Source organism: Pongo abelii, chromosome 2, assembly GCF_028885655.2.
Source record: "Pongo abelii isolate AG06213 chromosome 2, NHGRI_mPonAbe1-v2.0_pri, whole genome shotgun sequence".
Lineage (NCBI taxonomy): Eukaryota > Metazoa > Chordata > Mammalia > Primates > Hominidae > Pongo > Pongo abelii.
In genome coordinates this window covers 66,135,892-66,257,787 of record NC_085928.1, presented here as the reverse complement: position 1 = coordinate 66,257,787, position 121,896 = coordinate 66,135,892, and the positions used below count along the sequence as shown (strand labels likewise).

The 121,896-nt window shown below is 41.1% G+C and overlaps 2 protein-coding genes, 1 non-coding gene and 2 pseudogenes across 11 annotated transcripts; 3 read left to right on the top strand and 2 right to left on the bottom strand.

Moving 5' to 3' along the window:
• Positions 1-1,366: 1,366 nt before the first annotated feature.
• TSEN2 (tRNA splicing endonuclease subunit 2) lies at positions 1,367-57,241 on the top strand. 8 transcript variants are annotated; one of them, XM_063721873.1, is made up of 13 exons: positions 1,425-2,585; positions 2,649-5,643; positions 6,808-7,013; positions 9,165-9,246; positions 13,529-13,565; positions 20,752-21,274; positions 22,634-22,711; positions 34,067-34,117; positions 36,504-36,642; positions 52,783-52,819; positions 53,673-53,784; positions 55,483-55,572; positions 56,588-57,241. In XM_063721873.1, the coding sequence occupies exons 3-13, from the start codon at positions 6,825-6,827 to the stop codon at positions 56,645-56,647; spliced, it is 1,398 nt and encodes a 465-aa protein (XP_063577943.1). In that variant the 5' UTR covers positions 1,425-2,585; positions 2,649-5,643; positions 6,808-6,824; the 3' UTR covers positions 56,648-57,241. The 8 variants fall into 8 exon arrangements, with proteins under 8 accessions (XP_024100621.2, XP_054407670.2, XP_024100620.2 ...); XM_024244853.3 differs by lacking the exon at positions 2,649-5,643 and having other exon boundaries at positions 1,367-1,463; XM_024244852.3 differs by lacking the exon at positions 2,649-5,643 and having other exon boundaries at positions 1,405-1,574.
• LOC129058523 (large ribosomal subunit protein uL29-like) lies at positions 15,946-20,144 on the top strand (annotated as a pseudogene).
• LOC112132955 (5S ribosomal RNA) lies at positions 28,566-28,684 on the bottom strand (annotated as a pseudogene).
• Positions 32,189-32,290, top strand: LOC112132857 (U6 spliceosomal RNA). The gene has a single exon (XR_002914568.3). It is a non-coding gene; the product is annotated as a U6 spliceosomal RNA (small nuclear RNA).
• A 6,772-nt stretch (positions 57,242-64,013) lies between the features above and the next one.
• Positions 64,014-69,757, bottom strand: MKRN2OS (MKRN2 opposite strand). 2 transcript variants are annotated; one of them, XM_002813422.5, is made up of 4 exons: positions 69,495-69,757; positions 67,422-67,471; positions 66,108-66,270; positions 64,014-64,691 (listed from the first exon to the last, which is right to left on the bottom strand). In XM_002813422.5, the coding sequence occupies exons 1-4, from the start codon at positions 69,710-69,712 to the stop codon at positions 64,451-64,453; spliced, it is 672 nt and encodes a 223-aa protein (XP_002813468.1). In that variant the 5' UTR covers positions 69,713-69,757; the 3' UTR covers positions 64,014-64,450. The 2 variants fall into 2 exon arrangements, with proteins under 2 accessions (XP_002813468.1, XP_054407672.1); XM_054551697.2 differs by lacking the exon at positions 67,422-67,471 and having other exon boundaries at positions 69,495-69,552.
• Positions 69,758-121,896: the final 52,139 nt, after the last annotated feature.

Genomic DNA, 121,896 nt, shown 5'->3' with positions numbered 1-121,896 from the left:
ACCAAGAGCAAGCCCACAGTGCAGTTCAAAAAGGGCCAGGCAGGATGCAGTGGCTCACGCCTGTAATCCCAGCACTTTGGGAGGCCAAGGCGGGAGGATCGCTTGAGGTCAGTAGTTTGAGACGAGCCTGGCCAACGTGGTGAAACCCCGTCTCTACTAAAAATATAACAATCAGCCGGGCGTGGTGGCAGGCGCCTGTAATCCCAGCTACTCGGGAGGCTGACGCAGGAGAATCACTTGAACCTGGCAGGCAGAGGTTGCAGTGAGGTAAGTGAGCTGAGATGGTGCCACTGCACTCCAGCCTGGGCGACACAGCCAGGCTCCGTCTCAAAAAATAAAAAGGGCCAGAAAAACAGGGACAACACATGCCATGCCAGACTACTGCAGAGCACAGAGGCAAGTCACCCAAGCAGGTCTGGGGAGGCAAGAAGTCTCCTGGAAGAGGTGATATTTGAGCTGAGACCTAAAGGCTGACCAGGAATTACTGCAGCTTAACAGAGGGGAGGGAACATAGAGGCAACGGCATGCATGAAGGAATGGAGGCAAGAACATTGGCAAAGGTCCAAAATTCAACATCCATCATCACATCTAGCACCATGAATCTCTCCAGCAGTATTTGCCACTCTTCTTTGCCAACCTCCTTTGCCTCCTGCCTAGTCTGTGCGGTGGAACTCCTGTGATTCATATTTGGGAAAGTATATATTGGACTCCCCACAGGCCTCCTTTAAAATAACCAGGTCAGGAGAAACTTACACTTCCTATTGCACTCTAGTTTTGCTCATCGTCCGTAATTCTGATGGCCCATTTTTCAGTAAACTCAAGCTCAGAAAGGCTGTCAGTCATTCAAGCTCACGCAGCCAGTGAGGAGGGAAAATGGGGATGCAGAGCAGGTGGACCTGCCCCCTATTGTCCCTTAACTGCACAGGCAGTCTGGGCACACAGAGGCTTCTGGCCAGGTGTCTGCCAGAGGAAACGTCCTTGCAAGTTCCCCGCATGCTGCAGCGTACACAGGTGCGCTGCCGTGATCCTCTTTCTACACTGAGAAAGATGAGATCAGTTTCCTCAGGGCCATTTAATAAAGTCCTGCCGGTCGCCTCAAACATCCCATCCTCCGAGGGCCGAAGACTCTAGGTCTCTCCCACCTCCCACGTGACTATGTGACATCTGACGGGTTACTGCATCACATCTGTAAAATGCGTCTTGCAGGATCGTTCTGGCTTCTGTACAATCCTGCAGAGAGCAGCAAAGAGCACACGCAGCCTCCGCCTCATACTCCGCAGTGGCAGAGCTGGCGCACGGAACACCCGCCAGCCGGCCGTGCGCAGGCGGACTCCGCCAAGTCCTGACGGGAGCTCTGCGGCTGCGCACTCGGCTGGCTTTGCGACCGCAGTGCTTGACGGCCGCGGTGTCCGCCCCACGGCCGGCGTTGCCGGGGTAACGGCGAGCGCTTGGGGCCAAGAAAGGTAAGGGCCCTGGGCGAGGAACGCGCGGCCTTTTCCGAGTTTGGTGATTTGCTGCGGAAGGAAATCTCGCTCCTCCGAAAGCCCTCCAGGGAGACAGAGGAAAGGGCCCAGGTACTGTGTTGGAGTCGCACAGCCGGCCGAGACAGTGCCGGGACGAGGAGCCAGGCTTCCTAGTGCGCCGAGTCACTGACTCCCCCGCGCCTTCTTCGTGCGCCTGCAGCCCTTGGTTCTTGGAAACGCCGACGCCTTGTTCAGGGCTGGTGGGGCTGGGGCGCAAGGTGCAGCTGACAGTGCCCGAGAGGAGCCACAGCCTCTGGTGGAGTTCGGTCGGGTGTAGGGGTAGTCAGGGAAAGAAGCAAAGGGGTAAGACACGGAGTTAGGAATTCGTGGGGCCCCTAACGCTATTTGGGTGCGCAGTTGTTTATTTGTATTTGTATTTGCAGCTGTCGTCTGGTGAGCGCTTTCCACGTGGTAGGCCCCGAACGAAACACCTTCTGCAAAATTATGCATTTAATCCTCACAACAACTTTCAAAGGCTTGTCATCTGTTTATATGGCTTATTCTCAGGTTCTAACTTGAAAGCTCCCCAGAGGCAGGATTGTTTACCTTGTCCCTTTCATCCTTGCCTCCCTAAGCCCAGGAGGTGCGCAGATGGAGCTTGAAGCGTGTTTTGGTTGGGAGAAGGTGAGATTTGCTGGGTAGGAGGTTTTTTAACCAGGTTTGTTTGGCACCTAGTCCAGGAAGGTTGGAAAATTAAATGGAGCCACCTCCCCCTTTTTTGTTTGTTTTTCTAATAGACATTTACCAGCACCTAAGAGGTGTTAGCTTGTGTGCTCGAGGGAAGAATAAGAAACAGACCCTGCTTTTAATAGAAAGTAAGAATATGCAGCTCTGGAGTTAGGTGTGCGCAGGTTGGGGAAAGAAGAAGTAAAGATTTCTCAGGGGTGCGCCGGGCCCCTCCGAGTCACTTTCCCCATCTGTACAATGGAAATAAAAATAGTCTTTACCTCCGGGGGCTATTGTGATTAAGTGAATTTGAATAGACCATGCTGTTACCAGTGGTTAGCTATATGTTAAAATCACCTGGGTCTACCGAGGAAATTTTGATGTAATTGATTGCAGGTGAGGCCTGTGCATGAGGCGTTAAGGGTAGCTAAGCTTGAGGGCCACTGTAATTGATTGCAGGTGAGGCCTGTGCATGAGGAGTTAAGGGTAGCTAAGCTTGAGGGCCACTGTGTGATGTGCCACTCCCAGGTTTAATTTTCTTAATCTGCATTTTTCAGTCATCATTCTCAACTTAAGAACCTGCAGTGACTCCAATTCCAAACCAGCCTTTGCATCCCAAACCTCTTGACAACTGACCCAGTCTTTCCTAGTATGTTTTTGTGCACCTCAGGCACCACTCTTCTTTCTTACCTGTGGAATGAGGATAGTACAGTCAGCGCTCCCTATCAGGTTCCGAATCTGTGGATTCAACCAATATTGCATCAAAAATATTTGGAAAAAGAAATTGAAACAATATATATAACAATGATTTAGCATTTACATTGTATTAGGTATAAGTAAGTAATCTAGAGATGACTTAAAGTAGATGGGAGGATGAGCATAAGTTACATGCAAATACTACATTTTATTTAAGGGACTTGAGCTGCGGATTTTGGTAGGGGGTGAGTCCTGGAACCAGTCCTTCTGTGGATACCAAGGGGTGACTATAGTACCCACATGTACAGCACATGGCAGTTGGTGCCTCTGGCATCTGATACCTACCTATGACAGTTTCCTCTTCTTATTTTACTCACATCCCACCTCTTACAGCATGCTGTTCTCCTGCCACGGCACTAAAGAACCTTCTTGAATGTCCATTGCAGATATGGGGAATGGTAAATGCAGTCTTTTCTCCTCTGCTTTGTCTTTCGAGTTCGGCACAAGAGGACTCTTCCATGAAACTAGAGATCATCTGATTTGTCCTCTTGAATTTTTCTCCCTTGGGAAGTGAGCTCTGCCTTCCCAGAGAGTTTCTTTCGATCTTTTCTAGAAGCTTCACGCTGGTATCCGTGAAGCCATTCTTGCAGGACGTGGCCTGGGGGATGTCTTTACTTCTGAATTTTTAAAAATAGCTTTTTTGAGATACCATATAATTCTGTAAAATTGACTTTTCTGAAATGTACAAGTCAGTGGTCTTAGTATTCGCGGAGTTATGTAACCATTACCATCACTACAATCTAATTTTAAAATTTTCATCACCCTCCAAAATAAACCTCCTGTCTATTAGCAGTCACCCCCCCATTTCCCACTTTTCCCTGTATCTGGCAACTGGTAATCTGTCTCTATGGATTTGTCTATTCCGGACACTTTATATTAATTGTCTCGTGGTCTTTTGTGTCTGGCTTCTTTTAGCATAATGCTTTCAAGTGTTGAAGAATGTATCAGAACTTCATTCCTTTTCTATGGCTAAATATTTGATTATATGGATAGACCACATTTTGTTGATCCGGTCAACTATTGATGGACATTTGGATGGTTTCCACTTTGATGCTATTATGAATAATACTGTTGTGAACATTCACATACAAATTTTTCCGTGAACATATGTTTTCAGTTCTCTTAGGTCTATACCTAGGGTTGGAGTTGCTGGATCATGTCGTAACTATGTGTTTGACGTTTTGAGGAACCGTCAGACTCCTCCAGTCCTGTTCAATTTGAAGATGAAACTGGGCTTAGAGAAAGTGGGTTGTGCAAGGTCACACAATAATAATGGCGGCTTTGCATGTCTGGAAGGCCGACTGCGAGCCAAATTCCTGAGGGGTGTGCAGCCACATGGGCAAGAGTAACACAAGAACCTGGATTATGAGGGGTGTTTTGTCGCAGGGACCCTTCCATCCCACACACTTGAGTTGGAGTACAGAGTTCTTTCGATCAAGTGTCACAGCTAAATCTTGCCTTTTTTAGATGTGACAGCAGTCTGAGAGGGAAAAACGCTGAACAAATGAGGCAAACTAAAATACAACTCTTTATTTATTGAGAGAATTTATTAGAACTTCTTGAAGGTGGCCATTAAATCTTTTTTCATTTTTTAAAATTCCAAATGTAATATATATAAGTCAGCTGCTGAGCAGAGGTTATTGTAAAATTGAAAAATCCCATTCCTGGAAGTCTTTCAAAAAGTGCCTTACTAGAGACCAACATCCTGCCCCCAAAAAGCAGTGTTTATTTTCAGTTTTAGAATAAATTATTGTCTCTCCAGTTGAGTACTAAATGTGATAATTGGCTTGGGCTGAGAGATAAGTCAGCAAGCAAGGTAAAGCCTAGTCAAAATATGCTCTTAAGAAAATCTCTTAGGTTTCCTGTGAACTTGCAGTAGACATGGTGTTGTTATAAACACTATACAGCAAGATGCATGCATACATATAAAATGTACAAAGTAATGCTCAGTATGTAATTCCTTCAAGGAACCTTATTTAGAGATTAATCTAGCATGTTGCTGCTTAGAACGATGGCAATTCTAGGAAGGTTCCAACTTCCCGATTCTTCTTGTTTTTCATGATTATCTTTGTAATTGATGTGTCATTTCTTCTAACTCTTCTTTAGTCTGTGTTTTTGAATGTCTTCATATAATTCCTCAGCTTCTTCCTTGAGAAGTTGGATAAAGATATCATCACACATTGGATAAGCCTTTTCATTTCTTAATGGTCATGACACTCTTAAAGCCACTCACCTTCCCCTCTCTCAGCTTTGGCCACCTTCTTGACTATTTCAGGCTTGATGGCATCCCTTGCCAATGGGATGCAAGTACTGAGTGCAGGAGCCACCTAAATAATTAGTCTTATTTTTTCCCTTGTGAGGATTTGGAGTCATGTAGGTTAAATGTGTGTATGATTTGGCTGCACTGTATCTTCAAGCACCACGTAAGCTCTCGGTTGAAATCAAGTCTAAACCTAGTATGGAGGGAGCAGCAAATTCAAGTTTCCCGTCTCATTCCAGGACAGCTGCTCCTTGAGTGGAATGTCTTGCACCATTTACATTGTTTTCCCATGTATATGGTTACGTTTTCCTAGGTTAAGTGCATCTGCTGTATCTCTGTGTCTGCATCACACAATATGCTCACATTTACTTCCCTCCTTTAGACATTAGTGGATCACAGCCAGTTCCATTAGCTCCAACCTGTTTTCTACGCTTCCAGGTATGTTATATACTTGTTTTGTCTCCTTGGATCCAATGTATGGCCCCAGAGGGACACGTACTGGCTTTGGCTTTCTGTTCTCCCTCACGGTGCTGGGTGCACAGTGGGTAATTCTGTTATTGCTCAATAACCCTTCACCGTCTGATTTTGAGAAATAGTCTTCAGACAAAAGTAGATAGACCCTGCCTGTGCTTTCAGCAAAATCCAGAGTGACAGCAAGGGCTTGGGAGTTCAACAGACCTGGGTCATCTGATGCCACCACACTCGGGATCCTCTACAAATCTCTCTAACCTGAATCTGTTTGCTATTTGTAAAATAGTGTTGCTACTGCTCACCCTGTAATACTAATTATAGGTGATACATGCATGGTACCACTGTGTGCCAGGTACTGTTCTAAGCACTTTATGGATCTTAACTATAAGATAGAGTCTGTTCTTATCTTGATTTTGCAGGTGAGGAAACTAAATCACAGAGAGAGTCAGTGACTTTTGCCCAAAATCACACTGCTAGGAAGTGGTAAAGTTGATTCCGATGCTGGTAGTCTGACTTTAGAGTCCCTGCTTGAAGCCAGTAGCATTTGGTAGTATATAATCGACCCTTAAATAACTGCTGCTGTCATTATTATTTATTAATGTACTTTAAAAATTGAGAGCTGATTGACCCAGTGTTTAGTGTGTATTTTAAGATCCTCTTGGAAAATGAAGTGCTTGCAAGATTTAATTTGTTGAGGATAGGGTCTAAGTTTTGTCTTCGTCTCCCCAGCACCTATGATTATTAGGAATTCCTGGTAGTAAATGTCTGTCGGGTGAGTGAAATGGAAGCACTCCTGGTAGATACAAATCCTGTTGTGCTTGCTCTTAGGAGACCTACATTGCAGCTTTGGGCATGTCACTAGGTCTCAGCGTTGTCAGCTGGAGTAGAAAGATTACCACTCATTTCCTGGGGATTATTGTGGGGATTAATTGCAGTATTCTAGGTCAATGTGATTTACGTTGCTCACACAAACTGTTCTTATTACTTTTAGTTTATTGCTTTATAGATGCTCGATTTCTTCCCACAGACCACTAAGTTTTTTGAGCCTACTAGGTACAGATGTACTCACATTTTGGATCAAGGTAGTTATTGATTGTCTGTTTCTTTCTCTTTGTTGTCTACTCTTTAAAGAATACCTCCTCTGAAAAATGGCAGAAGCAGTTTTCCATGCCCCAAAGAGGAAAAGAAGAGTGTATGAGACTTACGAGTCTCCATTGCCAATCCCTTTTGGTCAGGACCATGGTCCTCAGAAAGAATTCAAGATATTCCGTGCTGAAATGATTAACAACAATGTGATTGTGAGGAATGCAGAGGACATTGAGCAGCTCTATGGGAAAGTAAGTGCGGGCAGCCTCAGTAGGATTACTTTCAGACAACCCTGAGCAAGCAGTCCTTTCCTTCTCCCCATCCCAGCCATCCCCTCACACCAGCCGTGAACAATGTGTATTTCCTTGTGGTTTGGTCCAGTTGTAGGAAAAGTACAATTTGAATTAGTGCCCAAAAGCCATACATTAAGGTAACAGAATGACAGATGGAGCACCCCTGCCCACAAACCTTTATTTCAGTGATGAAGTAGATTCAATGGATTGACTTTTTTTTTTTTGTCTTTAGTTGTAAAAGCAATGCATGTTTGTTAAAGGAACAAAAAAAGTAATTTATGGAAATATAATCGGTAAAAAAGTGAAAATTCCCCACTCACTTCCATTCCATTCCCAGAGGTAGCCACAGCGTGGCATAGTGTCCCTGCTCAGGCACGGATCAGGTGGGGCTTTGGCATGGAGCTCCTTATCTGCTGCCTCCTGGTTGGGGACCTCTTCTCAGATGAGGACAAGTTCTAGTTTTTACTGTTTTCCAGCATTGATCAAGTTGAATGAAGACTGGTAGTTCTTTAAAAAAAATTTTCCATAGTCTGTTCATTGCTGGGCATTTTTAAAAAACAGCTTTATTGAGTTATAATTTACAACTATAAAGTTCTCCCATTGTAAGTGTACAATTCAGTGATTGTCATAAATTTATAGAGTTGCACAACTCTCACCACAATCCGGTTTTAGAACATTCCCATCACCACAGAGTTCCCTTGTGCCCGTCACACTTAAATCCCTGCTCCCACTCCCGGCCCAAGGCAGCCATGGATCAGCGTCTTGTCTCCATAAATGTGCCTTCTCTAGACATTTTGTAGAAGACTGGGTGGTACTGGCCATGGTGAGGCGGGAGTCTCAGTAGGCCAAGGGCAGGTCACCAGAGAGGCTTTCATTTACAGTATGTAACATTAAGCAAGAGGCTTTATAAAGTGCTGTATGCATTATTTCTTGGTTTTTGTTGTTGCTGGGTGGTTTTTTTTTGTTTTGTTTTTTTGTGACGGAGTCTTACCCTGTCACCCAGGCTAGGGTGCAGTGGTGTGATCTTGGCTCACTGCAACCTCTGCCTCCCAGGTTCAAGTGATTCTTCCACCTCAGCCTCCCGAGTAGCTGGGGCTACAGGCGCATGCCACCATGCCTGGCTGATTTTTGTATTTTTTGGTAGAGACAGAGTTTCACCGTGTTGGCCAGGCTGGTCTTAAACCCCTGACCTCAAGTGATCTGCCCACCTCGGCCTCCCAAAGTGCCAGGATTACAGGTGTGAGCCACCATGCCTGGCCTCCTTATTCTGATTGTTAATCTAGATGGAGAAAGGGGTGTTTGTTTTATTCTTTCAATTTTCTGTGTGATTAAATATTTTATAATAAAAAGGGGAAAAATACATGTTGTTTTTGGAATCAGCAGGAGTGAGAGGAATACTTCAATTCTGGAGTACAAAAGAATCCAAGAGGATTTTTTGGACCTAGTGGGCAGCATGGCTCCTGCCTTCAAGGCACACTGTGTTCCCAAACCATATGTAGAGAAGAAACTCTGCCTCTGCCTGCCCTTGGCTTATCAGACCTAGACTGAAAACATTAGTTATGGGATAAATGAGGTGTGCTAAAAACTTACTGGTACTCTTGAAGCGATTAGAAAGGTATTATGCTAAGAACATCCTTAGTCATCATTAGATAATCAGAGGGAAAGTGTAAAGACATGAAAAGTGGGGCGAACCTCTTGTTAACTCAGATGGGTACAATCGGCCCTCCATATCATGGGTTCCACTTCTGTGGATTCACCCAACCTTGGATTGAAAATATTTGGGGAGAAAAATTGCATCTGTACTAAACGGGGACTTTATTTTCTTATATTAAACAATATAGTATAACAACTATTTACGTAGCATTTGCATTGCATTAAGTATTATAAGTAGCCTAGAAATGACTTAAAGTATATGGGAGGACCTACATAGACTATATATAAATACTGCACCACTTTATATCAGGGACTTGACCATCTGCAGATTTTGGTATCTACCAGAGGTCCTGGAACCAGCCCCCTGTGGATACTGAGGGATTACTGTATATTCTACCTCAGCTAAAAAACTGGTAACTAAGCATGAACTAACTTCATTTTCTCTCTTCCTGGAAGGGTTATTTTGGAAAAGGTATTCTTTCAAGAAGCCGTCCAAGCTTCACAATTTCAGATCCTAAACTGGTTGCTAAATGGAAAGGTAAAGTTGTTGTATCATTCAGTTCTTTTGACAAATTAGCATTTTCCTTTATTTTTGATCTTGTACCTCAGGTTATATAGTAAATTCTAGAGAAGTAACATGTACACTGGCAGTTTTACGGCCAAAGTTAGCTAGAATAATTCTAATCAAAGCAAAAGGGTTATGATTGGGTGACAGTGTGTTTAATTTCTAGAATTATCAAGTGTTAATTGGGCTTTTCTGTTGTTAAGTGTTTGCTTAGCAGAGTACTATGCCTGTGGCAGGTACTGGTAGTTAAGTACCTGCTCACCTGTGGCACTGTGCAAAATTTTTAAAATTTTGTTTCCAGAATTAGAATTTGTAATAGCCATGACATGTATGTGTGTAGTTCTCCCTTGCTGATTCTCTTTAATTTATAAATGTTTTAGAATATTTATCTAAGGAATTCTCATGGTAATTACTTAAGAACCAATACCAGCATGTTAAAACATAATTAGAAAGGCTCTTTTAAATGTTTTATTGTAAGAAAATATACAGATTAAAACTGCACTGAGATACCATTTCAACAATCAGGCAGAAATCCAAAAGTGTGACAATATACTGCATTGGTGAGGACTTCAGAAACAGACCTTCTCTTGCGTTGCTGGTGGGGTGCTTGTCGTACAGCCCTCGTGGAGGTGAATTTGGCAATGTCTAGCAAAATTATATATGCATTTGTTTTGTTTTCTTTTCCCCCATTCTTCTCTCTCCTCAGTCCCTGGTAACCTTTATATGTTTTCTGTCTATGAATTTACCTATTATAGATATTTCATATATAAATAACAATCATACAATATTTGCCCTTTTGTGTCTGTTGCTTTCACTTAGCATATTTTCGAGGTTCATCCCTGCCATAGCATCTATCAGAACTTCATTCCGTTTTATAGTGGAATAATATTCCATTGTTTGGACATAGTGCCTTTAGCTCATCTGCTGATGGACACTTAGATTGTTTCTGTATTTTGGCTTTTCTGAATAATACTGTTGTGAACATTTGCATACACGTATCTGAGTCTATTTTTAGTTGTTTTGGATATATACCCAGGAGTGGAATTAATGGGTCATATGGTAATTGTCTGTTTAACATTTTAAGAACTAGCCAAACTATTTTCCACATTGACTGCATCATTGTACATTCCCACCAGCAGTGCACCAAAGGTTCCAATTTCTCCACATCCTTGCCAACACTTGTTTAAAAAAATAATAGTCGGCTAGGCGGAGTAGCTCACGCTTGTAATCCCAGCACTTTGGGAGGCCGAGGCGGGCGGATCACAAGGTCAGGAGTTCAAGACTATCCTGACCAACATGGTGAAACCCCATCTCCACTAAAAATACAAAAATTAGCCGGGTGTGATGGTGTGTGCCTGTAATCCCAGCTACTCAGGAGGCTGAGGCAGGAGAATCACTTGAACCCGAGAGGCGGAGATTGCAGTGAGCGGAGATTGCACCACTGCACTCCAGCCTGGGCAACACAGCAAGACTCCGTCTCTAAATAAATAAATATACAGAGCAAGACTCTGTCTCTAAATAAATAAATAAATAAAATAAAATAGTCATCCTAATGAGTATTAAATGGTAAAAGTTTTTCATTTTAATGAAGTCCAATTTATCTATTTTTTCTACTATTGCCTGTGCTTTTGGTATCTATTTAAGAAACCATTGCCAAGTCCAAATCATGCAGATTTCCCCCGTGTTTTCTTTTAAGAGGTTTATAGTTTGAACTCTTAAGTTTAGGTCTTTGTTCCATTTTGTGTTAATTTTCGTATACTGTGTAAAGTAAGGGTCCAGCTTCATTGTTTTGCCTGTGGATATCCAGTTGTCCCAGTATATGCATTTACTTTTGATCCAGCAATCTCACTTCTAGGAATTTATCTTAACAATACACTGACAAAAATATGAAAAGAAATAGCACAAGGCTATTCATGCAACATTGTAATATCCAAAGACTGGGAACAACTTACATGTTCATCAGGAGAGGACCAGTGGAATAAACCATATTTATATAATTAATCCATATAATGAAGGACTGTGGAGCTGAGACAGGAATGGGAGATCGCTAGGATATGCTGGTAAGCGAAGACAGCACAGTGTAAAGTAAAGTACGTGCTGTGCTGTGGTTTATCTAAAAAGATGGAAATATAAAATAGATATTTTATTATATTTTTTGAGACACAGTCTCACTCACTTTGTCATCCAGGCTGGAGTACAGTTGTGCAATCTCCGATCTCAGCTCACTGCATCCTCCACTTCCTGGGTTCAAGCGATTGTCCTGCCTCAGCCTCCTGAGTGAGTAGCTGGGATTACAGGTGTATGCCACCATGCCCAGCTAATTTTTGTATTTTTAGTAGAGACAGGGTTTCGCCATGTTGACCAGGCTGGTCTCAAACTCCTGACCTCAAGTGATCTGCCTGCCTTGGCCTCCCAAAGTGCTGGGATTACAGGCACGAGCCACTATGCCTGACCAATTTTTTTTTAATGGAAGGATAAACCATAGTTTTTTAAAAATTCCAGTAGGAAGGGATGAAACAGGATGAAGAGAGAGGTGAGACTTTATAGATTTGACTTTGAAACCAAGTAAATGTATTACATAATTATAAAACAAGTTTGGCTGGGCATGGTGGCTCACATCTGTAATCCCAGCACTTTGGGAGGCTGAGGCGGGCGGATCACCCGGGGTCAGTAGTTCAAGACCAGCCTGGCCAACATGGCAAAATCCTGTCTCTACTAAAAATACAAAAATGAGCTGGGCATGGTGGCAGGCACTTGTAATCCCAGCTACTTGGGAGGCTGAGGCAGGAGAATCGCTTGAACCCTGAAGGTGGAGGTTGCAGTGAGCCAAGATCGCGCCAGTGCACTCCAGCCTGGGTGACATAATGCAACTCTGTCTCCAAAAAAAAAAAAACAAGTTAAATTTTTACGAGGGATTTTTTTAAACATAGAAATGAAGTAACTGAAAGCTTATATTAAGTTGGTTGTATAACCACACAGGGAGAAATTATTTTGAATAACTTTTGGGTTTTTTGGAGATAGGGCCTGGAGTGCAGTGGTGCAATCTGGGCTCACTGCAACCTCCACCTCCTCGGCTTATGCCGTCCTCCTACCTCAGCCTCCCGTGTAGCTGGGACTACAGGCACATGCCATCACAGCTAGCTAATTTTTGTAGAGACAGGGTTTCACCATGTTACCCAGGCTGGTCTTGAACTCCTGAGCTCAGACAATCCACCTGTCTCAGCCTCTCAAAAGTGCTGGGATTACAGGAATGAGCCACTGAGCCTGGCCATTTGAGTAACTTTATAGTGATTTGATTGTTCAACCTAATGGGATAGACTGTGTCAGTTACTTCTTGTCACAATAATGCTGCTTAGTAAACCACCCCAAAATGTATTGGTTTTAAGCAACAACCGTAGTAGTCACTAGGTGTGCAGTCTTGGTTGGGTGTGCTCACTTTCCTGTGGTGTTAAAGCTGAACATCATCTCTTCCAATCCTTTAATGCATGCAGAAGAGGCTGAGTTTGGGAAAAGAGAAGTAATTAGCCCAAAGGCAGAGTTAGGAAAAGATCAGGACGAAAACCCAGACCACTGGGTGACCTGATAAACATTTTGGTTGGAAAGACTCCTCCCATCTGATGCCCTGCTTATGCCTGGGGTACAGGCAAGTTACTACAACCAAAACCTAGGGATTCAGAAACAGCAGGAGCCCGCCTGTCAGAACTGCGCCCTCATCAGGCTGGTTTTCAAAATAACTTGAGGTCAAGCCAGTTTGAGATTCTGCACAGGGAGCTAGAGCTGGAGCCCTGAACTCCCAAATCCACGCCCAAAACCAACACTGCAATCAAGTTCACTTTTCCAGCCCTTTTGATATACACTTGTAAGGAGCTTTCAGTGAAGAGGGAAGAATGGAGATGAAGCGCATACCTCTAGGGCCTCAGCATTCTCATTTGGAAGTTGGAATGAGCATTCAGCCGTGGCAGGGAGGTTTCCTCGCGTGCTGTTGCTGCTTAGCTGGAGCCCTGAGTTGAGAAGGATTCTGAGGTCCCCTCTAAGCCCAGCAAGACTGATGTGATTGATGGGCAGCACCTGCCAAGGGTATGGGTTCAGGGAAGGATGGCATAGAAAGCATGTTTTTGCCATTGCTGACGAGACAGTATTAACTTTCTAGGTGTGTGATTTTGTGAATCTTAAAATTCGCAGTCTTTCCTAGATTTTTAGTGTTGTTCCCCTTATGGGAAATTTGCCTGAAACTAATAGAACTTCTTTGTTCCAGATATGAAGACAAACATGCCTATCATCACATCAAAGAGGTAAGTCATAATGAACTTTGGCTTCTGTCAAAATGATGGTTTAAGTCAGATGTTTTTAGGTAGTCTTGTCACATGTAGCAGTCCAGTCTACACCTTTTTTTCCTTTCTCTTTTTGGTAGTAAATGTATCCTTGAAAATTATGTCTGAATTTAATGTGGATCAAATCATTTTTGAAATGCCTTACATGAGTTTATGGTTTGTTTAAATACTGTTTTGCCAGTTGAATTCTTTCCAAATTATGAATAACTATCCTGTAATAGCTATGTTATTAAGTACTCATATTCTTGGGCCTAGATTTTGAACCAGCCTTCTGCCCTGTGGGCACAGATGGTCCTTTCCCCCTTCCTCCAGCTACACTGGTGTAGGGTCAGAGAAAGAGGCTTTCACAGAGGCCCTTCCTCATTTAATCCTAGACATTTCCAGAACATTTCTCCCTGACTCCCCAAACACACACATATGGCCTGGCTGATTCCTGCATGTCCTCGATCCTGCTCATGCATGACCTCTGCTGGGTTTCTCTCCTTACCACCGTCCCCTCCTCTGTCCTGGGTGCTGCTCCTCTGGCCCCCACAGTCCTCTTTAGCATGCTGCACTCTCCTCATGTGTCATACATGGGTTCAGACTGTCAGTGCTTGGAGAGCAGAGATCAGGCCCTTCTCCTCTCTGCAGCTCCACACTTTGTGGTCCCTTGGTGAGATTGTTGACTGTCTCCATCCATCCCAGACCTCCTTGTCCCTGTGGTACAGTACAGCTCTTCCATGAAACCTTATAAAACTTCTCCCCAGTGATTGTGTTCATCTTGCTTCTGGCGTATACGCGCAAAATCCAGCAGCTCCTTTTTGGTTACATGCCTGGCAACCCCATAGCCAGCGGGGTGGCAAGGAGTGGTGGCACCAGAGAGATCTCAATGGCTGTTCTGCCTGTAATCTCAGGCTGGGGTCAGGAGTGGGATTCTGGTGTGTGGGAGGGACCTGCTAAGAACCTGGCAGAGCCCCCAGCCTTGGAGGAGCTATAGTGCAGACAGGTTGCCACAACAGAAACCTAGGGATCAGAAATAGCAGGAGCTCGCCCATCAGAACTGCATCCTGGCTAGGCTGGCCTCAGCATGACATAAGGTCAAGCCAGCTTGCCAGCGTAGAGGTTCTGCACAGGGAGAGGGCTACCTCCCTAAAGGGCATCTCTTTAGGAGCACTACAGTATCCCAGGAAGTTTCATTGACCCTTGTATTCATTTCCTAGGGCTGCCATAACAAAGTACCACAGACTCAATGGCTTAAAACAACAGAAATTTATTCTCATGGTTTTGGACACCAGAATTCCAAACTCAAGGTGTCAGCAGGGCCACAGTCCCTCGGAAGGCTCTGGGAGAGCATCCTTCCTTGCCTGCCTTCACTTCTGCTGGCTTCTGGCACCCCTTGGCATTCCTTAGCTTGCAGATGCATCACTCTAATCTCTGCCTCTGTGGTCACGTGGCATTCTCCCTTGTGTGTTTCTGTGTGTCTTTGTCCAAATTTTCCTTTTTTTTTTTTTAGCATTAAAAAAATTGATACATAATAGATGTATGTATTTTCAGGGTACGGGTACATGTGCTATTTTGCCTCTTTTAAGGACGCCAGTCACTATGTCCTTACATCAAACTGATTCCATCTGCAAAGACTCTGTTTCCAGATAAAGTCATATTCGCAGGTACTGGGGCGCGTAATCTGGGAGGTGTATGTTGTCCTAGTACTCCTCAGTCAAGGCCCCGCAGTTACGGAGTTGCACTGAGAAGTGAAAGTGATAAACTATTCACTAATAAGCAGGCCTGGTATGAACTCAATCTGCATTCAGATATATCTCTCTTCCCTCCTCAATTCTCTTGATATACCTTATTGTGTTATCACCTTAGTTGATTTTTCCTTCAATTCTCCTCTAGTCTAACTGACAGATTCTCATTTTTTAATCCCTTTGCCATACTTTGATCACTTTCATAGACTTCACGAATCCTGCATCTTTTTTGCAAGATTTAAATGTTCAATTTGCCGTGAATTTGCATTGAATTTACATTAACATAACAAAGGACAACATGACATAGACTCAACACATAGTGACAGTGCAGGAATGTTGCTTGAAGGGGGTATGCTTGTGGGGATTAATTTTTTATAAGAAATTTTCAGATTACAACTCATTTCCCTGTGTGAACCTAAGGATGTTTAAAGATGTTACCAGCACAGTTCTATCAGCAAGCTACATATGTCCCCCAACCAAAACCAATACTTGATTTATTATTTGTTCACAACACTTGGAATCACAATCTAAATTTAGCTAAATGTAAGAAAAATGGATTCATGTTCATATTTTTAGATTAATTTTTCAATTTAAATACTTGTCATAATAGTTGTTTGTATTTTTTGTAGAGACAGGGTCTCGCTCTGTTGCCCAGGCTGGTCTTGGGCTCCTGGGCTCAAGTGATCCTCCTACCTCAGCCTCCCAAAGCACCAGGATTACAGGTGTGAGCCACTGCACCTGGCCATAATTGTTTCTTTACTGGTGCCTCTGAAATTCTGATTTCTGTTTCAAGTGGATTCACTCACATTGGCCTTTTTCCAACAATAGTCGTCCTTGGGTGAAGAGCACCTTCTGCGTAACTCTTTCTGAAGGTAAGTGTCAGGACCCTTCTGTGATGCCTTTGGGGAACTGACACTGGTAGGGGTATGTCCCTGAAGGACCAGCCCTGATGGCCTTGCTGGTCGCCCACCCCATTGTGGTCCTTTATTCAGCCAGAATTCAGTATGTGTCAGGCATTGGGTAGGTGCTGGGGACTTGGGCGAGGAAAAGCCCCTGCCTACTTCCTCTTTCCCTCGGAGCGGGCGGCAGCGGCAGCGGCAGCATCGGTGGCCTGTGCAGCAATGGCCAAGATCAAGGCTCGAGAGCTTCGTGGGAAGAAGAAGGAGGAGCTGCTGAAACAGCTGGACGACCTGAAGGTGGAGCTGTCCCAGCTGCACGTCCCCAAAGTGGCAGGTGGTGCGGCCTCCAAGCTTTCTAAGATCCGAGTCGTCCGGAAATCCATTGCCCGTGTTCTCACAGTTATTAACCAGACTCAGAAAACCTCAGGAAATTCTACAAGGGCAAGAAGTACAAGCCCCTGGACCTGCGGCCTAAGAAGACACTCACCATGCGCCGTCGGCTCAACAAGCACGAGGAGAACCTGAAGACCAAGAAGCAGCAGCGGAAGGAGTGGCTGTACCCGCTGCGGAAGTACGCGGTCAAGGCCTGAGGGGCGCATTGTCAATAAAGCACAGCTGGCTGAGAGAAAAAAAAAAAAAAAAAAAAGCGAGGAAAAGACCTAGTCCCCGTTCTTGAGGAATTTACAGTCTAGTGAGAGGAAGAGAAGTGAACAGTTGTGTTGTCCTGTAGTCGGCGTTGTGGTAGAGATACCATCACCATTATAGCCAACAGGTGCTGACTGCTCAGTGCCAATCCCAGTCTCTGAGCTTGCCTGCGTTACCTCCTTTCATCTTCTCAAGAAACCTTCGAGGGTAGGTACTAGAGATGTTTCCGTTTCATAGATGGGGACTCAGGTGAGGCTTCAGTAGCTCGCCCAAGATTACGTGGGCTCAGTGCCAGAGCCTGGGAGGCATTGATATGGGTGTGTGCACCAGCACTCCCTGAGCACCTTCCAGTGCTAAGTATCGTGCCAGTGATGGGCCTGTGTGTCATCTCAGGTCCTCACATCACTCCCATGAGGTGGGTCCCATTCTTACCCGTCTTCCACAAGTGGAAGAACTGAACACAGGGAAGTGAAGCTCCTTGCTCAGGGTCAGTATGTGAACTTAGGCGCTGTGGCCCCAGAACCTGTGTGCACTAACCACTCTAAAGCACTCTGCTGTGCACTTCCAGTGATAAATGGGCATGCATCGGTACAACAATAGGGAACAGTGCCCTGTGCAAATAGGAGAGATGTGTGTTCAAGGGTGCAGAAACATGAGAAGCTGTGGCATGTTCTGATGGGCACGTCCTGTGTCCTTGCGGTCCTGGATGGTGCTGCTTTCCCCAGTCCTGTCACTGCTTCCAGTCGTGGCTGCTGCCTCATTCTTCTGCCACGCTCCCCCTTACGCTTTCTGCTTTTTACTTTTCATTTCTCTTCCTGCAACTGCTCCAGCATCTGGGATTGATGGCAACAGGACTTGGCTTTTTAAGGTGTTGCCAGCCAGCTAGAGGACGCCTTCAGCTCTGACCCATGTGTCGTTGTCTTAGTCATTTGTTTGTGTGGCTCCTTTCATCATGTCTGACTTGGAGGCTTTCTTCTACATGCTCTTCGAGCCTCAGTCTCCTTTGACCTTTCATAGCAATCCTCTGAGACCCTGAAAAGGGAACACAGGTATGGCCTGGTTCTGGTGTGTGGCAGAAGAGCACAGAGGTAGAGGTGCTAAGTGGCTGAGCTCAGAGCCACACAGAAGAGCCAACTCCAGGACCTAGACCTCCAGAGGCTGCGTTCATCCCCACACTGCTGCCTCTGTTCTCAACAGCAAATGAAGACATTTCCATTCATGAACATCTTTTTTAATATACCGTATGTTGAGTCTGCTTTATTTTTCAAGCCACTCCTAAAAACTCCACAATGATATAGTAGTATTGATTGAGCACTTCTTATGGGCTATGCACTTTACATGTCTTATTTAGTCCTTGCTGCAACCCCAGGAGGTAGGTGCTGTTATCCCTGGTTTGTAGATGGTCACTGAGCCTTAGAGAGGTGGGGTCATGTAGCTAGTATGAGAACGTGATGGAGCAAGGATTGGAACCCACATCTGCTTTGACTGCTCTGCTGCAAAGAGCAGAGCAGTGCCCTCTGTGTGCTCACTTCGTTCCAGATCTTCTGGTCAAAGGAGGAACTGTTGACCATTTAAATCAGTGGTTCTTTCACGTGTTTTGAGTCAAGGAATTTGGCAAAAGTTTTGGGTCCCTTCCCCAGAAAAATATATTTTCACAAAAATTTGTGTTCAAATAAAGGAAATTTATAGGCCCTGTAGAGCCAATTCTTTTGTTGATATGAAGAGCTAAGATTCTTTTTAGACCTCTCACATGAAAGTTCTTTTAAACGTATGCATAGGTGGCCATGTTCCAGGTGAGAAGACACCCTGCTGGTTGTGGCACAGCTATGTTCTTTTTGCTGGTTTTAAAAGTAATACATAACAAGATCCCTTTGAGGTGGTAGTGCTCATCTGCACATTTTATAGGTGGGAAAATTGAAGCACAGAGAAGTTAAGTAATTTGCATTGCCACATAGTTATAAGTAACAGGGCTGGACACAAAATGTGCCATACCAAAGTCACAGCGCCGTACTGTCTCTCAGGCATTAGGGTAGCCTTACCAGGTGTTAATCTTTAAGGTAACGATTCCCAGCATATAGGGAGGCATCCCTGATGTTCATCCTCACGTGGGGTGAACAGGGTATGGACAGCTTCGGGATTCTTAGGAATCAGGGTTAAGCAACCACTAGTCTCTTTTTAGGTATAGCAGAAGCCAATGTCCTTGTTGAACTGTGTGAGATATGGCAGTTTATAAACTATGACAAATTTAGTCTTTTTTTTTTCTTTTGGAACATTTCACAAATTTGCTTGTCCTTGTGCAGGGGCCATTCTAAGTATATGTGCTGCCAAATCGAGCACTATTCAGTCTTCTTAACCAGGTAAAAGAAGGTGAAAAGTAAAATTACATCTGTCTTCTCACAAGCCATGTGTTGTCTTGGATGCCTTTCAGACTGATCACTGAAGGTCGAGGCAAAAAGCACTTGAGTTTCACAATGTCTTCGACCTTCTGATCAGATTTCCAACATCTGGTAGTTCTCACATCACATGAACACATCCCAGCAGCCTAGGCATGGACGCTTTGCCCTATTGTTTTGCCTATAATTTTTTGTAACTTGGGAAGTGTTTTGTAACTTGGATGTTAGCTTCAAGTTTTAGAAACTTAACATGAATTTTATCATTAAAATCTACTGTGAAAAGTATTGTGAGGAAAAGGGCCATTTCTGTTAGAATATTTGGATTAATCTACATAAGCCAAATCATTTCTCTCCTTACCCTGTGAAGAGGTTAGTGGGCACTGTGATGAATATTTGTTGAAATTCTCATTTTGCTTTCCAATACTAAACAAGTTATTTGTATTATGAATGGCATATCTATCTGAAAACGTTATGAGATCCAAAATTGAAAATAATACAAAACAAGCTGAGGGCAGTGGCTTACACCTGTAATCCCAGCACTTTGGGAGGCCAAGGTGGGTGGATCACTTGAGGTCAGGAGTTTGAGACCAGCCTGGCCAACATGGTGAAACCCCGTCTCTACCAAAAATATAAAAAATTAGCTGGGGGTGGTGGCGCGAGCCTGTCATCCTAGCTACTCGGGAGGCTGAGGCAGAAGAATCGCTTGAACCCGGGAGGCAGAGGTTGCAGCCGAAATCGTGCCACTGCACTCCAGCCTGGGTGACAGAGCGAGACTCCATCTCAAAAAATAATAACAATAATACAAAAAAAAAATCTTGATAAAGGATGGCCATTTTTTTGTTTATTTACCTAAATCACTTAATCTACCAGTTTTAAATTAGATAAATTTGCATAGTTTGTTAAACTGGGGGTTTTTTGTTTTTTGTTTTTTTTTTTTCAAATAAAGCAAATAAAATGAAACTATATTGTAAAAACAAAGAAACAAGAAGTAACATATGCTTGTTACCCAACACTTAGAAAATGCAGAGGCCGGACGTGGTGGCTCACACCTGTAATCCCAGCACTTTGGGAGGCCAAGGTGGGCGGATCATGAGGTCAGGAGATCGAGACCATCCTGGCCAACATAGTGAAACCCCATCTCTACTAAAAATACAAAAATTAGCCAGGCATGGTAGTGGGTGCCTGTAGTCCCAGCTACTTGGGAGGCTGAGGCACGAGAATCGCTTGAACCCAGGAGGCAGAGGTTGCAGTGAACTGAGATCACACCACTGCACTCCAGCCTGGCAACAGAGCAAGACTCTGTCTCAAAAAAAAAAAAAAAATAGGAAAGTATAAAGAAGAAAAATATTTATCTGTAATTGACCATTCACTAATACTGCTGTAAACATTTTGGTGTGTCACCTTCCAGTCTGTTTTATGTGCTTTGTTGTTCTTTCAGTTTTGAAATTCAAGTGCTGTTTCTAACAGTATTTCTGTCTTGCAGGTATCAGCGTAGTGTTGAGCGGGCAGCAGAGCTGATGTGTAGACAGGGGCAGGATGAGAGTACAGTGCGCAGAATCCTCAAGGATTACACGAAACCGCTTGAGCATCCTCCCGTGAAAAGGAATGAAGAGGCTCAAGTGCATGACGAGCTTAACTCTGGAATGGTTTCCAACATGGAAGGCACAGCAGGGGGAGTGAGACCTTCTGTGGTAAACGGGGACTCTGGAAAGTCAGGTGGTATGGGTGATCCCAGTGAACCATTCGGCTGCCTGCAGGAGGGCTCTGGCTGCGACCCAACAACAGATGGCTTTGAGAAAAGTATGGGAGAGGACGCCTCACTTCTGCCCCAAGTCTGTTGCTGCAAACAAGATGCTCTCATCCTTCAGTGTGGCCCTCATCATGAAGACAGCAGCCAGCATGTCGGCCTCCTGCATGCTGGGAACAGAGGGCCTGACCATGAGTACGTGCTGGTCGAGGAAGCGCAGTGTGCCGTGAGTGAGAGGGAGCATGTCCCAAATGAGGAAGTAAGTAGAAGAAAATCGCTTCCTCCAAAGCCATCTGTTCCTGGAGATGTTGGCTAATAGGGATGTCTTTTGCCTGCAGCTGGTAGCTGGCCTGTTGTAAGGTCCAAGGGAAGCAGCAGGCTCTGGGCCACAGCAGCTGTGAGGGCCATTTCAACTAAAACCCCAAAGTTGGTGAATAACTTTTTAAAAATTTGTAAATTAAGACAAGGCCAATGGTATTCTCTCCTTTATTTGGGAGAAAACAAAATGCGGTGATAATTACACCTGATCTTGAGTATAGCTGAGAGAGAAGGGCTCATGTGTGGAAGTCAGCCGTCTCAAGAAAAGCCTAGAGAGGCTGGGTAAGAGCTACGTCATTAAGGGACTTGCTGTTAGAGTTACCCTAGAGCTGTCTGGAATCGCTAAAAATTAGAAACAGTCTAATGGCTAAGTGGGATATGAGATACCCATTCAAAGAAATATCATGTAGACTTAGAATGAGGTTTATGAAGTCATATTAAGAACATAGGAGCCAGGTGCAGTGGCTCACACCTGTAATCCCAGCACTTTGGGAGGACAAGGCAGGAGGATCACTTGAGGCCAGGAGCTCAAGACCAGCCAGGGCAATATAGCAAGACCTCATTTCTACTAAAAATAAAAATAGATTGCTGGGTGTGGTGGTACATGCCAGTAGTCCCAGCTACTCAAGAGGCTAAGGTGGGAGGATTGCTTGAGCCTGGGAGATCAAGGCTGGGCAACAGTGAGACCCGGTCTCAAAAAAACAAAAACATAGGCACGTGCTTATTAGGTACAATTGGGTGAAAAAAGCAACACGTAAAATAAAATTCACCAACAAAATGATTACAACTGCAGGAAAAATTCACAGAGGAAAAAGGAAATAAACGAGAATCTTCATAGTAAAATTAAAACTTCCTTTTTCACACAAGTAATGAAAAAGCACTTCTTGGCCAAGCGTGGTGCCTCACACTTGTAATCAACACTTTGGGAGGCTGAAGCGGGAGGGTTGCTTGAGGCCAGGAGTTCAAGACCAGTCTGGGCAACTCTGTCTCTACAAAAAATTAGCCAGGCATGGTGGCACACGCCTGTAGTCCCAGCTACTGGGAAGGCTGAGGCAGAAGAATTGCTTGAGTCTAAGAATATGAGGTCGCAGTGAGCTGTGATCACACCACTGCACTCCAGCCTGAGCAGTAGAGCAAGAGTCTGTCTCAAAAGAATTTTGTTTTAATCATTTTTTAATAATATTAACAATAGAATGTGAATCCTGAGAATTTGTAAGAAAAATGTTCATTTTAAAATACATTCTCTATGATATGTAGTGCTTGCATTTGTTCTGTGTATATTGTATTTCTTTCTCTTTAGTTGGTGCAAAGAAACAGATTAATATGCAGAAGAAATCCATATAGGATCTTTGAGTATTTGCAACTCAGCCTAGAAGAGGTATGTTTTCAACATATTGTCATTTCAGCCATCGGTCTCTGGGCCTGAACTACACTATATCTGAACCTACCTCACAGTGTAGTTCTGTATGTAATTCAATTGTTGAATATTGTAATTCAGTATTGAAATCACTATGGGTAGCTCCCAAGTAGGCCTGCCCAAATTTCACTCCTCAGCCTTTATTTCATCAGTTCTAAGATATGTGTTTGCAATCATTCCGCAGAATATTCGAGGGGTTTTTCTGAGTACTCCTTTTCTCGTTAAGATTTTAGATTGTTAGGCCGGGCGTGGGGGCTCACACCTGTAATCCCAGCACTCTGGGAGGCTGAGGCAGGCAGGTCACCTGAGGTGATCCGAGACCAGGAGTTCGAGACCAGCCTGGCCAACATGGTAAAACCCTGTCTCTACCAAAAATACAAAAATTCGCCAGACGTGGTGGCTCATGCCTGTAGTCCCAACTACTCAGGAGACTGAGGCAGGAGAATTGCTTGAACCCGGGAGGTGGAGGTTGCAGTGAGCCAAGATCGTGCCATTGCACTCCAGCCTGGGTGACAGAGTGAAACTCCGTCTCAAGAAAAAAAAAAAAAGGTTTTATATTGATGGCTTGGTGTGATGGCTCATGCCTGTAGTCCAGCCACTTGCGTGGCTGACGTGGGAGGATTGCTTGAGCCCAGGAGGTCGCGTCTGCAGTGAGCCATGATTGCACTACTGCGCTCCAGTTTGGGCGACAGAGTGAGACTCTGTGTCAAACAAAAAAAAAGAATAAAAAGATTTCAGATTGTTAACAGATGCTGACTGGTGATGCCGGGGGTAGGGGGGTGGAAAGAAGAAAAAAATGGATTTCGGATTGGCTGAATATTTTGTTACTAATTTTCACTAGCTTTTTCAAAAATACTATAATTCATATACCATACAATTTATCCACTTAAAGAGTACAAGTCACTATTGTTTGGTATATTCATGGAGTCTCTACTTTTCATATACTGTGCTACATGATTCAGATCATGTAGTGACTGCTAATTAAGTAAATGGATTTATTTCCTTCTGCAGGATCCCTCTACTTAATGCAGTAGCTACATTCTTGAAAGTTAGCTTGGGCCTGGTGCCATGGCTCACACCTGTAATCCCACTACTCTGGGAGGCCAAGGCAGGCAGATAGCTTGAGCCCAGGAGTTTAAGGTCAGCCTAAGCAATACGGCAAAACCCCATCCCTACAAAAAATACAAAAATTAGCCAGGTGTGGCGGTGCATGCCTGTAGTCTCAACTACTTGGGTGGCTGAGGTGGGAGGGTTGCTTGAGCCTGGGAGGTCGAGGCTTTAATGAACCGAGATCATGCCACTGCACAAGTGAGATCCTGCTTCAAAAAAAAAAAGTGGCTAAAAGTGGCCTTCCATAAACTGCATCATATTGTCCCAGTGACCTGGAGTTTCTCTAACCTGTGGTCACTTTATGCTCAGACCCTCTTTTCTTGCTTATGTTGATAGTGCACACAGAAATGTCTTTTCTGCCTTTGAAGATAGGACCCCTTCTTGGGCTCCTCTCTCCTCCAGGAGTTCTGTGATTGCTTTCTTTGATAGTTCCTGCAGCTTCCAGTGTGGTTCTTGGCATACAGGTAGGTCCCAGGAAGTGCTATGGAACACATCCATGTTGGTAATTTTATAGCTGAGACCACAGGAAAGTAATTTTGGGGACCGGGCGCCGTGGCTCACACCTGTAATCCCAGCACTTTGGGAGGCCGAGGCGGGCGGATCATGAGGTCAGGAGATTGAGATCCTGGCTAACACGGTAAAACCCCATCTCTACTAAGAATACAAAAATTAGCCGGGTGTGGTGGCACGCGTCTGTAATCCCAGCTACTCAGGAGGCTGAGGCAGGAGAATCGCTTGAACCCGGGAGGCGGGGGTTGCGGTGAGCCGAGATTGCACCACTGCACTGCAGCCTAGGTGACAGAGTAAGACTCCGTCTCTAAAATAAAATAAATAAACAGTTCAAAATTCCTTTTCTCGGTTGCACCAGCCACGTTTCAAACACTGAACAGCCATGTGTGGCCACTGGCTACTGTATTGGACAGCACATGCGTAGGCATTCCCAGCATTGTGGAGCGCTTTACTAGACAGCCCATGTGTACCCGTTCTTTAGATGTTTGACCTCTCAGAACCTCAGATTTCTTCTCTGTAAAGTGAGGGCTATGTAACATCTTGTTCATAGGATGTTCTGGAAATTAAATAGTACATGGAATTGGGTGAGGACAGTACCTGATAATATAGTAAATGCTCAATAAATGTTAGTGCCTGCTATTTTTGTCATTATTAAGTTACTTGTAAAAGCTAATTAGCAGCTAGTTGGAACCTTCTTTTTGACAATCACAAAAATGCCCATTGGGTACACACTATGTGCCAGGCATTGGGCTAAGTGCTACCAATACTGAAATAAGCAGAACGTGACTTCGGTCTTAAAGATAGCCCAGAAATCATTAAAGTTCAGTGTGATAAGCATAGTGTGGCATATGGATCTTGTCAATATCGCTCTTCGTGTTTCCTTGGGCCCAATGCCTGACATCTATTAGGTGCGTAATAATATTTGTTAAATGAATGAATGTACAAGATAGGGAATTTGCGCAGAAGCTGGTGGAGACCATCGAGCAGGGCTGAGGTGGAAAGCCTTTGTAGTCATGATAGCTGAGGTTAGTAAAGGATAAATGGGGCTTGCCACATGGACACAGGGTAGCAAAGGCTCTTCCAGATAGCTCAGCCAAAACAAACGCCAGATTGGGGAGGGTGTGTCCATGAGTCAGGGTCTGGCCTGATCCTGGGGCAGCAGGGCACTGCAGGGGATTCCGCAGGGGAGTGGCAGTGACCAGAGCTAGCATCAGTATGGAGGGTGGGCTGGAGGCCTGGCCTGGGAGGTGGCAATTGTAGGCAAAGGGTATTCGGTGTCAGATGCTGGAAGTTCAGCCGCACTGTTCGGTTGACCAGCTGCTGTCTTTTATTGACAAATTTTTTAAAGGCTGCTGCTGCCTGCTGCCTCCTTTTGAACACTCCCTGATGAAAGGCAAGAGTAACAGGAGACAGGAGATGAGGTTACTCTGCCTTCTTAGAAACTGCATGGCACCTGAGAACATTTCAGAGATGTGTTCCAGAAGTTTTCAGGGAGCATACCGTTAAACCTAGCTCTACTTGTCTGTTTTGGCAGATTTCTTTTGAATGAATCACCCATGTTTGGTGTACTGCATGTACCCGCTGAGTGTTTCTGTGAATGTCAGTCAGGAACGCAGGCAGAATGGGGCCTCACCCTTGCTGTGGTGATTCACGAGAGCTCTCTTAAGGGACTCAGAGTGGTAATACAGAGCTGACTTAGAAGTCTGCTCAGCACTGACATGGGAAGCTTTTGGTCTGCAACCTACCACAGATGTGGACATGCAGCCTTGTAGGAGTGTTTTCATGCCTTTGCCTTGACTCATTCAGAACAGAGATTTGGAAATTTTCATAGAGTAATTGAAGAGCTATAAACTATATTTACCTCAGTTATTTTTGAGTAGTTATTTCTGAAGAGTTCTGTCTCCATCCATCTTCTGCATCCTTCAGTGGACACGCACACACGCAAACACTCAAATGCTTTGCTCTTTAAATTTTTTATTTTTATATTTTTTAGAAACAGGGTTTCTCTCTGTTGCCCAGGCTGGATTGCAGTGGCACCATCGTAGCTCACTGAAGCCTCATACTCCTGAGCTCAAGGTATCCCACCACCTCAGCCTCCTGAGTACCTAGAACTACAGGTGCATGCCACACCATGTCTGGCTAATTTTTTAATCAAATACTTTTTAATTAGCAAGATACAGTGAAAAATAGATTGATTTGGGGGAGCGAATTTTTTTTTAAATCAAATGAAAGTTGATTTCACTGTAAATTAAAAGCAGTTGCATAATGCTGTCATAAAGTTAGGGCCGTCAACTTTTTTTTTTTGAGACAAGGGCTCGCTCTGTCACCTAGGCTGCAGTGCAGTGGCATGATCTCAGCACACTGCAACCTCTGCCTCCTGGGTTCAAGTGATCCTACCACCTCAGCCTCCTGGTAGCTGGAACTGCAGGCACGCACCATCACACCCAGCTAATTTTTGTATTTTTAGTAGAGATGGAGTTTCACCATGTTGGTCAGGCTACTCTCGAACTCCTGGCCTCAAGTGATCTGCCCGTCTTGGCCTACCAAAGTGCTGGGATTTACAGACATGAGCCACCACACCCTGCCAGGTAGTCAACTTTTGAAGGTTAAGGAGATTTAACGTTTATATTTCCCAAGTTCCAAAGTAGATGAGTTTAATTTTACCATCCCTGTGTGTGCCGTTGGGAAACTGATGGGAGGTGATTTAATAGGGGTGGTGCGGACCAGCTCACTCACTCCCAGCAAGATTCCCACCATGGCAGCACCCCAGTAGGGCCCTGCATTCCAGGTCTAATCCTTTGCTTGAGGGACTAAGAAGTTCGGATTTGTTAGAGCACAGAAAATGACTTGAGTTCTAGGAGCAGCATTCAGGCTGAGTGTGCTCACAAGAGCCTGGGGAATAAACTAGAATGTGAGTTTATTAACATCAGCAAAGGCCCCACCACCTGCCTTTCCATATTGACATGTTCTCTTCATGTAGAAAATTCAGATGCCGAAGGGTAATATAATTGGAAGGCTGCTTGGTGAGCACAGAGTCAGCCTGTGAGGAGTGAGCTGGATAATAAAAATGCTTAAGGATGTCAGGCTCATGTGTCCTTCTCCCCAAGGAGGTATAAGCGGTTTTTTACTTGATACTGAGATTCTAAGATTGTTGTATGTTTTTCCATTAATTATTTTACTTAATGTGGTAGCATTTATTCTTTTTCTTGAAAAGCCACCATTGAATTGAGGTATATCAAACAAAGAGCTGCTAACATCTAGACTGGAGGTAGTGTGGTACATGCATTGGTCTGCCACTGAACCCTTGGGTCGGAGTCCCATCCTGTGCGCAGTGTGAAGACCTTGCCACCGTCACCAGACTCCCCATTTGCTGAGTTTCCTCACTCACTCTGTGTCACATTCTTTAACTGTGTTGATATCATTCAGTTGTGGCTCCGAGTTTGTCAATGCATGTTGATTTCTTAGTCTAACTCCAGTTTTGGAGTCTACCTTACTGGTAACTTCTGTGTATTGTTTGTATATACTTATAAAGCTTTTAAAGTGCATGAGAAAATTTCTCTTTAATTAGAAAATAAAGAAAATAGTCCCCACACAGGAGGACTAGCTGGGAATGCTTGGAAACAAAGGGACAGACCAGGGTCGGGTGACAGCTGTCCTTGTGCCTGACAGCAGCAGTCTCAGTTGGATCTCGTTTACGCATCTTCTTGTGCCCGGCTCTTCCATTTTGTACCTCACCCGTTTTTTTCCACATTTCTTTTTCCCATTCTTAGTGTCCATAATATGGATTCCAAGTATCAGAATCTGGTGATTAGAATGTCTAAGATTCTTCCCTAGAATTTTGCGGTTATTTTTTTACTGCTACGTTGTTTGACTAGTCTCCCTCCCCTGCAATATGTCAGTGACTTTCCTTCTATCTAAACTTCTGAAAATTTTCCAGAGACTTCAACTGTGAGACAGTTTGGGTCCTTTCAGCAAGAATATATACTTACAGCAGAGCCTTTTGATTAAAGTTTGAAAAACTACTCTAATTTCTCTCTATAAATATATTTATATTTTGCTTATATACCCAGACACACAGGAAACTTCAGGTGAACTGCTTTGAGGATCGGGTTTTGTTTTAAAAGCCTTTGTGTGCTGGTGGGCAGGAGAGAAAAGAACTGCAGTTTTGCCGTTTGTTTCATTGATCCTTGTTTTAAGCCTACAGCACCCAGTATTCCCAGGCAGTCTCCCCTCCAAGTACTAACCAGGCCCAACACTGCTTAGCTTCTGAGATCAGACAAGATCAGGCACATTCAGAGTAGCATGGCTGTAGGGCGTTACTCATTTTTAAAGTTCACTTGGAATCATTAGAGTAGCCAGAAAAAGAAAAGGAGATCTTACTGCAGCTGTTAATAAAACATAAAGTAACAATTAAAACAATATAGTCTTGGTATAGGAAAGGAAAGATTGGGCCACAGTCTACAAACAGACCCATTTATAGATGGGATTTCAGGGTACAATAAAAATAGCACTTCATATTAGTAAAGAAAAGATTCATGGTGTTGAGACAGCTGATTAGCCATTTGGAAAAAGACAAAGCTAAAATCCCATCTCCTAACATATACCAAAATAAATTTCAGGTCAATTAAAGATATAAAGGGAAATTTGAAATAGAAAACAAGGATAATTATGCTTTTTTTTTTTTTTTTTTTTTTTTGAGGCAGGGGCTCTCTCTGTCACGTAAGCTGCAGTGCAGTTGTACAATATTGGCTCACTGCAGCCTCAGTCTCCTGAGCCCAAGCAGTCCTCCCATCTCAGCCTCCTGAGTAGTTGGAACCACAGGCACATGCCACCACGCCCAGCTAATTTTTGTATTTTTGGTAGAGATGGGGTTTCGCCATGTTGTCCAGGCTCGTTTCGAACTCCTGGGCTCAAGTGATCCACCTGCCTTGGCCTCCCAAAGTGCTGGGATTACAGGTGTGAGCCACCCTGCCTATGTTTTATATATTTTTGAGATATGGATAAGTTCTTCTAAGAGGCCATAATATATAGATTTCATTACCTAGAGATTTAAAACTCTATGTTAAAGACAAAGGCAAAATTACAGGCAAAAGATGAAATGGGAAGAAAATATTTGCAGCATGCAGTATAACGCACAATAGACAGTGTTCTTGGCATTCCTCAGTTTCCTCAGCTGTAATGTTCTCCTTCAGAGGAAGATAGTGAAGATTGAATGTAGTGTGATATGTGTGAAGTCTCTGTCCTGGAAGACACTTAGCAATGTATATTCCTCATTGTGTCCCCATCCCTCTTCAAGCTAGCCAACTTCCCTGGGTGGAGTGAAGACATAGCTTTAGTTCACAAAATGGCAGATATTTTTAAATGAATATATTTTCTGTAAATTTAAAATGGACTTCAATGCAATGTGTTTTATGGGCAGTTTGGAGAAAGACGTGTGTGTGCTGAGGGAGGGCTAGCACTCACAAGAAAAAACACTTCTTGGAAATTGTGCTTTATTTTTGCTTGAATTGATGTAACAGCTAATGACATTCAGTGATGTATACACAACGACCAGCACAGTTCCTGGCACATGTAATAGGTGCTCATTTGGTTCCCGCCTTTATACTCCATCTGGTAGCAGATACATACTCTGTCTCTAAATTGTTGATAATGATCACAAAATAGATCTTTTACTTAAATGGTGGAAGTATTACACAGTGACTAGGTCTTTCACACACACAGTGACTAGATCACATTAGTAGAATACACTTTTCTCCTGGTTAGGCACCTACAACTGTATTCACACGTGCCACATGGCATATTCCACATGCAACATCTTCCTTACCTCTGCTTTTAGCCAGTGACATTTTAACCCATACTTTTTGTGAACCGGTCATGGTGATGATTTAATGTTCAGTCTGTGTGAGTATTCATTTCAGGGATAATTAGATTGCCATGCCAGTTAGCTAATGTATTCCATTGTTTCATAGGGATCTGTTATTGAGATCTATTTTTCCATTACAACACTTGAGGGCCCTAACTACATTTAGCAGTATGATGTTAAAAACTATCATTAAACTTACCCTTCCATCTTATTAGTACTGTGAAAGTAAAACTTACTAAGGAGATTGCAGGGAATATGATTGTCAACCTCTACAGACCTCTCCAGTCTACTGATAATTTAATTTTAAATAAAACCAACTCAGTTGAATGAAGATCCCCTCCATCTGTAATAAGTGCCTAGTCGCATTTTGCATAGATGATCAAAGCCAATCACCATTTTAGGCCAATAAAAATGAGATATTGGTTTCATTCACTCTTGGGGAAATGTATGCTTGCTGATAATGAAAACACATCAGTTTTTGAAGAACTTACATTTTAGCAGATATCAAGAAAGAATCTCCTATTAGGCAAGGATGGGATTGAACTTTTTTTTCCAGGCTGTGCTATCCAGTTATTAGAAAGGGAAGAAAACTAAGGCCAGCTACGGTGGCTCATGCCTGTAATCTCAGTACTTTGGGAGGCCAAGGCAGGCAGATCACCTGAGGTCAGGAGTTCCAGAAAGGAGGAAAACTAAAATTAATTGAGCTTTTAGATGCTTTTCATAGCTTATTAAATCTTTGTATGATTTCATCTTATTAAATATTTAGCTAAGAAAGCATTATTATCCCCATTGTATAGATGAGGCATGGAGAATTTAAGTGATACTTCCAAGGCCCTAGCTAACAATGACAATTTGAGCTCAGGTCTGTCAGATCTCAAACTTCAGTCTTTGTGTTACACTGTTCTGAACCAAGAAGTGCAAACTGTGGTAAAATGCAAGGGACTCAGCCATTTGAGGAAACAACTTTATCTTTTCCATTGCACCTTTTGGCTGGTAGTCCATCTGAAAAACAGCAGTATTCTGTATTAATAAGTAGTGAGTGATGGAAAGAGAAAAGGTCAAAATAAGATTGTGGGCCACTTGGCAGGGCTGTCAACAGCAGTGAAAGAGATGGAACGCAATGTTCACACTGAGAAGAGATGAACTGAGTGAGGTGCAGAGACCTGCTGTAGGGTGGCTCTGGCTGTTGGGGCCTAAGCCAAGGGCAGGATTGGGGATCTGTCTTTTTTGTCTTTCAACACAAGCATTGAACACCCAACATGTGCTAGACCCCCTTCTAGGCCAAGGGAACAGCAGGCAGTTTCTGTTCTGCCAGAGTTTACATTCTAGTTGGAGGAACACATGTAAGAGAAAGATTTTCACACAAAAGTAAGTGCTCTGGAGATGATCAGGGTGGGGGTTACTTAGACTTGGTGGCCAGGGAAGACCTCTCCGAGAAGTGACCTTTGAGTCTGGAGCAGAACATGCCAGATAGTAGGAGTAGTGATTACAGAGGCAAAGGCCTGAATGAGCTTAGTGTCTTCAGGGGCAGAAGTGCAGCCAGGACAGCTGGAAAGAGCAGTGGTAAGATCATGTAGGGACCTGGAGCTGGTGGCAAGCAGTTTGGACTTTATTCTAAGGGCGGTGAAATATCTTTGGAGAGTTTTAATTAGGGGAACGACATGATCTTCATGTGCCAAGAAGATGAATCTGGATGCTATGGAGAGTGGACTGTAGAGGGCTCAGAACAGGGAGGGTGTCACAGAAGGCAGGAAGGAGCCACCCACAGGCTGGGACCAAGAAGGCCATAGGAAAAAGTGGAATAGAAGGTGACCACCTTCATCTCCATAAATGCTCTAGATTAGGATTTGGGTAAAACTAAAGTAGTGGTCCCTCGTATCTGTCAGTGTTTATCAAATTATAAATTAAAAACAAAAATGTTGAGTATCAGTTTAACACATTTAAAAATAATAATAGTGATGTCTTCAACAGCACATATACTAAAATTGGAACAATGCAGAGATCAGTATGACCCCTGCCCACGGATGACACAAGTTTGTGAAGCCTTCCATATTAAAAACAACAACAACAACCCATACCTTGACATAAATACTTTAATGTAAGATTTTTATGAAAAATAACTATATTTTCCAAAACAAAAAATTTAGAAGAGGCTTCGTTTTTCATTTTTGCAAGTCGCTTTAAGGTCTGATTTCCTGAAAGTCAGCTAGATTGTTGCATCTGCTTCTGGATTCAGTCTTGGGCCGTCACACGTCTTATAGTCACTGGAGAGAGCACAAATGAGGCAGATAACACCACATTATTATTATGAAGTGGTTTTGACCTTGAGACCTCCTGAAAGGGTCTTGGGGATCCCAGGATCCCCAGACCACCCTTTGAGAACTGCTGCCATGAAGAGAGATGTCATCAGATAGCCAGGCAGAGAATGACAGGGTATTCACTGCTTGGAAGTCCTTCCACCTATATTACTTGTGCTGTCTTTTGTTCTGTGTATGCCGGGTTAGTGGTGGGGTGGAAGGACAGTGAGGAAACAAGCTGAGTGAGCAGTTTCTCAGTGCCTTGTTGCTGCACACAAGCCTCAAAGCTTATGACAGGGAGGGGATTATGTTTCTGCTCCCACACTGCACAAGAGGGCCCCTCCTCGTCTGTGTCTGCTGGAAGCAGCAGTGAGAGCCGAAGCAGAATATTTGATGTTTGGTTATAAATCTAATTTTTCACCTTCATATTTAAAAAGAAATGTGACTCCATTTTACCACTGGCTACCATTTGGTCACTACCTGCTATGCACCAATCTCATGGGAATCCCTTCAGTGGTATCTGTAGACCCTAAGCGCCCTGGACAGGCAAAGCCAACAACACATGGCTCTTTGGGTGGTGTCAGTGTTTGGCAGTGTATTACTTTAACAGAAAGCCATTTTCATTTCCATTTACGTGTGACTATATTCAACTGGAGCCGATTTTCTTTGCCATTCCTACAGCCTCCCCCCACACAGTAAAATATATCATTATGTGAGGTCAGTGCAAACATAGGGTTCTAGAAAATCACTGCACCAAAGATGACTGGGAAACTAGTATTTTGTCAGGTAAGCAAAATCAGCACTGCCCCACACTTTTCACACATTTTTTTTCTTTGTATATTTTTCTCAATTTAAATATGGTTATTTAATTTTACAGGGAGAAACTCCAATGAGCAACAGGTTCTATTGCTACAGCTGTTAACGTCATTCTTCAGTTATATAGGTTTTTTAGGGAATAAATATGGAAACATTCATAAAAATTTTTTATTGTTATTGATTTAAGCCAGTTTGTAACATTTGTATTTTCTTAGATTTTTTTAAAAATCTAAGACATTTGAATGAACCATTTATATTAAAAATATGTGACCTTTGGCCGGGTGTGGTGGCTCACACCTGTAATCCCAGCACTTTGGGAGGCCGAGGCAGGCAGATCATGAGGTCAGGAGATCGAGACCATCCTGGCTAACACCATGAAACCCCATCTCTACTGAAAAAAATACAAAAAATTAGCCGGTTGTGGCGGCGGGCACCTGTAGTCCCAGCTACTCGGGAGGCTGAGGCAGTAGAATGGTGTGAACCCAGGAGGCGGAGCTTGCAGTGAGCGGAGATGCGCCACTGCACTCCAGCCTGGGCGACAGAGCGAGACTCCGTTTCAAAAACAAACAAACAAACAAAAAATATATATATATATGTGACCTTTTTGATGATGACTTAAGAGCATTTCTATTTGAGGTGAAAAGAGATCGGTCTGTAAAATAGTTTCACAAGAATGTGGAACTATTTGTAATGAGCATTTTCTGCTTGCTGTATTTTCAGGCCTTCTTCTTGGTCTATGCTCTGGGATGTTTAAGTATTTACTATGAGAAGGTAAGATGCTTTGTTTACATACAACCCACTTAAAATTTCCCTGTTGCCAAAAGCAGGTTGTACTAATTTCTATATTGCATTAATACAAATGCTTCTACTCTTACTGAATAAAATAGGAATTGAATTTTTCTCTAAAGTTTTGGATTTGGGTCCTGAGGTGGGACTGTTCAAGCAAAAGGCATCTTTGACCCTTTTAGATTGCATTTCATTCCTTGAAACTAGGAGAAGTACAGTATCTTATACTGTATAATGTTTAGGAAATCTGTGTCAGAACAGTATTAAAAATTAACAAAAATAAAAGTTACCACTATTTGGCATCTACTGTGGTAAAAGCTACATTTTAGGTACTTTACATGCAATATTTCCAGTCCTTACCTCCACCTGGTAAGAATTTGCAGATAAGGGGCCGGGCGCAGTGGCTCACGCCTGTAATCCCAGCACATTGGGGGGCCGAGGCAGGCAGATCACAAGGTCAGGAGATCGAGACCATCCTGGCTATCCTGGCTCACGTGGTGAAACCCTGTCTCTACTAAAAAAATACAAAAAATTAGCCGGGCGTGTTGGCATGCGCCTGTAGTTCCAGCTAATCGAGAGGCTGAGGCAGGAGAATGACATGAACCCGGGAGGCGGAGGTTGCAATGAGCCGAGATTGCGCCATTGCTCTCCAGCCTGGGCGACAGAGCGAGACTCCGTCTCAAAAAAAAAAGAATTTGCAGATAAGGTAACTGAGGCTCAGAGAAAATAAATAATGTACCCAAAGTCACACAGCTAGTCTGGTTAGATAAATATTTGAACCTATGTCCAAGTAACTCCAAAGCCCATGACTTTGTGCTGTAGCCTGCTGCCTTTAGAAGGGAGATAATTGTAAAATAATTCAAATAAAATTTAAAAGAGAAAAGTAAACAGAACAGTAAATGGAGCAGATAAGGTATATTCTGTTTGGCTCTTGGGAGCACATAATTTAATCAGTCATCAAATTCTAATTGCGTAAATATTGTTCATGGGTATCCAGCCGTTTGGAAGCAATGTCTGCCTGACAAATGGCTCATTTTCCCAAATGGTGGCAATTCTTAGCCCCACCCTGCTTCCTCTCGCAGGCCTTAGCTGAAATTTGTCAGAATGTTACAGCTGTGACATAAAAGCCTCAACATCTGAACAACACTGGGCTGTGTTGGCAATTCAACCTTCTCTATGAGACTGTTGCTTGTTACTCACAGTGGGGTCACAAGGTCACACAGGTATGGAATTTTTGCATTAGGAACAACTGCCAAAAAAAAAAAAGCAACTCTAGCCTATTGTATTATAATCTTAGGGTGGGACAAAGTGAGCCGGTCTCACTGAGTGACTAAGCCTTAAATCAGCTGAAGACTTGATTGTTTCAGTAACTACTGAAATGAAGCAAAAATTTTCCAAACTTACCTAGTTATTTTGTTGTCATTGTATTTTTGGTAATGATACATTCAGAATATTCTCTAGACCAAACCATTCTCATTCTCTTTGACTCCCACATTAAAAACAAAATTGTCTTTTAAGCAGTTAATTATTAGTCTGTGCCATCAGATAACAAATTCTCTAGTTTCAAACACTAAATGGAGGTTTGTTTGTTTGTTTTTAAGTTTTACTATAAAATTGTTTTTTGTTCTTCTGAACGTGACCTGACATAGAATAGCCGCTCATTAAGGATCTGTGAAATGTTGTCACGAACTGCGCTTCAGCCTTGGTGGGCTTGTTACAGTGAGCCCCCTGCATGCACTGGTTCCTCTGCCTGGAATGTCCTTCCCAGCCCACCACCACCCCCTCCAGCCCCTTTCCCTCACTACTTCTCGTGCTCAAATGCTGCCTTTTCTAAGTCCTCTGGAGCAGTGCTGTGCAATAGAAGGACAGTGAGAGCCTCAGATGGGAGCCATGTGTATAATTTCAGATTTTTGGTAACCACATTAAAAACATTTTTTAAAAAGCAGGTGGTATTTTAATACAGTATTACACAGTTTATTTAACCCAGCTTATTCAAAGATATTGAAATAGTTTCTCTCTTTTTTTTTTTTTCGTACTGAGTAGGAAGTCAGTGTATATTTTATACTTAGAGCCCCTCTCAGTTCAGACTAGTTATGTATGGCTGGCAGCTGCCCTACTGGACAGTGCAGGGCCAGACCTTCTTGCTAAATTGCTCTGCTGGGAGTGAACCGAGATCGCGCCACTGCACTCCAGCCTGGGTGACAGAGCGAGACTATGTCTCAAAAATAAAATAAATAAATTGCTCTGCTGGGGGAACTGCATTTTATTCTCTGCTTCAGCTCCACACTTAGTATAGATGTTGATGCCCTGGCTGAACGGAGAGCGAATGCATACATAGTAATGCTTTTTGTTTTTTTGTAAATAACTTTAGGAGCCTTTAACGATAGTGAAGCTCTGGAAAGCTTTCACTGTAGTTCAGCCCACGTTCAGAACCACCTACATGGCCTACCATTACTTTCGAAGCAAGGGCTGGGTGCCCAAAGTGGGACTCAAGTACGGGACAGATTTATGTAAGTAATTCTTGGCGTGGTGTGTGTGAGAATGGAGTTTATATCAGATTCACCCTAGAACATCAAATTGGTTGTGTGTGCTGTTGATGATGTTTTCTAAGAAGGTGTCCTTTGGGTTTAGATAAGGTTATTGGATATTTGGATTGGGGTAAGGGTAAGTGCAAAAAGAGAAAAGACAGTCTAGGGAGAAAGCCTAGGAGTAGAAGCTTGCATCGCCAGTTCAGGCTTTCCCTCTTGTTTGCTCTATAATCTTAGAAAAGCATTCTGGCTGAGCGCCGTGGCTCACGCATGTAATCCCAGCACTTTGGGAGGCCAAGGCGGGTGGATCACAAGGTCAGGAGATCAAGACCATCTTGACTAACAAAGTGAAACCCCATCTCTACTTAAAAATATAAAAAATTAGCCAGGCGTGGTGGCGGGTGCCTGTAGTCCCAGCTACTCGGGAGGCTGAGTCAGGAGAATGGCGTGAACCCGGGAGGCAGAGCTTGCAGTGAGCCGAGATCGCGCCATTGCACCCCACCTGGACAACAGGGCGAGACTCCGTCTCAAAAGAAAAAAAAAAAAAAGCATTCTATAGCACCCACCCCCATGTCTCACTAGCCATGAGATTGGGTAATTTGGGAGAGTCCCTTATCCCCAGGCCTCAGTGGCCTCATCTGCCAAGTGAGAACAATCATATAATTGTAATAATCGCCACAGCCATCATTGAGCACTTGCCATGTGCCAAGCATTTTACTAAGTATTTTACATTCATCATCTTGTTTAATCCTTATAGCAGTCCTATGCAGTGGAGACTCCTATTGTCTTTTTTTTTTTTTTTTTTTTTTTTGAGATGGAGTCTCTCTCTGTTGCCCAGGCTAGAGTGCCAGTGGCGCAATCTCAGCTCACTGTAACCTCCACCTCATGGGTTCACGCCATTCTCCTGCCTCAGCCTCCCGAGTAGCTGGGACTACAGGCGCCCGCCACCACGCCTGGCTAATTTTTTGTATTTTTAGTAGAGACGGGGTTTCCCCGTGCCAGCCAGGATGGTCTTGATCTCCTGACCTCGTGATCTGCCCACTTCAGCCTCCCAAAGTGCTGAGATTACAGGTGTGAGCCACCATGCCCGGCCGTATTGTCTTCATTTTCTGATGGGGAGACTACACAGTTTAGAAAAAGTAGGTCATTAGGGAGGAGCCAAGATGGCTGAATAGGAACAGCTCCAGTCTACAGCTCCCAGCGTGAGCAACGCAGAAGACGGGTGATTTCTGCATTTCCATCTGAGGTACCGGGTTCATCTCACTAGGGAGTGCCAGACAGTGGGTGCAGCATACTGTGCGCCAGCTGAAGAAGGGCGAGGCATTGCCTTCACTTGGGAAGCGCAGAGGGTCAGGGAGTTCCCTTTCCTGGTCAAGAAAAGGGGTGACAGACGGCACCTGGAAAATGGGGCCACTCCCACCCGAATACTGCGCTTTTCCGACGGGCTTAGGAAATGGCACACCAGGAGATTATATCCTGCACCTGGCTCGGAGGGTCCTACGCCCACGGAGTCTCGCTGATTGCTAGCACAGCAGTCTGAGATCAAACTGCAAGGCAGCAGTGAGGCTGGGGGAGGGGCGCCCGCCATTGCCCAGGCTCGCTTAGGTAAACAAAGCAGCCTGGAAGCTCGAACTGGGTGGAGCCCACCACAGCTCAAGGAGGCCTGCCTGCCTCTGTAGGTTCCACCTCTGGGGGCAGGGCACAGACAAACAAAAAGACAGCAGTAGCCTCTGCAGACTTAAATGTCCCTGTCTGACAGCTTTGAGGAGAGCAGTGGTTCTCCCAGCACACAGCTGGAGATCTGAGAACAGGCAGACTGCCTCCTTAAGTGGGTCCCTGACCCCTGACCCCCGAGCAGCCTAACTGGGAGGCACCTCCCAGTAGGGGCAGACTGACACCTCACACAGCCGGGTACTCCTCTGAGACAAAACTTCCAGAGGAAAGATCAGACAGCAGCATTCGCAGATCACGAAAATCCGCAGTTCTGCAGACACCGCTGCTGATACCCAGGCAAACAGGGTCTGGAGTGGACCTCTAGCAAACTCCAACAGACCTGCAGCTGAGGGTCCTGTCTGTTAGAAGGAAAACTAACAAACAGAAAGGACATCCACACCGAAAACCCATCTGTACAACACCATCATCAAAGACCAAAAGTAGTTAAAACCACAAAGATGGGGGAAAAACAGAGCAGAAAAACTGGAAACTCTAAAAAGCAGAGCGCCTCTTCTCCTCCAAAGGAACGCAGTTCCTCACCAGCAACGGAACAAAGCTGGATGGAGAATGACTTTGACGAGTTGAGAGAAGAAGGCTTCAGACGATCAAACTACTCTGAGCTACAGGAGGGAATTCAAACCAAAGGCAAAGAAGTTGAAAACTTTGAAAAAAACTTTAGACGAATGTATAACTAGAATAACCAATACAGAGAAGTGCTTAAAGGAGCTGATGGAGCTGAAAGCCAAGGCTCGAGAACTACGTGAAGAATGCAGAAGCCTCAGGAGCCGATGCAACCAACTGGAAGAAAGGGTATCAGTGATGGAAGATGAAATGAATGAAATGAAGCGAGAAGGGAAGTTTAGAGAAAAAAGAATAAAAAGAAACGAACAAAGCCTCCAAGAAATATGGAACTATGTGAAAAGACCAAATCTGCGTCTGATTGGTGTACCTGAAAGTGACGGGGAGAATGGAACCAAGTTGGAAAACACTCTGCAGGATATTATCCAGGAGAACTTCCCCAATCTAGCAAGGCAGGCCAACATTCAGATTCAGGAAATACAGAGAACACCATAAAGATACTCCTGGAGAAGAGCAACTCCAAGACACATAATTGTCAGATTCACCAAAGTTGAAATGAAGGAAAAAATGTTAAGGGCAGCCAGAGAGAAAGGTCGGGTTACCCACAAAGGGAAGCCCATCAGACTAACAGCGGATCTCTTGGCAGAAACTCTACAAGCCAGAAGAGAGTGGGGGCCAATATTCAACATTCTTAAAGAAAAGAATTTTCAACCCAGAATTTCATATCCTGCCAAACTAAGCTTCATAAGTGAAGGAGAAATAAAATACTTTACAGACAAGCAAATGCTGAGAGATTTTGTCACCACCAGGCCTGCCCTAAAAGAGCTCCCAAAGAAAGCACTAAACATGGAAGGGCACAACCGGTACCAGCCGCTGCAAAATCCTGCCAAAATGTAAAGACCATCGAGACTAGGAAGAAACCACATCAACTAACGAGCAAAATAACCAGCTCACATCATAATGACAGGATCAAATTCACACATAACAATATTAACTTTAAATGTAGATGGACTAAATGCTCCAATTAAAAGACACAGACTGGCAAATTGGATAAAGAGTCAAGACCCATCAGTGTGCTGTATTCAGGAAACCCATCTCACGTGCAGAGACACACATAGGCTCAAAATAAAAGGATGGAGGAAGATCTACCAAGCAAATGGAAAACAAAAAATGGCAGGGGTTGCAATCCTATCTCTGATAAAACAGACTTTAAACGAACAAAGATCAAAAGAGACGAAGAAGGCCATTACATAATGGTAAAGGGATCAATTCAACAAGAAGAGCTAACTGTCCTAAATATATATGCACCCAATACAGGAGCACCCAGATTCATAAAGCAAGTCCTGAGTGACCTACAAAGAGACTTAGACTCCCACATAATAATAATGGGAGACTTTAACGCCCCACTGTCAACATTAGACAGATCAACGAGACAGAAAGTCAACAAGGATACCCAGGAATTGAACTCAGCTCTGCACCAAGCGGACCTCATAGACATCTACAGAACTCTCCACCCCAAATCAACAGAATATACATTTTTTTCAGCACCACACCACACCTGTTCCAAAATTGACCACATAGTTGGAAGTAAAGCTCTCCTCAGCAAATGTAAAAGAACAGAAATTACAACAAACTGTCTCTCAGACCACAGTGCAATCAAACTAGAACTCAGGATTAAGAAACTCACTCAAAACCGCCCAACTACATGGAAACTGAACAACCTGCTCCTGAATGACTACTGGGTACATAACGAAATGAAGGCAGAAATAAAGATGTTATTTGAAACCAATGAGAACAAAGACACAACATACCAGAATCTCTGGGACACATTCAAAGCAGTGTGTAGAGGGAAATTTATAGCACTAAATGCCCACAAGAGAAAGCAGGAAAGATCCAAAATTGACACCCTAACATCACAATTAAAAGAACTAGAGAAGCAAGAGCAAACACATTCAAAAGCTAGCAGAAGGCAAGAAATAACTAAAATCAGAGCAGAACTGAAGGAAATAGAGACACAAAAAACCCTTCAAAAAATTAATGAATCCAGGAGCTGGTTTTTTGAAAGGATCAACAAAATTGATAGACCATTAGCAAGACTAATAAAGAAAAAAAGAGAGAAGAATCAAACAGATGCAATAAAAAATGATAAAGGGGATATCACCACCGATCCCACAGAAATACAAACTACCGTCAGAGAATACTACAAACACCTCTACGCAAATAAACTAGAAAATCTAGAAGAAATGGATAAATTTCTCAACACATACACTCTCCTGAGACTAAACCAGGAAGAAGTTGAATCTCTGAATAGACCAATAACAGGATCTGAAATTGTGGCAATAATCAATAGTTTACCAACAAAAAAGAGTCCAGGACCAGATGGATTCACAGCCGAATTCTACCAGAGGTACAAGGAGGAACTGGTACCATACCTTCTGAAACTGTTCCAATCAATAGAAAAAGAGGGAGTCCTCCCTAACTCATTTTATGAGGCCAGCATCATCCTGATACCAAAGCTGGGCAGACACAACCAAAAAGAATTTTAGACCAATATCCTTGATGAACATTGATGCAAAAATCCTCAGTAAAATACTGGCAAACCAAATCCAGCAGCACATCAAAAAGCTTATCCACCATGATCACGTGGGCTTCATCCCTGGGATGCAAGGCTGGTTCAATATACGCAAATCAATAAATGTAATCCAGCATATAAACAGAACCAAAGACAAAAACCACATGATTATCTCAATAGATGCAGAAAAGGCCTTTGACAAAATTCAACAACCCTTCATGCTAAAAACTCTGAATAAATTAGGTATTGATGGGACGTATCTCAAAATAATAAGAGCTATCTATGACAAACCCACAGCCAGTATCATACTGAATGGGCAAAAACTGGAAGCATTCCCATTGAAAACTGGCACAAGACAGGGATGCCCTCTCTCAGCACTCCTATTCAACATAGTGTTGGAAGTTCTGGCCAGGGCAATTAGGCAGGAGAAGGAAATAAAGGGTATTCAATTAGGAAAAGAGGAAATCAAATTGTCCCTGTTTGCAGACGACATGATTGTATAGCTAGAAAACCCCATTGTCTCAGCCCAAAATCTCCTTAAGCTGATAAGCAATTTCAACAAAGTCTCAGGATACAAAATCAATGTACAAAAATCACAAGCATTCTTATACACCAATAACAGACAAACAGAGAGCCAAATCATGAGTGAACTCCCATTCACAATTGCTTCAAAGAGAATAAAATACTTAGGAATCCAACTTACAAGGGACGTGAAGGACCTCTTCAAGGAGAACTATAAACCACTGCTCAATGAAATAAAAGAGGACACAAACAAATGGAAGAACATTCCATGTTCATGGGTAGGAAGAATCAATATCGTGAAAATGGCCATACTGCCCAAGGTAATTTATAGATTCAATGCCATCCCCATCAAGCTACCAATGACTTTCTTCACAGAATTGGAAAAAACTACTTTAAAGTTCATATGGAACCAAAAAAGAGCCCGCATCTCCAAGTCAATCCTAAGCCAAAAGAACAAAGTGGGAGGCATCACGCTACCTGACATCAAACTATACTACAAGGCTACAGTAACCAAAACAGCATGGTACTGGTACCAAAACAGAGATATAGATCAATGGAACAGAACAGAGCCCTCAGAAATAACGCCGCCTATCTACAACTATGTGATCTTTGACAAACCTGAGAAAAACAAGCAATGGGGAAAGGATTCCCTATTTAATAAATGGTGCTGGGAAAACTGGCTAGCCATATGTAGAAAGCTGAAACTGGATCCCTTCCTTACACCTTATACAAAAATTAATTTAAGATGGATTAAAGACTTAAACGTTAGATCTAAAACCATAAAAACCCTAGAAGAAAACCTAGGCATTACCATTCAGGACATAGGCATGGGCAAGGACTTCATGTCTAAAACACCAAAAGCAATGGCAACAAAAGCCAAAATTGACAAATGGGATCTAATTAAACTAAAGAGCTTCTGCACAGCAAAAGAAACTACCATCAGAGTGAACAGGCAACCTACAAAATGGGAGAAAATTTTTGCAACCTACTCATCTGACAAAGGGCTAATATCCAGAATCTACAATGAACTCAAACAAATTTACAAGAAAAAAACAACCCCATCAAAAAGTGGGCGAAGGATATGAACAGACACTTCTCAAAAGACATTTATGCAGCCAAAAGACACAAGAAAAAATGCTCATCATCACTGGCCATCAGAGAAATGCAAATCAAAACCACAATGAGATACCATCTCACACCAGTTAGAATGCCAATCATTAAAAAGTCAGGAAACAACAGGTGCTGGAGAGGATGTGGAGAAATAGGAACACTTTTACACTGTTGGTGGGACTGTAAACTAGTTCAACCATTGTGGAAGTCAGTGTGGCGATTCCTCAGGGATCTAGAACTAGAAATACCATTTGACCCAGCCATCCCATTACTGGGTATATACCCAAAGGACTATAAATCATGCTGCTATAAAGACACATGCACACGTATGTTTATTGCAGCACTATTCACAATAGCAAAGACTTGGAACCAACTCAAATGTCCAACAATGATAGACTGGATTAAGAAAATGTGGCACATATACACCATGGAATACTATGCAGCCATAAAAAATGATGAGTTCATGTCCTTTGTAGGGACATGGATGAAATTGGAAATCATCATTCTCAGTAAACTATCGCAAGGACAAAAAACAAAACACCGCATGTTCTCACTCATAGATGGGAATTGAACAATGAGAACACATGGACACAGGAAGGGGAACATCACACTCTGGGGACTGTTGTGGGGTGGGGGGAGGGGGGAGGGATAGCATTAGGAGATATACCTAATGCTAAATGGTGAGTTAATGGGTGCAGCACACCAGCATGGCACATGTATACATATGTAACAAACCTGCACATTGTGCACATGTACCCTAAAACTTAAAGTATAATAATAATAAAAAAAAAAGAAAAAGTAGGTCATTGCCCATAGTAGTTTCCAGGACCAGTAACTTGCAAAGCTGGGCTTTGAATTCTGAAGCTCATGCTTTTCGAAATGTCTAACAGTACTGCCTCCCTTGATCTTTTCTTTTTTTTAATTAAATCAATATTTTATTTATTTAATTTTTTTAACTTTAAATTTAGGGCCAGGTGCAGTGGCTCATGCCTGTAATCCCAGCACTTTGGGAGGCCGAGGTGGGCAGATCACTTGAGGTCAGGAGTTTGAGACCAGCCTGACCAACATGGTGAAACCCCGTTTCTACTAAAAATACAAAAATTAGCTGGGCGTGGTAGCAGGCACTTGTAATCCCATCTATTTGGGAGGCTAAGGCAGGAAAATTGCTTGATCTCGGGAGGCAGAGGTTGTAGTGAGCTGAGATCATGCCACTACACTCCAGCCTGGGTGACAGAGAGAGACTCCACCTAAAAAAAAAAAATTTAGGTTCAAGGGTACATGTGCAGGTTTGTTATATGGGTAAATTCATGTGACAGGGGTTTGTTGTACAGATTATTTGATCACCCAGGTACTAAGCCTAGTATTCAGTAGTTATTTTTTTCTGATCCTCTCCCTCCTCCCACTATTCACCCTCAGGTAGACCCCAGTGTCTGTTGTTCCCTTCTTTGTGTTCATAAGCTCTCTTCATTTAATTCCCACTTACAAGTAAGAATATGCGGTAGTTGGTTGTCTGTTCCTGTGTTAGTTTGCTAAGGATAACAGCCTCCAGCTCCATCCGTGTTCTCACAAAAGACACGATCTTGGCCGGGTGTGATAGCTCACGCCTGTAATCCCAGCACTTTGGGAGGCCAAGGAGGGCGGATCACAAAATCAGGAGATCGAGGCCATCCTAGCTAACACAGTGAAACACCGTCTCTACTAAAAATAGAAAAAATTAGCTGGGTGTGGTGGCGGGTGCCTGTAGTCCCAGCTACTCGGGAGGCTGAGGCAAGAGAATGGCGAGAACCCAGGAGGCGGAGCTTGCAGTGAGCCGAGATCGCGCCACTGCACTCCATCCTGGGCGACAGAGCAAGACTCTGTCTCAAAAAAAAAAAAAAAAAAAGACACAGTCTCATCCATTTTTGCGGCTGCATAGTATTCCATTGCATCCCCCGATCTTAAAGTGAGGGTCTGGAGTAGGTGAGTTCGTCATTCAGCAGATAATGACTAAGGGTCTGCTGTGGGCCAGGTACTGTTTGAGGCATCAAGAATACAGAAGTGAACAGGACAAACAGAGCTGCCTTCATGGAGTTTACATTCTAAGGGGATGCGGGGGACACACAAGCAAATAACTACATGACGTAGTTTCTGCAACAGATAAGCACTGTAAGAAGAAGCAGAGTCAAGGCTACCCAAGGTCAACTGTAGTCAAAAAGATTCAGATATCTGCTGGGCACAGTGGCTCACGCCTGGATTCTCAGCAGTTTGGGAAGCTGAGGCAGGTGGGTCACCTGAGGTCAGGAGTTTGAGACCAGCCTTGCCAAAGTGGTGAAACTCTGTTTCTAGTACAAATACAGAAATTAGCCGGGTGTGGTGGTGCGTGCCTGTAATCTCAGCTACTTGGGAGTCTAAGGCACGAGAATCTCTTGAACTTGGGAGGCAGAGGTTGCAGTGAGCCAAGATCACACCACTGCACTCCAGCCTGCGCAAGAGAGTAAGACTCTCTTAAAAAAAATAAAAATAGGCTGGGCGTGGTGGCTCACACCTGTAATCCCAGCACTTTGGGAGGCCGAGATGGGCGGATCATGAGGTCAGGAGATCGAGACCATCCTGGCTAACACGGTGAAACCCCATCTCTACTAAAAATACAAAAAATTAGCCAGGTGTGGTGGTGGGCGCCTGTAGTCCCAGCTACTCCAGAGGCTGAGGCAGGAGAATGGCGTGAACCCAGGAGGCAGAGCTTGCAGTGAGCCGAGATTATGCTACTGCACTCCAGTGTAGGCAATAGAGTGAGACTCTGTCTCAAAAAAAAATAAATAAAAAATAAAGGTATTTTGAGAGATCAGATTCCCATAACTTTCATTACAATATATTGTTATAATTGTTCTATTTTATTAATGTTCTTAATCTCATACTGTGGCTCTTTTGCCTGCAACTTTAATTATCAAGTTATACTTTGGATGATGCATAGGGGAAACTTCCTTAATTTAAAGATATTCTGCCTTATAAGGATGGTTGGACAGATGGATAGATGTATGGACAGATAAATAGAATTTTGAAAACAAAAAAGATAAACTGCTCAGTTTACAACTCCCCTGGAGGCCTTTGCCCCCACTGGGACATATCATCTAGTCCCACATCTAATGTGGGACCAGGTCTCTGACTCACACACAGGGTCAGACTTGGCCAGCATCAGTGTTAAAAGTGTCTTTACATTCTCTGCTTAAGCAAAGGTTCTCGAGCAGTGCTAGTCTGGGATATGAGGAGCAGCTTCCTAAACTCTACCTCGTCTTCAGGCATGGCTGCACAGTTCCTGCTGCTTTTTAACAATATTATTTTAATTTCAAAGGCCAATGACCTAATCACATGAAGCCTAGAACTGCCAGCATAAGCTAAACTCTTAACAATTGTTTTTCCTTAGAGGTAATGACTCGTAATACAAGACCATTGTGAAATTCACATCTTATCAGGGAAACTTTTCCCTTGAATAAATCTTGTCAATCAAATTTCATTCCAGGAGCAGTATTTGGAAGAGGTGATATGGTTCTCAAATCGAGTGCAGCTGCCAACCTAGTTGACCTTGATTGCCTACTGGGGGAGCCAGCCCAGAAGCCAAGAGGGAGCCTTTCCTTATACTCCCCACTCAGCAGCTCCCCTGGCTGCCGGCTCCTAGGGCCAGTCAGGAACCTTGCCTTGGTGTTTCCTTCTCTTGTCTCATTTAATCTTCACACTCCTGTGAGGCCTGTAGTAGTAGCTTCCTTTTGTAGCAGAGGAATTTGAGGTTTAGAAGGGTTAGGTAAGTTGCTGGGGTACTTAACAGCACGTTAAGTACACAGATTAGGGCTGTGTGGGTCTGTCCTCCCTGTCCTCCTACCATATCTAAGTCATGTTGCCTGCCAGGAAGCCAAAAACTAACGCAGGATTTATATTGTCTTATGTACACAGTTATGGATTGATTTTATTTGGTTTGGTGTGACCCAAAGGTCTGGTTACTCCTAAGCCTCCTTCCCAGCCAACCCTAGTTGGGGATTTGCATTGACTGATCAGTATGATTTCTGAGCTTTCTGCCAATTAGAAGTCCCAGCACAGAAATGGAATGGTGGGAGCCATTGAAAGCTAGCAGAATTATGGAATTTCCAGACCCAGAAGAAACCATGACCTGTCGTGACGTCCAGCCCAGAGACTAACAGTTCTGTCCGTGAATGGAGGTCAACAGAGCAGCTCTCTATTTGTCACAGAAGAAGGAGATGTGTCTTCTTCTCATCTTCCTCTTTGATTCTTTTTTTTTTTTTTTTTTTTTTGAGACAAAGTCTCACTTTGTTGCCTTGGCTGGAAGTGCAGTGGTGCGATCTAGATCTCGGCTCACTACAACTTCTGCCTCCCAGGTTCAAACCATTCTCCTGCCTCAGCCTCCCAAGTAGCTGGGATTATAGGCGCACACCACCACACCCAGCTAATTTTTGTATTTTTAGTAGAGACGGGGTTTTGCCATGTTGACCAGGCTTGTTTTGAACTCCTGACCTCAAGTGATCTGCCTGCCTCGGCCTCCCAAAGTGCTGGAATTACAGGCGTGAGCCACGACACCCGGGCCTTTGATTCATTTCTAAGCCACCTCCTGGCTTGTTTTTCTCGTCAAACTTTTGATATATTTTTGTTAATATTCTTCATGTTTACGTACATAATCCATATTAATCCGTAAGTATTTTTCATATGTATCTCCAAAGAATAGGGACATTCTCCTACATACCATATAATGCCTGAGAAAAATTAGATTTACTTGATATCATCCAAATATCCAGTCTATACTTAAATTTTTCCAGTTGTCCTTGTAATGTGTTTTGTGGCTATTTTGGTTGTAATTTTTATAGAGATGGGGTCTCTCTATGTTGCCCAAGCTGGTCTCAAACTTCTGGGCTCAAGCCATCCTCCTGCCTGGCTTCCCAAAGTGTAGGATTACAGGCGTGAGCCACCATGCAGGCCCCTGGCTTTGATTTTCTTGATACAGTCACAGTTTATTATATCTACCTTTTAGTTTCCTAGGGCTCATAAGAAATTACCACAAACTGGGTGGCTTAAAAGCAACAAAGATTCATTCTCTCACAGTTCTAGAGGCCAGAAGTCTAACTTTAAGGTGTCAGCAGAGCCAGGCTCCCTCCAAAGGCTGTGGGAGAGAATCCATTCCTTGTCTCTTCCAGATTCTGGTGGCCCCAGGCGTTTTGTGGCTGGTGACTGCATCCCTCCATTCTCTACCTTGTCTGTATCAAATCCCCTTTCTCTTATAAAGACACTTGTCATTAGATTTAGGGGCCATCCAGCTAATTCAGGATGATCTCATCTCAAAATTCTAAATTTAGTTACATCTGCAAAGACTCTTTTTCCAAGTCACATTCCACATTCCAGGTCACATTCACAAGTCCGGGATTAGGACATGAACATATCTTTCTGGGAGCTGCCATTAAATCCAGTGCAATCTCTTTGGTCTCTTTTTTTTTTTTCTTGAAACGGAGTCTCTCTCTGTCGCTCAGGCTGGAGTGCAGTGGCGCGATCTCAGCTCACTGCAACCTCTGCCTCCCACGTTCAAGTGATTCTCCTGCCTCAGCCTCCTAAGTAGCTGGGATTACAGGTGCTTGCCACCGCGCTTGGGCTAACATTTGTATTTTTAGTAGAGACAGGATTTCGCCGTGTTTGCCAGGCTGGTCTCGAACTCCTGGCCTCAGATGATCCACCCATCTCGACCTCCCGAAGTGCCGGGATTACAGACATGAGCCACCGTGCCCGGCCTCTTGTAATCTGATACAGTCACTCTACCTTCTTGTTTTGTTTGTCATGATGTTGACTTTTTTCGAAGTCTTAAAGGATGTTCCCCATTCTCTTTATGTCTGATTGTTCCTGATGATCAGACTCAAGCTTGGGTTCTCTTGGCATACATAGGTGATGTGTGTGCTTATTGGAGTGTGTCAGGAAGTACGTGAAGTCAGGCTTTCCTGCTGTGGTGATGCTAAGTTTGATGGCCATTGTCAATCAATGTCTGTCATATAATTACAGTTTTTCTTTTGCAAAAAACAAGTCATTTGTGGAGTGATACCGTAAGTAGCTGTTTCTCTAATAATTATAATAGTTGTCTGATTTAATTATTGCACTAATCATTTTCTGATTTTGTCATTCATTCCACACCTCTATCTAGCATTCTTCTGTAAGAAAGAGTTTTCCTTTTATACTCCCTGTTCTTTCAGACCTTATTTTTACTTTTATTTATTTATATAGTTTTTGAGACAAGGTCTCACTCTGTCTCCGAGGCTGGAGGGCAGTGGCACAATCTCAGCTCACTGCATCCTCAACCTCCCAGGTTAAAATGATCCTCCCGCCTCAGCCTCCTAAGTTGCTGGGACTACAGGCATGCACTACCATGCCCAGCTAATTTTTTTTTATTATTTTGTATTTTTAGTAGAGATGGGGTTTCACCATGTTGGCCAGGCTGGTCTCGAACTCCTGGCCTCAAGTGATCCACCTACCTCAGCCTCCCAAAGTGCTGGGATTACAGGTGTGAGCCACTGCACCCGGCCCTCAGATCTTTTTTTAAATGCCTACTATTTCTCAGACTACTTATGCTTTCATCTTTCTACTTGGGAGGTATTTTTGTAAAACAATTTCATTTTTCCCCCTGAGTACACGATCACCATCATACAGTCATGTGCTGCATAACATTTTGGTCAAATAACTTTTATACAAATGGCAGCGCAGTAGGTTTGTTCACACCAGCATCACCAGAAACATGCAAATAATGCGTTGCACTATGACAGCACGATGGCTACGATGTCATTAGGTGATAGGGATTTCTCAGCTCCGTTATAATCTTATGGGACCACGGTCATATCCATCATGGTTCATTGTATGTTGACCTGCACCCAGCCAGGTTAATTTATTATTGAAGAAAGAGACCAGGCATGGCGGCTCACACCTATGTAATGCCAGCACTTTGGGAGGACAAGGCGAGAGGATCCTTTGAGCCCAGGAGTTCCAGACCAGCCTGGGCAACATAGGTAGACCATGTCTCTCTCTCTATATGTATATATGTATATAAAAACCTAAAGACAGAAAACAAGTGTTTATAAAGAGTACAGTAGCACACAGTACTGTCCTAGAACTTCACATTCACTCATGACTCACTCACCCAGAGCAACTTTCAGACCTGCGGGCTGCATTCGTAAGTCCCCTATACAGGTATACGAGTTTTCTCTTTTATATCGTATTTTTACTGTACCATTTCTATGTTTAGATACACAGATACTTAATCATTGTGTTATAATTGTCTACAGATTCAGGACAGTCACATGCTGAACAGGTTTGTAGCCTAGGAGCAATAAGTGATATCACATAGCCTATGTGTGTGGTGGGCTGTACCATCTAGGTTTGTGTAAGTACACTCTACCGTGTTTACACAACAACGAAATTGCCTAAGGACTCATATCTTAGAATGTATCATTGTCATTAAGCCACGCAGACTGTAATTGTTACTAGCATAGGTAACTTTGTGATGCTTACTGTATGTCATACACTGTGCTAATACTTCTGCCTTCACCATAATCCCCATTTTTATAAGGAAATTGACATACAGAGTTGTCCCATGGTCTTGGCACTGCTGACTTGACCTTGGGTCCATCTGCTGCCAGTGTTCTTGCTTAAACTAAGCTGTGCTGTGTCGGAGCCCATCATCAGAAATTACTTGCCTTGTGGGTGTGAGCTACTTTCAAGCTCTGTGATGCTCCAGGTGCATATTGGATTAAAGATGTGTGATTACAGGTAATGGCATTTGAGGACTAGAAAAGATCTCAATTTCCCCTGATGTCTTCATTTTAGGATTTTGGAAACGGAGGCTCAGGGAAGTTAATAACTTGCCTAAAGGCACACAACTTGAAGAGGCAAAGATTGGGCAGGGAACAAAACTCCTGAGTTCACTTTTGTTCTAATACATGGTTTCTTTCCAGTACACTCCATCTCAAAAAGTTGAAAATTGTATGTTTGGATATTTACTTACATTTGTGCCGCAGTGAATTTGAGCTGACTTGTCGAGTACTTTACATACAGCTTAAATAGGAAATACAGAAAGGAAATGGACCATGGAAAATATAGACGCAAAACAAGACTAAGTGAAGGGTTACTGTGTCGTCCTTGGGGCCCTATATGGTTACTAAAGTCATGCTACAAATTTGGCTCTGAGCTTCCTGAGCCAAAAAGAAACATGATTAGTTACAGGATTGATGTGTCCAAAAAGGAAAATTCTATCCATTCCTCAAGGGAAACAAAACTTTTCCTTGAACTTTTCTGTGCTGGTTTTAGCACAGAGGACAGCTAACAGCTTACAGATGTAATTGTGTCGTTATGGCAATTCCCATAGCTGTAGTTGCATATAAACCCTAAGTCTCAGGGGCTTAACAATAGAGTTCATTTTTGTTCATGTGAAATCCAACACAGCTGTCTCTGATTGGTGGCCCAGTCAACTCCAAAAGATGCTTTAGTAACTGCTTCCTGGTGGCTCCCAGTCTTCAGCACACAGCTTCCAAGGTCACCTTCCATACCTAACTGTACGGGAGACTGAGAGCTGTGGTCTGGCCATGTACCTGGGGGAGAAATAACTGGATGCGGTGAACAGTTAGCCAGTCCCTGCCACAGACCATGTGCCTCTGAAGGTTTCCCTGCCAGATTCCAGAGTCTATGTGGCAGAGTCCCTGGTCCCAGGCTCCTTCACTGAGTAGCTCTCGACCTCCACAGACTGAATTCCCCCATCTTCTTCAGGTCCTCAATAGTGGAGCAAACTGATACTTGAATGGCATGTATGGTTATGACTTCTATCACTTGACTTTGAATTTCTTAAAAATAGGCATGAGTCTTATTCTTCTTCTTTTACCAACCCCTGTCACAGTAGCTGGCCAGAGTAGTGAGTCAGACACTTTGCATTACGTTGATCTGAAATCAATAACAAAATATTGATCCACATTCTATGAATCTTACACCTCTCAGTATGATTCACACTCACTCTGGAGAGTGTAAGACAAGAGGCAAGGCAAGATTGCCTGTACTTTGACTTTGGAATTTATTTGTAGGGTGAGATGAGGTGTTAGGGTCTTGACAACAGATTTCTTTACTAATTGTACTTTGTTTCAGGAAAAAAATAGTTTGGATTTTAAAAATAGATGATGGTGGCTGGGTGTGGTGGCTCACACCTGTAATCCCCCACTTTGGGAGGCTGAGGCAGGAGGATCACTCAAGCCCTGGAATTTAAGACCAGCCTGGGCAACATAGCGGGGTGCTGTCGCTAAAAAAAATTTTAAATTAGCTGCATGTGGTGGTGCACGCCTGTAGTCCTGGCAACTCAGGAGGCTGAGTGTGGAGGATCACTTGAGCCCAAGAGGGCAAGTCTGTAGTGAGCCATGGTCATGCCACTGCACTCCAGCCTGGATGACAGAGCGAGACCCTGTCTGAAAAAATAGACCACAGGCATATTGCAGATTATCTGTCTACATATAGGTTATTGAGTATTTGCTTCCTTTTGGAGAAGAAAAGTTAATAAAGCAAGCTTTTTGTTGAGTCTTACTCCTCTCTCATTATTTTGAGTGGTTATACTTCTTTTTTTTCTTTCTTCTTTGCAGTGCTATATCGGAAAGGCCCTCCATTTTACCATGCAAGGTTTGGAGTGATTTTTAAATAAACTAATGGGTTAAAGGGACACAAGGAATTTCTGGCCTCTAATTTAACTTTTTGGTGCCATAGGAACAAAAGTCATGTTCTTCCTGGCCTCATACAAATAGATGCTATATGTTCATGCCTCCTTACACACTAATGTCATTATACTATATATAGGATGATACATAGTTTATGATAATATATGTTCTAGTGTTAAACATTGAGTTAATCTGTGCCGTAATTGTTCATTTTAACATCACTTAGGCCAGGCGCGGTGGCTCAAGCCTGTAATCCCAGCACTTTGGGAGGCCAAGGTGGGTGGATCATGAGGTCAGGAGTTCAAGACCAATCTGGCCAAGATAGTGAAACCTATCTCTACTGAAAATCCAAAAAAAGTAGCTGGGCGTGGTGGCAGGCGCCTGTAATCTCAGCTACTCAGGAGGCTGAGGCAGAGAATTGCTTGAGTCCGGGAGGCGGAGGTTGCAGTGAGCCGAGATCGCACCACTGCACTCCAGCCTGGGTGATAGAGCGAGAGTCCGTCTAAAAAAAAAACAACAACAACAACAAACAAAAACATCAGTTAGTATTAGTGTCTAAACAGTTGTGTGAATTTACAGCTTTCGCATTGGGAAAAGTATTTGTTTTCTCCTGTAAGTAAGTGTTGGAATCAGCCTGAAAGTTTTTAACTTAAAGTATGAATTTTTCATTAATATTTTCTCAATAGCAATTTAGGGGAATTTAGAATCAGATGATGTAAATTTTATTTTCTGTATATTTGTTCTTGGTAGGACAAATATTCTTTTTAAACAGGTTTATTTCATGCTTGCTTTTAACATGCTTTTTTTGTATTTTCCAGTTATTCTGTCATTATCGAGCTAGTTGATGACCATTTTGAAGGCTCTCTCCGCAGGCCTTTCAGTTGGAAGTCCCTGGCTGCCTTGAGCAGAGTTTCCATTAATGTCTCTAAGGTAACACAACGTCAGCTTTGCCGTTGGAGTGTCACTTAAATGGTTCAGTTTTTTTTTTTTCTTAAATGTAGTAGAATCAAAAAAGTTAGTTGTAGAAACTTCATAACATTCCTGCCAGTGACATGCTGGAAGATTTGGTGTCATTTGTACCCTTCCCTTATTGCGCTAGAAGTTGTCCTCCCTTCATGTTACATTTTATTGTCCCCTCCCTCCCAACTGCTGCTGAGCTCCAATGACGGAGCTTTGAAGTTTCCCGTGGTGATCTGATCTGTGTAGGCATTGCTTCTCTTCCCAGGGGTATCGTTGCTATGTGACTTGTTTTGTACTGCAATTTAACATTCACTCATACACATATTCACAAAGGAGTCAAAACATTGAAAGTTTGCAGATCTCTTAGAGAGGAAGGGACTTGATATTTGTTGCTGAGCACTTTGCCACCCTGTTGTTATCCTCATCCTGACAATGAGAAACCAAGGTTGGAGCCGTTGAGTGACTAATCCAAGATCACACAGCTCATGTGCAGAGTCGGGATCCAAACCCACAGCTCTCTGGCTCCCTGGCTTTTGTTTCACTATATCCTTCGTGTTGCCATCAGAGATAGGAGGGACTCAGCTTACACAAGGACTATCAAGACAGAAAGCTGTGTGTGTTCTCATTACTCAGTGATTTGCTGGCTGAAAACAAATTGTAGATACCCTCTAATTTCATCCTCGTGCCGCTGGAGGTGAGGTGGGGCTGAGGCCCGAGGGTCTTGCGGGGCTAGAGATGACTGCCGTTTAGAGCAGGTTAGGTTTCCTAGGCTTTAGCTTGGTCCTATAGAAAATTAGGGAGCCTATACTGTTTCTAGAATTTTTATGCCCATTTTAGGGGACTCGTAGCATATACTTAATATGTCCTCACTTAACATTGTTGATATGTTCTTGGAAACTGCAACTTTAATGTTGTATAACAAAACCGTTTTTTCTTCTCATCATTTCAAGAAAACAATGTTGAAGTTTATTTGAAGACCTGCTGTACATCCGTTATTAGTCCATTCTCATGCTGCTATAAAGAAATACTTGAGACTGGGTAATTTATAAAGAAAAGAGGTTTAATTGACTCAGTTCCATGTGACTGGGGAGGCCTCAGGAAACTTAAAACCATGGTGGAAGGCACCTCTTCAAAGGGTGGTAGGAGCAAGAATGAGAGGACGAGTGAAGGAGGAAGCCCCTTATAAAACCATCAGATCTCATGAGAACTCACTACCACAAGAACAGCATGGGGATCGCCCCCATAATCTAATCACCTCCCACGAGGTCCCTCCATGACACGTGGGGATTGTGGGAACTATAGTTCAAGATGAGATTTGGGTGGGGGCACAGCCAAACCGTATCAACATCATTTCACTTAAAGTCCGTGTCCAAGGACCTATCAAGGACATTGAGGACTTAACTATATTTAGTATTCTTAATGGTGTGTTTATAATCAATGTATCTGCTTATATCTCTTGCCATGTTCAGTGATTACTAAATGGCAGGTACTTAGTCAGAACGTAAATCCCAGTTATGATTTCCCCAGGAGGAAACTGATGTGCTCTGTGAGTTTCCACTTGGAGTGCACAGTGAGAGGGACTGGAGACCGCCTGCATTTCCTGCTGATGCACCCAAATTTGTACTATTATTTTGTAGGATACAGAAGTGGTTTTTCATTTCTCAATAGGAACTTATGCTGTGCTATTTGATTAAACCCTCTACTATGACTGACAAGGAAATGGAGTCACCAGAATGTATGAAAAGGATTAAAGTTCAGGTGGGTAAACTCAGAGAAATTCATGTCATCCCAAACATTCTGTGAATCATAGTGTATCTGGAACATGTGGTCCCAAGAAAATAACGTGAATACAGTTTTGCCTTGGTAACAGCCTTCTCAGGCAGGCTCTGTAAGTCTCTCACCTTTTCCCCATTGAACCCATTGGACATGAAATCTATGCTGACTTCCACTATTGCTTAATTCCCCGCTTTATTACCTGTGATGTCCCCATCACTCAGCTGAAACTGCTCTCTTACAGGTGGCCTGTGACCTCCTGGCCAGGCCAAGACCACTCACAGGTCTCATTCCCAGAGACCAGAAGTGTCCCTGTTGACTCGTTCCTGCTTCTGGGCTTCTGTATTGAACCAAGGCGCCTCCTGTCATCTTGGCTTGTTTCTCTCTGGTCTGGCCGAGTTGTCTAGTGTGTGTCCGTGTTTCTGCATTCCCTCCCTCTGTGTGTAGAGCCTTAACGTTGTCATTGGCTCCTCCCAACATCCAGTATGTCTTTGTTGTCATCCTGTCTTGTACACGTTATCCTTTCTTTTCACACCGCCCTGCCCCCTGCGGACATGCTGGTTGGTCTCCAGGGTCCCAGCACCTCTTCCCTTCAGTTGGTCCCACTTATCCCCACTAGGCTAGTTTTTCATAAAATGCTCATCAACCTCATTTCTCCCTTCTCAGTAGCTGGCCCAGTTACAGCAATGCCATCACAGACCTAGCTCTAATGTAAAATGCTAGCTTTCATCCAGCCCACCTGTTTCTGAAATGTGCTAGTAGAATACCACAGCAGAGGCAAGCTTAGCTGTTAAAATCTTTGCCTGGTGAAAGTAGATACTATATGCTTGTAAGGTTTATATTGTTACATTCGTTTTCTCCAGATGTTTCTGTTATAAAGATGGGAACAGTATCATCATTATATAGACTGCCCTTTGTGAAATGTAGCTGTGGTGTCAGCTCCCCAGAATGGTCTTACATTTCTGTTTTAAGAAATGGTCTTTTTTTTTATTGGTTGCAGGAGGTGATTCTGAGTCGATGGGTTTCTTCACGAGAGAGGAGTGACCAAGACGATCTTTAACAATTCAACCTCAAATTTCTAATTTCACCAACAACTGTTTATTGAGGGCTAGTTAAAAAGTTCTTTTTGTTGTAATCGTCCATTAATTTATAAGTTTTAAAGGGCATGGTGCTCCCAGCACCAGAAAACTATCAGCGTTTTTAAAGATAAATTACACAGGGGAGGAAAAAGATCCCTGTGCTAGGACTGCAGATTCTATACTTGTGTTGGCCTCTAACTCTCCAATCCCGAGCCTCATGCCTCTGGCCTCAGTCTGTGCCCTCATCCAGTCACTGGGGAGGTTGGACTAGATGAGTCCTGAGAGGACACTTCCAACAACAGAGACGTTTATTCTCTGATTTTACCTGAAAATGATAGTAGTTTACATTTATACAGTACAGTTTATGAAGCACTTTCATACACAGGCATCTCTTGTTACCTACATCTAAGCTGTTCCCGAAAGAGTGTTACAGAACACAACAGTATTGTACAATATTCGATAAGCATATCTTCACTGCACTTGTTATAAAAATGAGTGGTGAAATAATGTTTGGAGACATAATGAAAGCAATATTTGGCAAAATATAATAAAGCCTTTTTGTAATTGGTGAGAAAGTCATGAAGACTTAAGTTGCCTAAGGACATTTGGTGGCAAGAGGAGGGAGATGGGTGGCTGGGCATGGTGGCCCATACCTGTAATCCCAGCACTTGGGAGGCCTTGGGAGGCCAAGGGACATGGATCGCTTGAGCCCAGGAGTTGGAGACCAGCCTGGGCAACATGGTGAAACCTCCTCTCTACTAACAAAAATTGACCGAGCATCGTAGCACATGCCTGTAATTCCAGCTGCTCAGGAGACTAAGGAGGATCGCTTGAGCCCGGGAGAAAGAGGTTGCAGTGAGTGGAGATCGTGCCACTGCAATCCAGCCTGAGCGATAGAGCAAGGCCCTGTCTCAAAAAAAAAAAAAAAAAAAAAAAAAAATGTGGGTAGGGGGGAAATGGGAAGGGGGAGTACTTGCTCTTTAGTGGTAGAATACTTAACTCAGGCTAAGATGGTAGCCTGAGCTATATCCTCTTAACTGGTCCAGACACTACTTGAATGATTTTGCTGCAAACCCTTACATGTTTGTTATATTTAATTTGGATCGCCAATATGGGGTAAAATATTTTGCAAACCATGATAGCAAACATTTGGAGAGTAGGAGTTGAGATGCGGCAGATGCCTGTGTATTTATCCCTGCAGCAGCCTTGTGAATTCAGGAGGAGGGACCCACAGAGGGGTGTTTGAAGCTCAGAGATGTTGATGGGTGTGCATCACTACCAGTCATGCACGTGGAAGACTGGACCTGAGATCAGTATCTCAGCTGAAATGGCGCTATCCAAAAAATTGCATACAGTCAGAAATAGAGTCCTGTTTGGTGGTAGTGGTGGTTAACAAGGAAGGCCACCCACCACATCGGGCAGGGCCAGCTTTGTGCTCCCACACAGTCCTCTACCTCGGGTGGGGTGCAACCTGAAGCCCTCTTACTTACTGGTTATGCCTGTGATTTTGCAAACAGTGTCAGAAAGATTCCACGATGACCACCTGTGGATCCAAGGGTAAGAACCTTGGTGCAGTGTGAGGTACTTGGCTTTTAATTCCCCAGAGAGAATTCTGAAAACTGGGTAGTGAAATGAACCTTCTAGAAAAGAACGCTTCAGATCTCAGCTCTGCTTCCCTGTGGTGGTGTGCCTTGGGCAATTTACTTGCCCTTGATAACCTCAATTTTCTTATTTCTAGCATGTGGCTAATGATGTTTACCTAATCATGTGGTTGTGTGGGTAAAGGAGAGCCCAAAAAGCACTGTAATCCCAGCGCTTTGGGAGGCTGAGGTGGGTGGATCACAAGGTCAGGAGATCGAGACCATCCTGGCTAACACGGTGAAACCCTGTCTCTACTAAAAAATACAAAAAAACTAGCCAGGCATGGTGGCGGGGCCTGTAGTCCCAGCTACTCGGGAGGCTGAGGCAGGAGAATGGCATGAATCCAGGAGGTGGAGTTTGCAGTGAGCCGAGATCGCGCCACTGCACTCCAGCCTGGGCGACAGAGCGAGACTCCGTCTCAAAAAAAAAAAAAAAAAATTAGCTGGGTGTGGTGGCAGCACCTGTAATCCCAGCTTCTTAGGAGGCTGAGGCAGGAGAATTACTTGAACCTGGGAGGTGGAGGTTGCAGAGAACTGAGATCACGCCACTGCACTCCAGCCTGGGGGACAGAGTGAGACTCCATTAAAAAAAAAAAAAAAAAAAAACCTGAAGTTTCATTGTTACTTATTGACAACTTTAAATTGATAATTTTTAAAAATTTGTCTTAATTATTTTACCTTTATTGTTACAACGTATTTGCTTTCTCTTTTTTTAAGAAAAAAAGATTCTGTTTACTTGAATGTGGTTCTTATTTTCACCCTTGTGGAGAAGTAGTTGGATTAAAAAGAAATAAATTTTCTCTCCTCCCCACCACCCATCTCCCATGTATGATTTTACTAACTGAATTGAATTTTTAAAATCTCATTACAGACTTGAATAATCATCCCATGAATGTTAACTCCCCTAACACTATAACCAAGGCCCATTTCTAAAGTCGACCTTAAAACTGGAAAATTTGAGTCTATCTAATTTTGTGAAATACAGGGATGCGTTTTACATGATGTAAAAATCATATTTGTAAAATGGTTAAACTAGGAGGCTACAATATTTTTATTGCAATTATGATCTCTTTTAAGTGAAAGGTTTCTGTCATTTAAAATGTTTAGTGTCTTTATATTTTCATAAACAGTATTTCAAAGGCAAATGTTCTTTTTAACTTTGTGTGTGTGTGTGTGTGTGAGACAGAGTTTTGCTCTTGTTGTCCAGGGTTGGAGTGCAGTGGTGAGATCTTGGCTCACTGCAACCTCCACCTCCCGAGTTCAAGCGATTCTCCTGTCTCAGCCTCCCGAGTAGCTGGGATTACTGGTGCCTGCCACCATGCCTGGCTAATTTTTGTATTTTTAATAGAGACAGCGTTTCACCATGTTGGCCAGACTGGTCTCGAACTCCTGACCTCAGGTAATCTGCCCGCCTCGGCCTCCCAAAGTGCTGGGATTTTCCTAACTTTTAAATGGCACATTCTGGTAAAGTAGAATCAGAAAACTCGGGTCCACATTTCAAATCACCACTGGGAAAACAGTGGCGACCTTGGGAATGTTGCTTGATCACTCTGAGCCCTGGTTTCCTCAACAGTAAAATAAGGATAATTACCACCTCCTGAGTTTGCTTTGCAGACTGACTGAAATGAGATGACATACAAAAGGGTCTGGCACACAGTAGGTGTACTTTTCCCCTTTCAGACAAAGTGTAAGCATTGCCATCCTTATTTTCTCTAGGAAGTGAAAAGCCTATTTTATGCCCTGGTAGGTGAGACAGTGGAGGAGAAGGAGGTGGTAGAAAATAGTTGGAGGTAAAGTAGTGAAGACAGCAGAGGAGATTGGGAGGAGAGGCAATACTGTAGTAAGCACCTGCTGTACACAGGGAGCTAGATGCAGCCATTGTGAGGTTTTGTTTTGTTTTGTTTTGTTTTTTAATAATGGTTGGTAGGTTGTCCTGGTTCTAAGAGTAATTCATGCATGCTGTAGAGGCTTTGGAAGATTACCTTTGTATAGATCATTTTAGTGTTTCAGATAGGAAACACTGTGACACTTGCTGTGAAAAGGATCCTGGTGGTCATCCCATGAACATTGATTGAGTCCCAGATGTGTGCTCCGGGGAGTGCTGAACAATGGAATGAAGAAGCACATCTCGGGAGGTGCTGGGAAGAAACTTGGGATTTCATCTGGGGAACAGAGTTGCTGCCAGTGCTTCAGTTAGCATTTAGCTGGTATGATAAAGGAAACTTAATCTAAGGAGTCTCAGTTCGTAATTCTACAGACTGAGCAACATTGCCATCTATTGGTGTAAATCAATGGCTGATTTCCTTTATTAGGGGCAAAACCTATAGATTGGTATGTGGTCTTATTTATAAGAGGAGGGGGCCAGGTGCGGTGGCTCATGCCTGTAATCCTGGCACTTTGGGAGGCCGAGATGGGTGGATTGCTTGAGGCCAGGAGTTCAAAAACTAGAGTGGCCAACATGGTGAAACCCCGTCTCTATTAAAAATACAAAAAATTAGCCAGACGTGGTGGCGGGCGCCTGTAATCCCAGCTACTCGGGAAGCTGAGGCAGGAGAATCACTTGAACCCGGGAGGTGGAGGTTGCAGTGAGCCGAGAGCATGTCACTGAACTCCGGCCTGGGCAACAAGAGCAAAACTCCGTCTCAAAAAAAAAAAGGGGAATTCGTAGCCTGCTGAAGTGAGAGAGAAGAAATATGAGGCCAGCTCTTGCCAATGTCACCTCCAGGTTGGAGAGCACCCCCTAAAATAGGAAATGGGGACCATCTAAAGCTTTCGTTGAAAATTAAGGGGTGAGAATCCCAGCACTTTGGGAGGCTTAAGTGGGAGGATCACTTGAGACCAGCCTGGGCAACATAGTGAGACCCCGTCTTTACAAATAATTTTTAAAAATTAACTGGGTGTGGTAGCATGCACCTGTAGTCCCAGCCACTGGGAAGGCTGAGGTGAGAGAATTGCCTGAGCCCAGGAGGTTGAGGCTGCAGTGAGCCGTGATTGTGCCTCCGGACTCCAGCCTGGGCAACAGAGGAAGACCCTGTCTCCAAGAAAATAAATGAAAAAGAGAAGAGCTGCTGCCCCTAAGGGAAATTAGCATGAAATAGGCATTCCTTATATTATTTATTTTAGCTGACTTTTATTGTTTACCTCCTTCCCATGTTTGAATGTTGATAAAAGCAAATCCTTATTTTCTCCTTTTTCTTCTCTAATGATGGCAAAGTATTGACCCAGTTTCTGCACATACTAGGTACAGTTGGTCCCTTTCAATTTGCTGGGGTTGTCTTCTTGACCACTGCAGTGTGGCCCAGGGGTTAAGGGCACAGCTTTCGTGGTCAAACTCTGGTTTGAACCCCAGTTTTGCCACTGTATGACTTTGGACATTTCCTCAATTTCCCTTTTCATCTATAAAAGAAGCATAATTTGTTTGTTTGTTTTTTTGAGATGGAGTCTCGCTCTGTCCCCCAGGCTGGAGTGCAGTGGCACGATCTCGGCTCACTGCAAGCTCTGCCTCCCGGGTTCATGCCATTCTCATGCCTCAGCCTCCCGAGTAGCTGGGACTACAGGTGCCCGCCACCATGCCCGGCTAATTTTTTGTATTTTTAGTAGAGGCGGGGTTTCACCGTGTTAGCCAGGATGGTCTCAATCTCCTGACCTCATGATCCGCCCGTCTCGGCCTCCCAAAGTGCTGGGATTACAGGCGTGAGCCATTGCGCCCGGCCAGAAGCATAATGTTAAGATTCACCTCAGAGGATGGTCTTGAGGATTGACAAGGAAGAATAAGTGTTTCTTCTGGTGAGGAGTCCTTTATGAATACTCATTAAATGCAGCTGCTGTTACAACTAATAATGAGCAAAGAATTAGACTAGAGAAGCTGAATCCTAGTATAAAATGTGAAGAAATGGGGGCAAATTGGAATTCTTTCATCTTTACCCTCTGGGGTTTTGTTGATTTCTTGAACACCATGGAATACTAGTCATAGTTCTGCTTAAAGTGGTGTCAAATTCTGGGTGGGCTGTTTTGTGTTTGAAGGAAAGTACTTGAGCTTGTAAATGCAAATGTCGCTATGCCATGCATTCTTTCCCACTGAAGTTAACTGTGCTGAAACATGGACTAAATGCCTATTTGGAAACAAGCTTTAAGGATCTGTAGCAAGTTTTCTGAATATCTTTATTACTAATGTTAAAGGATAAAACACATTAAAGTTTATTTGAGCAAACAGCCATTCGTGAATCAAGCCACACCAAAACTGAAGTGGTTCAGGCTCCCGAGGAAGGGTGTGAAGGGAGGCTTTTAGAGGGTGTGTGATGAGGCACAGGAGAGAAGTTGGTTGGTTAAAGTTTGAGCAGTTGTCTTATTTAGGTTATCCCAGTGGCAAGTATCTGATTGTGTAACTAACGCTCACTTGGCCATTTAGGATTGGCTGATCTTAAGTTTCATTTAGTTTAATTTGAAACTGGGTGTTGGATCCATCTCAGTCTAATGGCTTCCCCCTAAGTTATTTTAACACAAGGCGGTTATTGGTACCTTTAAGATGGGTTTGATTTTTGGAAATTAGACATCGGTTAGTACCAAGGCTGGGGAATAAGATTAAGTGAAGTGGTACATCACATTTGGTCAAAAACAACCGAGTTCTGGAAGAGGTTTCCAAAGAGGAATTCGGGAATGTTTTGCATGTTGGCCTTTTGAAGTTCGATGATTCTTTCAGTGCACAAACTCCAACATACTTGTTAAAAATCACCTCATTTCTTTACAGTTTCTCATCCCAGTTTCCCCAGCCTCCTGTGAAGGTGTCAGAGAAAGAAGATAGCCCTCTCTTCACGTCCTTTCTGAACTCTGCCTTTTCAGTGGGCAGAGGAAGTGCTTTGTAGCAGCAAACACAACCCCCAAACCTCCGTGTGTTGGGTCAGGCAAAATGAAATGGACACAGGCTGGAATTTTACTGATTTCAGTCATTGCTGGGCTCGTTTGTGCAAATAGACTCAGAAGAGCTCATTTAAAAGGAGTGACCATTTCCTGATTTAGATTCTGAGGGGGTTTTTGGTTTTGTTTTACTATTGTTCACTGTCATGAGCTTACCATGTGCTTTTTTTTTCTCTTGAGATGTAGTCTTGCTCTGTCGTCCAGGCTGGAGTCCAATGCTGTGATCTTGGCTCACTGCAACCTCTGCCTCCTGGGTTTAAGCGATTCTCGTGCTTCAGCCTCCTGAGTAGCTGGGATTACAGGCATGCACCACCACACATGGCTAATTTTTGTATTTTTAGCCGTGTATTTTGTATTGTGGAGATGGGGTTTCACCATGTTGGCCAGGCTGGTCTGGAACTCCTGACCTCAAGTGATCTGCCCGCCTCAGCCTCCCAAAGTGCTGAGAGTACAGGCATGAGCCACTGCATCCGGCCCTTAGCATGTGCTTTTAAAGTAAAAACCACAATGGGAAGGTACTCATTACTTAACTTGTGTCTCACCCACCTTGCCGTCTTCACATCCCCACTTTCTGTATGCACATTGGAAGGTGAATTTGTTCAGCTCACATTAATTTATAGGAATAATTTTCATTGCTGTGTGAATAAAATGTGCTGCCACTTTATGCTGTAAATGGATTCTTAGTTTAAAAACCTCATTGATATGAAAATAATTTTGTTGGAATGCGTATAATTTTTAAAACCTAGGGCAATTTTTATTTTATGAAGTCTTATGATGTAGTAAGCTGACATGCTTGAAGGGAAGCCATACACGTTTTTATTTTTTTATTTATTTATTTTTTGAGGTGGAGTTTCACTCTTGTTGCCCAGGCTGGAGTGCAATGGCACGATCTCAACTCATCCCCACCTCTGCCTCCCGGGTTCAAGCAATTCTCCTGCTTCAGCCTCCCTAGTAGCTGGGATTAGAGGCATGCACCACCATGCCCGGCTAATTTTGTATTTTTGGTAGAGACGAGGTTTCTCCGTTTTGGTCAGGCTGGTCTCGAACTCCCGACCTAAGGTGACCCACCTGCCTCAGCCTCCCAAAGTGCTGGGATTGCAGGCATGAGCTGCCGCGCCCGGCCCATACACGTTTTTATTAACCACAGTTAAATGCATTTAGAAATCCATAGTACTGATTAAAGGTAGCAACCACCCTACCCCCAGCGTCCGGGCTGCGCTTACATAGCTCTCAGCACAAACCGCCGCCCTCAGGGGGTTGCGCCTCCTGCTGGGGACAGTCAGTGACACAGAAGCCATGCTCCCGTATCGCCCGGTAGAGTGTGATGAACTTGGATGCCAGCCTTGTCCGCGGGACCACGTACTTCTCCGTAAATTCACCCTTGTCCAGTTGCTGTCTACCTTCTGCCATCAGAATGCAGTTAATGAACGTGAGTGCATAAGTGTAGCAGTTATGGTGGTGGTCTTCATACCTTATGGAAGAGAACAAGGGTGTTGAGAAGAAAAGCCTGCTCAGAACAGGCTGTGAAGCTACCAAAGGCCTTTCCTAACTGAAATCAGGTGCCTCAGCAAGCAAGGCCCCTGCATGTGCTGGCTTATGTGGTTAAGCAGCTTCAAGATGTGCACTTCAGGCCGGGTGCGGTGGCTCACACCTGTAATCCCAGCACTTTGGGAAGCCAAGGTGGGAGGATCACTTGAGGTCAGGAGTTCGAAATTTGCCTGGCCAACATGGTGAAACCCCATCTCTACAAAAAATACAAAAGTTAGCTGGGCATGGTGGTGCACGCCTGTGGTCCCAGCTACTTGGGAGGCTGAGGCAGGAGAACTGTTTGAACCGGCGGGAGGCAGAGGTTGCAGTAAGCCAAGATCGCACCACTGTACTCCAACCTGGGTGACAGAGTGAGTGAGACTCCATCTCAAAAAAAAAAAAAAAAATGCAATTCTAGGGAATGCTTGGTCTCTTGGGCTGTTTCTGCTTGCTACTGATTGGCATAGACTCACCCAGATGTTCAGAGTGGTTACTCAGTTGCAAGTTAACTACCAATTTGGGGAACTTATTGAACTTCTAGAGTTTAGAGATGGAATTCCATATGAGTTTTATGATATTCCATAGTATCTAAACTTATTTCAGGGGAAACCTCAAAATAATTTAAATCCACAAATATGCTATACGTCTTATAAAATGTTGAGAGTGAGAAATTAACTTGAAATTGCTAAAATTACAAAAAAGCAGCTTTTACATTTTGAACATTGTTTTTTGTGTTTTTTTGTTTCTTTTTTTGAGACGAATTCTCACTCTGTTGCCCAGGCTGGAGTGCAATGGCGTGATCTCGGCTCACTGCAACCTCCGCCTCTTGGTTCAAGTGATTCTCCTGCCCAAGCCTACCAAGTAGGGACTACAAACGTCCACCACCACGCCTGGCTATTTTTGTATTTTTAATGGAGACGGGGTTTTACCATGTTGTCCAGGCTGGTCTCGAACTTCCGACCTCAGGTGATCCATCCACCTGCCTCAGTTTCCCAAAGTGCTGGGATTACAGGCGAGAGCCACCGTGCCCAGCCTGAATATTGTTTTTTTTTTAATTTTTAAGGAAATACAATATCGTGACTTGCTATGTGTGTGTAAAAATACCTTGTCACATAACTAAAATAACTGAATACAGGTTCTAGACCTTTCAGCTCTTAAAACGCTGTGATTTTGTTGTATGTGTGTGCTGACCCACCTCTGCAGAAAACCTGTTTAAATTCTGTCAGAGATGCTAATATCTCTGTATCAGTTCAACGTGAAGCTAAATGCTGCTGAGTCCTCTGTGAGCTTAGGCTACATGGGGATCCCACTTGCATAGCATGTGTGTGTCAGCGAGGGGGCAGCATCTGCAGTCGTGTACCTGTGAGGCAGCCAGGCCCCCGAGGTGGAGAAGTCTTCCAGGTACTTGTCCCATTGCTCCATCATTCCGTACATGTTGGGCTGCAGTAATGGGATGCTTATGCTCTGTTCCCACCCTGCTCCATCTCGCTGGACACCATGTGCGCTGTAATTATACACAACCCCTGCAAATCAAAACCAAAGTCATGTGAAGCCTCAAGGAAACACACACCTCTGTGAAAAGGGACATCAGAAAATGACAGTAGCCATGTGGTAACATGACATAATATAAATCCAGGGGGGAGGTTCTAGAAACTTCCATCCACCTAATGAGCTTTAGATTTGCCTAGAGTCAGGGAAGGGTTTATGTAGCCTTCCCTGTTATCAGCGGTCACTTCCTTGAGAGAAACCCAGTTCTAGCTCTACTTGCTGTTCAGGGATGTGAAGTTGCCCCCAGGAAACAGAGACAATAATAGGCACCAGGATATCATCTCCAATATTTTTATTGAAGTTCTCTATTTACCAATGGGTCAATCTTGTTTCCTTAAATCAGGAATAAATTTCCACCTGCCAAAGATGAGTGGTAAGTATGACTGTTCTTGTCGGTAACTAAGTTCAAAACCGTTCTGGGTTTCTGATTACAGTGTCAGTTTCTCTTGCCTCAGTGGGTAAGGAAAGGCTGTTAATAGACTTCAGCTGTGAGGCCTGGCTAGGTGCGTCACCTGCCTCACCATATCCAGGCTACACATCCTGCAGGTGGCTCCACCCAGGCCCTTTTCCTGCAGACAGGAAAGCTTCTGGCTGAAGGGTTGCACACTGCCCTCAGAGCTATAGGTGGCCAAAGGAACAGTTTTGTTTAATCTTCACTTTCCTTAAAAAAAAAAAAAAAAAAATTGCAGGCCCCACCACATCCTGCTTTACTCCTGAAGTCCCTAGAATGTGGGGACCCAGTGGTAGTCAGCTAAGCGTAGGATTGGAAGTCAGAGGGCCTGGTTCCAAATTCTGGTTCGGACACAAGATGTGAGATCTTGGGCAAGTCAATCTCACTGGACATCTATTTCTTCCTCTTTTAAAAACCAATAAAAAATGTACAGGTTTGTGAGGTTCTTCAGTGAGAAAACATTAAAGAGCTTTCAAATATTTTGTATTGTTAGTAATAATTTGCCATAAAGTCAAATATTTCTCATTTGGGGGCAATGCCCACCTCATGGTGCAGTATGAGAACCCAGTGAACAATGGAATCACTCATTAGATGTTGCCATAATCAAATCTCCACAAATACTGCTTTCCTTTTGCTGGGTAGTAGGGGTTTTTTAAGCTACAAAACTGCACTTACCATTTGTGTTAGTTATTCCAACATGAAGATCAGACCTTCCATCATACTCCCTGAAAGAAACAAGGTTTGTTTTTTTCTGGTTTGCATGTATTTGGCATGAAGAATTGGCATGTAAAGCAGGAGGAGGCCGAGCACAGTGGCTCAGACCTGTAATCCCAGCATTTTGGGAGGCCAAGGCGGGCAGATCACTTGAGACTAGAAGTTTGAGACCAGCCTGGCCAACATGGTGAGACCCCATCTCTACTAAAAATACAAAAATTAGCCAGGCGTGTTAGTGTGCATCTGTGATCCCAGCTACTCGGGAGGTTGAGGCACAAGAACAGCTTGAACCCGGGAGGCGGAGATTGCAGTGAGCCAAGATCGCACCACTGCACTCCACCCTGGGGGATAGAGCAAGGCTCTGTCCAAGAAAATAAATAGAACCGGCCGGATGCAGTGGCTCACACCTGTAATCCCAGCACTTTGGGAGGCTGAGGTGGGAGGATCTCTTGAGGCCAGGAGTTCGAGACCAGCCTGGAAAACATTGTGAAACCTCGTCTGTACTAAAAAATACAAAAATTAGCTGGGCATGGTGGAGGCAACTGTAATCCCAGCTACTCGGATGACTGAGACACGAGAATCGCTTGAACCTGGGAGACAGAGGTGGCAGTGAGCCAAGATTGCACCATTGCACTCCACCCTGGGCAACAGAGTAAGACCCTGTCTCAAAAAATAAATAAATAAATAATAACAATTTTAATCTTTGTTTTACAGATAAGGAACCAGAGATACCTGGAGCTGGTTAAAAGAACCAGGATAGGAATCGGGCTTTATGACACCAGAGCCTGTAATGCCCTCTCTGCGTTGGCTGCCTCCCTGAGCAATGCCCAGGGATGCTGTCTATTTAGCACCTAACAGTATGACCAAAACCTTTTACATACTTTGGTTCGTTTAATCCTTGCAGGGACCAGAAGGAAATTGATTAAGGAAGTTAGTAGGCAGGAAGGTGAGTAGTCAACTCTCATTTTCTTACTCAAAACCAGCACTCTTGAGGGGACAGGAAGTTAGGAGGGTAAACTCTAGGGAGCATTAGACTAATGATACACAGGAGCTGAACATATTTCCTAAAGCATACACCAACATTCTACGACCCATGCTCTCCTAAAGGCTGACTTACGCTGGGCCGATCCTAATCCTATTGGTAAACTCCACGGGGACAATAAAATATAAATCTGGCTGGGCACAGTGGTTGACGCCTGTAATCCCAGCACTCTGGGAGGCTGAGGCGGGTGGATCACCTGAGGTCAGGAGTTTGAGCCCAGCCTGGCCAGCATGGTGAAACCCCTTCTCTTAAAGAATACAAAAATTAGCCGGGTGTGGTGGTGGGCGCCTGTAATCCCAGCTACTCAGGAGCCTGAGGCGGGAGAATCGCTTGAACCCGAGAGGTGGAGGTTGCAGTAAGCTGAGCCACCATTGCACTCCAGCCTGGGCAACAAGAGCAAAACTCTGTCTCAGGAAAAAAAAAAAAAAAAAAAAAAAAAAGGTATAATCCTTTCTTTTGCTTTCTAATTCATCCTTTTTGTTTATGCCGGCACTCTCAGCAAGAGAGAACTGAATTTGTTCTTAAAGCCAGGTGGTGTCTACAGTGGAAATAGATCAGTTCTAGTCTTCAGTTTAATTTGCCTCCATACAAAATAGTCTGCAAGTGCCAGTTCATCGGGCCCTGTAGGTTGTACCTGTTTGTCACTGAAACTACAAATTAATTGGCAGTAAAGGTATTAGATAAGATTAGCTGCTGGGTCATTTTCCCGGTTAGCCGCTGAGCACGTATTTTTCTCTCTGAATATCATATGAGCAGGTTTACTCTTCATATATTCCACATATATTCTTGCACTTATCACTGCAGGAACATATGCACACCATCTATTTTTATGAAGCCAGTAGGCCTGCATCTCAGGATTTAAGGCCAAAGCAGCACTGAAAAAATTGTTCACCAAACCTCACACATTATGTATTAAGAAAAGGAAAGTTTAGTGACTAAAACAGAAGGAAAAGTTTGCACAATGCAATTTAACACTTTAAAAAACACTGTACCTAAGAAATGTCCCCTGAGTTGGTCTGAGGAGGAATGAACATTTTTCTTGATGTCCATTAGTAAATGGATTAGCGATGCTAACAGGTGCGTCCTCCAGCTTCCTCGAGCCCAGGTCCTGCTGGCAGAGAGGGCAGCACTGGGGCACACTGAAGCTGTAGATGTATTTCTCACAGTGGTTGAATTTAATTAAAGCCTTCCCAGCCTCTGCGCAGTGCATAGCTTTCACCTCCTGGAATGCCAGGGGAGGTTTCCAGAGACTTCCTTTTCCTCATTATACACCTGGCGAATGCACACCACCCCAAGGAACCTGATCAATGGTGATGTCATCCTGACTGATGGCTTCAGAAGCCAAACCAGATAGGATTAACCAGTAGCCAGGCCTCCCCATAGACTGTTTCTTAAAGAGCTAGTTTCTATTTGTTTATTTCCATTGTTTGTGGTAACTGATAACTTCCAGCTCCTATTCATCCTTTAAAGCTTCACTTTTCTGTGAAAGTTTTCTCAGCTTCCCCCAGTCTTCCCTTGCAGTGGCAGCGCTGGATTCATGTTTCTGTCAGAACTCTTATTTATTTATTTAGAGACAGGGTCTCACTCTGTCACCCAAGCTGGAGTGCAGTGGCACGATCTTGGCTCACTGCAACCTCCACCCCAAGGTTCAAGTGATTCTACCCATTCAGCCTCCACAGGTAGCTGGAACTACAGACACACGCCATTATACCCAACTAATTGTTGTGTTTTTTGGTAGAGGTGGGGGTTTCACCATGTTGGCCAGGCTGGACTTGAAGAGGCCTGCCTCGGCCTCCCAAAGAGCTGGAATTACAGGTGTGAGCCACTGCACCAAGCCTAGAACTGTTATTTAATCATTTAGTTTTGTTTCTGCCGTTAGTCTGTGAGCTTCTTGGAATTGGAGACCTTTACTTTTGTGTTCCCAGAATTGGTTAGATCATTTGTTGTTGCATAAATAAATCCTTAATTTAAGGCTATTTTATTTTGACATTTTATATTATAAAAGTAATTTTGCTTATAAAAAAATTAACATCCAGAATGTTCTGGGGATTTTTTAAAAAAGTTGACAGCCCTGTTAGAAATAAGGATAGTGGTTACAGGAGGGAGGTACTGACTGGGAGAGGACAGAGGTGGTTTCTCGGGTCCAGGGCTGTTGTGACTCATCTGGGTGTTAATAATATGGGAGATTCCATTTGTGAAAAATCATCAAGCTATGCATTTTATTATATGCAGTATATAATTTTTCAATTTTAAAATAATTTTTTAAATTTTTTATTTTGTGGGTACATAATGGGTGTATATATTTAAAGGGTTTATGGGATTTTTTTTTGAGACAGAGTCTCACTCTTGTCACCAGGCTGAAGTGCAGTGGTGTGATCTTGGCTCACTGCAACCTCCGCCTCCTGGGTTCAAGTAATTCTCCTGCCTCAGCCTCCTGAGTAGCTGGGATTACAGGTGCCCACCACCACGCCCAGCTAATTTTTGTACTTTTAGTAGAGATGCGGTTTCACCATGTTGGCCAGGCTGGTCTCGAACTCCTGACCTCAGGTGATCCTCCCACCTCAGCCTCCTAAAGTGCTGGGATTACAGGCGTGAGCCACCACACCCAGCCTACATGGGATATTTTGATACAGGTATACAATGTGCAATAATCACATCAGGGTAGATGGGGTGTACAATTTAAAAATAATTTTTAGCTAGGTGTGGTGGTGCACACCTGTAGTCCCAGTTACTCAGGTGGCTGAGATGGGAGGAGTGCTTGAGCCTGGAAGGTTGAGGCTGCATTGAGCCAAGATCATCCCTCTGTGCTCTAGCCTGGGCCACAGAGTGGGACCCTGTCTCTAAATAAATAAATAAAATACTTTTAAGCAATTCCATAAAATATTCAGAAAAAAAGTAATGCCCCTTGTTTCTCACATAACATTTTTCCACCCACCATATTCTACTTTCTGGAGAAAATTAATGGTATGTTAGGCTTTTTAAAAGCTCAATATTGGCTGGGTGTGGTGGCTCACACCTATAACCCCAGCACTTTGGGAGGCTGAGGCAGGTGGATCGCTTGAGCCCAGGAGTTCGAGACCAGCCTGGGCAACATGACAAGACTCCATCTCTACAAAAAATACAAAAATTAGCCAGATTTGGTGGTGTGTACCTGTAGTCCCAGCTACTTGGGAGGCTAAGGTGGGAGGACTGCTTGAGCCCAGGAGGGCTTGACTGCATAGAGCCATGATCGCACCACTGTACCCCAGCCTGGGTGACAGAGTGAGACCCTGTCTCTAAAAGCAGAACAAAACAAAAACCCTCAATATTGTTATATTGCATACTGTTTTGAAGTTTGTGTTTTTGCCTCATCTTGGAAACTTTTCCACAATATCAGTAATATAGGTCTAGTTCATTTCAGATTGCATTGGAATCCACATTTTGGTTGTACTACACTTTAACCAAGGCCCAATTGATGCCTATAGTTCCAAAGATAAGCAATCTTAAAGGGGAGACCCACAGAGAAGGTGTCATGGCAGGTAAAGGCACTTCAGGAGGGTTAAGTATTTCACAATGTACATTTAAATAAATTACAGTATGCTAAAATGCAGAAAAGTGCATCTTCAGTATTATAACATGAGAATGATCATCAGACTCACAGAACTAGAAAAGACCTCAGAAATCATTTCAACCAACCTTCTCTTGTTACAGTGAAGGCAGAGAGCTTATAGCTAGACACTCAGCTCAGGTGACAAAGACCTGAGATTGTTCATTATTAATACAAACCACATGGTACAGCTGGGCGCAGTGGCTCACGCCTGTAATCCCAGCACTTTGGGAGGCCAAGGCAGGTGGATCACCTGAGGTCAGGAGTTCAAGACCATCCTGACCAATATGGTGAAACCCCGTCTCTACTAAAATTACAATAAGCCGGCCGGGTGCGGTGGCTCACGCCTGTAATCCCAGCACTTTGGGAGGCTGAGGCGGGTGGATCACGAGGTCAGGAGATCGAGACCATCCTGGCTGACACGGTGAAACCTCATTTCTACTAAAAATACAAAAAATTAGCCGGGCGCGGTGGCAGGTGCCTGTATTCCCAGCTACTCGGGAGGCTGAGGCAGGAGAATCGCTTGAACCTGGGAGGCGGAGTTTGCAGTGAGCAGAGATCGCGCCACTGCACTCCAGCCTGGACGATAGAGCGAGACTCCATCTCAAAAAAAAAAAAAAAAAACAGCTGGGTGTGGTGGCGGACGCCTATAGTCCCAGCTACTTGGGAGGCTGAGACAGGAGAATCACTTGAACCCAGGAGGCGGAGGTTGCAGTGAGCTGTGACTGCACCATTGCACTCCAGCCTGGGCTACAGAGCGAAACTCTGTCTCAAATAAATAAATAAATAAACCACATGGTATTGTTTGTTAGGTTGCTTGAGTGACCAAAGCCACTTTCAATTGAGAATATAATCTTTCTGACACCAACACCAAGAGGTATTGTTAATCTCATGAAAAGAGATTGAGGCACCATGCTTTAATAAACATTTTAGCTCTCCCTCTCCCTCTCCCTCTCCCCCCTCTCCCTCTCCCTCTCCCTCTCCCTCTCCCTCTCCCTCTCCCTCTCCCTCTCCCTCTCCCTCTCCCTCTCCCTCTCCCTCTCCCTCTCCCTCTCCCTCTCCCTCCCCTTTCTTCGGTATCCCTCTCCTTCTTTTTTCGGTCTCCCGCTGTTATCGAAGCTGGACTGTACTGCCATGATCTCGGCTCGCTGCAGCCTCCCTGCCTCGGGCTCCTGTGACTCTCCTGCCTCGGCCTGCCGAGTGCCTGGGATTGCAGGCGCGCGCCGCCAGGCCTGAATGGTTTTTGTATTTTTGGTGGAGACGGGGTTTCACCGTGTTGACCGGGCTGGTCTCCGGCTCCTGGCCTCGAGTGATCTGCCTGCCTCGGCCTCCCGAGGTGCTGGGATTGCAGACGGAGTCTCGCTAACTCAATGCTCAATGGTGCTCAGGCTGGAGTGCAGTGGTGTGATCTCGGCTCGCTGCAACCTCCACCTACCAGCCTCCTGCCTTGGCCTCTTAAAGTGCTAAGATTACAGCCTCTGCCCCGCCGCCACCCCGTCTAGGAAGTGAGGAGCGTCTCTGCCTGGCCGCCCATCGTCTGGGATGTGAGGAGCCCCTCTGCCCGGCCGCCCTATCTGGGAAGTGAGGAGCGCCTCTGCCCGGCCGCCCATCGTCTGGGATGTGAGGAGCGCCTCTGCCCGGCTGCCACCCCGTCTGGGAGGAAGTGAGGAGCGCCTCTGCCCGGCTGCCCCGTCTGGGAAATGAGGAGCACCTCTGCCCGGCCGCCCCGTCTGGGAGGTGAGGAGCGCCTCTGCCTGGCCGCCACCCCGTCTGGGAGGAAGTGAGGAGCGCCTCTGCCCGGTTGCCCCATCTGGGAAGTGAGGAGCGCCTCTGCCTGGCCGCCACCCCGTCTGGGAAGTGAGGAGCGCCTCTGCCCGGCTGCCACCCCATATGGGAAGTGAGGAGCGCCTCTGCCCAGCCGCCCCTTCTGGGAGGTGAGGAGCGCCTCTGCCCAGCCGCCCCGTCTGGGAGGTGAGGAGTGCCTCTGCCCGGCCGCCCCGTCTGGGAGGTGAGGAGCGCCTCTGCCTGGCCGCCGCCCCGTCTGGGAGGTGAGGAGCGCCTCTGCCTGGCCGCCATCCCGTCTGGGAGGAAGTGAGGAGCACCTCTGCCCAGCTGCCCCATCTGGGAAGTGAGGAGCGCCTCTACCTGGCTGCCACCCCGTATGGGAAGTGAGGAGCGCCTCTGCCAGGCCGCCCACTCTGGGAAGTGAGGAGCGCCTCTGCCTGGCTGCCCACTCTGGGAGGTGAGGAGCGCCTCTGCCTGGCCACTCCGGCTGGGAAGGGAGGAGCGCCTCTGCCCGGCCACCCCGTCTGGGAGGTGAGGAGCGCCTCTGCCCGGCCGCCACCCTGTCTGGGAGGAAGTGAGGAGCACCTCTGCCCGGCCGCCCCGTCTGGGAGGTGAGGAGCGCCTCTGCCCGGCCGCCACCCCGTCTGGGAGGAAGTGAGGAGCGCCTCTGCCCGGCTGCCCCATCTGGGAAGTGAGGAGCGCCTCTGCCCGGCTGCCACCCCGTATGGGAAGTGAGGAGCGCCTCTGCCCGGCCGCCCCGTCTGGGAGGTGAGGAGTGCCTCTGCCTGGCCACCCCATCTGGGAAGTGAGGAGCGCCTCTGCCCGGCCACCCCATCTGGGAAGTGAGGAGCACCTCTGCCTGGCCACCACCCCGTCTGGGAGGAAGTGAGGAGCGCCTCTGCCCGGCCGCCACCCCGTATGGGAAGTGAGGAGCGCCTCTGCCCGGCTGCCACCCCGTCTGGGAGGAAGTGAGGAGCACCTATGCCCGGCTGCCCCATCTGGGAGATGAGGAGCACCTCTGCCCGGCCGCCCCGTCTGGGAGGTGAGGAGCGCCTCTGCCTGGCCGCCACCCCGTCTGGGAGGAAGTGAGGAGCGCCTCTGCCCGGCTGCCCCATCTGGGAAGTGAGGAGCGCCTCTGCCCGGCCGCCACCCCATATGGGAAGTGAGGAGCGCCTCTGCCTGGCCACTCCGTCTGGGAGGTGAGGAGCGCCTCTGCCCGGCCACCCAGTCTGGGAAGTGAGGAGCGCCTCTGCTCGGCCGCCCGGTCTGGGAAGTGAGGAGCGCCTCTGCCCGGCCGCCCCGTCTGGGAGGTGAGGAGCGCCTCTGCCCGGCTGCCACCCGGTATGGGAGGAAGTGAGGAGCGCCTCTGCCTGGGCGGCCCCGTCTGGGAAGTGAGGAGCGCCTCTGCCCGGGCGGCCCCGTCTGGGAAGCGAGGAGCGCCTCTGCCCGGCCGCCCTGTCTGGGAGGTGAGGAGCGCCTCTGCCCGGCTGCCCTGTCTGGGAGGTGTACCCAACAGCTCCGAAGAGACAGCGACCATCGGGAGCGGGCCATGAGGACGATGGCGGTTTTGTTGAAGAGAAGGGGGGGAAGTGTGGGGAAAGGAAGGAGAGATCAGATTGTTGCTGTGTCTGTGTAGAAAGAGGTGGGCATAGGAGACTCCATTTTGTTCTGACTAGGAGAAATTCTTCTGCCTTGGGATGCTGTTGATCTATGGCCTTTCCCCCAGCCCCGTGCTCTCTGAAACATATGCTGTGTCAACTCAGGGTTAAATGGATTAAGGGCGGTGTAAGATGTGCTTTGTTGAACAGATGCTTGAAGGCAGCATGCTCTTTGAGAGTCATCACCACTCCCTAATCTCAAGTACCCAGGGGCAGAAACACTGCAGAAGGCCACGGGGTCCTCTGCCTGGGAAAACCAGAGACCTTTGTTCATGTGTTTATCTCCTGACCTTCTCTCCACTATTATCCTATGACCCTCCCATATCCCCCTCTCCGAGAAACACCCAAGAATGATCAATAAATACTTCATAAATTTAAAAAAATAAATAAATAAATAAACATTTTAAATATACCAGCATTTTTTTTCAACACAAGCATCTTCAATCCTTTTTTACCTTGTCTCTATCTTTAAAAACCTTATTATAAAATAAAACACAGACACAGAAAACTACAGAAATTGTAGTTTTTAAAAGATTTTTAAAGGCACTTTATTTTTTATTTTATTTTATTTGAGATGGAGTCTCACTCTGTCACCTAGGCTGGAGTGCAGTGGCGTGATCTTGCCTCACTGCTACCTCCACCTCCCAGGTTCAAGCGATCCCTTTGCCTCAGCCTCCCAAGTAGCTGAGACTACAGGCACCCACCATCACGCCTGACTAATTTTTTGTATTTTTAATAGAAATGGGGTTTCTCCATGTTGGCCAGGCTGGTCTTGAACTCCTGACCTTGTGATCTGCCCGCCTCGGCCTCCCAAAGTGCTGGGATTACAGAAGTGAGCCACCACACCTGGCCTATGTTATTTATTTGTTTGTTTGTTTGTTTATGAGATGGAGTCTTGCTCCATTGCCCAAGCTGGAGTGCAGTGTTGCAGTCTCAGCTCACTGCAGCCTCCATCTCCCGGGTTCAGGCGGTTCTCCTGCCTTAGCCTCCCAAGTAACTGGGATTACAGGTATGCACCACAGCACCTGGCTAATTTTGTATTTTTAGTAGATATGGGTTTTCACCATGTTGGCCAGGCTGGTCTCAAACTCCTGACCTCAAGTGATCCTCCCGCCTCAGCCTCCCAAAGTGCTGGTATTACAGTTGTGAGCCACCACACCCAGCCTATTTTATTTTATTTTTTGAGACAGGGTCTTGCTGTGTCACCCACGTTGGAGTGCAGTGGTGCAATCAGTGCTCAATGCAGCCTCAAACTTCTGGGCTCAAGGATCCTCCCACTTCAGCCTCCCAATCAGCTGGAACTACAGATGCATAACACCACAGCTGGCTAATATTTTAATTTTAATTTTTATAGAGACAGGGTCTTGTTATGTTGCCCAGGCTTGTCTTGAACTCCTGGACTCAAGTGATCCTCCTGCGTCAGGCTCACAAAGTGCTGGGATTATAGGTAGCGCACTATAATTTTGGCTTGAAGAACTCCTTTTAGTATTTCTTATAGGGCAAGTTTTCTAGTGATGAACTCTCACCTAGTAGAATGGCTAAAATCCAAAACACTGAGAATACCAAATACTGGAGAGGATGTGGAGCAACAGGAACTCTCATTGCTGGTGGGAATGCAAAATGGTATAGTGATTTGGAAAATAGTCTGCCAGTTTATTACAAAACTCAACAAACTCTTACCGTATGACCCAGAAATTGTGCTCTTTGGTATTTACCCAAATGAATGAAAACCCACATCCACACGAAAACCTGCACATAGACGTTTACAGCAGCTTCATTCATAATTGCTAATACTTGGAAGCAACCAAGATGTCCCTCAGCAGGTGAATGGAAAAACTGTGGTACATCCAGACAAGGGACTATTGTTCAGTGCCAAAAAGAAGCAAGCTATCAAGCCGTGAAAGACATGGAGGAAACTTAAATGCGCATCACTAAATGAAAGAAGCCAATCTAAAAAGGCTGTATACTGTATGACTCACAATTATATGAAACTGTGGAAAAGGCAGAACTGCAGAGACAGGAAAAAGATCAGTGGTTGACGGAAGGGAGGGATAAATAGGCAGAGTACAGAGAATTTTTAGGGCGGTGAAACTACTATAATATGTCATTATACATTTGTCAAAACCCATAGAATAAGCCTGGGCAAAATAGCGAGACCCCATCTCTACAAAAAATTTTTTAAAACCTAGCCAGGCACTTGTCCTCCAAAATGCCCACTTGGCCCTCTTCCAGGTATATTTTACTTTCTTTTCATTCCTGCTCTGAAGCTTTTTAATAAACTTTCGCTCCTGCTGTAAAACTTGCCTCAGTCTCTTTTTCTGCCTTATGCCCCTCAGTCGAATTCTTTCTTCTGAGTAGGCAAGAATTGAGGTTGCTGCAGGCCTGTACGGATTCACTGCCGATAACTCAGACACCTGCCACCGGTAACATATTTTGGTGTTGGGTAACTCAGATAACTTCCTCTGCTAACATAGTTTGCTGTGTGACTCAAATACATTCCCTAGTGGACATGTATCCATTTGATTCCTTAAGGAAAGTGTACCATTCCAGTCAAAGCCTTGGTAAAATAACCAGTTTCTTCACAGTATCAGTAATACAGGTTTGCATAGGAATTTTCAGATTGCATAGGAATCCACCCATCAGTGGGACATGACAGAGGCAAAATCCTGCCCCTGTCTCCTTTGGACTTGGTTACATACCGCTTTCACCAACCCAAGGAGCCACCCTCCTGCCCTGACAGACAGCAAGTGGCCAAGACCCACAAAATGACCACCACCACCCCTCTGTCATTACATTTTATCAAAAAAAAAAAAAAAAAAAAAGGCCGGGCACAGTGGCTCACGCCTGTAATCCCAGCACTTTGGGAGGCTGAGGTGGGTGGATCACTTGAGGCCAGGAGTTTGAGACCAGCCTGGCCAAGCTTCCACATATTAGTGAGAACATGCAATGTTTAACATTTGTTCCTGGCTTATTTCAGTTTTGTATTTGTTATTCTCTTTGTGTGTATGTTGCAGAAAGACAGAGACAGAGAAGGAGAGAGATGGTTTTAGTTCTAAATTTGGGGTAATTAGACACACATATCTTTACATAAGATAGATCGTTGTTAAAATAGAATAGCACATGACTTACTATATTAGTCCATTTTCACACTGCTATGAAGAAATACCCAAGACTGCGTAATTTATAAACAAAAGAGTTTAATTGACCCACAGTTCCACATGGCTGGGGAGGCATCAGGAACCTTACAATCACGGTGGAAGGCACCTCTTTACAGGGTGGCAAAAGAGAGAATGAGTGCCGAGCGAGGGGGGAAGTCCTTTTTAAAACTATCAGATCTTGTGAGAACTCACTCACTATCATCAGAACAGCATGTGGGAAAATGCCCCCATGATTCCATTATCTCCATCTGCTCCCACCCTTGACACGTGGGGATTATTACAATTCAAGGTGAGATTTGATTGGAGACCCAGCCAAACCATATCACTTACCATTCTGTGTAGGGATGGATGTTGGCTTTCAAACCTTCTCATTTCTTTATCTTGATTACTATTTAGTAGAAACTGACACAAAATTAATGCTCCTGAAATGGTAACATGAATTTTACTTGTTAAGATAGAATTCTAGTTCTTATTAAAAGGACGATGTGTATGTATCATGAGGAATTGCTTTCATTTTCTAAAAATAAAAGTTTTGCTAAGAAATTCAGTCTCATGTTTATGTCACTTTTACTTACTCTGTGTCAGGAAGAAGGAAGAAGTCATTGCTGATATAGTTTAGCACAATAATGTCTGTATAAGCATACTGTAAACAGCAACACACTTTTTAAATTTGGGGCACCATATTGATTTTTTAAAAACACCCAAAACCCACAAATACCTCTGACAAAGCAAGTGATCCATTTGAAGTCACTAGAATATTAATCTTTCAGCAATGGTATGAGGCAGTAGGCAACTTTGAAAGCAGATGATTAATTTCTTGAAGAAAACTCTCAGCAAATATATTATTTATATGGCTTCATCATATTTCTCTCATCTCTTCCTTGTCTTTTTTCCCTGATGTATTATCAGTTCGTATGACACTGTCCAATTTAGTTAGTCCCTGAATGTATCAACTTCTAATGATTAATAAAAGTTAAAAAATTCAAATATAGTTTGAATTAACCTGGCATTGTCTTTGTAACAATAGAATTTTTGGTATACTAGAGCAGACAACCAGATGTGAGGGCCTTAAAAATGTAAATAAAAGGACAAATATTGAGTATAAAGTAGCAGTTTAATGTACTGGCTAAGAGCATGAACTCTGGAGTCATAGTGTCTCTATTCAAATTCTAGTTCTTCCAGTCACTAATGCGTGACCTTTAGCAATTAATCAATGTGCACCTCAGTTTCCTTCCCTGAGAAATGGGACTCACAGTGCACTTACCTTATAGAGTGTTTGTGAAGATTAAATAAGTTGACACATGTAAAATGTGCAAGCTTTAACTCTATTTAAAAATAATAAATTAGAAAAGCACTTAAAATTGATGACAAGTGCAAAAGGCTGGATTTAGTTCATAACCTTGAGAACACGATAGAAGAGAAACAAAGGGATTTCATGCTGTGATTGGGAGGGAGGGGTAGAGAGAGGAAAATAATTCTTTCTATTAACTATGGAAAGCTTCAAGGAGGAAGGAGGAAGACTGGAGAGGTTGATATTGTAGGCTGTTGAGGAGAACTTTTGGAAAAGAGAGTGAAAAAAGTGGAACAGGCATTGAAACCTAGGGAGAGATCATTGTAAACTCGAATGGAGCATACACAAAATAGGTTTTAGACTTAATCAGAAATGTTACGGAAAGCTATTTTAAGACTTAGTTACTAAGTCAAGTGAGTTACAGGGTAAAGAAGAGAAAGGATTAACTGTGGCTTTGGTAGTGAGAGGAAGTTTTGTACAAAGCAGTTACTGAGGTAGAATATGTATGTAGAAACAATAGATTTTGTCAATAGAATATACATGTAATGTATGAATATGAATATATATCATGTATGTATAGGCATATATATTATATATACACATACATATTTATAAAGAAAATAAGTTTAATTGACTCACAGTTCTGCATGGCTGGGGAGACCTCAGGAAACTTACAATCATAGTGGAAGGCACCTCTTCACAAGGTGGCAGGAGAGAGAATGAGTGCTGAGTGACAGCGGAAGCGCCTATGTATGTATAGGGTTATATAATATATGTACACTTATGCATATTATATGATACACATATAATAGATAAGGACAAGTATTCATGAAAAATTAACTACAGGAAACTCATACTCCATAGTGTGAGGACTAAACATTTTTGTGGCCTCTGTCCACATTTTTGCTGTTTTGTTGAGTGAATACTTGAAGACAAGTTATAATCTCCTAATAAGTGTGGCATGATTTGATAAATTATAAAAGGTCTGCTTTTTCTGGGGAAATATATTTCAATAATTGAATCATAATTTATTTTGTATAAAATACCCATTGATTTTAGCATAGCAAGTCCATCTGTCAAAAATTAACAATGTCATAAATTTGAGACTACTTTTTAAGACTGATACATAGATTCTATTGTACTTCTGGATTCCCCATTTGATTGATACTGTATGCCAGTTTCAGAAGTTTAGAGGCAAGTGCAAATGAATATAACTTTATTTCCATTTTTCTAAATTGCTTAAGATGAGCCTTATCAAGTTGGACAAACAACTTTAATAGTGGGAAACAATAGTATTTCATTGTGAAGGGAGAAGTTGGCACTTTAGCAAAGGATTATTTCATAACCTCCATGTATTAGCTGGTGCAAAAGCGATTGCGGTTTTTGCCAAATGGCAAACATATTATACCTTGGCACCTAGTTGCAGAAACATATTGAGAACTGCTTCTGCACTGTGTGTGGTGGAGTGGAGAAGAAATGAGCAAAAGGGAAAGACATGTAAGTTACACAAAACCTAGAGAACTTTAGCTAATAGGGGAAAGGCTGGCAGTAAAAAGTGATGTCCAAATAGAAATGTGGCCAAATTATACCTGTTTTGACATGCATAACTACTCAAGGTGAGTCTTGTTAAAGGTTGTATGATGATTCACTCACTAGGTGAAGATGACTGGCAGCAATCAGAGACCCCAGCTAAGGTTCTGCTGGGACTAATGATGCTATTTTGCTAATTGCTTCTCTCTCTTTTTCCCATCTAACCTTAAATTATGGTAAGAACCTCAGGGACCTTGAGAGCTGGATGAAATATTGGCAACATGTGGCTGGTAGTGATAGGAGATAGGTGAGAAGGCTCTGGTGTGATGGTGATAGTAGGTGTAGTAGTAGGGCTCTTTAACTTAAAGCACAGGGAGGAACTGCAAGAAGAGACTAACATTTCTAGATTTTGCCACCATTGACCAGATTGATAAATTTCTGTTCAGTTTGGCTTGCAGTAAACTGTCAGCTGATATGGATTGATTAGCTCAGGTAGATATTAATCCTGATAGGCGTCAATCAGGAAAAAGGGAGTAGGATTAGAGGTGATGAGTGTTGTCAACATATTTTTTGTGTATCAAGTGGCCCTACTATCCACATAAAATGGAAGGGTCAGCATAATAGAAATCACATTGTGTTCTACTTCCATCTTTAAAAGATTTGTCTTCCTAGTCAGAAGAATAGAAATTTTCCAATCTATTCCTATACATTTTTTTCCTTTTCAGAGGTCAGTATAATTATTCTTAAGTCAAAATAACCATATTTTTACCGGTAGAGTTTTCTTTGAGGTGCAAAGCAATCAGATATGGGAAGAGTGTATCTCAAAATGGCTACAAAATGAGAAATAGCTAAACAATAGCTTTCTTCTTCATGGTAAAAAAAATAATATTGCTTAGATGAAGAAGTCGTAAATGTTTCACATACGCTAGTTGAAGATTTCTATTTTATCTAGTAGATTTATACTTGAAGTCGTAAAAATGATCCTGAAACTTTTGGTTTTATTTTGGTTATCAAATTTAGTGTTTCTTTGTTGTTATTAAGAACACCTGTCTTTCCAGTTAGATGGTAACATCACTTCCTTTCTATGTGTCTAGCATAGGTCTCTTCACTTTGCTTAATTGATGTCAGTTGAATTGGAATCTTCTTAGTTCTCTATTTTTTAAATGGTGATTCAGTACTAAAACTTTTTCTTCATTTCTTCATTAAAAGTTCTCATGTCTCAGTTGAACATTTTTTTTTTTGGTCTTAAAGTTGTAGAAGTATTAGATTCTTTTATAGACCTGTCTATGCCCTGCTTTTAATGATTTTTACCTACAGTGAATTCAGGGAGTTTCTGCAGGAATTTTCCCTGAGCATTACAGATTTAGACTCTTTAACCGTGGGGTGTAAACTGTTCTTTTACCTTGGCAGTGCTTGAGGCCAGTCCTTTGTTCCGAATCCTCTTGACCTCTACCATAATTTTAAACTAAAGGTGAATTACCAAATGATTAACACTGTGATTTGTCTTAGGAGATAAGGAAAGAAGATTCAATGATCATATTTTCTTCAATATGTTTCTTCAGCCTTAAATTAAATCAAAGATGATGTTTATAAAAGACCCACTATAGATAATATACATGCAAATACAGAGTTTTGGTATGACTAGCTGAAAGACTATTTCTTTCTTTGAAATATCCTATTTAGGTTATCCTAATCTGGAGTCCAAAGAAAGGAGTAAGCTCCTTTGTGCTTTCAGGTTTTTCACCAAAACCCACCTTCACATTGAGCCACCCCAGTCAACATTAACAGCTCAACCTTCCATCTCCACACTTCATGTCCTCCCTTCTTACTTTATCTTTTTCTCCTTAGAGCTGTTTACAATCTAACACATCACATATATGATTGAGTAATTAGTTTTCTATCTTCCACACCATAATTTAAGCTCTGTGAGAGCAAGGTATTGTGCGCTATCATATTCATACTGCCTAGTAGGATGTTGGTATATCTAAGTATTCTGTAAATGTTGGCTAATTTAATGATTGAAAAAAGAATGATTGTCATGCCTGAACAAATGGCTAAATTTTTCCTTCTTTGAGTGTAGTCTATGCTGAATGTAAATTTCTCCTATGTAAGGCTAAACTAAGAATTTTTGGAAGGCGTACAATTAGTTAGAACCTCTATGGTATTTGAAATCATCACTGTAAATTGAGGGTCAATGTATTAAAAAAATACATGTATTAGCTTGTAAGAAACTTGGATAAGAAAATTATATTCTTTGTCATATGGCTTTCTTTTTTTTTGGCTTTCTTTATTTTTGTTCTGAGGAATAGATAAATAAATCAGCAGAAAAAATATTTAGATAGGTGGTATGCAATGGCGCTATTGGGAAATGTATTTGATGACTTACAATAAACCATATTCCAAGTAAATTATAATTGCTGCCCAGGACAGAAAAAACCTAGAAATTAGTTTCACCTTTATTTGGTGGGAATCGTGTGCACTTAATGCACTTGACAAAAAATAATCACAAAGCAGAGGTAGAACGAGTCACCGCAAAATATTTATAATTTCACAATTGGGTACAAGTCAAATGTGAGTCTGCCTAAAATGGAGGGAAGTCACAACATTTTTCAAAAGCAGTTACTAGAAATAATACAAATTGTCTTTTTCTTTTTTCTTTTTTTTTTTTTTTGAAATGGAGTCTCACTCTGTCACCCAGGCTGGGGTGCGGTGGCACGATCCGGGCTCACCATAACCTCTGCCTTCCGGGTTCAAGTGATACTCCTGCCTCAGCCTCCCGAGTAGCTGGGATTACAGGTGCCTGCCACCACGCCTGACTAATTTTTTGTATTGTTCGTATAGACGAGGTTTCACTATGTTAGCCAGGTTGGTCTCGAAGTCCTGACCTCAGGTGATCCACCAGCCCTGGCCTCTGAAAGTGCTGGGATTACAGGCATGAGCCGCTGCGCCCGACCCAGACTGACTTTTTCTTTTTGAGCTTGCTCCTTAAACTGTGCAGCATGCTGAGGACTTTGCACATGTTAACACACTAAATCCTCCAAACTGTGAGGTAGGTACTATTTTTTCTATTTTGCAAGTGAGAAAATTGAATCTCAGAGAGGTTATGCATCTTTCCTAGTTAGGCAGCTGCTAAATGGTAGGACACAGATTCTATTCCACCTAAACCTAACTCTTAAGTATGCAACATATTACTGTACATTGAGGCCTTAACTTGAAGGCTAGACCTAGTAGCCATTTTTGGCGATTTGAGCTCAACTCCATGAGGTATTCCAACATCTTTGGAATGTCCCTTAGGATCGAATTAGCCAAATGATACTGATAGTGAATGTATCTCAGCAACTTTTTAACATCCAGTCTTTCATAGTCATCAGAAATAGATAACTTCAAGTCATAGTAAAGTTAGGGTCTTGAATTTGCATTAGTTCTTGAATTAATTTATCCAAATTCTGAAGTCAACGTTTTAAGTAGATTCAGTGTTTGAAACAGTCACCCTTCTAAAGCATTGACAACACGAAAAGGGAGAAAAGAAGTTAAGGGAGACTGCTGATTCATAGATGGAGCATCTCCTTGGATCCTGGAGATCAGCCTGTCTGTCCCTTTGACAGCGAGATGTTACCAGCTATAGATAGGAACAGAGGGAGCCATATAGCAGTAAAGCAAATGCCAAGCTGGAAAAAAAAAAACATATTAAAAGATTTAGTGTCTGCTGTGAGTGTAGTAAACGTTTGGAAGTAGAGTAGAAATGATGGAGAGCTGTGAGCGTAGAGTCAGAAGAAAGGGTCTTGCAAAAACCCACCGTTTGGCCTTTCAGCCTCTGCTTCCCTAGATTATCCTTGCCTTTCATCTTCGTCAGCCGCTCCCGAACGCAGGACTGCCTACATGGTCTTTTCAAACAGATTTGGTCACAGTCACCAGTTCTGCTGACTCGAATGCTATTAAACAACCAATGATTTATTCTTTTAAAAACTCTGGAGACTATAATATCTATATATTATAAACCAATAACTTTTTCCCTCTTTTCTCTCCTTTGTTTAATTTTCCCTGGTTGCTCTTAAAACTATGTCCACATTTTCCTAGTTGTAAAATTATTCCTATATTGTTGTGTTAGTCATAATCCATTGTGGATTTTATATTTGTGATAGTAATTTAATCTGTTATAGCATAACCGTGCTCAATTTGTTTACTTCGGTGACTTAACTATACTGGAGTGGTTAAAAAAAAACAAAAACGCAAGTTCCCTGATGAGGATATTAAGCCAAATTCCCTCTGTCCAGATGGCTCCTGCTACCAAGCCAGGAAAATGCAGATCCTCCATACTTCCTGCTGATTTGTTTATAGTGGCCCTTGATTGCTATTAATTATCCCCAGCTGTAGCGACTACCTAGCCCGGTCTACCTTCCGTCTCTTACACCCTCATTAACCCCTTGGGGTTGGTTCCAGCTTCTCTGCTATCTATTTATTTCTTCCTTGCTTCTTTGCAAAGGAAACAAAACTTTAAGTTTGAGACCTTCCTAGGAGACTGGAAGAACAATAATAATGAGACGATTCTAGGGAGAGCTTCTTTGAATTGTATTTTTCTTAACATCATACTCATGCAACCATATACATCTTCATTTTAAATCACTTTTTAAAGAATAAATTAATTCGGAAGCATCTAAAATATAAAAGACTCATGTATGCACATATTTTTATCCATTTTAGATTGCTTTTTGGAGTTATTTTAGGGACAGTTTTGTCAATTATGTAAGGATTTTTATTACTTGAAGCCTACTCTTGACTACCACCTCCCAATCCTTCTTTGTACTTTCTATTTATGTTAGGTTTTCAAAACATCGGAAGCATCTAAAATATAAAAGACTCATGTATGCACATATTTTTATCCATTTTAGATTGCTTTTTGGAGTTATTTTAGGGACAGTTTTGTCAATTATGTAAGGATTTTTATTACTTGAAGCCTACTCTTGACTACCACCTCCCAATCCTTCTTTGTACTTTCTATTTATGTTAGGTTTTCAAAACACAAATAAAAATATCATAGTGTTAACCATTATGTTCAGAAACTGAATATTTTTGTAATCTGTATTTGAAATAGATGGAATGTTCTGCAAAGGAAAAAAAAAAAGATGGAATGAAGAAGCAACTAAATTTCATTCTTTTAACACCTGGGTAGAACATAAAGCAGATATGGTGCTATGAATTAAAGCAGAGTAATGTAAATTAAAGTGTCTTTTATCTTTGGTGTTTTTCTATCTTCTCTTTTCTTTTTTCTCTTCTTGACTTCAGATATCAAGCTAGAAATTTCTTTGCAGATGTTTCAAGTGCTTCTTTGTATTTTAGGAGAGAATTTGATAATAAGCTAACAGCCATGGAACATGTTCTAACTGTCAAGTGCTGTGTCATGTACATTACCTGCATTAGCTCTTATTTCTTAAAAAAAATAGATACTTAAATTACTTCCATTCACAGAGGGAGACACTGACAGATTGGGTATGAACATCATCTAGTGTATCTTTAAGAATAACTAAACAAATGCACTAGTCAGTCATTTATCTCCAAACAAAAGCTCCGAAGCTAAAGCAAGATAGGAAGAAGACTTTACAACCATTACCTTGGGGGAAAAATTATAAACTGGGACCAGGGAGCAAGCTCTTAAACAACAGCAGCAGAAAAGTCTTGAGGCCTATTGTTAGGAGCAGAAATGGAGGGCTCATTGGATTAAAAAGATTTAATCTCATTGCTTTTCCTTTCTAAGGGAGGAAGAACAGATTGGTTTCTGTTTTCTCTGAATGGTAGGAAGAAATTCCCACATAATAAGAATAAAGAATATACATTTTTTAAGCTAAAAAAACTGTGAAAGCTCTCTGATAAACTTCAAATGCCACAAATGAACACTCATTGGTAACAAGTCTTATAACCTGGCCTGCTGAATTATTTTAGAATGTGTGGACAATTTTTCTGGCATTTTGTGACTCAGTTGTTTTTAAATTGCATTAAAACTCAGGCAACATTGACAGATTTTATTTTGGATCATACATTATTTTGTGGTTACTTTTGCCATCTGGTCTTTTTTTTCTTTTTCCTTTTTCAAAAGCTTTTTATTCTCTGACTAATCTTAATAGCTTCTCAGTTTAAAAATAACTGTTATCAGATAGTATGCACTTATGGCTTGACCAATGAAACCATCTCTCCAGGAGGGATGTTTTGTTTGTGGGAGCACAGCATTGCTGAACTAATCCCCCTGGTACAAACACACTATCCAAGGCAACACATTGCAGTGTATTTTAAATGAATAGATACATTCCAAAATGGAATGAGGGCTTTGGGGAATTGCCCACATTTAACCAAATAACCAGATGTGCAAAATGCTAAAACACAATTGATCTACTACGGTATTTGAAAATCATGGAAGGTCATTTAGTTCAATACTCAGACGGCTACCCAGCAGGTATTTGAAAATCATGGAAGGTCATTTAGTTCAATATTCAGATGGCTACCCAGCAGGTCTAGAAGCTTTGCAGGCCCGGCAGTAACTGATATTAGTCATTACTGGAGATGATCAAAAAGGCCAACTGGGCCTCTTTGAATCCAGCTACCATTCCGTTCATGTAATCCTCCCCACAATTCCCCACCCACGTCCTGTAAATTTCCTCCTTAAATTTTGGCTAAGGAGAAGGTTTTTGGTACAGTTTTTTCCCTGGTTCATTTGACTTCTTACTCCTAGATAGGAATGACAAAACTAAACAGACATACAATGGAGGAACAGGGTTTGTATCAAAGGGAAAATAAGAATTTTAGGCAAAAATATTTTTTCATCTACTATCTCTTCCTTTCATGTTTTATTAGTTCATTTTTCATGCTTTAGTCAAATTTAATTTATTTGGTGAGGTTATACCCCTGAAGTCTGTATTCACTTTTTTTCTTCTAAGTGGAAATAAAACTCTTTCACAAATCTTAAATTTCATTGTTACATTCCCTTTGTTTTTTTGTGTGTTGGTCATTTTTTTTTCTCAGTTCTGTTCTAATGAGTTATTCCAGTGAATGAAATATTATCCTGGTTTATATACACCCTTTTTTTTGCCAGTACTGTAGATAAAATCGTTAATTTATTAAGAAGAGTCATGCATTCCACTTCAAATTGTACCAGTGTATTTTCAAACTATTTAGAATAGGTTGGTATAAGATGTTGCTGAGTTGATAGCCCTTTGTTTTTTTAGATAGGGGCCCTTATAGCAAACAGAAAAGTATTTCCTTTTGGCATTTTGAGTTGTTAAGGAGCTTCGAAACAATCATTTGAAGCATGCTTAAGAAATGTAATTTTGGTTCAAATAAAAATATTTATTTTTTGAGAGAGGCTATTTTTTTACATTTTACAGAAAAATTTTACATTTTTCTAATGAGATGCAAGCCCAAAAGGGATCAACTAAATGTATTCTTTTGCTTAGATTAATAGCAGTTACAGCAGAAAATGCTGAAAAATTACACTTCTGCAGAGCTCTAGAGTTTTATGTAAAGCAGTGTTATCACATAAAAGGGTCTAAGAACCTAATGATACAAGGAAAATGAAACTATCAGGTAGACAGAAGGTTTTCCTTTTCTTTTTTACAATTGTGTATAATTAAGGTAGGTATACACAATAAAAAGAATCTTATTGATGATGCTGAAGTGTTGCGTTTGGATGATGAAATGCCAGTGCATTTTTTTTTTTTTTTTGAGACGTAGTCTCACTCTATTACCCAGGCTGGAGTGCAATGGTGCAATCTTGGCACACTGTAACCTCTGCCTCCCGTGTTCAAGCAAGTCTCCTGCCTCAGCCTCCTGAGTAGCTGAGATTACAGGCGTGCACCTTCACACCAGGCTAATTTTTGCATTTTTAGTAGGGGCTTCATCACACTGGCCAGTCTGGTGTCGAACTCCTGACCTCAGGTGATCTACCCGTTTCGGCCTCCCAAAGTGCTGGGATTACAGGTGTGAGTCACTGTGCCCGGCCCAGTGCATCTTTAACTCTGAATTTCAGGACAAAACTTTTTAAATTTAGCTTTAACTTGTTTCATGGCCTTTGTGTTACAAAAGACACCCTCTTTCTTAGATGATGTGTGTGAGATACAAGGACTACTAGGTTCCTCCTTTATACAGTGCTTTGAAGTTAGACTTCTCATATCTCTCACCACCAAGGACTCCAGGAAACTTTCAGGATATATTTATACAAAACCTTTCATTATGTAGATTTAAAATCTAGTGTCTGCTGCTTCATGAAAGAATCGTGTAATTTACATTTGCAGGGTCACTAGACTGCTTTGTATCTAGGGTCAAGTTGCAGGCTTGCACAGGTTGTCTCCTTTTGTGCAGGGAAGAACACCATTTACATTGAAATTATTGCTCTCTCACAATATTTAGCACAGATGACTAGCACTAATAGAACACCAGTAAATGTTTGATGAGTCTAATTGAATTAAATTGCTTTCTCATAAAAAGTGGTGGGTTGTTGAAGAATAATTATGATCATCCAAAATTTGTTCTGCCAGTTTGGGAAGAGGTGGGCTGAATTTTCTACAGACTTGCTTTCAAATTTGCAATCTAATAGTAGGCCACATTCTAGGTTGGTGCCTTTGAATAGTTTAATTCTAATGTTCACCTCAAGTAAAGCTGACTACTGTTTAAATACAATATTCTCTTTAAAAGTTAGATTTTGACACTTGCCTTCTGATACTCTTCTGATAAATTTGGATCTTTTCTGACACCTAAGTTTAGCCAGTTACTTGAATAGACCAATACCACAAAATCAATCCAACCACTTCAATCCAAAACTTAATAAATATATCACAAGGGGTTAGAATCATCAAAAGTAGAAAAAGACTGGCAGTGATTGAAGATAGGGAAGGAAGTAGGACAAAAAGGGGAGGGCTGCGTGTTAACTAAAAAGTCTGGTTTGGAGTCACTGGGCAAGAAAAGTGTGGGACTGATGTGGTTTGGATTTGTGTCCCCACCCAAATCTCATGTTGAATTGGAGGAGGGGCCTGGTGGGAGGTGAATGGATCATGCGGGAGGGTTTCCCCCAAACTGTTCTCATGATAGTGAGCCAGTTCTTATGAGAGCCAATGGTTTAAAAGCATGTGGCACTTCCCCCTTCTTTCTTTCTTCTGCCACCATGTGAAGAAGGTCCTTGCTTCCCTTTCTCCTTCCACCATGATTTTAAGTTTCCTGAGGCCTCCCAGTCATGCTTCCTGTTAAGCCTGTGGAACTCTGAGTCAATTAAATCTCTTTTCTTCATAAATTTCACAGTCTCAGGTAGTTCTTTTTATTAGTGTTTGAATGGACTAACACAGCAACAAAGAGATGTCATTAAACATTTCAAGGCCAGGTATACAGAAGGTGAAGTATTAATGGATGGAGTAGCATAGCAGAATCATGTCTTCTAATCACTGCAAGAAAATAAGGCCTAATATCAGAAAGGAAAGACCAAAACACAAGAAAATGCTTAGGTTCACTAATAACTGGATTGTATGAAGCTATATGCCCTTAACAGAAATAGAATGATAACATGACTTGTTACTAAAACCAATTATAGGTAAAAAAAATCATTAATCTTTTTATTATAGATAGAATTATAATTACATTATATAAGGGTAGCATATATTATAGAAAAGTATGACATTTGTGCAAACTGCATTAGGGCTTACATTATTGAGAAAGTAAAATTACGAGAGAAATAATGATCAGCCAGGCTAAGATAAAAACCCCTCTATATCTAATTCTACCCATTTTAGGCCTTGGAATGATCTGTGCTATAGTTCATATAGCTGTCTAAAAGTCTTTTTTCAAAGTTTGGCTATAAATTGATGTGTTTGTTCATTTTTGCCTGGATAGCATTTTCACTTTTCTTATTTTTGGTTATCTGCTTTTGCTGGTAGAACATTAGTAATAATTGGAATTGGTTTGTGGTTTGAATTGGGGATAATTTTGTTTTCTACTTGGTATTTGCCAACCTTTTATTTTAAAAGCTCTACTTTACACCTATGCACAGCCTGAGGGAAATGGAAGTTTAGTACAATCAGCTAGCTCATTTATTTATTTGCAATTAGTTCTCTTCTATCAATTATACGATGTTCATAAACAACTGTTTGCTAAATTAATTCCTTTTGTTCCTTCAAATTGTATTCCCTTTAAACATGTTCCCAATGGTAAGGGAATTTGCAAGTAAGAAATATGATCTATCATGTCAATGATAAGGCTTTATTTTAAAATATTATTATTTCAAACACACAAAAATAAATACATTATCCCCAGCACTGGTATTGCTGTTAGTCAAGGTTTTTAATAACACAGGAAAGAAACACACAAGAATTACCTGTGGAAAGGGAGCTTATTTAGTTTATACAGAAATAGAGGGGTGAAAGTTCCAAGATTGGGATATACTATACCTTTTGGAGACTTGAAACCATTAACTACTGTCTAGGATCTAATAGGACATGTTTTCATTTAACATTTATACTTTTTAGTAATAAGAGAACTTGATTGGTTTAGTTTATCATCTTTAAATATGGAGCAACTTTATTGGGTAGAATTTCAGGCCAAAATTCTTCGAGATGACTGGCCTCTCTTTTCTCCTTCTCCAATGCGATTGTTTCTGACTAGTGCACTGATAATTACTGCATTCAGTTGTGGGGAAAGGACTGAAGTTGGTTTCACTCAATATACATTTGAAAACATTATACACAGGAAAGGGCCAGTTCTGGCCACTTTCTTTCAGAGGATACTATGAGCTTGGCAGTCACCTGAGATTACATGGATTTCCCTTTTGTATCCGATAAAAATACCATTTTCCATTAAGTAAAGATCATCTTTCTTAATCTTTCTTAAATCAGTTAACTTAATTAAATTAGTTTTCTTATTTAAATTAGTTAGAAAATATGGTGGGAATGGAAGAATTTAGGGAAAATTGTTTTATGTTACAGAACTAAAATCGAAATATTTTCTTATCAAGACACTAGTTTCCAATTTTCTACCTTTTTTTTTCTTGAAATCGTACACATTAAATTTGTGTGTATTGTCTATATAAAGGAGTAGATGGGTATTGTTTTATGAAAGCTAAAATTTCAGGGCTCATTATATCTGTGATCAGTAGACTTAGCTGTGAAATGTCTGAAGTATGGAAACCAGGACTTCTCAGAGACTTGTGAATTTCAGATGATAGCTCATGGATTGTGAGTCTAGAGAAACCTTCTCTGAGTTTAGAGTTCAGTTTTATTACTATAAATAAAAACACTGCCTTTTTTTTTTTTAACAAGATACTCATAGGGAACAGAACAAATGTAAACTGCTGGCTTTCCTCCCAGAAATTTTTGCTGTTTTAATGGAATATGTTATGTTATGAGGCAGTTAGCAGGAAACACTGACACACTACATTTTTGGGTAAGGTAAGCAGTAAAACAGTAAGTGGAAAGGGAGAAACTTCTTAGCTATTTCAGCAGTTGCATAAAACCAAATTCTACAGAGAGCTGTCTGATTCAGTTGTCACATCCTGAAAGCGTTGCAGTATGCTCTGGGAGGAAGTTTCTAGCAGATTTAAAAGAGGGTTTTGACACACAAGCCACAAAAGGTGTGGGGCTTAACATTTCCACTTACCTAGTCACACCAAATTAAAAACAGAGGACTGGGGAGAGGTGGCTGGGCAACTCTAAATTATGCAGGAACAGGGAGTTAATTATTGAACCTCTCTGGCCATCTGCATACAGTTTAAATTTTGAGAAAAACAGTAAACTGTATTATTCTGATGACTACAGCAGAAATGCACTCATGTTTATAGGATGTGGGAATAAGGCTAACATTTATGGTATGCTTGTTACATGCATCATACTGGGAGATAGTACTTTTCTGTATCACTTATAATCCTCGATATCTTTTGTGTGGAGTCTTAATATCTCCATTTACATAGATGAGAAAATGGGTCTAGAGAGATTGACTGATTTACTTAAGGTCCCAAAGGTAGGAATAAGCCCATCCATCTGGAATTGGGATCCCAAACTGACTGATTTAAAACCTAAGGTGTTTTCAGAGACCTGAAAAAATTTATTTACTATTGTTCTAGGAGCAATGAGAAGTTTCCTCCTGGAGTTATTGTGGCGAACTGCTCACTAATTAAAAGGATATTAAACAACGAGTGCATAAAAATTTAGTGCCTCTTTCATTTGTTCAACAACAGCTGCCTTGAGCCAGTGCCATGGGTATTTTGTGGGAGGCAGAATAAAACAGAAACAAATAAGTCACAGTATCCACCTCCAAGAAGCTTACTGCTTGGGAGGAGGATATGAATGGAAATTACAGTATCACATAAAAGGAGCTAGAACATGGGAACCTCTGACAAAAGTACAACAAATTCTACCTCATATTATTTATTTAAATATGTTTTTAGCATTTTTTATTGAGGTAAATTTTATACACAGTGAAATGTACAGACCTAAAATGTATACAATTCAATAAATTTTGATAAATGCTGGCTTGTGTGTAACCAATACCTAAAACAAGACATAGGACATTTTCATCATCCTGCAAAGTCCTCTTAGGCCCCCTTTCCTGTGGTTTTCCTGCCTTTAGGAATCACTGTTCTAAATTCCATTATGATAACATTTCAACTTGAAATCCAAACTAACAAAATCACATCTTTTTTTCCTTTTTGGTTTAGCTTCTTTCTCTCAAAATAGTGTTTTGGAGTTTTATTCATGTTTATTGCATTCATACTTTTTTTTTAATTGCAGACTATTATTCTATTGTGTAAAATACCAGAATTTGCTTATCCATTCTTCTATTGATGAGATATTCATTTTTTTCTCGTTTTTTTTCTGCCTGTTGTTATTTGATATCTGGATCCTTAATTTAAGCAGGAGTCTCCAAGTATTTTTGATTATACCAGCCAATAATATACAAATATCATTATTATGAACCAGTATCTCAAGGCACAATATACATTTAGGGTGAGGTTTTTTGTTACTAGCAGTGGATAGCTGTTCATATTTTCAATGGTCTTCATGATACATTTTTTTGTTGTTGATTTCTTTTCAAATCCTATTAGACTTTCATTGATTTTATCAAGTGTGGCCAGTGTAGCCAGTGTGTAAATAATCAGTGTGGCCAGGGAGACTTTCATGCTAGAATTAATAATAATGTATACCCTGGCATTCTTTTTGCTTACTAGTACTTACACTATTTTTTGTTGTTTTCATTCCTTACTTTAATTGGAAGAGCTATTGTAAGCCACTTGCCTATTTTATGGAGATTTAGTTGAAACTGGATAATATAATTTGTAAATTCACTTGTTAGTTAAAACTGTAAAACCATAAAGCCATTTTTCGGTGCAAATGTTGACTGTGACATCAACAAGATGAAAGCAAATGCACAAATGAAGTGACCTCTGTCCCATTTCTTCTAATTGGAGATGTTCTACTCTTTCCTCAGGGCATCCTGAATACTGTAGGTTATATGAATACATGACATATATATTGCCCTAATGGGTACACTAGTGTCAATCTGTATATTACAATCTTATAAAACTTAATTACTTATTTCTTTTTCTTTTTTTAAATATAAAAATGACAGATAACTAGGGATGCTGACATTTTCTACACTCAGTACAGTGCCTAGGCTTACTTACATCCTGGGATGCATGTACTCCATTTTGGAGAACCCCGATTGAAAGCATGGAGTAGTAGAAAAATTATGGACCAGCTAGTAGTGAGAATACTCGTTGTTTTCTAATTATAGAACATACACTGGCTCTCTGTAGAATATTATATGAGTTACTCAATATTTTTAGAGCTTTTTGGTAAGATAAGGCATTTGGACTAAATACCGCTGAGGTCCCCCTGGATCTAACACTGCATGAAGATGAATTCCTTGTCTTTGTCCTTTTCACGTTTTTCAGGAGACCCATCCCTTCTTAAAGTAATCTCCCTCTTATTACAACAATGACCCCTAGAGCCTTTAAGACAATATTGTGGGCTGAGTTAGTCTCTCATACAACTTTTTTCCCCTTTATAGTCTAGCAAAATGTCTTGTTGCAAAAAACTCCCAACGGATGTTCTGCCAAAAACAATATGTAGGAGTCTAAGATGGCCAAGTCCAGGGCCACCCAATTGGTGTGATCCTGAGGCAAATGTTTAAAAGTCAAGGATGAAAGAAAGAAAAATTTATACAGATATTCTCACTCTCCTAGACAGAGTTGGCAATAACTCTAGACCACTTAGAAACAGGTATAGTCACAGCAGGGAGAAGATTTATCTCATTGTTTTCTTGACCAGGACTTAGTTCTCTTTCTGATGCTAACTAGTAACTAGTTATTTACCTGACTACTAATCTTAATGAGAAAGTTCAGCATAGATTGGAAGATTATTACAATCGCTTGCATTTTAGAGTATTTTGAATCTGACCATCTTATCATTGGATTTCTGAATTATTAACTTTGGGAAAATAGGGTATCCACTGCATTCATTCAAGGAAGTTTTAAAACACATGACGAGAAGGTGAAGTAAAATCTGAGAAAGAAGATGGGTTGGATTTTGAGCAGATGGAATATCACCCTGATGTGTTTGGTCTTCATCCCTTAGCTCGTGGGAACTTTGTTATTTTTTGACTAGGCTTGGACCTAGTTCTAAAATCAGGTTTTAGGAAAAAAAATATTTTTAATTATGTTTAAGATGAAATGTAGGAGTTAAAAATTGAAGCAAGCCACCTAGAGGAGAGCAGATACTTAGTGATGAGAGCAAGTGCAATGGAAAAATTAAAATGGGTCTAGAGAGGAAAAAATATGCAAATTGGTGACTGAATACAAGAAGGAAAGAGAAAGTGTCAAAGATGATACTGAAATAGTTTAAAAATTAGTCTGTGATGAATGGCATTTAAACATGGTAATTATATATATGTATTTATGTCATATATATGTATGATAAATATGTATGCATATATTTTTATTACTGAAATTCAACGAAAGCTAAATTTCCTGAAGGGGAATTATTGTTCAGCAAAAGAACCATGAAGCATATTCTAATGAAAAACATGAAGGCTTGCCCTCAATGTACTCTTTCCACCCGCTCTGGCAGTGATGTAATGAGGAGCTATCAGTATTTTTGTTATCACCAGCTACTCATGCAAGCTACATTAATTTTGTTGAAAATGGTTATTAGGAAAGTTAATTATTTTTAGTGTTAACTGATTATTGTGTAAGTACTATGTGTTCACTAATTATTATTCCTTTCCATTAATTATATATAATTACTTAATTCCTAAAAGCAGATGATTCTTGTTTTACCATGCTGTTCACTTATGTTAATTTGGCTTACCAAATAATCCTTTGTACTAATCCCGAACCATACACTTGAGTGTTCAGAGTAATTTGATAAACATTAACTTGCTAATCCTAATGACTTCTTGGTATCAAAATGAAAAACCTTCTTGCTAGCTTGAGTCTTATAGTCACCATCAAGTTGACAATTGAATAGTATCTGAATAAACAAAGGTAATGAAACCATATATAATGCTTGATAATTCTTGGGAATTAGCTCATTTCCCCAATGGGGGAAGAAAAATAAATCATACCTGATATATGGAATTATTCTGCTTATCCTGTAAATACAGAAACTTTAAAAATCACAATTTTAATGTGAAGGAGAAATAAGTAAATAAAGACAAACATTATTATAAATCAAATTTACATTTTATATCTACATGCAAAACTTGAATTTATTTGTAGATTAATCTAATTTTGAGACAGTCTGATACAATTTATTGTTCCTTATAAATATAAACAAATGTTGTATGAAACAATTTAATATTGTGCTATTTAACAATGTATCATTTTTTCTTGTATTTTCAGGATATTCGTCTTTGGTAGTTCTTCCAAAATATTAAAATGTTGGGTTTGTGTGTCATCAAATCTATTCGTTATTCAAAATAGCAGTCACCTTCATTTTCTTATACTCTAATCCCCACTGATTATACTTTCCACTCTGACTATAACTTCAACTCTATTTGCAAGTATCTTTTTTCTCTGGAGATACTACCATCAACTTTTTATATAATAGAGGCTTGAAAGAAAATGTTTGAGAAAGCAGAATAATGACCAATTCACCATGATATAGAATAAAGGGATTTAGCTTTATATTTTTAGTCATTGTATAATAGTATATTAGAACACATTTCAAAGACTTATTTCATGCCCTTCTGATAAATACAGAAGAGTAAGACACAACTATTCAAACAGAGGAATTTTATACAATGACCGGTTGAATTCCAGCTTAGATCAAATGAATTGTATCAATGTATCTCGATACAAGGCTATGTATCAAGAAGCATTTCAATTGCAGTATATATGAATTAAAAGCTCATTTTTCTTGGTTGGGTGCAGTGGCTCAGGCCTGTAATCCCAGGATTTTGGTAGGCCAAGGTAAGCAGATCACTTGAGCCCTGGAGTTTTGAGACCAGCCTGGGCAACATGGCAAAAACCCAATCTCTACAAAAAAAAAAAAAAAAAAAAAAAATTATCCAGAAGGCTGAGGAATTGCTTGAGTCAGGGAAGTCAAAGTGTCAGTGAGCCTTGATAGCACCATGGCACTCCATCCTGGGAAAAAGAGCGAGACCTTGTCTCAAAAGCAAAAACAAAAACAAAAAACAAAAGACACCTACAAAAAAACACCCTATTGTTCTCATTTGTCAAGGTCAATAAATCTGAATGCTGTTGGTTGTCATATAAGGAAGTTACCTTGCTTCAGGTAGAAGAATAACATACATCTTAAAAAAATAAGCTACCCAGGTCCAGTAAAAATCAGCCAGGTAAGCGAACCTGGGAGGCAGAGCTCGCAGTGAGCTGAGATCGCGCCAGTGCACTCCAGCCTGGGTGACAGAGCAAGACTCCATCTCAAAAAAAAAAAAAAAAAAAAAAAAAAAAAAGTCAGCCAGATAAAAGAAGAGTGAAATAGTTTATTCCTTGCACACAAGCATACTGTTTATTTATAATGAATAGGAGAAACAAAACTGTTAGAAGTAGCAGAAAGTGCATTAGATAAAATGATGCTTGTTTGAAAGTGTTTTTCTAATTGTAATGCAATCCACTATTCTAATTTATTATTATCACTATTGTAAATGATTAGACATGGGTTTTAATCCCAATTCAGCAAACTAATTAGCAGTGAGCTTTTGGGCAAGTGTTTCTTCTTCTCTTGTCCTAAACTAGATAATCTCTAAGGTCTCTTCAAATTAAAAAGTTGTTATTTTATTAAAGTCCAAATAAATATGTTGCATCTTGGATGAGTTAAATACCACATAATTAATCATGCAAATTAAGAACTCTAGACCCACATTCAGTAAAAATTAATCAACAGGTGTTAAAATATTTTCAGTTCTGTAGATTTCTGTAAATTTAGGTGCACATCTTTATTAATGTTCACCTTTTTCTTTAATGTATAGACGTGTGAGTGATTTACCATCTACATTTTTAAAAGCTAGATTCTCTAATTTTAGTGATTATTAACAAGTGAGATTAGGTTTCTAAAATGGTGAAGATTTCACTTCTCAAATTTATTTTCATTCCTTTTCTCTCTTTTTTTTTTTTTTTTTTTTTTTTGAGAGAGGGTCTCTGTCACCCAGGCTGGAGTGCAGTGGCACAATCAGCTCACTGCAGCCTTAAACTTCTGGCCTCAGCCTCCCGAGTAGCTGGGACTACAGGGGAGTGCCACCATGCCCAGCTCATTTTAAAATGTTTTTGTAGAGATGGGGACTTGCTATGTTGCCCAGACTGGTCTCCAACTTCTGGCCTCAAGTGATCCTCCCTCCTCGGATGCCCAAACTGCTGGAATTATATGTATGAGCCACCATACCTGGCCTTGTACTGTATTTTCTTACATTATTTTTCTCTTTGTAACTATATAGCAGAGCATTTGGTATACAGAAATTCTCCATTGTAGTTCTCAACTTTTCAGACAAATAACTAATTAATGGAATTTTCCAGGTATAAACAGTATCTCAAAAATGAAGTCACATGCATTCAGTTAGGAGAGAATGAAGAGAGTATTCTTCCTCAACCTCTCATTTTCTAGCTAACGCCTACGTAAAAATGTATGGTGAAATGCTTAAAACTTAATATTGTTTATTACTTCAATTTGTTATCCTTTGTATTTTTATAATCTCCCCTTTGAAGCCCAGCAACTGATTCTTAGATACTTTTCTTTAAAGGCAATTTGGTTACTCTCTGGATAATATCAGCACTCTGCATTTCTTCAAATAAAAGTACCAAATGAATGAGAAGAGAGAAAGCTGTCTCACATACAACATGAATGTGCTTTTCAAGAAAGGGAGGTAAGACAAAGACTTGTATTTAGATAAACAGAATTAATTGAAACTTTAGCAAATAGCAGCTTTTCTCTTTGTGACTTTACTCCTTTTTTTTTTTTTTCTTCTTCTGTACCTATGCTTACCCATGTGACTGTACTCTTTAAAGCCTTATGGAGAATGATTTCCGTATTCTGGGAAGTAGAATGGAGGCTTTGGTACTGATAAGGTAGCTAAGCCACTGCAAACTTCTGGAGAGAAACAAAGTTTAAGAGAAAAGTTCCCATTTTCTTTTGCTTTTTATCTTGAGCAAAATTTAAAGTTTCAAGGGCACATGATCATGGTAGAGTTGCCACAGAATGGTGGAATCAACCCTCAAAATGTATAGTGGTACCATTAATGTAGGTAATAAAGAATGACTCATATCTATAATCAGAAAAAAGACTTCACTTGAGGATATGCTAAGACATCTTGATGTGGATCAATCAAAACTAATCCATTTTGACCAAATCAAGGCAAGATCATCTATAGCTTGAAAATAATTTTAGTAGGATAATATTTTTTTGCCTTCAAAATGACCTTACTCATAACTCTGATGATAAAACAGATAAAAGTGAGGTTTTGTTTGTATACATTTACTTTATAATTAACTTCATATTTGTTACATTTGCTTGTTGTAAAGTCAACATTTAGAACAATATTTAATCCATAATACATGTAAACATAAGTATAACCACCCTAATTAAAGGCAGAGACTATTGGGATGAAAGAACAAAACCATCTGTATGTTGTCTATAAAAAACTCACTATGAATATAAAGACATAGCTCCGTTAAAAGTTACAGAACAGAAAAGGTTGAATGATGCAGACATTAAACCTAAGGAAGTTGGTGTGACTCTATTAATATCAAGAAAAATTGACTTCAGAACAAAGAATGTTACCAGGGATAAAGAAAAATATCACATAATAATAAAGGGGTCACTTTATCCAGAAGATACGAGAATTTTACATATAAGTACACCTAATAATAGAGCTTCAAAATATGTAATCCCAAACTGGCTGAAGTGGAAAGATAAATAGACCAATCTACAATTAGAGTTGAAGATCTCCACCCTCAGTTTCTCACTGTAGTGTCACGTGGCCTTTCCTCTCTGCACACATGCTTCTGGAATCTCCTCCTCTCCTATAAAGGGTACCAGTCCTATGGATTTAGCAACCCGTATTTTTTACCCCATTTATCCTTAGTTACCTCCTTAAGGACTCTATCTCCAAAAACAGTCACATTGGGCTTTAAGACTTCACCACACAATTTAGTCCCTGACATTCTACTCTGGTCAGCAAGATTTATGTCCTTCTCTCATGCAATACAGTCATCTTGTGAAGGTTAATTTTATGCGCTAATTTGACTAGGCTAAGGAATGCCAAAATCGCTGGTAAAACACTATTTCTGGCTGTGTCTGTGAGAGTGTTTTGGAAGAGATTAGCATTTGAATCAGTAGACTGAGTAAAGAAGATTTATCCTCACCAATGTGGGGGGGGGGGGGATCATCCAATTTTTGAGGGTCCAAGTAGAAATAAAAGCAGATAAAATGTGAATTCTCTCTTTTCTTGAGCTGGGACATCCATCTTTTTTTTTTTTTTTTTTTTTTTTGCTCTTGAATATTGGAGCTCCCAGTTCGCCATTCCTCAGACTGTGGGACCAATTCCAGCAAACCTCCAGTTTCTCAGGCCTTCAGGCTTAGAGTGGGAGTTACAACACTGACTTCCCTGTTTCTCAGGACTTTGGACTTAGGCTGAATTATGCCACTGGCTTTCCTGGTTCTCCAGTTTGCAGATGGCATCTTATGGGACTTCTCAGGCTTACATAATTGCATGAGCCAGTTTTCATAATAAATCTCCTCTTATACCTATCTATATATATTTTATTGGTTCTGTTTCTCTGGAGAACCTTGACTAATATACAACCTATCCCAATATCCCCAAAAGTCTTAACTCATTCCAGCACACATTTCAAGTCCAAAGTCTCACCTAAATATTATCTAAATTAGGTAATGGTAAAATTCAAGATATGAGTATGCTGGGGCAAAATTCCTCTCCAGCAGTGAAACTGTGAAACCAGACAAGTTTTGTGCTTTCAATATATAATGGTAGGAAAGACATTTCTATCCCAAAAGGTGGAAGTAAGAAAGAAGAAAGAAGTGATGGTCCCAATTAAGTCCAAAACTAGCAAGCCAAGGCTCAAAAACCATCTTCTTTTGCTCAATACTCTACATTCTGGTCCCACTGGGCATCAGGTCATCCCCACAGCCTTAGGAGGCAGCCTTACCCCTGTGACTCTACAGAATGGCCTTGCAATGAGACACTGGGCAGTGGCATCCTTGCCCTAATCTCTGAAACTCAGGAGGAGACAGCCTAGCCTGTGGTGGGAGGTGCAGCCCTGATTTTTGAATCACTTTCAGGGTCATTCTTCCTTTTATTTCAAGTGTATTTGAAGCTGGATAGCTTTATTGTCACATCCCATAGCATTTCAGAAGTCTGACAGCCTTCTTTTATTCTTTCCCATTTTCTCTGTCCCCTTTAGTTTCAGCTGACAGATTACCTATGGATTGAATCAGCCCACTCAGTTGAAGCCAGAAATAAAGATACGCACATATCTTTTTATGAAGCAATTGACAGCTAAACCCCTGGTGTTCCCTCCAGAACATGCTTTCTAATTTTTTTGCAATATGGATAGGTTGAGAAATTTTCAAATCTTCAAGTTCTGGTTCTTTTTGTTTAACAATTCCTCTCATTTATCTTTTTCCTCTCTCATTTTACTATAAACAGTAAAGATATGCCAGGCTACATCTTTAATACTTCACTTAGAAATTTCCTCCATAAAGTATCCAAGGTTATCACTCATGGTTCTATCTTCGAGAAAATATAAGAAAACAATTTGGCCAAGTTCCTTGACACTTTATAATGTGAAAGTTGCCGATAGCAGAATGATTTCTGGTCTGACTTTTGTCAGGCCCAGACAAAGTAGGGCTGGGAAGGCACAAAGAAGAGGAGGCTCATGCTTACTTGTCTGAAATAAGAATTTTTTCCAAAGACTTTCTAAAAATCCCACAGGAAGCCCTTTTACATCCTTCACACCTCTTCTGCTTTGACAAAGTTTATCTGCTGGCTTGACATTCTATGCATTCTGAATTCTAATCCTTATTTTCATTCCTGAATAAACAACATATTTGGCGATAATTTTCTTTAGTTTTTTTTTCAGGTTGATAATTATGATTGCATTTCCTTAAGCTTCTAATAACATGTTTCTCATTTTCATCTGAGATCTATCCTGAAGCATTTTTAATGTTCACTTTTCTAACAACATTCTGTTCGTGATGATATATGTATTCTGTAAGACAATAGTAGGTTGTAAAGGGCTGCCTTCTCACTATGTCCTTATCTGGCCTTTATTCTCTCTTTCTCTGTCTCTCTATCACTCTGTCTCTCTCTCTCTCTCTCTCCCTGTGTGTGTGTGTGTGAGAGAGAGAGAGAGAGAGAGACAGAGAGAGAGAGAGAGAGAAAGAGAGCATGCTCTGCTAACTTTTTCTCTTCTTGTAAGAACATCAGTCCTATTGGATTAGGTCATCATTCTGATGACCTCGTTTTATCTTAGCTACCTCCTTAAAGGCCCTATATACAAATACAGTCACAGGGCTTAGGGGTGCAACATGTGAGTGTGAGGGAACACAATTTTGTCCAAACAATAACAAATTACCAACGCTTAGTGGCTTAAAAACAATAACAGCTTTGATTTAGCTCATAAATTTTCAATTTGGGTAGGACTCAGTTCAGCTTGTCTCTGCTCCACTCAGTGTCAACAGGGGCAGCTAGAAGGGTGTCATTTACTCATAGGTCTAGCAGCTGATGCTGACAGTCATCTATAATTTTAGTGGAGGGTGTCAGCTGAACATCTACAAGTTCCATGAGGTGGCTAGGTTTCAAAGGTGAGTGTATTGAGAGGTAGAGAAAGAGCCAAGCAGAAGCCATATTCCACCTATGACCTAGCTTCTAGAGTCACACAATATCACCTATTTTACATTGTATTTATAAAGTTCTACCCAGTTTCAAGTGGAAGAAAAATAGACTTTTGCTCTTGATGAGAGAATAGCAAGGATCTAAAAATATTGCTGTAGAAGGAGAAATATTACCGTGGCCATTTTTTGAAAATACAATTGACCACATTATATATGGTTACCATGCTTTGAGAATTATAAATTGGTATCTTCTCTTTGGTTTACCACTAATCACATCTTCTCTTGCAGTTTTGTGCCATAGCAAGTAATCAATCATAAATATTTTTCTTTTACCTCAGAATCATCAAAACACAAGGGCAGAAGCCAACAGGACTTTATGCATGGCTCAGCAATTTGCAGATTTATTAGAGACTATTCATATTTAATCAAATATACCTACTTATAAAGGGCAAGAGTTTTAGCACAAGATAACAAATGACTTATTTTTAGCTTGGAAGGTGGCTGGATGTAAAAAACTAGAGGAAAACAGACACGTATAGTAAACTGCTTTGGAAAATATTTTGAAAGCAAACTAAATTCCCTAAATTATTCTATAGCTAAGCATTATAGGTTGTGGCTCATTTTCTCAAGTCAACGTGTTAAAAATAAATGCTTGAAATTAATATGTCACGTATTTAAGAATAAAATTAATAATATGTATAATAAAACAATAAATTTAATAAAGTAATGTTTTATTTTTATTTATTTTTGAACATTCATTATTTTAATTACTGGTCTCTGTAAAATTCCTCATTTTTTATAGCTTACTAGTTGCACCTCATGTTACAATGGTACTTTATTTCAAAACTTTGTTACAGGTCTTTACAAAGAAAACGAAAAAACCCTGTTCAATCTTCCTATCTATTGTCTTTTTTTTTTTCTTCTTTCCTAGCCTCTTTCCATTTTAGGGTAAGATTTCCCAGTGACACTAACCAACACACAACCTTACTGTTTCTCTGAATCTCACTTTCTTCCTCATTTTTCTTTGATAGAGGTGACATAACAGGAAAACATTTCTAAATGGCTGCCTATATTTGAGGACTTCCCAGGTTAGATGCTGGTTAGCCTGTGGTCATTATAGGAAAATACAAATTGTCATTTTGTGCCCCTACAGGAACTGACTGTGGGTTTGTCTTCACTATGACTGGCGCCAGGCAAATATGAGATGCAAAGTTGTGTTGAACCACATAATAATTCTGATGGGCATTAAATTTTAAGTTTGTTCAGAAACAGGATGAATTTATGAATTACAGAATAGTGAATCCTTTGAAAAAGAAGAGGAAACATAAAATAAGATGCAACATAGACTTATATGCAATGTTGAAGTTTGGTCAGCATTATTTTTCAGATATTCTTATTTTTGCATGTGACATGCAATTATTTAGACAGGTAAGTTCTTGGTGAAGAAGGGAGAAGGAAAAATTGAAACAAAAATAAAACAACAGCATTTAAAAAAAAAGCAATGCAGCAGGTAGTTTTAGAACAGGTGAAATGAATAAACTCCATTATTAAAATAGAACAATATGATAATGTTAGTGTATGAGATACTTATTTAGAATCTACTAAAACCTATTATTACTCAGTAGATGCTGTTTTGTATATTGTTCCCTTGATAAAATATCATGCATACTAAAATGCTGTAGTATTTTAAGGAGCAGACTGTTATATGTCACCTGGATTTAAGAGAAAAATTTATTCATCACTGAAGTTTTTCTCAGACTAAAAAGATAAATAAATACATACATAAAGAGGTAACAACCAAGCTTATAAAGACAGGTTCTTATTTTAATTTGGAACAGTTCTACTCTTAGAAAATTTGTCAACCAAAGCACACAAATTGAATCCCGTTTATTTTATTGTAATTAAGTCAAGAGTGGACATTTTCTACACTATCCCTTAAGAAATAAACAATAAGGTAAGTTACTTTTTACTTTTTTTACACTATTTATTTTTCCAATATGAGACTAATTAGTGAGCTCATTCTTTTAACAGCTGTCCCTGTTGTTCAGGATTTTTCTAAGAAGATCAGGGCCACTGGATGGAAAATAGAACTTTAAAAATCTAATAATAATAATAAACCCACAAAGCATGTCTGAGGAATTAAGTAAAAACAATAAATAAGTCATTTTACAAGAGTTCAGTGATCTTGAACTTCCTATTCCACTTATCCACATTGAGGTTGTGTTGGTTAGTGTCAGTGGGAAATCTTACCCTGAAATGGAAAAATATTAGCAATGAGTCAACCTCAAAGGGTTCACATTGAGTTTGAATAAGTATCCTGAGTTCAAACGTCTATTGGGATCTTAGTTAAACCTCTACCATCTACTAGTGCAGACCAAAAACTTCGAGAGAACTGGCTTTTTTCCAGTATTGCTTCAGCATCTTCTGTTTCTATCAGAATGTTAATTTCTAAATTCCCTATGTCCCTTATGTTTAATATATTTTCCATTCATGCTCAATGGGTGTTCCTTCTTCACAGACTTAGTAACGTTGAAAGTAAATTTACATATGCAGAAGATATGCAGTGGTAGGAAAAAGGTGAAGAAAATCTAACACCAAAGAAGTAAAACTCAGAGTTTTAGAGCCTCTGATTCTAAATGAATATGAAAAACAAATGGGAAAAGAAAAGGTTAAGACTTTACAAAATTCTGCAAAAATGCATGACAATCAGTAAAAACAGTGTTAAGTTAGCTGGTTACATACATTAAATGTCATTTGATGAGGTCTTTGTAAAAATAATTCAAGCTATTAGATCTTTGGTTTTCACTGCCAAGCATAATTTATCCATTATCTGTTCCTCATTAAATCAGAAAATTTCATATAATGTATCTTAGTAATTTAAAAAAATGTGATATGGGGGTTGGGAATTCTGAACATCAATATTCTTATTACTAGACTTTCCTCATACTACACAAACTAAATCTTAAAGGAGGTTCTGTTTTATCCTAGAGTAATTCCCTAGCTATGACATCTCAAAATTTCATGCCGGTGTGTTTAGAGTTGAACAAATTAGGAAGATATGGGGAGTAAAACTGGCCCTCTTGTAATTCTATAATAAATTATTATTATATATTTTGCTAACTTTGTTTGCAACTTCTAAGAAAATATTTGATTGAGGCAATAATCATTAACAAGTGATAAATACTACTAGGTGAAAGATTGCTACAGATATTCATGAGATGTAAAAATATCATCGCAAATATTACTTGTTAGTCGCCAAGGGAAAAAGATATACTTTTATAGAGAAGGGATAAAGCTGTCACCCCATTAACTGAGAATCCAATGTTAGCATCACTAATAGTGCAGATGTGATGTATGTCTTATTGTGATGCAGTAGGAGGTACGTAGCATCACCTATAAAGTAAAGTATTATGTTGCATCACACTCCAGCACAATGTTTGTTCTAATTGGCTTCAAGACTTCTTTTGCATATTGAGAGAATTTCAAGATGAAATGAGTATTAAATGGTACAAAAATTAAGTTTGTTAAGTGCAATAATGGTGTTTTCTTATACAGGAAAATATTATCTTTAAGGATTACAAATAGTGATGTGATGTATTTAGGGCTCAAATATCATGATGTCTACATTTACTCTAAATTATAACACAAAAATAGATTAAATAATATAGTAATTGCCAGTTGTTAATTGTGATGATGAATGTATTACTCAGGGTTCTCCAGAGAAACAGAACCAAATGAATGTATGTGTGTATACACATATGTATTGTGTATATGTACACATATCTATGTGTGTGTATATATATACACACATATTTATGTGTGTGTGTGTATATATATATATAGATTGAGAGAGAGAGAGAGATTTATATTAAGGGAATTTTATTTTAAAGAATTGCCTAAAATGATTATGGAGGCTTTATCAGCCAGTCCAAAATACGAGGGGTGGACCAGGGAAGGGCCAATGTTCAGTTGAAGTCTGAAGGCCATTTGCTGGGGAAAGCTCAGTCTTTTGTTCATTTAAAGTTTTCAAATGATTGGATGAGGCCCACCCACATCATGGAGGACAATCTGCTTTACTCAAAGTTCATGGATTTAAGCATTAATCTCGTCCAAAAACCTGCTTACAGAAACATCCAGAATAATGTTTGACCGCATATCTAGACACTGTGGCCCAGCCAACTTCACACATAAAATTAACCATCACAATGGGTATATGAAACTTTATTATTATTTTTCTACCTTTCTGCTAGATTTAAAATCTTCAAAATTAATATTTTTAAAAATATTTAAAAATTTATCTTGTGGGTATTTATTTCTTATAAAATGTTGTTCCATTAGTTGTTGTTTCATTAGTTGTATGAAAAATTAAAATATGAATTCTGAGAATACAGAAAAGTTTATTATCAGTGCTTACTTTATCAAGCTTAGTCAATGACATTTACACACTGCTCTTTACAGCATTATACAGAGAACAGAGACGAAAAAGAAAAAAAAATTGAAGTCTTTGATGTTTAAAGTAGGAAAAACAGATGTGAAAGATTCGGTGGTTTAAGTTTCTGGTATATTTTATGCTGCATCTGTGGAGAAAAATGAAAAAAATTATTCTAATCCCATAGAAGCTTTCAAAGGAATTTTTTTTAATTGCAAGTCCAAATCAATTATGTCATTCAATGATATCTATATGGACATGTTTAAACAGGATTTGACATATCTCATGGTCTCATGGCTTGTAGTGTTGAGACAAATTTTATTTTAATAATTGGATACTCTTTAGTAATGACAAAAGATTACTCAACCCATTTAGAATACTTGGGGAATAGCTGAGAGATGGTATGATTGCACTCGAGATTTCTGACAGAGCTCAAATTAGAGAGAGAAAAAACAAGTAAAAATATGCTGGTATTGTTTGTGATAACAACCAAGGCACTTAGTAAATAATTAAAAAAATAATGCCTGCTTCAATGATTTAAATCAAAACAATACGAATGCTGGAAAACTATGAATTGGAGTTAACTGTGCTCACAGGAGAAGTGTCACTGGCAGGAAAACAGTGTCTTGCAGGGGCTGCTGGGACAAGAATAGGAAGCTGACAGGGAACAGAGTAGCTTTTGTCCTCCCCCAGTCCTCCAAACTCCCTCTGGCAGCACCTATTCTCAATGTCCAACAGGGAGACAGCTGGGCAAAGCAGAAATATGGTTTATAGATGTCCAGCCCCAGCATCACACAAAGAAGTATTGAAGGTTGGGCTTGAAGCTTACTATGCAGCACACATGCTACTGATAACAGATCACTGAATATAATTAAGAATTTTTATCTCAAGTAAAATCATGTCTTATACAAACACTATATATATCATAAAGCTTTGGCCATGATTGCCTCTACTTTTTCTCCTTAGGTTACCTGTGGCCACTTTATTCTCATTACCCCTTCCCTCAAAGTGGAGGAGAGAAGAAATGGAAAAGAATAGATATGATAATATATAGAAATTACAGTTTGAAGAGAAGATTAGAGACCAAGCCAGCCACTATCTTATATTCTGGGAAATATAGATGTCTGGTGAACACAAATGCCTTTGTGATCTTTAACACAGTATTTTATTGCTTATTAAACCTTTCTTCCAAACTATCAAGCACAGCTGAAAATATGATTATATAAACTAGGGATTAGAGTATGATCTAAAACTTCTGCAAGAGCATTTCTTTTTTTATTTTTATTTTTTTTTTGAGGCAGGGTCTCACTCTGTCACCCAGGCTGTAGTGCAGTGGCACAGTCATGGCTCACTGCAGCGTCAACCTATCTAGGCTCAAGGGACCCCGCCGACCTCAGCCCCACAACTAGCTGGGACTATAGGTGAGTGTCACCATGCCTGGCTAGTTTTCGTAATTTTTTTGGTTGAGATGGGGGTTTTCCATGTTGCCCAGGCTGGTCTTGAATTCCTGGGCTGAAGCAATCCACCCACCTCAGCCTCTCAAAGTACTGGGATTACAGGCATGAGTCACTGTGCCTGGCCACATTTCTTACTTTATGCTAAAAATAGAATTACATTGGGTTTCTTATTTTAATAAAATTTAGTCCCCTCCATCTATAAGGTGTTGCATGTTTAATGTGTGACTTGATTAACAACAGCACACAGTCACCTACCCCACAGATACATGGTTTAAGAAACATGACAGCAAATCATTTATACATGTGTCACTTAAATGTATAAATGATGTTGGCTTTGTTAATATAGTCATGAATTGCTTAACAACAATAAAAATGGGATATGTTCTCAAAATGTGTTGTTAGGTAATTTTGTTGTTGTGTAAACATTATAGAATGTACTTACACAAACCTACTTGACATAGCCTACTACACATATAGCCTATGTGGTATAGCCCACTGCTGCCAGGCTACAAACCTATATAGCACATTACTATACCGAATGCTCTAGGTAATTATAATGCAATGGTGAGAATTTTTGTAACCAAACATCAAAAGTACAGGAAAAATACAGTATAAAAGACAAAAATGATATACCTGTATAGGGCATTTACTATGAATGGAGCTTACAGGACTGGAAGTTATTCTGGGTGAGTCAGTGAAAGAATGTGAAGGTTTTGGCATTACTCTATACTACTGTAGACTTTATAAACACTGTGGACTTAGGATATACTAAATTAATTTTTAAAAATTTCTTTAATGATAAATTAGTTTTAGCTTAATGTAACATTTTTACTTTGTAAACCTCTTATTTTTTAATGTTTTCACTCTTTTTAAATAACATTTACCTTAAAACAAAACACATTGTACAGTTGTACAACAAAAATATTCTTTTTTTTAAACAGAAATATGTTTTATGTTCATAGCTTGGAAAAATTAATACTGTTTAAAATGTCCATATTACCCAAAGCAATATACAAATTCAATACAATTCCTATCAAAATTTCAATGAATTTTTTACAGAAATATAAAAAACTTTCCTAAAATTTGCATGGAACCACGAAACACCCCAAATACCCAAAGCAATATTGAGCAAAGTAAATAAATAAATAAAACAAAACATACAAACAAAAAATAAAGCTGAAGACATCATACTACCTGGCTTCAAAATATACTTCAAAGCTATAATAATCAAAACAACATGGTACTGGCATAAAAGACATGTAGACCAATGGAGCAGAGTAGAGTGCCCAGAAATAAATCCACACAGTTACCATCCACTGATTTGCAACAAAAGTATCAAGAATATACAATGGAAAAAGGACAGTCTCTTCAGCAAATGGTGTTGGGACAATTTGATATCCAGATGCAGAAAAATGAAACTGTACCCTTATCTCACACTGTATACAAAAGTCAACTCAAAATGGATTAAAGACTTAAACATAGACCTTAAATTGTAAAACTAACAAAAGAAAATACAGTGGGAAAGATCAATAACACTGATTTGAGAAATGATATTTTTTATATGACCCTGAATGAAAGCGCAGGCAATAAAAGCAAAAATAGGCTAATGGATAGCATCAAACTAAAAAGCTCCTGCACAGCAAAGAAAACAAGATTGAAGGGGCAATTCACATAATGGGAGAAAATATTTGCAAATCATATAAGGAGTTAACACACCAAATATATAAGGAACTCAAACAACTCAATAGTAAGAAAACAAACAACACGACTTAAAAGATGGGCAAAGGATGTGAATAGACATTTCTCAAAAGAAGGCACACAAATGACCAACAGGTATACTAAAAAATGCTCAACACCATGAATCATCAGAAAAATGCAAATTAAAACCCCAATGAGATATCACCTCACACCTGGAAGAATGGCTATTATTGAAAGAGGAAAGATAACAAGTGATGGAGAGGATGTGGAGAAAAGGGAATTTTGCACACGGTTGGTAGGAATTTAAATTAGTACAATCATAGTAAACAATATGGAGGTTACTCAAAAAATTGAGACTAAAACAACTCTCCAGCAATCCTACTACTGGGTATATATCCAAAGGAAATGAAATCAGTATGTCAAAGACCTATCTGCACTCCCATGTTCATTGCAGCATTATTCATGATAGTTCAGATATAGAATCAACTTAAGTGTTCATAGTGGATAAATAGGTATGTGTCAATTAAACTAATAAAAATAATAAAATGTATAGTTACTTCCAGGGGGTAGAAAATGTGGTATATATTCATGGTATACTACACAGCCTTAAAAAAAGGAAATCCTGTCATTTATGACAGGAAAAACAAATAAGATAATCCAATGTACCATTTGTTGAAAAGACTTGTTCTTTTTATTGTATTATCTTGACATCTTTGTAAAAAGTCAGTTGACCATAAATGTGTAGGCTTAATTCTGGACTCTATTTCATTCCTTTGATCTATATGTTTATCCTTTCACTAAAAGTAGATTGTCTTGATATTGTAGCTTTATAAGTTTGAAAATCAGCTGTGAAATCCTCCAACCTTGTTCTACTTGTAAACATTGTTTTGGCTATTATAGGTCATTTAAAGTTTCATATAAATTTTAGAAACAACTTTTCAATTTCTACAAAGAATTCCGCTGGGATTTTTATTGGGAATGTGTTTAACATTTAGATCAATTTAGGGAAGATTTGGTATCGTAACAATATTGAGTCATCAGATCGTATGAACATATATACCTCCATTTACCTGAGTCTTTTTTTTTAATTATACTTTAAGTTTTAGGGTACATGTGCACAACATGCAGGTTAGTTACATATGTATACATGTGCCATATTGGTGTGCTGCACCCATTAACTCCTCATTTAACATTAGGTATATCTCCTAATGCTATCCCTCCCCCCTCCCCCCACCCCACAACAGGCCCCGGTGTGTGATGTTCCCCTTCCTTTGTCCATGTGTTCTCATTGTTCAATTCCCACCTATGAGTGAAAACATGCGGTATTTGGTTTTTTGTCCTTGCGACAGTTTGCTGAGAATGATGGTTTCCAGCTTCATCCATGTCCTTACAAAGGACATGAACTCATCCTTTTTTATGGCTGCATAGTATTCCATGGTGTATATGTGCCACATTTTCTTAATCCAGTCTACCATTGTTGGACATTTGGGCTGATTCCAAGTCTTTGCTATTGTGAATAGTGCCGCAATAAACATACGTGTGCATGTGTCTTTATAGCAGTGTGATTTATAATCCTTTGGTAACCAACAGGTGCTGGAGAGGATGTGGAGAAATAGGAACACTTTTACACTGTTAGTGGGACTGTAAACTAGTTCAACCATTGTGGAAGTCAGTGTGGTGATTCCTCAGGGATCTAGAACTAGAAATACCATTTGACCCAAAAATATTCTTTCTTAATATCCTTGTTCTATAATTTTTTCTACTTTAAAAATTATTTATTTTTTACTTTTTAAATGTTTTTGTTAAAAAAGACTCACACACATTAGCTTAGGCCTACACAGGGTCAGAATCATCAATATCACTGTCTTCCACTTTTATATATTGTGCCATTGGAAGTTCTTTAGGGACAATAACATGCATGAAGATATCATGTTTTATGATAATAATGTCATTTTTTGAAATACATTCTGAAGGACCTGCCTGAGGCTGTTTTACTGTTAATTTTTTTCCCTATTATGAAAGGAGTACATTCTAAAATAATAACAAAACTATAGTATAGCAAACACATAAGCCAGTAACATAGTCATTTATTATCAACTATTAGTTACTATACATAATAGTACATGTTACACTTTTATAGGACTGGCAACACAATAGGTTTATTTACACCAGCATCACCACAAACATGTATGTAACAAGTTTTGCTAAGACATAAAGGCAACTACAGTGTCACTAGGCAACAGAAATTTTTCAGCTCATTATCATCTTATGAGACCTCTGTTATATATGTGGTCTGTCATTGACTGAAATGCTGTTATATAGTGTATGACTACAAAAATAAAAAAAAATCTATAGAATCATAGAGACTCTCATATCTATCCATATAATCATATTTGAAATTATTTGTACTGAAGCTACACAATAGAGCAGAAAAATCACAAGATAGTAGATCTAAAGACCACTATTATGTCTAGCCTTTCAATCTGTGAAGGCTTTGGCAAGTTAACCTGACTTTTTCAGCATTTTGTCATCTTTCAAATGGTGGTAATGCTCAGTCTGTGTAAGGAACTAATGCTTCAGTTCCAATTCTGTACCAGGCACTATATTTTAATAAATATTTACAGCATCTTCATGGGATACGTATCATTATCTTCATGTAACAGAAAAGAAAACTAAACTTCAAAAGGAATAGGAAAAGGAAAGATCAAAGTCACAAAGCTAAGTGATAATCAAGACTTGAACCAGCGATTTCCTCTCCAATCTAGGATAAAACAATGGATGTGATTATACTTGTAATCTATGAAGTGGTTATATAAACGAATTAATTCAAGATAATTTCTCTTTCAGCTTTCATCATTTTAAAGCAAGAAAGATATTTTTAAAAATATCCCATCAAGCTTGTGGGCAGCAAATCTTAACACAAAAATTAATCCTCTAAGAGGAGGAACTCATTCTTCCTTTGCACCTCCAACTTAGTTTCCTATTATTTGTTTTATTTTTTGATATGGGTTGAATTATCCCAACAATCACTCAGATTTTCACTTATTGAATGTTTCGTGTTGAAGGAAAAAACAATATTCGTTAAGATAACTTCAAAGTGTGTTTCATTCCCTTGAGAAATGAGAAAGCCTCATTCTTCCAATATAACCATGGGCACATCATGTGTTTGAAACTATTTTTTTTCTCCACAAGTAATTTGTTCCTCCAATTCCATTTAGTAAAATGTACTTTTTTCTGCAACTGAATTCACAATTCCTATACTCAATACTTCATTTAATTTCTCCTTTATCTGAATTCCATCAGTATTTAGAGTTCATGGCAAATAAATAATCGTGTGTGTGTGTGTGTGTGTGTGTGTGTGTGTATTTCCTCTAGGGTAAAGATCACTAATCATAAGAACACTCAATATTTGATGGTGACACTTAACTGTTGTTTCATACTGTTACCTGGTATTTTTAAGAGTATTATTATTGCTTTTCCAATTAGATTTAAATGCCTTGAAATAAGCCAGATTTTCATTATCATCTCAAAAGCTTTTAGCAACAATTGTCATATTGCAGTTGCTTAGGCAATTCAATTAGCATCATTAATTCAGCAAGATTTTATTATAATGGTTCTTTAAATTCACCACTATATTGATATAGACTCAGCTTCAATCTCTATTAATAACCTTATTTTAAAAGCTGCACATAATATTTAATAGGTTGAAGAAAGGGATGTATGGAAATAATGAAATAACGTTTTCCATTTTTTTAATTGAGTCTCTATAATCATTTCAATGAAAATATTTAAATGCTGTAAATTTGTTATTTATGAGAAGGAATAAGTGAAAAACAAATTACTTCAGGGACAATGATTCTCCCTTAAAACCAGAGTGTATACTAGTAACCAGAAGTCATGATTACCTGGATGGGTATGACTAGCTTAATATAATTTTTTTCTCTTATTGTTCCACAGTTGTCCCACTGTGGAAATTCACCTGTGTCACCACTCCTATTGGTACCAACCAAAGAGCAGGGTAAAGTTTCTGTTAAAATGGAAAGGTAGACTGTGTAAGTATAAGCTTTTCCTGAGACTTTCTGCCAATCTGGTAAAATTCAGGTCAATAAATCTGAACCACCTCTGAGATTGGGCCCATAGAACAGCCATTGTTGGGGCCAGGTCCAAACCAGCTTTATCGTTCTATAAGTGTGCTGACCTGAATAAATTCAATCAGAAGGCTTGATTCAGTCCCAGGTGAAAAAAATGTCTTAAAAAGTAAAAAGAATCTCTCTTAATACATCTACCCTGACACTTATCAGGGATATCAGGAGAAAAGGAATTGTTAGAATAGATCGTGATCCTGATACCACATTTTTAGAATCAGCTTATTCAGGTAAAAGGTAAGGCATTTTGCAGGGCAAACTGAAAAAGAAATTGCAGTCATTGCTTTGTTAAACCTTGGAAGAAATGAAGAATTTCAGTCTTTGGTGCTGTCAAACTGACACCATTCATCACCCTTGAATTGGCTCTTGGCTTTAAAATAAATAAAACAAACCAGAGATCCTCTTCAGAGCCCCATAATAAAGAAAGGCAACTCCCTACTGTAGCTCTTCTTGATTTGGGAGTTGATAGCAAAAACAAACAAACAAACAAAAACCAAAAAAAACAGATTTCAAGTCCTTAATACTCCCAAGACTGAAAACCACACTGGAGCCAAACAATCTCAAGAAGTTACTGAACTAGGTATTGATTGCAAACCCAGGGGCTGTTTGTTATTTGATTTTTCAATTTCCAAGGAATGAGGTGAAATTCACATCTCTCCAGAAGAAAGCATGCTTTGGTTCCTGGAAGCAAGAGTTTACATGACTTGAGTTCATTTGAAGAGAATAATTTATATTGGCATGAATAAATAATAGCAGGGAGTTCTAACTGTCCAAACACGATATATAATACCCTGAGAAAAAAATGTGGACCATGTTGTAATGTCCTGTATTTCACATTATGAGAAATGGTAAGAACTAAATCATTTCAAAATCACCTATCTACTCAGGTTTTTAAAGCTGCGTTTGTCAAACAGCATCCTGGCATCAGTTTGAGATACAGGGGCAGCTTGTGTTGTAATTAACTGTCTACTCTCTAAGCTTGCCTGAAAAACTTGAAAATGAATGACTTACAAAGGATATCAGAATGATGTTGTGTCCTTTTATCAAGTTTCTCTTCATGAGAAAATAATAGATAAATAGCCAGTGAGTTTTTAGAAAACCATAGACCAACTTATTTGATGTGAGAGGGAAAATTTCTGCATCTTTAATTTGTAGACAGAAACTTCCCCAGCTGCTACCAATTAAACCCTGCTCGCTGCTCCTGGTAGATATATCTCTGAACTGAGTACATTTGCAGGCTTTGTTTCCTTTTGTTCAAATTAAATCTCAAATGAACCAACTTCTCTGAATTAACGTAATAGCAGTTGAGTATTGGGTGCTGTCTCCCTTGAGTTTCTTCATCTACAGGTCAGACTTTTGCATGTCAGGGTTTATTGAGAATATTTATGTATTAAATATAGAAATGAAGATTTAAATTCTAATGAATATACTTTAATTCTAAGGTTGAAAGATATCTGAACAGGAGAGTGATTAAAACTAGCTTTTATTTCAGTAAATGACCAAACAAAAGAAGGCATAGCCCAAAAGAAAGTGTATGGGCCAGGAGTGAGGAAGTATTAGTCCTGGTTTCTTGTGCCACATGTTGGCAGTGGGATCTAAGAACAGTCATTTGATGGAGCCTCAATTTTCTTATCTAGAAAGTAAGAACCATGGGCTGAGATATTAAAATTCTGTGATAAGCTAAGGGTCCACACTGAGCTATTTTAGATTTTACTGTTATAAAGGAAGAACAATAAATTTACTTTCCTTATGTAATGCTCTTAGTAGAGGCATTTGTGAGTAACGGAACTTTACGATAATCTGCTTCCACATTTTCACAGATGACTTCATCAACTCTTGTGGGCTTTCAGAAATCTATTTTTACCACTGAGAACTAAAAACCCTACTTGTAACTGCAATGTGAGAATTCATTACACTGATGAAGATGCTATTGATATTCACCAAGATTTCCAAATTTAGAATGCCAGTATGTTGCTTAACATATATGCGTGTATGAAAAGTATTATTCCACATGTTATGTAATATATCGATTGCTGTTCATATGCTGTGGTTGGCTGAATAATGACCTCTCAAAAGATAGCCACTGGAACCTGTAAATGTTAACATATGAAAAAAGGGTCTTTGCAGATGAAATTAAATTAAAGATTTTGAGATGTGGAGATCATTCCAGGTTACTAAGGTGGGCCCTAAATGTATCTTTATAAGAGGGAGGCAGAGGGAAATTTTAAACAGAGAGAAGAGAATAAAGCAATGTAATTACAGACGCGGAGATGGGAGTGATGTGGCCACAAGCCAAGGACTGGGGGCAGCAACCAGAAGCCAGGAAAGGCAAGGAATGGATTCTTTCCTAGAGTCTTCAGAGGGAGTGAGTGCAACCTTGACACCTGATTTCAGCTCAGTGAGGCTGATTTTGGTCTTCTGGACTCCAGAACTGTGAGGGAATGCATTTTTATTGCTTTAAGCCACCAAGATAGCAATAATTTGTTACAGCAGCTACAAGAAACGAATACCTATTCTCACTATCGAAGAGCATGGACAATGCAAGTCTTGATGCCAGAGACTTGCTAAATAGCTGGGCTATAGTCGCCTTTGCTTCTAATTTGCTTCCATTTGGCATTTCTTTCTGTAGATCCTACAGTTAATGAGAACTGTTTTTAGAGTTTCATCCTAGGAAAAGTTTGTGAACATGAGGGTATGGTGTGACTCCTACTTTTGATAAATGGAGATTATATAACTGAATTTTTCTTGAGTGCTTTGTTCTCCAGGAAGCTAAACGTGAAATGTTAAGTTTACCTCTTTATAATCTGGGCTCCTTAGGTAGGTGCTTTCCTTTTTCTATTAAGTAGAAATCTTCTATATTTCCTTGGCTCAAACTCATATTTCTATTTCAAAGTCAAAATCTCTTGTGAAAGTTATCTTAAAACTCTTTCCAGAACAAGGAAGCAAATACACATTAAGTAAGGTAAGTACTGCTGGATAAATTCTATCCAACAAGTAGAGATTTGTTAACAACACATATTGAGATGGCTGTAGGTATATATTATAGGTTCAAGTTTAAATGTGTTTTGTCTCAGTGGTTAGAAAATAAAATGCTATTTAAATAGCCTTCAGCCTAAACATCAAATTCTTTTACAAATCATCCAGGGTACTTATCTATGTCACAAATTAAATTTTATGATCTTCTTATTCCTTGGCAATCAAATCACCTTATTAACCTGATACATATAACTTACCAAACAATTACAGCCGATGGCATAGATAAAATTCAACTTTATTTTTGTCTCCTATTGTATTCAAATTGTATTCAGTTAGGATATTTTTTCATGGATAAAAATAGATGCAGGGCTCCGTAGATATGTGCTTTCCTTTTTTATCAGGTAGGAATCCTCTATATTTCTGTCATTCATATATACTACGTCTTCCATTAACTTGATGTCTCAAACACAGTCTCAATTTGATAAATAGGATGTCTGGTTCTATATTAATGAAGATTATAAACATGATTTACTGTCAATATTTTTTCTCCATTTCCAGCTTGAGCCAGGCCCAAATATGGATGCCTGCAGCAAGGAAGGAGCTGTACCCAGTTTCTTCTTCTTTGTTCACCATCATACCACATCCCCTTGGTCCCACAACTTGTTAGCTTCCTCCATTTACTAGATGCTGTTTCTTATCCTGAAGGGTTGAAGGAGGAGGAAAAACAAAGGAAGTTGACAGACTTGGAGAGTTTTGATTTCAAATTGTACCATCATTAGCTGGGTCTGTGCTCTCTGGGCCTAACAGGTGATTTTTTCTTCCTTCTTTCTTTCCTCCCTTCCTTCCTTCCTTTCTTTCTCTTTTTTTTTTCTTCTTCTTTTTTTTTTTTTTTGAGATAGAGTCTTGCTCTGTAGCCATGCTGGAGTGGCGTGACCTGATCTCGGCTCACTGCAACAGCCGCTTCCCAGGTTCAAGTGATTCTCCTGCATCAGCCTCCCGAGTAGCTGGGCTATGCTTGGCTAATTTTGTGTATTTTTAGTAGAGACGGGGTTTCACCATGTTCACTAGTATGGTCTCGATCTCCTGACCTCGTAATCCACCCGCCTCAGCCTCCCAAAGTGCTGGGATTACAGGCATGAGCCACCGCACCCGGCTGATTCTTTCTTTCATAGTGACTTTTCATGGGCTCTTGGAAGTCCGCATGCCCTCCTCTGGTTTCCTTGACACCAGCAGATAAACCATTAATCTCTCTTTTGGTGGAGTCATGAAGACCAAGACTAAGCCTCTTTCCACAGGTCCTAGGCATTCAGCTTGATACATCAGATTCTTTTTTTTTCTTAGCCCTTGGAAGGGTCCTATGAGATAGGACTCAAGGTGACCCAAGACAAGGTGACCATTTTGTTCTGACCACCTCTGAGAGGGCAACCCAATGACCCCATAGCAGCAGTCTCCTGCTGTTGTTTGAAGATAGTCATCAGACCCCCCTCTCCATCCCTATGTTGTCTAGAAGTTAAGCCCAGTCCACCATCAGCCTGTGTCAGGCATGATTTGGCACCTGCCCTCTATCTGACTCAGCTTTTCAAAGAGCACATTTCAAAGCTATCAGAGTAGTTCCATTGAAACATGCCACCTCTTTTAAAGGTTTGAGGTGAAGAAACAGCCATCTTTCCATTAGAGTGGGTGAAAATAGCTTTCCCTAAAGGTATTTTCATCATGACATCTTTACTCTTTTTCCACACTCTGACCCATGGTCCATGATTTGCTGAGAAGATTCAAGAGTCATAAGGTTGGTTCATAGAGAAGCTGTTTGAATATCTGCATATGTGTATTTCTCACACATCCCGAGGTGCTTGCCCTCTTCAGTACTGACACCTCAGTTACTGAAGTAGAAAGAGTTACATCCAAAAATTCTGACAACCTGTGACCCTCAACCCTGGATGTGCACAGAATCACACAAAAAGTGTCATAAAGCATCCATGCCTAGACCCCTCCCCAGGCTATGAATCACAATCTCTGTAGTCCAGTGACTAGAAATCCAAATTTTTGAAAGCTTAAGAGATGTGAAAGACTGTTAGGATTTTGCTTCATTGATAAGCATTTTCAGAATCATAAATGACATGATACTCATGGGTGTCTGGGCCTTTTTTGGTGGAAATAGCATGAATATTACAAGTTCTACTTTTATAAACAGTTTATTCTAAACAGTTTGTATTCTAAAGTGGTATTCTTATTCATAAAAATATGGTAAATTTTTAACAATATCTTCACAGATAAATTATTAATCTATGAAGGTTTATGCCATTGGATGATTTGGATTTTCCTTTAAATTTCCTTTTGCTACAGAGTCATTTAGCAGGTAATCAAATATGTATCACATGCATTCATAATTTCTTGGTGTGTGTTATTGCTAAAGCTGCTAGCATTAGTGGAGAAACAATGGTTTCACTTACATTTTCAATTCAAGTCCTTTTCTGGGGCTTACTTTTCCCTAACTAAAGTAATAACATTGAAATATGTTTTGATTTACTTCCAAAGGAATAAAAATTTCCAGGAAAGTCTTCCCCCAAATGTATAATGTAAAAATATGTTTATATAGTATTTTAACTAAAGAATCATAATTAAACACTTCAGGCAGCCAAATAAAATTTATCAGAAAGAAAAGCATTTGCTCTACTGATTCATTTATGCCATTGTGCCTTGGGATAGCATGCAGAAGCCTCCTGACTTTGTTATAATTTGGGCAATGTCAACATTAAGCTACCAAATCAATCTGGAAAGTAAAAAATACGTCACACAGGTATTTTTCTCAAGGCCTTGTTTTGATGTGAATTTAAACTTTGCTCATTCTTAAGAATCTTAAACCACAATATTAAATCTAGATTCAAAACAAAAATTATAATTCAATGTAAATCGTAAAAATATAAAAGTTTATATTTAAAATTAGAAATAATAGGCAGTCACCTAGGTGAAGTGACTTAAGAGGCTTTGTCTCAGGACAGCTTTTTTTTTTAAATCTAATCTGTGCCCAAGATTTTAACTATTATATTAATTATGCATTGTTGTGAAACAAATTATCCCAGAACTTAGTGGCTTAAAATAGCACACATGTATTTTCTTGTAGTTTTTGTGGGTCAGGAACCTGAGCAGACTTTTGCAGAGTCCTCTGTTCTGTGGTCTCTCATAATCTAGGTTTTGGCCAGGGTTAAGGTTTTACTTGAAGTCTTACTTAACTGGCGAAGAATCTGCTTTGAAGCTCACATACTTGGTTCCAGGTAGGATTCTGTTCTTCACTAAGTGTCGGCTGGCGGCTACCCTCAGTTTGTGTTATGTAGGGTTTTCCAGTATAGTAGTTTGTT

Bases quoted from the DNA above. Each gene is read 5' to 3' on its own strand.
- TSEN2 (XM_024244853.3), top strand. From the start codon at position 6,825: ATGGCAGAAGCAGTTTTCCATGCCCCAAAGAGGAAAAGAAGAGTGTAT. The intron at 9,247-13,528 runs GTAAAGTTGTTG...TCTTTGTTCCAG, and splicing joins ACTGGTTGCTAAATGGAAAG to ATATGAAGACAAACATGCCT. The intron at 21,275-22,633 runs GTAAGTAGAAGA...CTTTCTCTTTAG, and splicing joins AGCATGTCCCAAATGAGGAA to TTGGTGCAAAGAAACAGATT.
- MKRN2OS (XM_002813422.5), bottom strand. From the start codon at position 69,712: ATGCACTGCGCAGAGGCTGGGAAGGCTTTAATTAAATTCAACCACTGT. The intron at 66,271-67,421 runs GTAAGTGCAGTT...TTTGATTTGCAG, and splicing joins TGGAATAACTAACACAAATG to GGGTTGTGTATAATTACAGC. The intron at 64,692-66,107 runs GTACACGACTGC...CTCTTCCATAAG, and splicing joins GGGGCCTGGCTGCCTCACAG to GTATGAAGACCACCACCATA.